General features: G+C 41.8%; 24 non-coding genes across 24 annotated transcripts; all 24 read right to left on the bottom strand.

The window, feature by feature from the left end:
• Nucleotides 1–9,162: 9,162 nt before the first annotated feature.
• TRNAL-CAG (transfer RNA leucine (anticodon CAG)) lies at nt 9,163–9,245 on the bottom strand. The gene has a single exon. It is a non-coding gene; the product is annotated as a tRNA-Leu (tRNA).
• A 1,048-nt stretch (nt 9,246–10,293) lies between these two features.
• On the bottom strand, nt 10,294–10,366 carry TRNAF-GAA (transfer RNA phenylalanine (anticodon GAA)). The gene has a single exon. It is a non-coding gene; the product is annotated as a tRNA-Phe (tRNA).
• A 56,099-nt stretch (nt 10,367–66,465) lies between these two features.
• On the bottom strand, nt 66,466–66,538 carry TRNAF-GAA (transfer RNA phenylalanine (anticodon GAA)). Its single transcript has one exon. It is a non-coding gene; the product is annotated as a tRNA-Phe (tRNA).
• A 13,585-nt stretch (nt 66,539–80,123) lies between these two features.
• Nucleotides 80,124–80,206, bottom strand: TRNAL-CAG (transfer RNA leucine (anticodon CAG)). Its single transcript has one exon. It is a non-coding gene; the product is annotated as a tRNA-Leu (tRNA).
• Nucleotides 80,207–81,244: 1,038 nt separating this feature from the next.
• Nucleotides 81,245–81,317, bottom strand: TRNAF-GAA (transfer RNA phenylalanine (anticodon GAA)). The gene has a single exon. It is a non-coding gene; the product is annotated as a tRNA-Phe (tRNA).
• An 899-nt stretch (nt 81,318–82,216) lies between these two features.
• On the bottom strand, nt 82,217–82,299 carry TRNAL-CAG (transfer RNA leucine (anticodon CAG)). Its single transcript has one exon. It is a non-coding gene; the product is annotated as a tRNA-Leu (tRNA).
• A 1,052-nt stretch (nt 82,300–83,351) lies between these two features.
• TRNAF-GAA (transfer RNA phenylalanine (anticodon GAA)) lies at nt 83,352–83,424 on the bottom strand. The gene has a single exon. It is a non-coding gene; the product is annotated as a tRNA-Phe (tRNA).
• Nucleotides 83,425–84,323: 899 nt separating this feature from the next.
• On the bottom strand, nt 84,324–84,406 carry TRNAL-CAG (transfer RNA leucine (anticodon CAG)). The gene has a single exon. It is a non-coding gene; the product is annotated as a tRNA-Leu (tRNA).
• Nucleotides 84,407–85,457: 1,051 nt separating this feature from the next.
• On the bottom strand, nt 85,458–85,530 carry TRNAF-GAA (transfer RNA phenylalanine (anticodon GAA)). The gene has a single exon. It is a non-coding gene; the product is annotated as a tRNA-Phe (tRNA).
• An 899-nt stretch (nt 85,531–86,429) lies between these two features.
• TRNAL-CAG (transfer RNA leucine (anticodon CAG)) lies at nt 86,430–86,512 on the bottom strand. Its single transcript has one exon. It is a non-coding gene; the product is annotated as a tRNA-Leu (tRNA).
• Nucleotides 86,513–101,575: 15,063 nt separating this feature from the next.
• TRNAL-CAG (transfer RNA leucine (anticodon CAG)) lies at nt 101,576–101,658 on the bottom strand. Its single transcript has one exon. It is a non-coding gene; the product is annotated as a tRNA-Leu (tRNA).
• Nucleotides 101,659–102,709: 1,051 nt separating this feature from the next.
• Nucleotides 102,710–102,782, bottom strand: TRNAF-AAA (transfer RNA phenylalanine (anticodon AAA)). Its single transcript has one exon. It is a non-coding gene; the product is annotated as a tRNA-Phe (tRNA).
• Nucleotides 102,783–103,682: 900 nt separating this feature from the next.
• On the bottom strand, nt 103,683–103,765 carry TRNAL-CAG (transfer RNA leucine (anticodon CAG)). The gene has a single exon. It is a non-coding gene; the product is annotated as a tRNA-Leu (tRNA).
• A 3,367-nt stretch (nt 103,766–107,132) lies between these two features.
• TRNAL-CAG (transfer RNA leucine (anticodon CAG)) lies at nt 107,133–107,215 on the bottom strand. Its single transcript has one exon. It is a non-coding gene; the product is annotated as a tRNA-Leu (tRNA).
• Nucleotides 107,216–108,490: 1,275 nt separating this feature from the next.
• Nucleotides 108,491–108,573, bottom strand: TRNAL-CAG (transfer RNA leucine (anticodon CAG)). The gene has a single exon. It is a non-coding gene; the product is annotated as a tRNA-Leu (tRNA).
• A 1,049-nt stretch (nt 108,574–109,622) lies between these two features.
• Nucleotides 109,623–109,695, bottom strand: TRNAF-GAA (transfer RNA phenylalanine (anticodon GAA)). The gene has a single exon. It is a non-coding gene; the product is annotated as a tRNA-Phe (tRNA).
• Nucleotides 109,696–111,722: 2,027 nt separating this feature from the next.
• TRNAF-GAA (transfer RNA phenylalanine (anticodon GAA)) lies at nt 111,723–111,795 on the bottom strand. The gene has a single exon. It is a non-coding gene; the product is annotated as a tRNA-Phe (tRNA).
• A 2,029-nt stretch (nt 111,796–113,824) lies between these two features.
• TRNAF-GAA (transfer RNA phenylalanine (anticodon GAA)) lies at nt 113,825–113,897 on the bottom strand. Its single transcript has one exon. It is a non-coding gene; the product is annotated as a tRNA-Phe (tRNA).
• A 1,950-nt stretch (nt 113,898–115,847) lies between these two features.
• Nucleotides 115,848–115,921, bottom strand: TRNAF-GAA (transfer RNA phenylalanine (anticodon GAA)). Its single transcript has one exon. It is a non-coding gene; the product is annotated as a tRNA-Phe (tRNA).
• Nucleotides 115,922–117,915: 1,994 nt separating this feature from the next.
• Nucleotides 117,916–117,988, bottom strand: TRNAF-GAA (transfer RNA phenylalanine (anticodon GAA)). Its single transcript has one exon. It is a non-coding gene; the product is annotated as a tRNA-Phe (tRNA).
• Nucleotides 117,989–120,021: 2,033 nt separating this feature from the next.
• Nucleotides 120,022–120,094, bottom strand: TRNAF-GAA (transfer RNA phenylalanine (anticodon GAA)). The gene has a single exon. It is a non-coding gene; the product is annotated as a tRNA-Phe (tRNA).
• A 2,031-nt stretch (nt 120,095–122,125) lies between these two features.
• On the bottom strand, nt 122,126–122,198 carry TRNAF-GAA (transfer RNA phenylalanine (anticodon GAA)). The gene has a single exon. It is a non-coding gene; the product is annotated as a tRNA-Phe (tRNA).
• A 2,025-nt stretch (nt 122,199–124,223) lies between these two features.
• On the bottom strand, nt 124,224–124,296 carry TRNAF-GAA (transfer RNA phenylalanine (anticodon GAA)). The gene has a single exon. It is a non-coding gene; the product is annotated as a tRNA-Phe (tRNA).
• Nucleotides 124,297–126,326: 2,030 nt separating this feature from the next.
• Nucleotides 126,327–126,399, bottom strand: TRNAF-GAA (transfer RNA phenylalanine (anticodon GAA)). Its single transcript has one exon. It is a non-coding gene; the product is annotated as a tRNA-Phe (tRNA).
• Nucleotides 126,400–143,726: the final 17,327 nt, after the last annotated feature.

Raw genomic sequence — 143,726 nt, 5'->3', positions numbered from 1 at the left:
TTTCTCCTGTAACCCTTGGGAAAATAAAAAATTCTGGGCTAAATAATTATTTTTGAGGAAAGAAAACGTATTTATTATTTTCACTGCTCTGCATTATAAACTTCTATGAAGCACTTGGGGGTTCAAAGAGCTCACCACACACCTAGATAAGTCCCTTTCGGGGTCTAGTTTCCAAAATAAGGTCACTTGTGGGGGGTTTCTACCGTTTAGCCACATCAGGGGCTCTGCAAACGCAACGTGACGCCCGCAGAGCATTCCATCAAAGTCTGCATTTCAAAACGTCACTACTTCAATTCCGAGCCCCGGCATGTGCCCAAACAGTAGTTTACCCCCACATATGGGGTATCACCGTACTCAGGAGAAACTGTACAACAACTTTTGGGGTCCAGTTTCTCCTGTAACCCTTGGGAAAATAAAAAATTCTGGGCTAAATAATTATTTTTGAGGAATGAAAACGTATTTATTATTTTCACGGCTCTGCATTATAAACTTCTGTGAAGCACTTGGGGGTTCAAAGTGCTCACCACACATCTAGATAAGTTCCTTTCGGGGTCTAGTTTCCAAAATGGGGTCACTTGTGGGGGGTTTCTACTGTTTAGGCACATCAGGGGCTCTGCAAACGCAACGTGACGCCCGCAGAGCATTCCATCAAAGTCTGCATTTCAAAACGTCACTACTTCACTTCCGAGCCCTGGCATGTGCCCAAACAGTGGTTTACCCCCACATATAGGGTATCAGCGTACTCAGGAGAAACTGGACAACAACTTTTGGGGTTAAATTTCTCCTGTTACCCTTGAGAAAATAAAAAATTGCAGGCTAAAAGACCATTTTTGAGAAAATAATTTTTTTTTTCATGGCTCTGCGTTATAAACTTCTGTGAAGCACTTGGGGGTTCAAAGTCCTCACCACACATCTAGATTAGTTCCTTTGGGGGTCTAGTTTCCAAAATGTGGTCATTTGTGGGGGATCTCCAATGTTTAGGCACACAGGGGCTCTCCAAACGTGACATGGTGTCCGCTAATGATTGGAGCTAATTTTCCATTTAAAAAGCCAAATGGCGTGCCATCCCTTCCGAGCCCTGCCGTGCGCCCAAACAGTGGTTTACCGCCACATATGGGGTATCAGCGTACTCAGGACAAACTGGACAACAACATTTGGGTCCAATTTCTCCTATTACCCTTGGCAAAATAGGAAATTCCAGGCTAAAAAATCATTTTTGAGGAAAGAAAAATAATTTTTTATTTTCATGGCTCTGCGTTATAAACGTCTGTGAAGCACCTGGGGGTTTAAAGTGCTCAATATGCATCTAGATAAGTTCCTTGGGGGGTCTAGTTTCCAAAATGGGGTCACTTGTGGGGGAGCTCCAATGTTTAGGCACACAGGGGCTCTCCAAACGCGACATGGTGTCCGCTAACAATTGGAGCTAATTTTCCATTCAAAAAGTCAAATGGCGCGCCTTCCCTTCCGAGCCCTGCCGTGTGCCCAAACAGTGGTTTACCCCCACATATAAGGTATCAGCGTACTCGGGAGAAATTGCCCAACAAATTTTATGATCCATTTTATCCTATTGCCCATGTGAAAATGAAAAAATTGAGGCAAAAAGAATTTTTTTGTGAAAAAAAAGTACTTTTTCATTTTTACAGATCAATTTGTGAAGCACCTGAGGGTTTAAAGTGCTCACTAGGCATCTAAATAAGTTCCTTGGGGGGTCTAGTTTCCAAAGTGGGGTCACTTGTGGGGGAGCTCCAATGCATAGGCACACAGGGGCTCTCCAAACGCGACATGGTGTCCGCTAACGATGGAGATAATTTTCCATTCAAAAAGTCAAAAGGCGCTCCTTCCCTTCCGAGCTTTACCATGTGCCCAAACAGTGGTTTACCCCCACATGTGAGGTATCGTTGTACTCAGGAGAAATTGCCCAACCAATTTTAGGATTCATTTTATCCTGTTGCCTATGTGAAAATGAAAAAATTGAGGCTAAAAGAATTTTTTTGTGAAAAAAAAGTACTTTTTCATTTTTACGGATCAATTTGTGAAGCACCTGGGGGTTCAAAGTGCTCACTATGCATCTAGATAAGTTCCTTGGGGCGTCTAGTTTCCAAAATGGGGTCACTTGTGGGGGAGCTCCAATTTTTAGGCACGCGGGGGCTCTCCAAACGTGACATGGTGTCCGCTAAAGAGTGGAGCCAATTTTTCATTCAAAAAGTCAAATGGCGCTCCTTCCCTTCCAAGCCCTGCCGTGCGCCCAAACAGTGGTTTACCCCCACATATGAGGTATCAGCGTACTCAGGACAAATTGGACAACAACTTTCGTGGTTCAGTTTCTCCTTTTACCATTGGGAAAATAAAAAAATTGTTGCTAAAAATAATTTTTGTGACTAAAAAGTTAAATGTTCATTTTTTCCTTCCATGTTGCTTCTGCTGCTGTGAAGTACCTGAAGGGTTAATAAACTTCTTGAATGTGGTTTTGAGTACCGTGAGGGGTGCATTTTTTAGAATGGTGTCACTTTTGGGTATTTTCAGCCATATAGACCCCTCAAACTGACTTCAAATGTGAGGTGGTCCCTAAAAAAAATGGTTTTGTAAATTTCGTTGTAAAAATGAGAAATCGCTGGTCAAATTTTAACCCTTATAACTTCCTAGCAAAAAAAACTTTGTTTCCAAAATTGTGCTGATGTAAAGTATACATGTGGGAAATGTTATTTATTAACTATTTTGTGTCACATAACTCTCTGGTTTAACAGAATAAAAATTCAAAATGTGAAAATTGCCAAATTTTCAAAATTTTCGCCAAATTTCCATTTTTATCACAAATAAACACAGAATTTATTGACCTAAATTTACCACTATCATGAAGCCCAATATGTCACGAAAAAACAATCTCAGATCCGCTAGGATCCGTTGAAGCGTTACTGAGTTATTACCTCATAAAGGGACACTGGTCAGAATTGCAAAAAACGGCAAGGTCTTTAACCCCTTTCTGCCATTAGACGTACTATTGCGTCCATGTGGGGTGGGCTTTACTTCCCAAGGACGCAATAGTACGTCATATGCGATCGGCAGCGCTCACGGGGGGAGCGCCGCCGATCGCGGCCGGGTGTCAGCTGTTTATCGCAGCTGACATCCGGCACTATGTGCCAGGAGCGGTCACGGACCGCCCCCGGCACATTAACCCCCGGCACACCGCGATCAAAGATGATCGCGATGTGCCGGCGGTACAGGGAAGCACCGCGCAGGGAGGGGGCTCCCTGCGGGCTTCCCTGAGCCCCCCGCAGCAACGCGATGTGATCGCGTTGCTGCGAGGGTCTCACCTCCCTCCCTGCTCCCTCCAGCCCCGGATCCAAAATGGCCGCGGATCCGGGTCCTGCAGGGAGGGAGGTGGCTTCACAGAGCCTGCTCAGAGCAGGCACTGTGAAGCAGCCTGCACTCCTATCAGATCAGTGATCTGACAGAGTGCTGTGCAAACTGTCAGATCACTGATCTGTGATGTCCCCCCCTGGGACAAAGTAAAAAAGTTAAAAAAAAAAAATTTCAAATGTGTAAAAAAAAATATTCCAAAATAATGAAAAAAATAAATAAAAATATTATTCCCATAAATACATTTCTTTATCTAAATAAAAAAAAAAAAACAATAAAAGTACACATATTTAGTATCACCGCGTCCGTAACGGCCCGACCTATAAAACTGGCCCACTAGTTAACCCCTTCAGTAAACACCGTGAGAAAAAAAAAAAAAAACGAGGCAAAAAACAACGCTTTATTATCATACCGCCGAACAAAAAGTGGAATAACACGCGATCAAAAAGACAGATATAACTAACCATGGTACCGCTGAAAACGTCATCTTGTCCCGCAAAAAACGAGCCGCCATACAGCATCATCAGCAAAAAAATAAAAAAGTTATAGTCCTGAGAATAAAGCGATGCAAAAATAATTATTTTTTCTATAAAATAGTTTTTATCGTATAAAAGCGCCAAAACATAAAAAAATGATATAAATGAGGTGTTGCTGTAATCGTACTGACCCGAAGAATAAAACTGCTTCATCAATTTTACCAAACGCGGAACGGTATAAACGCCTCCCCCAAAAGAAATTCATGAATAGCTGGTTTTTGGTCATTCTGCCTCACAAAAATCGGAATAAAAAGCGATCAAAAAATTTCACGTGCCCGAAAATGTTACCAATAAAAACATCAACTCGTCCCGCAAAAAACAAGACCTCACCTGACTCTGTGGACCAGAATATAGAAAAATTATAGCTCTCAAAATGTGGTAACGCAAAAAATATTTTTTGCAATAAAAAGCGTCTTTCAGTGTGTGACGGCTGCCAATCATAAAAATCCGCTAAAAAACCCGCTATAAAAGTAAATCAAACCCCCCTTCATCACCCCCTTAGTTAGGGAAAAATTAAAAAAATGTATTTATTTCCATTTTCCCATTAGGGCTAGGGTTAGAGTTAGGGCTAGGGTTAGGGCTAGGGTTAGGGCTAGGGTTAGGGCTAGGGTTAGGGTTAGGGCTAGGGTTAGGGCTAGGGTTAGGGCTAGGGTTAGGGCTAGGGTTAGGGTTAGGGCTAGGGTTAGGGCTAGGGTTAGGGCTAGGGTTAGGGTTAGGGCTAGGGTTAGGGCTAGGGTTAGGATTAGGGTTAGGGCTAGGGCTACAGTTTGGGTTGGGGCTAAAGTTACAGTTAGGGTTTAGATTACATTTACGGTTGGGAATAAGGTTGGGATTAGGGTTAGGGGTGTGTCAGGGTTAGAGGTGTGGTTAGGGTTACTGTTGGGATTAGGGTTAGGGATGTGTTTGGATTAGGGTTTCAGTTATAATTGGGGGGCTTCCACTGTTTAGGCACATCAGGGGCTCTCCAAACGCGACATGGCGTCCGATCTCAATTCCAGCCAATTCTGCGTTGAAAAAGTAAAACAGTGCTTCTTCCCTTCCGAGCTCTCCCGTGTGCCCAAACAGGGGTTTACCCCAACATATGGGGTATCAGCGTACTCAGGACAAATAGGACAACAACTTTTGGGGTCCAATTTCTCCTGCTACCCTTGGGAAAATACAAAACTCGGGGCTAAAACATATTTTTTGTGGGAAAAAAAAAAGATTTTTTATTTTCACGGCTCTGCGTTATAAACTGTAGTGAAACACTTGGGGGTTCAAAGTTCTCACAACACATCTAGATTAGTTCCCTGGGGGGTCTAGTTTCCAATATGGGGTCACTTGTGGGGGGTTTCTACTGTTTAGGTACATTAGGGGTTCTGCAAACGCAATGTGACGTCTGCAGACCATTCCATCTAAGTCTGCATTCCAAATGGCGCTCCTTCCCTTCCGAGCTCTGCCATGCGCTCAAACGTTGGTTTCCCCCAACATACGGGGTATCAGCGTACTCAGGACAAATTGGACAACAACTTTTGGGGTCGAATTTCTCCTCTTACCCTCGGGAAAATACAAAACTGGGGGCTAAAAAATAATTTTGGGGGGAAAGATTTTTTTTTTTAATTTTCACGGCTCTGCGTTACAAACTGTAGTGAAACACTTGGGGGTTCAAAGCTATCACAACACATCTAGATGAGTTCCTTAGGGGGTCTAGTTTCCAAAATGGTGTCACTTGTGGGAGGTTTCTACTGTTTAGGTACATTAGGGGCTCTGCAAATGCAATGTGACACCTGCAGACCATTCCATCTAAGTCCTCATTCCAAATGGAGCTCCTTCCCTTCCGAGCCCTCCCATGCGCCCAAACAGTGGTTCCCCCCCACATATGGGGTATCAGCGCACTCAGGACAAATTGGACAACAAATTGTGGGGTCGAATTTCTCCTTTTACCCTCGGGAAAATACAAAACTGGGGGCTAAAAAATAATTTTTGTGGGAAAAAATTTTTGTTTTATTTTTACGGCTCTCCATTATAAACTTCTGTGAAGCCCTTGGTGGGTCAAAGCGCTCAGCACACATCTAGATAAGTTCCTAAGGGGTCTACTTTCCAAAATGGTGTCACTTGTGGGGGGTTTCTACTGTTTAGGTACATTAGGGGCTCTGCAAACGCAATGTGACACCTGCAGACCATTCCATCTAAAGGTACCGTCACACTAGACGATATCGCTAGCGATCCGTGACGTTGCAGCGTCCTCGCTAGCGATATCGTCCAGTGTGACAGGCAGCAGCGATCAGGCCCCTGCTGTGCTGTCGCTGGTCGGGGAAGAAAGTCCAGAACTTTATTTCGTCGCTGGACTCCCCGCAGACATCGCTGAATCGGTGTGTGTGACACCGATTCAGCGATGTCTTCACTGGTAACCAGGGTAAACATCGGGTAACTAAGCGCAGGGCCGCGCTTAGTAACCCGATGTTTACCCTGGTTACCATCGTAAAAAAACAAACAGTACATACTTACATTCAGCTGTCTGTCCCTTGCCGTCTATTTCCTGCACTGACTGCTGGCCGCAAAGTGAAAGTGAAAGCACAGCACAGCGGTGAGTCACACAGCGGTGACTCACCGCTGTGGCTGTGCTCTGCTTTCACTTTGCGGCCAGCAGTCAGTGCAGCAAACAGACGGCAAGGGACAGACAGCTGAATGTAAGTATGTACTGTTTGTTTTTTACGATGGTAACCAGGGTAAACATCGGGTTACTAAGCGCGGCCCTGCGCTTAGTTACCCGATGTTTACCCTGGTTACCGGGGACCTCGGGATCGTTGGTCGCTGGAGAGCGGTCTGTGTGACAGCTCTCCAGCGACCAAACAGCGACGCTGCAGCGATCCGGATCGTTGTCGGTATCGCTGCAGCGTCGCTAAGTGTGACGGTACCTTAAGTCTGCATTCAAATGGCACTCCTTCCCTTCTGAGCCCTCCCATGTGCCCAAACAGTGGTTCCCCCCACATATGGTGTATCATCGCACTCAGGACAAATTGGGCAACAAATTTTGGGGTCCAATTTCTCCTGTTACCCTCAGGAAAATACAAAACTGGGGGCTAAAAAAATAATTTTTGTGGGAAAAAAATTTTGTTTTATTTTTACGGCTCTGCATTATAAACTTCTGTGAAGCACTTGGTGGGTCAATGTGCTCACCACACCTCTAGATAAGTTCCTTAGGGGGTCTACTTTCCAAAATGGTGTCATTTGTGGGGGGTTTCAATGTTTAGGCACATCAGTGGCTCTTCAAACGCAACATGGCGTCCCATCTCAATTCCTGTCAATTTTGCTTCGAAAAGTCAAACGGCGCTCCTTCCCTTCCGAGCTCTCCCATCCACCCAAACAGTGGTTTACCCCCACATATGGGCTATCAGCGTACTCAGGACAAATTGTACAACAACTTTTGGGGTCCAATTTCTTCTCTTACCCTTGGGAAAATAAAAAATTGGGGGCGAAAAATAATTTTTGTGAAAAAATATGATTTTTTATTTTTACGGTTCTACATTATAAACTTCTGTGAAGCACTTGTTGGGTCAAAGTGCTCACCACACCTCTAGATAAGTTCCTTAGGGGGTCTACTTTCCAAAATGGTGTCACTTGTGGGGGGTTTCAATGTTTAGCCACATCAGGGGCTCTCCAAACGAAACATGGCGTCCCATCTCAATTCCAGTCAATTTTGCATTGAAAAGTCAAATGGCACTCCTTCGCTTCCGAGCTCTGCCATGCGCCCAAACAGTGGTTTACCCCCACATGTGGGGTATTGGCATACTCAGGACAAATTGTACAACAATGTTTGGGGTCCATTTTCTCCTGTTACCCTTGGTAAAATAAAACAAATTGGAGCTGAATTAAATTTTTTGTGAAAAAAAGTTAAATGTTCATTTTTATTTAAACATTCAAAAAATTCCTGTGAAGCACCAGAAGGGTTAATAAACTTCTTGAATATGGTTTTGAGCACCTTGAGGGGTGTAGTTTTTAGAATGGTGTCACACTTGGGTATTTTCTATCATATAGACCCCTCAAAATGACTTCAAATGAGATGTGGTCCCTAAAATAAAATGGTGTTATAGAAATGAGAAATTGCTGGTCAACTTTTAACCCTTATAACTCCCTAACAAAAAAAAATTTTGGTTCCAAAATTGTGCTGATGTAAAGTAGACATGTGGGAAATGTTACTTATTAAGTATTTTGTGTGACATATCTCTGTGATTTAATTGCATAAAAATTCAAAGTTGGAAAATTGCGAAATTTTCATAATTTTCGCCAAATTTCCGTTTTTTTCACAAATAAACGCAGGTACTATCAAATAATTTTTACCATTGTCATGAAGTACAATATGTCACGAGAAAACAATGTCAGAATCACCAGGATCCATTGAAGCGTTCCAGAGTTATAACCTCATAAAGGGACAGTGGTCAGAATTGTAAAAATTGGCCCGGTCATTAACGTGCAAACCACCCTTGGGGGTAAAGGGGTTAAGGTCAAAATAGGCTGGGTCATGAAGGGGTTAATCTTAAGCTTAATGTTTTATAAAAATTGTTTTTTTAAACAGCTATTTCAGTTTCATATATCTAATAACTGTTGGACACAGTAATGTTTCTGCCTTGAAATGAGGTTTATTGTACTAACAGAAAATGTGCAATCTGCATTCAAACAAAATTTGACAGGTGCATAAGTATGGGCACCCCACCAGAAAATGCAAATAATTGGAGCAAAAAAGGAGACAAAAATTTAGATAAATTATTTTAATGATTGTTAACTTTCAATGTGAAAACGTTTGTCCCAAAATGTGCTGAAACTTAGATGTCAGTATCGCATGCGCATTTCAGACTTTTTAATCTATGATTACCTACTTTTTCAGCTTTTGTTTATTAAGTACTGTTATGGTCTATTGAGGAATGAGGGAAACAAATATGAAATTAGACTTACCTGCAATTCAGTTTATAGAAATCTCCCAGAACAGCCCCATAGGATGTGGAATCTCCGACCTAATAGGGAAAGAGAACACAAAGAGGTGAAATAATCCTCCCCATTCACCGCCCATAGTATTTTTATGGTGCCAAGACAGCTAACATATGCACATAAAACCTATTTCACAATCCTAGAGTTCCGTTTATAGATGACAATTTCAGATTCACCCCAAAAACTCCCAGGTAGTCATAACTTTGGGATCAGGTTTTTTAAGGCCCATTGCTAAGTTTGGTTTCAGCCCCATCTAATCAATAACTGAAGGGAATCTGTATAGTTTCATGAAACGAAAAGTTGATGTCAGAAGTGGGATTTGAACCCACGCCTCCAAGAGAGACTGCGACCTGAACGCAGCGCCATAGACCGCTCGGCCATCCTGACTTCTGGTGGATTTTGTACCTTAACTCTTTCCAAATTAGTCAGCAGAAATATGACCATCAATTGTCATTGAAAATTATTTTAAAATAATTAATATTACAGTTTTTATTTCTATACATTTGTTTAAACTATTAGTTATCAAGCCTATTTTGAGCTAAAAGGCCAAGCCCCATTTGTTAAAAAATATGACATGTATCACTTTATGCAGTAATAACTCTGGAATGCTTCTACATATCCCCGTAATTCTGAAAGTGTTTTTTGTGACACATTGTACTTTACATTAACTGTAAATTTAGGTCAATAAACTTTTAGTTTTTTTCTGTGAAAATATCTAAAGTTTGCTTAAAATTTTGAAATATTAGTCATTTTTTTTCTTTGACTGCTTATACCCTTAAACCAACTTGTCGCAACACACAAAAACATTAATAAATAGCATTTTTCATGTGTGTACTTTTTGTCAGCATTAATTTTCAAACCTCCTTTTATTTTGTTAGGATGTTAGAAATGTTAGATTTCTCACAAAATGCGGTGATGCATCATATTTCTTCAGAAACCACCATTTGGCCACACAGCAGGGTTTTGAAAATAAGAGCACTATTCGGGTTTTGGAATGCAGATTTTGCAAGAATAGTTTGCGGTAAAATTTTCAGAGTACCAAAAGTACCAAAACAGCAGAAACCCCCCCCCCAAAGTGACCCCATTTTAGAAATTACTTTTCACAATGAATTCATGTACACCACAGCATTTCATAGTCAAACATACATGGCTGAAATCATTCAGCTAGTGTCTGATACATGATGCCTGTATCAGCTATCCGGTTCCCATTAAATCCTCTTACAGCTTAGTGAAATGGAAATAAACAAAATAGAGGAAAAATTAAAAAAAAATAATAATTTGCTCAAAAGGAAAAGCTCCCATTTCTCATCTTTTTAACATTTTATTTTCTGTAGATAGTTAAGATTTTTAGGCCTTTTTCATTTTCTTTAAGTCATCTCCCCATGTGCTTTGTTCATTTTTTCCTTAAAATGTAAACAGTGAAGAAAAATTATGTTGCCGAAACCCGGGATCGAACCAGGGACCTTTAGATCTTCAGTCTAACGCTCTCCCAACTGAGCTATTTCGACCAAACGAAAAACAACTTTAGGAGTGTTTGACACTCGGCAAATGTCAAGCGAAACCCCTGAAAATGTATATTTTTATTTTTGCTTTGACTAGTTTTTGCAGCATGATTTCTATTTGAAACTCCTGCCATTTTGTTGTACATGTTTAATAACTTTCATTAACTCTTTGTGAATGAGTAGAAAGAAACTGCAATTTTGACATAGATTTTTTTACATTTCCAATTTGACTCTATTCATCACGTTCATTCTAACCCTGTGTTTATGAGACAGGTGATGGTTGCACATAAAACACTATGTGCATGCATAATGTTACATCAAGTTTTATTTGATATTAGATGCAAATAATTGGAGCAAAAAAGGAGACAAAAATTTAGAGAAAATATTTTAATGATTGTTAACTTTCAATGTGAAAATGTTTGTCCCAAAATGTGCTGAAACTTAGATGTCAGTATTAGGGTTGAGCGAAACGGATTGTTCATTTTCAAAAGTCGCCGACTTTTGCCACAGTCGGGTTTAATGAAACCCGACCCGATCCCTGTGTGGGGTCGGCCATGCGGTACGTGACTTACGTGCCAAAGTCGCGTTTCAATGATGCGAAAAGTGCCATTTCTCAGCCAATGAAGGTGGACGCAGAGTGTGGGCAGCGTGATGACATAGGTCCTGGTCCCCACCATCTTAGAGAAGGGCATTGCAGTGATTGGCTTGCTGTCTGCGGCGTCACAGGGGCTATAAAGGGGCATTCCCGCCGACCGCCATGTTACTGCTGCTGATCTGAGCTTAGGGAGAGGTTGCTGCCGCTTCGTCAGAAGCAGGGATAGCGTTAGGCAGGGTCCATTAACCCCCAAACCGCCTGTGCTGTAGCGATTTCCACTGTCCAACACCCTCTTTTGTTTGCAGGGACAGTGGAAGCTACTTTTTTTTTCTCAGCGCTGTAGCTCATTGGGCTGCCCTAGAAGGCTCCCTGATAGCTGCATTGCTGTGTGTACGCCGCTGTGCAAACCAACTGCTTTTTTCAAAGCACAAATCCTGTTGTTCCTTCCTTTCTGCACAGCTATCTTTTTTGTTTGTCCACACTTTTGATTTAATTTGTGCAGCAGTCCACTCCTTGTCATTGCTGCCTGCCATACCTGGCAGAGATTACTGCAGGGAGATAGTAATTGTAGGACAGTCCCTGTTTTTTTTTTTTTAATTCTCCCTAAAAAAAAAGTAGTGGGAGATTAATATTGGCATTTCTGCTAGAGTGCCAGTCCTGTGCGCCATCTCTCTCAAATAGTGGGCCACAGAAAGCCTTGTGTCTTTTTTTGGTTTTTAAATTCTCCCTGAAAAAAAAAACAGTGGGAGATTAATATTGGCCTTTGTGCTGGTGTGCCAGTCCTGTGTGCCATCTCCCTCAAATAGTGGGCCACAGAAAGCCTTGTGTCTGTTTTTTTTTTGTTTTGTTTTTTTGGTTTTTAAATTCTCCCTGAAAAAAAAAAAATAAACAGTGGGAGATTAATATTGGCCTTTGTGCTTGTGTGCCAGTCCTGTGTGCCATCTCTCTAATAGTGGGCCATAGAAAGCCTAGTGTCTGTTTTGGGTTTTAAAATTCTCCCTGAAAAAAAAATAAACAGTGGGAGATTAATATTGGCCTTGTGCTTGTGTGCCAGTCCTGTGTGCCATCTCTCTCAAATAGTGGGCCATAGAAAGCCTAGTGTCTGTTTTTTTTGTTGTTTTTGTTTTAAAATTCTCCCTGAAAAAAATAAATAAACAGTGGGAGATTAATATTGGCCTTTGTGCTTGTGTGCCAGTCCTGTGTGCCATCTCTCTCAAATAGTGGGCCATAGAAAGCCTAGTGTCTGTTTTGGGTTTTAAAATTCTCCCTGAAAAAAAATTAACAGTGGGAGATTAGTATTGGCCTTGTGCTTGTGTGCCATTCCTGTGTGCCATCTCTCTCAAATAGTGGGCCATAGAAAGCCTAGTGTCTGTTTTTTTTTTTTTTTTTTTTTTTGGTTTTTAAATTCTCCCTGAAAAAAAAAAATAAACAGTGGGAGATTAATATTGGCCTTTGTGCTTGTGTGCCAGTCCTGTGTGCCATCTCTCTCAAATAGTGGGCCACAGAAAGCCTAGTGTCTGTTTTGGGTTTTAAAATTCTCCCTGAAAAAAAAAAATAAACAGTGTGAGATTAATATTGGCCTTTGTGCTTGTGTGCCAGTCAGGTGTGCCATCTCTCTCAAATAGTGGGCCATAGAAAGCCTAGTGTATGTTTTGGGTTTTAAAATTCTCCCTGAAAAAAAAAATAAACAGTGGGAGATTAATATTGGCCTTTGTGCTTGTGTGCCAGTCCTGTGTGCCATCTCTCTCAAATAGTGGGCCATAGAAAGCCTAATGTCTGTTTTTTTTTGTTTGTTTTTTTTGTTTTCAAATTCTCCCTGAAAAAACAACAGTGGGAGATTAATATTGGCCTTTGTGCTTGTGTGCCAGTCCTGTGTGCCATCTCTCTCAAATAGTGGGCCATAGAAAGCCTAGTGTCTGTTTTTTTTCTGTTTTGTTTTTTTGGTTTTTAAATTCTCCCTGAAAAAAAAAAGTGGGAGATTAATATTGGACTTTTTGTTTGTGTGCCAGTCCTGTGTGCCATCTCTCTCAAATATTGGGCCATAGAAAGCCTAGTGTCTGTTTTGCGTTTTAAAATTCTCCCTGAAAAAAAAAAATATACAGTGGGAGATTAATATTGGCCTTTGTGCTTGTGTGCCAGCCCTGTGTGCCATCTCTCTCAAATAGTGGGCCATAGAAAGCCTAGTGTCTGTTTTGGGTTTTAAAATTCTCCCTGAAAAAAAAAAATAAACAGTGGGAGATTAATATTAGCCTTTGTGCTTGTGTGCCAGTCCTGTGTGCCATCTCTCTCAAATAGTGGGCCATAGAAAGCCTAGTGTCTGTTTTGGGTTTTAAAATTCTCCCTGAAAAAAAAAAACAGTGGGAGATTAATATTGGCCTTTGTGCTTGTGTGCCAGTCCTGTGTGCCATCTCTCTCAAATAGTGGGCCATAGAAAGCCTAGTGTCTGTTTAGCGTTTTAAAATTCTCCCTGAAAAAAAAAAATTAACAGTGGGAGATTAATATTGACCTTTGTGCTTGTGTGCCAGTCCTGTGTGCCATCTCTCTCAAATAGTGGGCCATAGAAAGCCTAGTGTCTGTTTTGGGTTTTAAAATTCTCCCTGAAAAAAAAAAATAAACAGTGGGAGATTAATATTGGCCTTTGTGCTTGTGTGCCAGTCCTGTGTGCCATCTCTCTCAAATAGTGGGCCATAGAAAGCCTAGTGTCTGTTTTGGGTTTTAACCCCTTAGCAACCGCCGATACGCCTGTTAACGGCAGCCGCTAAGGGTACTTAAACCACAGCGCCGTTAATTAACGGTGCTGTGGAAAAAGTGAATAGCGCCCCCCAGAGTCGGATTTTCTCCGGGGTCTCGGCTGCCGGGGGTAGCCGAGACCCCAGAGAACATGATTCGGGGGTTTTTTAACCCACCCCACAATTGCGATCGCCGGTAATTAACCGTTTACCGGCGATCGCAAAAAAAAAAAAAACGCGATCTCTTTTTAATTTCTCTGTCCTCCGATGTGATCGCACATCGGAGGACAGAGAAAGGGGGTCCCAGGTAGCCCCCCAATACTCACCTATCTCCCCCGGTGCTCCACGTGTCTCCCCGTGGGCGCCGCCATCTTCAAAATGGCGGGCGCATGCGCAGTGCGTCCGCCGGCCGGCCCCTCGAGAATCTTTGGGGTCTCGGCTGCCGGGGGTAGCCGAGACCCCAAAGAGCATGATCGGGGTCGGTTTTACAGACCCCTGTTTTGCGATCGCCGGTAATTAACTGTTTACCGGCGACCGCAAAAAAAAAAAAAAAAAAGTAAAGTGTAATTCTCTGTCCTCTGATGTGATCGCACATCAGAGGACAGAGAAATACGGGGATTTGGGGACCCTATCATACTCACCTGTGTCCCTGGATCCTCTTGCTGCTCCTCCTGGCCGCCGGCAGAAGAAAATGACGGGCGCATGCGCAGTGCGCCCGCCATCTGTCTCCATCTGCCGGCCGGCAGGAGAACAGCAGTTGGGGCTAAAAGTAGGGTTAGGGTTAGGGGTAGGGTTAGGGGTAGGGTTAGGGCTAGGGTTAGGGGTAGGGTTAGGGGTAGGGTTAGGGGTAGAGTTAGGGGTAGGGTTAGGGCTAGGGTTAGGGGTAGGGTTAGGGGTAGGGGTAGGGTTAGGGGTGGGGTTAGGGCTAGGGTTAGGGCTAGGGTTAGGGGTAGGGCTAGGGTTAGGGGTAGGGTTAGGGGTAGGGTTAGGGCTAGGCTTAGGGTTAGGGCTAGGGTTAGGGCTATGGTTGGGGCTAAATTTAGGGTTAGGGTTGGGGCTAAATTTAGGGTTAGGGTTGGGGCTAAATTTAGGGTTAGGCTTCTTTCACACTTACGTCGGTACGGGGCCGTCGCAATGCGTCGGCCCGACATACCGACGCACGTTGTGAAAATTGTGCACAATGTGGGCAGCAGCTGTAGTTTTTCAACGCATCCGCTGCCCAATCTATGTCCTGGGGAGGAGGGAGTTACGGCCACGCATGCGCGGTCAGAAATGGCGGATGCGACGTACAAAAAAACGTTTCATTGAACGTTTGTGCCGACGGTCCGCCAAAACACAACTGATCCAGTGCACGACGGACGCGACGTGTGGCCATCCGTCACGATCCGTCGGCAATACAAGTCTATGGGCAAAAAACGCATCCTGCGGGCACATTTGCAGGATCCGTTTCTTGTCCAAAACGACGGATTGCAACGGAATGCCAAACGATGCAAGTGTGAAAGTAGCCTTAGGGCTAGGGTTAGGGTTGGGGCTAAAGTTAGGGCTAGGGTTGGGGCTAAAGTTAGGGTTAGAGTTGGGATTAGGGTTAGGGTTTGGATTAGGGTTGGTATTAGGGTTAGGGTTGGCATTAGGGTTACGCTTGGGATTAGGGTTAAGTTTGGGATTAGGGTTAAGGTTAGGGTTGTGATTAGGGGTGTATTGGGATTAGGGTTAGGTTTGAGGTTAGGGTTGAGATTAGGATTAGGGGTGTGTTGGATTTAGGGTTTTGATTAGGGTTATGGTTAGGGTTGACATTAGGGTTGTTTTGGGGTAAGGGTTGTGATTATGGTTAGGGTTAGTGATTAGGATTATGGATCAGGTTGGGATTAGGGTTAGGGGTGTGTTGGGGTTAGGGTTGGAGCTAGAATTGGGGGGTTTCCACTGTTTAGGTACATCAGGGGGTCTCCAAACACGACAGCCAATTTTGCGCTCAAAAAGTCAAATGGTGCTCCCTCCCTTTTGAGCTCTGCCATGCGCCCAAACAGTGGGTTACCCCCACATATGGGGCATCAGCGTACTCGGCATAAATTGGACAACAACTTCTGGGGTCCAATTTTTCTTGTTACCCTTGTGTAAATAAAAACTTGGGGGCTACAAAATCTTTTTTTGTGGAAAAATATATATATATATATTTTTTTATGACTCTGCATTATAAACTTCTGTGAAGCACTTGGGCATTCAAAGTTCTCACCACACATCTATATATGTTCCTTGGGGGGTCTAGTTTCCAAAATGGGGTCACTTGTGGGGGGTTACTACTGTTTAGGTACATAAGGTGCTCTGCAAATGCAACATAGCGCCCACAGACCATTCTATCTAAGTCTGCATTCCAAAATGGCGCTCCTTCCCTTCCGAGCTCTGCCGTGCGCCCAAACAGTGGTTTACCCCCACATATGGGGCATCAGCATACTCAGGATAAATTGGACAACAACTTTAGTGGTCCAATTTCTCCTGTTACCCTTGTGAAAATAAAAACTTGGGGTCTACAATATCTTTTTTGTGAAAAAAAAAATATTTTTTATTTTCACGACTCTGCATTCTAAACTTCTATGAAGCACTTGGGCATTCAAAGTTCTCACCACACATCTAGATAAGTTCCTTGGGGGGTCTAGTTTCCAAAATGGGGTCACTTGTGGGGGGTTACTACAGTTTAGGTACATCAGGGGCTCTGCAATCGCAACATAATGACCACAGACCATTCTATCAAAGTCTGCATTCCAAAAAGGCGCTCCTTCCCTTCCGAGCTCTGCCGTGCGCCCAAACAGTGGTTTACCCCCACATATGGCGCATCAGCATACTCTGGATAAATTGGACAACAACTATTGCAGTCCAATTTCTCCTGTTACCCTTGTGAAAATAAAAACTTGGGGGCTACAATATCTTTTTTGTGAAAAAAAAATATTTTTTATTTTCACGACTCTGCATTCTAAACTTCTGTGAAGCACTTGGGCATTCAAAGTTCTCACCACACATCTAGATAAGTTCCTTGGGGGGTCTAGTTTCCAAAATGGGGTCACATGTGGAGGGTTTCTACTGGTTAGGTACATCAGGGGCTCTGCAAACGCAACATAATACCCCCAGACCATTCTATCAAAGTCTGCATTCCAAAACGGCGCTCCTTCCTTCCGAGCTCTGCCGTGCGCCCAAGCAGTGGTTTACCCCCACATATGGGGTACCAGCATACTCAGGACAAATTGGACAACAAATTTTGGGGTCCAATTTCTCTTGTTACCCTTGTGAAAATAAAAACTTGGGGGCTAAAAAATCTTTTTTGTGGAAAAAAAATATTTTTTATTTTCACGACTCTGCATTATAAACTTCTGTGAAGCACTTGGGCATTCAAGGTTCTCACCACACATCTAGATAAGTTCCATGGGGGGTCTAGTTTCCAAAATGGGGTCACTTGTGGGGGATTTCTACTGTTTAGGCACATCAGGGGCTCTCCAAACGCGACATGGCGTCCGATCTCAATTCCAGTCAATTCTACATTGAAAAAGTAAAACGGCACTCCTTCTCTTCCAAGCTCTGCGGTGCGCCCTAACAGTGGTTTACCCCCACATATTGGGTATCAGCGCACTCTGGAGAAATTGCACAACAACTTTTGTGGTCTAATTTCTCCTGTTACCCTTGTGAAAATAAAAATTTGTGGGCAAAAAGATCATTTTTGTAGAAAAAATGCGATTTTTTTTTTCACGGCTCTACATTATAAACTTCTGTGAAGCACATGGGGGTTCAAAGTGCTCACCACACATCTAGATATGTTCCTTAAGGGGTCTAGGTTCCAAAATGGGGTCACTTGTGGGGGGTTTCCACTGTTTAGGCACATCAGAGGCTCTCCAAACGCGACATGGCATCCAATCTCAATTCCAGCCAATTCTACATTGAAAAAGTAAAACGGCGCTCCTTCACTTCCAAGCTCTGCGGTGCACCCAAACAGTGGTTTACCCTCACATATGGGGTATCGACGTATTCAGGAGAAATCGCACAACAACTTTTGTGGTCTAATTTCTCCTGTTACCCTTGTGAAAATAAGAATTTGTGGGCGAAAAGATCATTTTTGTGTAAACAAAAGCGATTTTTTATTTTCACGGCTCTACGTTATAAACTTCTGTGAAGCTCTTGTTGGTTCAGAGTGCTCACCACACATCTAGATAAGTTCCTTAAGGGGTCTAGTTTCCAAAATGGTGTCACTTGAGGGGTTTCCACTGTTTAGGCACATCAGGGGCTCTCTAAACGTGACATGGCGTCCGATCTCAATTCCAGCCAATTCTACATTGAAAAAGTCAAACGGCGCTCCTTCAATTTTAAGTTCTGCGGTGCGCCCAAAAAGTGGTTTACCCCCACATATGGGGTATTGGCGTATTCAGGAGAAATTGCATAACAAAATTTATGGTTACATTTCTGTTTTTACACTTGTGAAAATAAAAAAATGGTTCTGAATTAAGATGTTTGCAAAAAAAAGTTAAATGTTCATTTTTTCCTTCCACATTGTTTCAGTTCCTGTGAAGCACGTAAAGGGTTAATAAACTTCTTGAATGCGGTTTTGAGAACCTTGAGGGGTGTAGTTTTTAGAATGGTGTCACACTTCATTATTTTCTATCATATAGACCCCTCAAAATGACTTCAAATGTGATGTGGTCCCTAAAAAAAAATGGTGTTGTAAAAATGAGAAATTGCTGGTCAACTTTTAACCCTTATAACTCCCTAACAAGAAAAAATTTTGTTTCCAAAATTGTGCTGATGTAAAGTAGACATGTGGGAAATGTTATTTATTAACTATTTTTTGTGACATATTTCTCTGAGTGAAGGGCATAAAAATACAAAGTTTGAAAATTGCAAAATTTTAAAAATTTTCGCCATATTTCCGTTTTTTTCATAAATAATCGCAAGTAATATAGAAGAAATGTTACCACTAACATGAAGTACAATATGTCACAAAAAAACAATCTCAGAATCAGCGGGATCCGTTGAAGCGTTCCAGAGTTATAACCTCATAAAGTGACAGTGGTCAGAATTGCAAAAATTGGCCTGGTCATTAAGTACCAAATTGGCTCTGTCACTAAGGGGTTAATATTCTCCCTGAAAAAAAAAAATAAACAGTGGGAGATTAATATTGGCCTTTGTGCTTGTGTGCCAGTCCTGTGTGCCATCTCTCTCAAATAGTGGGCCATAGAAAGACTAGTGTCTGTTTTGTTTTTTTTTTGTTTTGGTTTCTAAATTCTCCCTGAAAAAAAAAAAAACAGTGGGAGATTAATATTGGCCTTTGTGCTTGTGTGCCAGTCCTGTGTGCCATCTCTCTCAAATAGTGGGCCATAGAAAGCCTAGTGTCTGTTTTGGGTTTTAAAATCCTCCCTGAAAAAAAAAAATAAACAGTGGGAGATTAATATTGGCCTTTGTGCTTGTGTGTCAGTCCTGTGTGCCATATCTCTCAAATAGTGGGCCATAGAAAGCCTAGTGTCTGTTTTGGGTTTCAAAATTCTCCCTGAAAAAAAAAATAAACAGCGGGAGATTAATATTGGCCTTTGTGCTTATGTTCCAATCCTGTGTGCCATCTCTCTCAAATAGTGGGCCATAGAAAGCCTAGTGTCTGTTTTTTTTTTGCTTTTGTTTTTAAATTCTCCCTGAAAAAAAAAAATAAACAGTGTGAGATTAATATTGGCCTTTGTGCTTGTGTGCCAGTCCTGTGTGCCATCTCTCTCAAATTGTGGGCCACAGAAAGCCTAGTGTCTGTTTTGGGTTTTAAAATTCTCCCTGAAAAAAAAAATAAACAGTGGGAGATTAATATTGGCCTTTGTGCCTGTGTGCCAGTCCTGTGTGCCATCTCTCTCACATAGTGGGCCATAGAAAGCCTAGTGTCTGTTTTGGGTTTTAAAATTCTCCCTGAAAAAAAAAAATAAACAGTGGGAGATTAATATTGGCCTTTGTGCTTGTGTGCCAGTCCTGTGTGCCATCTCTCTCAAATAGTGGGCCATAGAAAGCCTAGTGTCTGTTTTGGGTTTTAAAATTCTCCCTGAAAAAAAAAACAGTGGGAGATTAATATTGGCCTTTGTGCTTGTTTGCCAGTCCTGTGTGCCATCTCTCTCAAATAGTGGGCCATAGGAAGCCTAGTGTCTGTTTTTTTTTTTTTTTTTGGTTTTTAAATTCTCCCTGAAAAAAAAGAAAAACAGTGGGAAATTAATATTGGCCTTTGTGCTTGTGTGCCAGTCCTGTGTGCCATCTCTCTCAAATAGTGGGCCGTAGAAAGCCTAGTGTCTGTTTTTTTTTTGTTTGTTTTGGTTTTTAAATTCTCCCTGAAAAAAAAAATAAACAGCGGGAGATTAATATTGGCATTTGTGCTTGTGTGCCAGTCCTGTGTGCAATCTCTCTCAAATAGTGGGCCATAGAAAGCCTAGTGTCTGTTTTGGGTTTTAAAATTCTCCCTGAAAAAAAAAATAAACAATGGGAGATTAATATTGGTCTTTGTGCTTGTGTGCCAGTCCTGTGTGCCATCTCTCTCAAATAGTGGGCCATAGAAAGCCTAGTGTCTGTTTTGGGTTTTAAAATTCTCCCTGAAAAAAAAAAACAGTGGGAGATTAATATTGGCCTTTGTGCTTGTGTGCCAGTCCTGTGTGCCATCTCTCTCAAATAGTGGGCCATAGAAAGCCTAGTGTCTGTTTTGGGTTCTAAAATTCTCCCTGAAAAAAAAAAAACAGTGGGAGATTAATATTGGCCTTTGTGCTTGTTTGCCAGTCCTGTGTGCCATCTCTCTCAAATAGTGGGCCATAGGAAGCCTAGTGTCTGTTTTTTTTTTTTTTTTTTGGTTTTTAAATTCTCCCTGAAAAAAAAGAAAAACAGTGGGAGATTAATATTGGCCTTTGTGCTTGTGTGCCAGTCCTATGTGCCATCTCTCTCAAATAGTGGGCCGTAGAAAGCCTAGTGTCTGTTTTTTTTTGTTTGTTTTGGTTTTTAAATTCTCCCTGAAAAAAAAAAAAAACAGCGGGAGATTAATATTGGCATTTGTGCTTGTGTGCCAGTCCTGTGTGCAATCTCTCTCAAATAGTGGGCCATAGAAAGCCTAGTGTCTGTTTTGGGTTTTAAAATTCTCCCTGAAAAAAAAAATAAACAGTGGGAGATTAATATTGGTCTTTGTGCTTGTGTGCCAGTCCTGTGTGCCATCTCTCTCAAATAGTGGGCCATAGAAAGCCTAGTGTCTGTTTTGGGTTTTAAAATTCTCCCTGAAAAAAAAAATAAACAGTGGGAGATTAATATTGGTCTTTGTGCTTGTGTGCCAGTCCTGTGTGCCATCTCTCTCAAATTGTGGGCCATAGAAAGCCTGGTGTCTGTTTTGGGTTTTAAAATTCTCCCTGAAAAAAAAAATAAACAGTGGGAGATTAATATTGGTCTTTGTGCTTGTGTGCCAGTCCTGTGTGCCATCTCTCTCAATTCGTGGGCCATAGAAAGCCTAGTGTCTGTTTTGGGTTTTAAAATTCTCCCTGAAAAAAAAAAATAAACAGTGGGAGATTAATATTGGCATTTGTGCTTGAGTGACAGTCCTGCGTGTGTGGCATCTCTCTCATTTGGTGCCACAGAAAACCGAGTGTGTAACATTGTACCTGATTTTCCTTGCAGTCTCACCCACTTATAAAGGGATATCTAAATCCTACAGAGGTTTGAGTTCACCTTGTAAGTTTTTTTACAGTAACAAATACCATTACTTTGGTTACGTTTTTAAAACAATGAGGAAGTCTGGTGGAAGAGGTTGTGGCCGTGGGCGTTCATTGCCAGCTGGTAATGATGGTTGTGGTGGTGGAGATTTAGGTGGTCCTGGGAAAAACAATATAGCACCTAAGTCTCGAGCTGTGGAGCCAGGTTCGTCATCTGGCTACACAAGGCCTCGAACGCTCCCTTTTCTGGGAGTAGGAAAACCGCTTTTAAAGCCGGAGCAGCAAGAGCAAGTTTTGGTTTACCTTGCTGACTCAGCCTCTAGCTCTTTTGCCTCCTCTTCTGAAACTGGTAAATGTAAAAGCAGTGCGTCGTTAGTGGATGTTCACGGTCAGGGACAAGTCACTTCCTTGTCCTCTTCAGCAAAAACAACAACAGAGAAGGATGTGGCAGGCGACACAACGGGTTACTCCATGGAGCTCTTTACACATACCGTCCCTGGCTTAGAAAGTGAAACAGTTAACAGGCCATGCCCATTACAAGTTGAATCGGACATGGAGTGCACAGATGCACAGCCACAGCCAGATTACTATGCTGTTCCTTTGACTCAGACCACAACATTGCCCTCGCAGGGTACTGATCCAGAATCAGACCCTGATGAGACTATGGTGCCCCGTCACTAGTGTTGAGCGATACCGTCCGATACTTGAAAGTATCGGTATCGGATAGTATCGGCCGATACCCGAAAAATATCGGATATCGCCGATACCGATATCCGATACCAATACAAGTCAATGGGACACCAAGTATCGGAAGGTATCCTGATGGATCCCAGGGTCTGAAGGAGAGAAAACTCTCATTCAGGCCCTGGGATCCATAGTGAGGTGTAAAATAAAGAATTAAAATAAAAAATATTGTTATATTCACCTCTCCGGCGGCCCCTGGAACATCACCGCGAGGAACCGGCGTCCGGCAGGCTTCTTTGTTCAAAATGAGCGCCTTTAGGACCTGCGGAATGACGTCGCGGCTTCTGATTATTCGCGTGCCGCCCATGTGACCGCCACGCGACCAATCAGAAGCCGCGACGTCATTCCACAGGTCCTAAAGGCGCTCATTCTAGGAATTTATCTGTGGAATGACGTCGCGGCTTCTGATTGGTCGCGTGGTGGTCACATGGGCGGCACGCGACCAATCAGAAGCCGCGACGTCATTCCGCAGGTCCTAAAGGCACTCATTTTGAACAAAGAAGCCTGCCGGACGCCGGTGACTTGCGGTGATGTTCCAGGGGCCGCCGGAGAGGTGAATATAACAATATTTTTTATTTTAATTCTTTATTTTACACCTCCGATACCGATACCCGATACCACAAAAATATCGGATCTCGGTATCGGAATTCCGATACCGCAAGTATCGGCCGATACCCGATACTTGCGGTATCGGAATGCTCAACACTACCCGTCACGAACGCTATACCACCGACTTACACGGTGACACAGACGAAGTTGCATACGAGATAGAAGAGGAGGTTATAGATGACCCAATTGTTGACCCCGATTGGCAGCCATTGGGGGAACAGGGTGCAGGCGGCAGTAGTTCTGAAGCGGAGGAGGAGGGGCCGCAGACAGGCATCAACATCGCAACAGGTTCCATCTGCCGGGCCCGTATCTGGTCCAAAATGCGTGGCAAAGCCAAAACCTGTTGGAGGACAGCGTGGCCATCCGGTTAAAGCTCATTCTGCAATGCCTGAAAGGGGATCCGATGCTAGAAAGAGGGCAGTCTGGCATTTTTTTAAACAACATCCAATTGATGGGGGTCACTTGTGGGGGGTTTCTACTGTTTAGGCACTTCAGGGGCTCTGCAAACGCAACGTGACGCCCACAGAGCATTCCATCAAAGTCTGCATTTCAAAACGTCACTACTTCACTTCCGAGCCCTGGCATGTGCCCAAACAGTGGTTTACCCCCACATATAGGGTATCAGCGTACTCAGGAGAAACTGGACAACAACTTTTGGGGTTAAATTTCTCCTGTTACCCTTGAGAAAATAAAAAATTGCAGGCTAAAAGATCATTTTTGAGAAAATAATTTTTTTTTCATGGCTCTGCGTTATAAACTTCTGTGAAGCACTTGGGGGTTCAAAGTCCTCACCATACATCTAGATTAGTTCCTTTGGGGGTCTAGTTTCCAAAATGGGGTCATTTGTGGGGGATCTCCAATGTTTAGGCACACAGGGGCTCTCCAAATGTGACATGGTGTCCGCTAATGATTGGAGCTAATTTTCCATTTAAAAAGCCAAATGGCGTGCCTTCCCTTCCGAGCCCTGCCGTGCGCCCAAACAGTAGTTTACCCCCACATATGGGGTATCAGCGTACTCAGGACAAACTGGATAACAACATTTGGGTCCAATTTCTCCTGTTACCCTTGGCAAAATAGGAAATTCCAGGCTAAAAAATCATTTTTGAGGAAAGAAAAATAATTTTTTATTTTCATGGCTCTGCGTTATAAACGTCTGTGAAGCACCTGGGGGTTTAAAGTGCTCAATATGCATCTAGATAAGTTCCTTGGGGGGTCTAGTTTCCAAAATGGGGTCACTTGTGGGGGAGCTCCAATGTTTAGGCACACAGGGGCTCTCCAAACGCGACATGGTGTCCGCTAACAATTGGAGCTAATTTTCCATTCAAAAAGTCAAATGGCGCGCCTTCCCTTCCGAGCCCTGCCGTGTGCCCAAACAGTGGTTTACCCCCACATATAAGGTATCAGCGTACTCGGGAGAAATTGCCCAACAAATTTTATGATCCATTTTATCCTATTGCCCATGTGAAAATGAAAAAATTGAGGCAAAAAGAATTTTTTTGTGAAAAAAAAGTACTTTTTCATTTTTACAGATCAATTTGTGAAGCACCTGAGGGTTTAAAGTGCTCACTAGGCATCTAAATAAGTTCCTTGGGGGGTCTAGTTTCCAAAGTGGGGTCACTTGTGGGGGAGCTCCAATGCATAGGCACACAGGGGCTCTCCAAACGCGACATGGTGTCCGCTAACGATGGAGATAATTTTCCATTCAAAAAGTCAAAAGGCGCTCCTTCCCTTCCGAGCTTTACCATGTGCCCAAACAGTGGTTTACCCCCACATGTGAGGTATCGTTGTACTCAGGAGAAATTGCCCAACAAATTTTAGGATCCATTTTATCCTGTTGCCCATGTGAAAATGAAAAAATTGAGGCTAAAAGAATTTTTTTGTGAAAAAAAAGTACTTTTTCATTTTTACGGATCAATTTGTGAAGCACCTGGGGGTTCAAAGTGCTCACTATGCATCTAGATAAGTTCCTTGGGGCGTCTAGTTTCCAAAATGGGGTCACTTGTGGGGGAGCTCCAATTTTTAGGCACGCGGGGGCTCTCCAAACGTGACATGGTGTCCGCTAAAGAGTGGAGCCAATTTTTCATTCAAAAAGTCAAATGGCGCTCCTTCCCTTCCAAGCCCTGCCGTGCGCCCAAACAGTGGTTTACTCCCACATATGAGGTATCAGCGTACTCAGGACAAATTGGACAACAACTTTCGTGGTTCAGTTTCTCCTTTTACCATTGGGAAAATAAAAAAATTGTTGCTAAAAGATAATTTTTGTGACTAAAAAGTTAAATGTTAATTTTTTCCTTCCATGTTGCTTCTGCTGCTGTGAAGTACCTGAAGGGTTAATAAACTTCTTGAATGTGGTTTTGAGTACCTTGAGGGATGCATTTTTTAGAATGGTGTCACTTTTGGGTATTTTCAGCCATATAGACCCCTCAAACTGACTTCAAATGTGAGGTGGTCCCTAAAAAAAATGGTTTTGTAAATTTCGTTGTAAAAATGAGAAATCGATGGTCAAATTTTAACCCTTATAACTTCCTAGCAAAAAAAAATTTTGTTTCCAAAATTGTGCTGATGTAAAGTATACATGTGGGAAATGTTATTTATTAACTATGTTGTGTCACATAACTCTCTGGTTTAACAGAATAAAAATTCAAAATGTGAAAATTGCCAAATTTTCAAAATTTTCGCCAAATTTCCGTTTTTATCACAAATAAAGACAGAATTTATTGACCTAAATTTACCACTATCATGAAGCCCAATATGTCACGAAAAAACAATCTCAGATCCGCTAGGATCCGTTGAAGCGTTCCTGAGTTATTACCTCATAAATGGACACTGGTCAGAATTGCAAAAAACGGCAAGGTCTTTAAGGTCAAAATAGGCTGGGTCATGAAGTGGTTAAAGTGCCTACAGCCTAATTTTGTTATGTTAGGCCTACTACGCCTGTCTGCGGTCCCTCCTTCCACTAGTCCTCCACTGACCAGACCACTGCTGCCCGTGTACCTCTGGAACCAATTTTAAAGTGCTTACTGCCTAATTTTGTTATGTTAGGCCTACTACGCCGCTCTGCGGTCCCTCCTTCCAATACTCCTCCACTGACCAGACCACTGCTGCCCGTGTACCTTTGGAACCAATTTTAAAGTGCCTACAGCCTAATTTTGTTATGTTAGGCCTACTACGCCTGTCTGCGGTCCCTCCTTCCACTAGTCCTCCACTGACCAGACCACTGCTGCCCGTGTACCCCTGGAACCAATTTTAAAGTGCCTACATCCGATTTTTGTTATGTTAGGCCTACTAAGCCTGTCTGCAGTCCCTCCTTCCACTAGTCCTCCACTGACCAGACCACTGCTGCCCGGTACCCCTGTAACCTTTTTTAAACTGCATTGAGCCAAATTTTTTGTTTAAGGCCTACTACCTGTGTCTGTCTGCGCCACTCAATACAGCTGTCCTCCTTTTAAAAAAGCTGAGCGTCAATAGTCTGGTTTTCAGCCTATAGGAATTTGAAAACTGCATTGGGGCTACTACTTCGCTTGGGCCTACTAACGGTGTCTTCCGCTCCAAGGTGTTCCCCAGGTTTCCTCTCCATTGCTTCGATCTTCTGGCTCTCGTTTAGTAGTTGTTGAAAACAACACTGCACTAGGCCTACAAGTTGGGTCTGGGTTGTAGAGACGGTGTCTTCCGCTCCAAGGTGTTCTCCAGGTTTCCTCTCCATTGCTTCGATCTTCTAGCTCTTCTTAAGTAGTTGTTGAAAACAACACTGCATTAGGCCTACAAGTTGGGTCTGGGTTGTAGAGACGGTGTCTTCCACTCCAAGGTGTTCTCCAGGTTTCCTCTCCATTGCTTCGATCTTCTAGCTCTTCTTAAGTAGGTGTTGAAAACAACACTGCATTAGGCCTACAAGTTGGCTCTGGGGTGTAGAGACGGTGTCTTCCACTCCAAGGTGTTCCCCAGGTTGCCTCTCCATTGCTTCAATCTTAAAGCTCTTGTTTAGTAGTTGTTGAAAACAACACTGCATTCGGCCTACAAGTTGGGTCTTGGGTGTAGAGACGGTGTCTTCCACTCCAAGGTGTTCCCCAGGTTGCCTCTCCATTGCTTCAATCTTAAAGCTCTTGTTTAGTAGTTGTTGAAAACAACACTGCATTCGGCCTACAAGTTGGGTCTGGGGTGTAGAGACGGTGTGTTCCACTCCAAGGTGTTCCCCAGGTTGCCTCTCCATTGCTTCGATCTTCTGGCTCTCGTTTAGTAGTTGTTGAAAACAACACTGCATTCGGCCTACAAGTTGTGTCTGGGTTGTAGAGACGGTGTCTTCCGCTCCAAGGTGTTCTCCAGGTTTCCTCTCCATAGCTTCAATCTTAAAGCTCTTGTTTAGTAGTTGTTGAAAAAAACACTGCATTAGGCCTACAAGTTGGGTCTGGGTTGTAGAGACGGTGTCTTCCGCTCCAAGGTGTTCCCCAGGTTTCCTCTCCATTGCTTCGATCTTCTGGCTCTCGTTTAGTAGTTGTTGAAAACAACACTGCATTCGGCCTACAAGTTGGGTCTGGGGTGTAGAGACGGTGTGTTCCACTCCAAGGTGTTCTCCAGGTTGCCTCTCCATTGCTTCGATCTTCTGGCTCTCGTTTAGTAGTTGTTGAAAACAACACTGCATTAGGCCTACAAGTTGGGTCTGGGGTGTAGAGACGGTGTGTTCCACTCCAAGGTGTTCTCCAGGTTGCCTCTCCATTGCTTCGATCTTCTGGCTCTCGTTTAGTAGTTGTTGAAAACAACACTGCATTAGGCCTACAAGTTGGGTCTGGGGTGTAGAGACGGTGTGTTCCACTCCAAGGTGTTCCCCAGGATGCCTCTCCATTGCTTCGATCTTCTGGCTCTCGTTTAGTAGTTGTTGAAAACAACACTGCATTAGGCCTACAAGTTGGGTCTGGGGTTTAGAGACGGTGTCTTCTGCTCCAAGGTGTTCTCCAGGTTTCCTCTCCATAGCTTCAATCTTAAAGCTCTTGTTTAGTAGCTGCGTTAGGCCTACAAGTTGGGTCTGGGGTGTAGAGACGGTGTGTTCCACTCCAAGGTGTTCCCCAGGTTGCCTCTCCATTGCTTCGATCTTCTGGCTCTCGTTTAGTAGTTGTTGAAAACAACACTGCATTAGGCCTACAAGTTGGGTCTGGGGTGTAGAGACGGTGTCTTCCACTCCAAGGTGTTCTCCAGGTTTCCTCTCCATAGCTTCAATCTTAAAGCTCTTGTTTAGTAGTTGTTGAAAACAACACTGCATTAGGCCTACAAGTTGGGTCTGGGGTGTAGAGACGGTGTGTTCCACTCCAAGGTGTTCCCCAGGATGCCTCTCCATTGCTTCGATCTTCTGGCTCTCGTTTAGTAGTTGTTGAAAACAACACTGCATTAGGCCTACAAGTTGGGTCTGGGGTTTAGAGACGGTGTCTTCTGCTCCAAGGTGTTCTCCAGGTTTCCTCTCCATAGCTTCAATCTTAAAGCTCTTGTTTAGTAGCTGCGTTAGGCCTACAAGTTGGGTCTGGGTTGTAGAGACGGTGTCTTCCGCTCCAAGGTGTTCCCCAGGTTGCCTCTCCATTGCTTCGATCTTCTAGCTCTTCTTAAGTACATATCAGAAATAGGAGAAAAAGGAGCATATCGTGGACAATATATATAATATTAAATCTTTATTGATACATAAAAAAGCATTAAAAAATGTAATCAGTAATAAGTCACAGTATATACGTTCCAATGAACAGCAGAAAAGAGGACAGTTATTCCAAATGACGCCTAAAAATACTGCAGGGGGAATTCCACATATAGTGGGTAAAGTACACAGTGTGTTCCCCAGCAGCGCTATAAAAGCACGGCAGGACCAGGGTAGAGCAGAATAATCAGTCTATCTGCAGGAAAGCAGAGCCCACATGGGCTGCATGTGCATATAGATAAAGTAGTAGCGCCCTACCAACATGGACTCACCAGGATAAAGTGCAAAGGGGTGCAGAGGAGTGACCAGCCAGGAATAAAGACCCCCGACGCGCGTTTCGCGGCGCTAGCACGCCGCTTCCTCAAGGGAGTGTGATGATGGCACAGCCAGGACCTGTAGATAATCCCCCGTGACCCAAGTCACATGTGCAGGAAGGACCAATAGCGGTGGTATGTACGGCGCATGCGCACTGCGACGGCCAGGTCAGGGAGTGGGGGCAGGGCGTCAAACCAAGTGCGCAGGCGCCGGGAAAGCATCCCGGAGCCGCCGCACATAGCTATAGAGACGCCCGCCCACACCCCAGAGCCAGACGTACACAGCGCGATGCGCACTGCCACCAATGATTGCCCAATACCGCGGGTACATAGCCCACAAAAGCGGCAGCCACCCCACCAACATATAAATCAGGAGTAAAAAGATGTATATCCTCAAGGGGGACCAGTCTACTGCCGCGAAGTAGGCAGCATAACACAAAAGGGCACCATACACATGTAACAGATATATAATATCACATGAACCTGGATCATTATACATGCACAGAAAACCCATAAACGAAGCACAAAATGCCGCCATAGAGTAAATAATATAACAACACAAATGTAAATATAACGATATAAATATATAAATATAAATATGCAGGCGACGCTTCTTTGGTGCATGGTAATGATCCTTGATTCGGACCATATAGATGGATCAGCTGGGTCCACACGGGACGAAAGAGGAGGACCAGTAGAGGACATTACTGATAATAGAGAAAAAATCATAAATTAAAAACAAATTAAAAACACACAGAAATCCAGACTGACATGGCGGTATGCAGCAAATAGGAGATACGTGGAGATGGAAAAGCAAAGGACCAAAGAGTAAATAACCAAATCATAGGTACGGGGCAAAACTCAAAGATTCGTTAAGACCACGAGGGGTCAAAGTATCCAAGAGGACGATCCACTTGGTTTCAATCTGGGCAAGGCGTTTTTTATTGTCCCCGCCTCTAATGCCCAGATGGAGTACATCTACCCCCCTAACTGAGAGTAACCTCCCATCACAATTATGATGTGACTTAAAATGATGGGGAATGTCCGTCTGGAGGTCGATTCTGACCGGCGCATCCAGACGGACGTGTTCAGGAAGCCTACCTCTGTGAATTCTCTGTTGCACGCTACTTCCGCTCACTATCCAGCCACAATTAGGGCCGTCCCGGTCGGACAGTTCCTCAGGATGCGGCGTATCTGCTCCTCTGAGGCAAAATTAGAATCACAGGCTGGTGATCTAAGACAAAGGTTTCTCGCCCCTGGTTATAGCCGTAGATCCGTTAAGGCCGGCTACGATCGGGCCAGAAAAACTCCTCGGGATCAACTATTGCACTCGATTAAGCGACGTCGGGCTGTTGACGAGAATGCACCCATTAGGTTTATTTCAAGAATCTGGGGGACATGCTGGTAAGGAGCCATTATATTCCTGCTCCCACCAATGTTTTTGGTACTATTGGTCCTCGTCCTGGTTCTACACCGTGTGGGCATTGTCTCTCCTGCGCCAATGTCCTGCGCTGCTCTCAGTTCACCTCTAGTGACGGGTCAAAAGAATTTCAAATCAGGCAGCGTATAACCTGTGGGACCACTAACGTCATCTATTATGCTACGTGCCCCTGTCCCAAGGTATACGTGGGTCTCACTACCCGCGAACTTCGTGTTCGTGTGCGTGAGCATGTGCGGGACATTGGCGCGGCCAGGACGGTTCCCCCATGGTGGAATTAAAAACCATTCCCCGTCATTTTAAGTCACTTCATAATTGTGATGGGAGGTTACTCTCAGTTAGGGGGATAGATGTACTCCATCTGGGCATTAGAGGCGGGGACAATAAAAAACGCCTTGCCCAGATTGAAACCAAGTGGATCGTCCTCTTGGATACTTTGACCCCTTGTGGTCTTAACGAATCTTTGAGTTTTGCCCCGTACCTATGATTTGGTTATTTACCCTTTGGTCCTTTGCTTTTCCATCTCCACGTATCTCCTATTTGCTGCATACCGCCATGTCAGTCTGGATTTCTGTGTGTTTTCCCGGCGCCTGCGCACTTGGTTTGACGCCCTGCCCCCACTCCCTGACCTGGCCGTCGCAGTGCGCATGCACCGTACATACCTCCGCTATTGGTCCTTCCTGCACATGTGACTTGGGTCACGGGGGATTATCTATAGGTCCTGGCTGTGCCATCATCACACTCCCTTGAGGAAGCGGCGTGCTAGCGCCGCGAAACGCGCGTCGGGGGTCTTTATTCCTGGCTGGTCACTCCTCTGCACCCCTTTGCACTTTATCCTGGTGAGTCCATGTTGGTAGGGCGCTACTACTTTATCTATATGCACATGCAGCCCATGTGGGCTCTGCTTTCCTGCAGATAGACTGATTATTCTGCTCTACCCTGGTCCTGCCCTCCTTTTATAGCTCTGCTGGGGAACACACTGTGTACTTTACCCACTATATGTGGAATTCCCCCTGCAGTATTTTTAGGGGTCATTTGGAATAACTGTCCTCTTTTCTGCTGTTCATTGGAACGTATATACTGTGACTTATTACTGATTACATTTTTTAATGCTTTTTTATGTATCAATAAAGATTTAATATTATATATATTGTCCACGATATGCTCCTTTTTCTCCTATTTCTGATATGTGCTATGTGGAGCGGACTGTTTTGTCGGGGGGGTGTACTAATTTAGTACTCCCGCACCCAGACTGTCACAATGGCTATGGGATTTTGTATAATACTAATTATTTCTGTGTGTTTCACAGTTTATCCCTATAATAAAATGGATTTTCGTGCACGCGATCGTGCCTGGCGTGCACAGCTTAATGATGTATTCCATGATCATGCAGATGGGGACAATGGCGGGTCCAGCAAAGAAATACAGGAGGCTATCTTTCGCTTCAAAGACTTATTGCATAAGAGAACACGCATTTGGTGGAATCATGAATTCCTGGACCAATATATACAAAAAGACCTCATTCCACGAGGCCTTCGTGTTCAGGTTTTTCCTTCATTCCCCATAACCAATGAGGACTTTAAAAATAAATGGGAGGAGTTGGCGAACACCTGCTCAAAAGGCTTCATGGTTCTCCTCAAATAAATGAACCATGAATCATTGGTGTCAATTGAAACTGAGATTGATGGCCTACAGGCCACTCTTCATAAAGAGCTATCAGGTGACGCCCTCAAAAAACTGAACGACGAAGTGGATATTGAGCTCCAGAAAAGGGCTGGTGATATTCAATCCACCAAGGCGAAGAAATTCCAACGTGATGTTCAGGACCAACAGCTATCAAGGGTATATAGGTGGCGTAATCCATCTGGACGATCCCGGGCTAAATCTAGGAATGCTGGTTATTCTAGATCCAGATCTACTTCCATACGCTCCAATAGATCCATGGGCGATGATGATATTGGTGTTTCATCCCAATCTCGGATTCCATCTACATCGGTTCCCATTGATAAACGAATGACTACCAGGCAATATACCAAGAGCAAAACAACTGGCGGAAAGGCTGCCCAGGTGTGTACACAGGGGGGTATACAGGTGCTTAACCTTTCGGCACATGCTCTCACGAAGGATCAGTTGGATGTCTTGGGTAGGGGTCTGACCTTCTCTCCCACTAATGCCTTTAATTATTTTGCTGCGTTAAAGGATCTTCACCTGTTCTCCCGCAAGTTGGTGCTTAAGAAGCTTCACACCAAAAGAGAGACCGTTGGTGAAATGAGTGATATTGAGAGACAAACACTCCGTGACTTGGAGGATTTGCTTGAGGAACAAGATACACCTACCACAAGTAAGTTCCCTCCTTCCGCTCGGCCGAGATCTACCAGGTTTCCCCCCCTTGTCCCTTTCACCGGCAATAGAGATCTTTACTAAATTAGTAAGTGAGGATTTTAAAAAACATTCCTCTCGGCGGAGATATGATAATCTAACATGGAAACAACGTCAAGCCATAAACCAATTACAATCTTTTACTGATGTGGTGTATAAACCGGCGGACAAGGGGGGGAACGTGGTGGTCTGGCCTTGCGTGAAGTATGAGCGGGAAGCTTTCCGTCAACTTAGAGATGCAGACACATACCTCAGGCTGCCCTCCAACCCTACGGTGCCCTACTTGCGGGAGTTACAGGGTATCCTCGCTAGAGCCCTTGAGGCTAATATTATCACTCAACAGGTGTTTGAGGGATTGATGGTCAGATCCCCCAGAGTTCCAACTTTTCATCTACTACCTAAAGTCCACAAGGATGCCCTTGACCCTCCGGGACGCCCCATTGTGTCGGGGATTCATGGGATATGTGATCCCATCTGTCAATTTATTGATTATTATCTTAAACCCCTGGTAGAAACCCTACCTTCATACGTTAGAGACACTACGGACGTCCTGTCGAGGGTCGACGGCATCCTTGTGGACGATGATACCATTCTCGTCACGGCCGACGTCGAGAGCCTGTATACCAGCATTCATCATTCCCAGGGGCTGGATGCTGTTCGCCGCTTCCTGGGGACCTCCGACCTGGACGGCCCTTTACGTGAGCTGATCCTCGAGCTGGTCGGCTTTATCCTTACCCACAATTTTTTTGTCTTCAAAGATCACTTTTATTTGCAGAAGCGGGGCACAGCCATGGGCGCGGCCTGTGCGCCCTCGTACGCCAACCTCTTCCTTGGCGCCTGGGAGAGGGGTATTTTTGGCGACGGGGGCCCACCGTCCGCTGCCCATGTGCTGTGCTGGTACCGCTATATCGACGACATTCTGTTTTTGTGGAGTGGGTCTGCCAACCAGCTCGAGGAATTTATGCGATGTCTTAATGACAATACCTGCAACATTAAACTTACGTATATATCAAATCCGGTTACAGTTGACTTCCTGGATGTCCGTCTGGAGGTCGATTCTGACCGGCGCATCCAGACGGACGTGTTCAGGAAGCCTACCTCTGTGAATTCCCTGTTGCACGCTACTTCCGCTCACTATCCAGCCACAATTAGGGCCGTCCCGGTCGGACAGTTCCTCAGGATGCGGCGTATCTGCTCCTCTGAGGCAAAATTCGAATCACAGGCTGGTGATCTAAGACAAACGTTTCTCGCCCGTGGTTATAGCTGTAGATCCGTTAAGGGCGGCTACGATCGGGCCAGAAAAACTCCTCGGGATCAACTATTGCACTCGATTAAGCGACGTCGGGCTGTTGACGAGAATGCACCCATTAGGTTTATTTCAACCTATAACTACGAATGGGAGAGCATGCGCTCTATTCTTAGAAAACATTGGTCCGTTCTTCAAACGGAACCCTCTCTCTGTGCCACCGTGGGCAACCTTCCTCTCATGACCCCCAGAAGGTGCAAGAATCTGGTGGACATGCTGGTAAGAAGCCATTATATTCCTGCTCCCACCAATGTTTTTGGTACTATTGGTTCTACACCGTGTGGGCATTGTCTTGCCTGCGCCAATGTCCTGCACTGCTCTCAGTTCACCTCTAGTGATGGGTCAAAAGAATTTCAAATCAGGCAGCGTATAACCTGTGGGACTCCCAAGGTATACGTGGGTCTCACTACCCGCGAACTTCGTGTTCCTGTGCGTGAGCATGTGCGGGACATTGGCGCGGCCAGGACGGTTCCCCCCACGGTGGAATTAAAAACCATTCCCCGTCATTTTAAGTCACATCATAATTGTGATGGGAGGTTACTCTCAGTTAGGGGGATAGATGTACTCCATCTGGGCATTAGAGGCGGGGACAATAAAAAACGCCTTGCCCAGATTGAAACCAAGTGGATCGTCCTCTTGGATACTTTGACCCCTCGTGGTCTTAACGAATCTTTGAGTTTTGCCCCGTACCTATGATTTGGTTATTTACTCTTTGGTCCTTTGCTTTTCCATCTCCACGTATCTCCTATTTGCTGCATACCGCCATGTCAGTCTGGATTTCTGTGTGTTTTTAATTTGTTTTTAATTTATGATTTTTTCTCTATTATCAGTAATGTCCTCTACTGGTCCTCCTCTTTCGTCCCGTGTGGACCCAGCTGATCCATCTATATGGTCCGAATCAAGGATCATTACCATGCACCAAAGAAGCGTCGCCTGCATATTTATATTTATATATTTATATCGTTATATTTACATTTGTGTTGTTATATTATTTACTCTATGGCGGCATTTTGTGCTTCATTTATGGCTTTTCTGTGCATGTATAATGATCCAGGTTCATGTGATATTATATATCTGTTACATGTGTATGGTGCCCTTTTGTGTTATGCTGCCTACTTCGCGGCAGTAGACTGGTCCCCCTTGAGGATATACATCTTTTTACCGCTGATTTATATGTTGGTGGGGTGGCTGCCGCTTTTGTGGGCTATGTACCCGCGGTATTGGGCAATCATTGGTGGCAGTGCGCATCGCACTGTGTACGTCTGGCTCTGGGGTGTGGGCGGGCGTCTCTATAGCTATGTGTGGTGGCTCCGGGATGCTTTCCCGGCGCCTGCGCACTTGGTTTGACGCCCTGCCCCCACTCCCTGACCTGGCCGTCGCAGTGCGCATGCGCCGTACATACCACCGCTATTGGTCCTTCCTGCACATGTGACTTGGGTCACGGGGGATTATCTACAGGTCCTGGCTGTGCCATCATCACACTCCCTTGAGGAAGCGGCGTGCTAGCGCCGCGAAACGCACGTCGGGGGTCTTTATTCCTGGCTGGTCACTCCTCTGCACCCCTTTGCACTTTATCCTGGTGAGTCCATGTCGGTAGGGCGCTACTACTTTATCTATATGCACATTCAGCCCATGTGGGCTCTGCTTTCCTGCAGATAGACTGATTATTCTGCTCTACCCTGGTCCTGCCGTGCTTTTATAGCGCTGCTGGGGAACACACTGTGTACTTTACCCACTATATGTGGAATTCCCCCTGCAGTATTTTTAGGGGTCATTTGGAATAACTGTCCTCTTTTCTGCTGTTCATTGGAACGTATATACTGTGACTTATTACTGATTACATTTTTTAATGCTTTTTTATGTATCAATAAAGATTTAATATTATATATATTGCCACAATATGCTCCTTTTTCTCCTATTTCTGATATGTGCTATGTGGAGCGGACTGTTTTGTCGGGGGGGTGTACTAATTTAGTACTCCCGCACCCAGACTGTCACAATGGCTATGGGATTTTGTATAATACTCTTCTTAAGTAGTTGTTGAAAACAACACTGCATTAGGCCTACAAGTTGGGTTTGGGTTGTAGAGACGGTGTCTTCCACTCCAAGGTGTTCTCCAGGTTTCCTCTCCATTGCTTCGATCTTCTAGCTCTTCTTAAGTAGTTGTTGAAAACAACACTGCATTAGGCCTACAAGTTGGGTCTGGGTTGTAGAGACGGTGTCTTCCACTCCAAGGTTTTCTCCAGGTTTCCTCTCCATTGCTTCAATCTTCTAGCTCTTATTAAGTAGTTGTTGAAAACAACACTGCATTAGGCCTACAAGTTGGGTCTTGGGTGTAGAGATGGTGTCTTCCACTCCAAGGTGTTCCCCAGGTTTCCTCTCCATTGCTTCGATCTTCTGGCTCTCGGTTAGTGGTTGTTGAAAACAACACTGCATTAGGCCTACAAGTTGGGTCTGGGGTGTAGAGACGGTGTGTTCCACTCCAAGGTGTTCCCCAGGTTTCCTCTCCATTGCTTCGATCTTCTGGCTCTCGTTTAGTAGTTGTTGAAAACAACACTGCATTAGGCCTACAAGTTGGGTCTGGGGTGTAGAGACGGTGTCTTCCACTCCAAGGTGTTCTCCAGGTTTCCTCTCCATTGCTTCAATCTTCATGCTCGTCTTAAGTAGTTGTTGAAAACAACACTGCATTAGGCCTACAAGTTGGGTCTGGGGTTGTAGAGACGGTGTCTTCCACTCCAAGGTTTTCTCCAGGTTTCCTCTCCATTGCTTCAATCTTTATGCTCGTCTTAAGTAGTTGTTGAAACAACACTACATTAGGCCTACAAGTTGGGTCTGGGTCGTAGAAACGGTGTCTGCCGCTCCAAGGTGTTCTCCAGGTTGCCACATAATCGAAGCTGCATAGAGCCTATTTTGTAATTTTACACCTACAAAGTCTTCCTGCGGTCCCTCCTTCCAATTGTCCTCCACTGAGCACAACAATGCAGAACGTGTACCCATGTAACTTTTTTTAAACTAGCATCGAGCCAACTTTGTGGTTTAAGGCCTACCTGTAGTGTCTGGCTGCGCCACTCAATACAGCTGTCCTCTTTACAAAAAATGACCTACAATTATCTGGTTTTCAGCCTATCGGAATTTTAAAACTGCAGTGGGCCTACTAGTTGGGTTGGGGCCTTCTATCTGTGTCTGCCGCTCCTTGCTGTTCTCCTACAGTGAACAAAGCTGTGCCGCCTGTTTACTACTGTTGCCAATTTTGAACTGCATTTAGACTACTTACTGATTTGGGCCTACTCTCTGTGTCAGCCTCTCATTCCAGTTGTCCTCCACTGAACAAAACAATGCCCCCTGGTTAGTCCTGTTACCAATTTTGAACTGCATTTAGCCCACTTTATTCTTTGGGCCCATATCTGTTTCCCCCTCATCCTGCCCATTGCCCAGCCAGTGATAGATGAGTCTGCTGGTACATTGACCCATAACGCAACATTCCCCGTGCACGCTACACTGCAAGATTGTGACCCTGCTGAAAGTCAGGTCCCCCTTCCCGCATACCATACCACCTTACACGGGGACAAAGAGGAAGGTACAGATGAAGGTGCAGGTTCCTTCATCAGGTGGGGGGAGGAATACTCGTTGGCGACGTCACTGGAACAGGGCCCCTCATATTACGCAAAAGTGTTGCTGCCGGTGGGAGGCGCCCCCACCGTGCAAACACACCGCTGTACTTTGAGGGGCCCTGTGCCAGTGCCAATGCCAACGAGTGGGCCCCCCCTGCTTGCTCAGGATCACAGCACTTGCAAAGTTGAAATACTTACCTCTCCCTGCTCCACTGCCGTGACGTGGTCCAGATTTACTGGGCCCACTAATTACTTGAACCAGCCCTACCCCCCACAACTTCAGCCAAATGACCCCCAATTTCAAATGCCTTACTATTATTATAAGATAAATTAAGATTGACAAGCTTCAGTAACAAGAATGGATGTTTTTGCCATTAAAATAGGCTCTGTACATGTTTTCCTGGCCTCCACTCACTGCCGACTATGCTCCCCCATTGACTTGCATTGGGTTTCGTGTTTCGGTCGACCCCGACTTTTCGCGATAATCGGCCGATTCCACTCGACTCGACTTTTGAGATAGTCGGGTTTCGCAAAACCCGACTTGACTCTAAAAAAGTCAAGGTCGCTCAACCCTAGTCAGTATCGCATGCGCATTTCAGACTTTTTAATCTATGATTACCTACTTTTTAAGCTTTTGTTTATTAAGTACTGTTATGGTCTATTGAGGAATGAGGTAAACAAATATGAAATTAGACTTACCTGCAATTCAGTTTACAGAAATCTCCCAGAACAGCCCCATAGGATGTGGAATCTCCGACCTAATTGGGAAAGAGAACACAAAGAGGTGAAATAATCCCTCCCCATTGACCGCCCATAGTATTTTTATGGTGCCAAGACAGCTAACATATGCACATAAAAACTATTTCACAATCGTAGAGTTCCGTTTATAGATGACAATTTCAGATTCACCCCAAAAACTCCCAGGTAGTCGTAACTTTGGGATCAGGTTTTTTAAGGCCCATTGCTAAGTTTGGTTTGAGCCCCATTTAATCAATAACTGTAGAGAATCTGTATAGTTTCATGAAACGAAAAGGTGATGACAGAAGTGGGATTTGAACCCACGCCTCCAAGAGAGACTGCGACCTGAACACAGCACCTTAGACCGCTCGGCCATCCCGACTTCCTGCGGATATTGTACCTTAACTCTTTCCAAATTAGTCAGCAGAAATATGACCATTAATTGTCATTGAAAATTATTTTAAAATAATTAATATTACAGTTTTTATTTCTATACATTTGTTTAAACTATTAGTTATCAAGCCTATTTTTAGCTAAAAGGCCAAGCCCCATTTGTTAAAAAATATGACATGTATCACTTTATGCAGTAATTACTCTGCAATGCTTCTACATATCCCCGTAATTCTGAAAGTGTTTTTTTGTGACACATTGTACTTTACATTAACTGTAAATTTAGGTCAATAAACTTTAAGTTTTTTTCTGTGAAAATATCTAAAATTTGCTTAAAATTTTGAAATATTAGTCATTTTTATTCTTTGACTGCTTATACCCTTAAACCAACTTGTCGCAACACACAAAAACAAAGTGACCCCATTTTAGAAATTACTTCTCACAATGAATTCATATACACCACAGCATTTCATAGTCAAACATACATGGCTGAAATCATTCAGCTAGTGTCTGATACATGATGCCTGTATCAGCTATCTAGCTCCCTTTAAATCCTCTTACAGCTTAGTGAAATGTCTTCAAAAGGAGATTTGTAGTTAAAATTCAATTCAATGTAAAGATTCCAATGGATTTTCGATAAGAATAAGCAGCTTGTTGATTCCACACGGTAGATCATCTGTAAGGCATTTGCTTCTGAACTGGAGTAATTCCTTTTCTTACAGGTTCTTGTCCATTTAAGTAGAGATCGTTTTTTTTTTGTTTTGTTTTGTTTTTTTTTTTTGTTTTTTTTTTTGCTTAAATGCTTCAAATTTGGAAATATTGTCTAGAAATATAAAAGAAGTCATTGCATTATTTTTTTCATTGTATATACCTCCCTAATCGTTTGAATTGTTAATTGTGTGTCATCATTGAACTTTGACACTGAGTCATCTGACCTGTTAGTGCCCTTTTTTTTGTAACCTAGCAAAACTATTTATACCTGTGATGCCTGTATGTTCTGTGTGGTATTTCCTGATGAAGGGGGCATGAGACCCCTGAAACGCGTTGAATAAAACCACTGTGAATCAACTTTACTCTCCTGAAATTCATCTTAGCGGCAGTGCAGAATTTTAACTATAAATCTCCTTTTGAAGACATTATTTTCTCTGGTCGGTGAAGACCTGTGGATCTGCAGCAGCCGCTATCTATATGCTCTAATCTCATCCTAACCAGGTGAGCATATTTAGGTATATATTCTCCTCTGTGTAACGTGGATAAGACCCTATTGCGCTCTTTGTCTCCCCATTCTTGTACAACAGCTTAGTGAAATGGAAATAAACAAAATAGAGGAAAAATTAAAAAAAATAATAATTTGTTCAAAAGGAAAAGCTCCCATTTCTCATCTTTTCAACATTTTATTTTCTGTAGATAGTTAAGATTTTTAGGCCTTTTTTCATTTTCTTTAAGTCATCAGCCCATGTGCTTTGTTCATTTTCTCCTTAAAATGTAAACAGTGAAGAAAAATTACGTTGCCAAACCCGGGATCTTTAGATCTTCAGTCTAAAGCTCTCCCAACTGAGCTATTTCGGCCAAACACAAACAACTTTAGGAGTGTTTGACACTCGGCAAATGTCAATCGAAACCTCTGAAACTGTATATTTTTTTTTTGCTTTGACTAGTTTTTGCAGCATGATTTCTATGTGAAATTCCTGCCATTTTGTTGTACATGTTTAATAACTTTCATTAACTCTTTGTGAATGAGTAGAAAAAAAATGCAATTTTGACAGATTTTTTTACATTTCCAATTTGACTCTATTCATCACGTTCATTCTAACCCTGTGTTTATGAGACAGGTGATGGTTGCACATAAAACACAATGTGCATGCATAATGTTACATCAAGTTTAATTTGATATTAGATGCAAATAATTGGAGCAAAAAAGGAGACAAAAATTTAGAGAAAATATTTTAATGATTGTTAACTTTCAATGTGAAAACGTTTGTCCCAAAATGTGCTGAAACTTAGATGTCAGTATCGCATGCGCATTTCAGACTTTTTAATCTGTGATTACCTACTTTTTCAGCTTTTGTTTATTAAGTACTGTTATGGTCTATTGAGGAATGAGGTAAACAAATATGAAATTAGACTTACCTGCAATTCAGTTTATAGAAATCTCCCAGAACAACCCCATAGGATGTGGAATCTCCGACCTAAAAGGAAAAGAGAACACAAAGAGGTGAAATAATCCTCCCCATTGACCGCCCATAGTATTTTTATGGTGCCAAGACAGCTAACATTTGCACATAAAAACTATTACACAATCCTAGTGTTCCGTTTATAGATGACAATTTCAGATTCACCCCAGGTAGTCGTAACTTTGGGATCAGGTTTTTTAAGGCCCATTGCTAAGTTTGGTTTGAGCCCCATCTAATCAATAACTGAAGGGAATCTGTATAGTTTCATGAAACGAACTGGTGATGTCAGAAGTGGGATTTGAACCCGCGCCTCCAAGAGAGACCGCTCGGCCATCCTGACTTCTTGTGGATTTTGTACCTTAACTCTTTCCAAATTAGTCAGCAGAAATATGACCATCAATTGTCATTGAAAATTATTTTAAAATAATTAATATTACAGTTTTTATTTCTATACAGTTGTTTAAACTATTAGTTATCAAGCCTATTTTGAGCTAAAAAACCAAGCCCCATTTGTTAAAAAATATGACATGTATCACTTTATGCAGTAATAACTAGGGTTGAGCGACCTTGACCTTTTTAGAGTCGAGCCGTGTTTCGCGAAACCCGACTATCTTAGAAGTCGAGTCGAGTGGAATCGGCCGATTATCGCGAAAAGTCGGGTATCGCCCGAAACACGAAACCCAATGCAAGTCAATGGGGGAGCATAGTCGGCAGTGAGTGGAGGCCAGGAAAACACCTACACTGCCCATTTTAATGGCAAAAACATCCATTCTTGTTAAAGAAGCTTGTCAATCGTAATTTACCTTATAATAATTGGAAGGCATTTGAAATTGGGGGTCATTTGGCTAAAGTTGTGGGAGGTAGGGCTGGTTCAAGTAATTAGTGGGCCCAGTAAATCTGGACCACGTCACGGCAGTGGAGCAGGGAGAGGTAAGTATTTCAACTTTGCAAGTGCTGTGATCCTGAGCAAGCAGGGGGGGCCCACTCGTTGGCATTGGCACTGGCACAGGGCCCCTCAAAGTACAGCGGTGTGTTTGCATGGCGGGGGCGCCTCCCACCGGCAGCAACACTTTTGCGTACTATGAGAGGCCCTGTGCCAGTGACGTCGCCAACTAGTATTCCTCCCCCCACCTGATGAAGGAACCTGCACTTTCATCTGCACCTTCCTCTTTGTCCCCGTGTAAGGTGGTATGGTATGCGGGAAGGGGAACCTGACTTTCAGCAGGGTCACAATCTTGCTGTGTAGCGTGCACGGGGAATTTTGCGTTATGGGTCAATGTACCAGCAGACTCATCTATCACTGGCTGGGCAATGGGCAGGATGAGGAGGAAACACAGATATAGGCCCAAAGAATAAAGTTGGCTAAATGCAGTTCAAAATTGGTAACACAGGACTAACCAGGGGGCATTGCAGTGGAGGACAACTGGAATGAGAGGCTGACACAGAGAGTAGGCCCAAATCAGTAAGTAGTCGAAATGCAGTTCAAAATTGGCAACCATAGTAAACAGGCGGCACAGCTTTGTTCAGTGGAGGAGAACAGCAAGGAGTGGCAGACACCGATAGTAGGCCCCAACCCAACTAGTAGGCCAAATGCAGTCTAACATTAACAACTACTTAACGAGAGCCTGAAAATGGAATTTCAGGACAAGAAACCAGGAGAACAGCAAGGAGTGGCAGACACCGATAGTAGGCCCCAAACCAACTAGTACGCCAAATGCAGTTGTTCCGTTTAACCACAATTTAATGAGAGCCTGAAGATAGAAGTTCAGGAAAGGCAACCTGGAGAACACCTTGGAATGGAACACACCATCTCTCTACACCCCATACCCAATTTGTAGGCCTAATGCAGCGTAGTTTCCAACAACTACTAAACGAGAGCCGGAAGATCGAAGCTCAGGAAAGGCAACCTGGAGAACACCTTGGAGTGGAACACACCATCTCTCTACACCCCATACCCAATTTGTAGGCCTAATGCAGTGTAGTTTCCAAGAACTACTAAACGAGAGCCGGAAGATCGAAGCTCAGGAAAGGCAACCTGGAGAACACCTTGGAGTGGAACACACCATCTCTCTACACCCCATACCCAATTTGTAGGCCTAATGCAGTGTAGTTTCCAAGAACTACTAAACGAGAGCCGGAAGATCGAAGCTCAGGAAAGGCAACCTGGAGAACACCTTGGAGTGGAACACACCATCTCTCTACACCCCATACCCAATTTGTAGGCCTAATGCAGTGTAGTTTCCAAGAACTACTAAACGAGAGCCGGAAGATCGAAGCTCAGGAAAGGTAACCTGGAGAACACCTTGGAGTGGAACACACCATCTCTCTACACCCCATACCCAATTTGTAGGCCTAATGCAGTGTAGTTTCCAACAACTACTAAACGAGAGCATTAAGATCGAAGCAATGGCGAGGAAACCTGGGGCACACCTTGGGGAGGCAGACACCGTTAGTAGGCCCTACCAAAGTTGTACCCCCAATGCAGTTTTAAAATTCCTAGAGGCTGAAAACAAGACTATTGACGCTCAGCTTTTTTCAAAGGAACACAGCTGAATTGAGTGGCGCAGACAGACACAGGTAGTAGGACTTAACCCAAAAATGTGGCTCACTGCAGCTTAAAAAAGTTACAGGGGTACACAAGCAGCAGTGCTCTGGGCAGTGGAGGACAATTTCAATAGTGGACCGCAGACAGACTTTGTACGCCTACTATTAAAAAAAGGATGCTCTATGCAATTAAAAATAGGTTCCAGGGGTCCACGGGCAGCAGTGGTGTGGTCTGTGGACGAGTATTGGAAGGAGGGACCGCAGACAGGCGTAGTAGGCCTAACATAACAAAATTAGGCTGTAGACACTGTAAAATTGGTTCCAGGGGTACACTGGCAGCAGTGGTGTGGTCAGCGGAGGAAAATTGGAATTAGGGACTGCAGACAGACTTTGTAGGCTGTCCCCTGTGGACCATGCATCCAACACATTAACCCAGTGCGCCGTAATGGACACGTAACGTTTTGTGGACATGCCTACTGGTCCATGCGTCTCTTGTCAGGTGCACCTTTCTACTGTTTGATTGCCTGAGTGCTATGACAATGCAGACTTTTTCATGCCGGTGGAGGGCTGGGATGGCTTTTCTCGCAAAAGAAATGTCGACTGGGTAGCTTGAACCGTTGCACAGCGTAGTTCATCTGGACTTTCTAAATATAAAACAAAGAAAAAAAGGAGGCTACAAGCACTTTCAGCTGGGTTCCAGGGGTACACGGCCAGCATTGGTCTGGTCAGTGGAGAACTATTGGAAGGAGTGACCGCAAACAGGCATCGAAGGCCTAACATAATACCACATTGCTGTTGGCAATTTTAAATTGGTTCCAGGGGAACACGGGCAGCAGTGGCCTGGTCAGTGTAGTGGTAGTAGAAAGAACGGACCGCAGACAGGCATCGAAGGCCTAAAATAAAAAAATTGGGCTGGCTGTAGGCAATTTTAAATTGGTTCCAGGGGTACACGGGCAGCAGTGGTGTGGTCAGTGGAGGCATATTGTAAGGAGTGACCGCAGACAGGCATCGAAGGCCTAAAATAATAACACATGGCTGCAGGCAATTTTAAATTGGTTCCAGGGGTACACGGGCAGCAGTGGTGTGGTCAGTGGAGGCCTAGTGGAAGGAGTGACCGCAGACAGGCATCGAAGGCCTAAAATAATAACACATGGCTGTAGGCAATTTTAAATTGGTTCCAGGGGTACACGGGCAGCAGTGGTGTGGTCAGCGGAGGAAAATTGGAATTAGGGACTGCAGACAGACTTTGTAGGCTGTCCCCTGTGGACCATGCATCCAACACATTAACCCAGTGCGCCGTAATGGACACGTAACTTTTTGTGGACATGCCTACTGGTCCATGCGTCTCTTGTCAGGTGCACCTTTCTACTGTTTGATTGCCTGAGTGCTATGACAATGCAGACTTTTTCATGCCGGTGGAGGGCTGGGATGGCTTTTCTCGCAAAAGAAATGTCGACTGGGTAGCTTGAACCGTTGCACAGCGTAGTTCATCTGGACTTTCTAAATATAAAACAAAGAAAAAAGGGAGGCTACATGCACTTTCAGCTGGGTTCCAGGGGTACACGGCCAGCATTGGTCTGGTCAGTGGAGAACTATTGGAAGGAGTGACCGCAAACAGGCATCGAAGGCCTAACATAATAACACATTGCTGTTGGCAATTTTAAATTGGTTCCAGGGGAACACGGGCAGCAGTGGCCTGGTCAGTGTAGTAGTAGTAGAAAGAACGGACCGCAGACAGGCATCGAAGGCCTAAAATAAAAAAATTGGGCTGGCTGTAGGCAATTTTAAATTGGTTCCAGGGGTACACGGGCAGCAGTGGTGTGGTCAGTGGAGGCATATTGTAAGGAGTGACCGCAGACAGGCATCGAAGGCCTAAAATAATAACACATGCCTGTAGGCAATTTTAAATTGGTTCCAGGGGTACACGGGCAGCAGTGGTGTGGTCAGTGGAGGCCTAGTGGAAGGAGTGACCGCAGACAGGCATCGAAGGCCTAAAATAATAACACATGGCTGTAGGCAATTTTAAATTGGTTCCAGGGGTACATGGGCAGCAGTGGTGTGGTCAGTGGAGGCCTAGTGGAAGGAGTGACCGCAGACAGGCATCGAAGGCCTAAAATAATAACACATGGCTGTAGGCAATTTTAAATTGGTTCCAGGGGTACACGGGCAGCAGTGGTGTGGTCAGTGGAGGCCTAGTGGAAGGAGTGACCGCAGACAGGCATCGAAGGCCTAAAATAATAACACATGGCTGTAGGCAATTTTAAATTGGTTCCAGGGGTACACGGGCAGCAGTGGTGTGGTCAGTGGAGGCCTAGTGGAAGGAGTGACCGCAGACAGGCATCGAAGGCCTAAAGTAAAAAAATTGGGCTGGCTGTAGGCAATTTTAAATTGGTTCCAGGGGTACACGGGCAGCAGTGGTGTGGTCAGTGGAGGCCTAGTGGAAGGAGTGACCGCAGACAGGCATCGAAGGCCTAAAATAATAACACATGGCTGTAGGCAATTTTAAATTGGTTCCAGGGGTACACGGGCAGCAGTGGTGTGGTCAGTGGAGGCCTAGTGGAAGGAGTGACCGCAGACAGGCATCGAAGGCCTAAAATAATAACACATGGCTGTAGGCAATTTTAAATTGGTTCCAGGGGTACACGGGCAGCAGTGGTGTGGTCAGTGGAGGCCTAGTGGAAGGAGTGACCGCAGACAGGCATCGAAGGCCTAAAGTAAAAAAATTGGGCTGGCTGTAGGCAATTTTAAATTGGTTCCAGGGGTACACAGGCAGCAGTGGTGTGGTCAGTGGAGGCCTAGTGGAAGGAGTGACCGCAGACAGGCATCGAATGCCTAAAATAATAACACATGGCTGTAGGCAATTTTAAATTGGTTCCAGGGGTACACGGGCAGCAGTGGTGTGGTCAGTGGAGGCCTAGTGGAAGGAGTGACCGCAGACAGGCATCGAAGGAATAAAATAATAACACATGGCTGTAGGCAATTTTAAATTGGTTCCAGGGGTACACGGGCAGCAGTGGTGTGGTCAGTGGAGGCCTAGTGGAAGGAGTGACCGCAGACAGGCATCGAAGGCCTAAAGTAAAAAAATTGGGCTGGCTGTAGGCAATTTTAAATTGGTTCCAGGGGTACAAGGGCAGCAGTGGTGTGGTCAGTGGAGGCCTAGTGGAAGGAGTGACCGCAGACAGGCTTAGAAGGCCTAAAGTAAAAAAATTGGGCTGGCTGTAGGCAATTTTAAATTGGTTCCAGGGGTACAAGGGCAGCAGTGGTGTGGTCAGTGGAGGCCTAGTGGAAGGAGTGACCGCAGACAGGCATCGAAGGCCTAAAATAATAACACATGGCTGTAGACAATTTTAAATTGGTTCCAGGGGTACACGGGCAGCAGTGGCCTGGTCAGTGTAGTAGTAGTAGAAAGAACGGACCGCAGACAGGCATCGAAGGCCTAAAATAAAAAAATTGGGCTGGCTGTAGGCAATTTTAAATTGGTTCCAGGGGTACACGGGCAGCAGTGTTGTGGTCAGTGGAGTCCTAGTGGAAGGAGTGACAGCAGACAGGCATCGAAGGCCTAAAGTAAAAAAATTGGGCTGGCTGTAGGCAATTTTAAATTGGTTCCAGGGGTACACGGGCAGCAGTGGTGTGGTCAGTGGAGGCCTAGTGGAAGGAGTGACCACAGACAGGCATCGAAGGCCTAAAATAATAACACATGGCTGTAGGCAATTTTAAATTGGTTCCAGGGGTACACGGGCAGCAGTGGTGTGGTCAGTGGAGGCCTAGTGGAAGGAGTGACCGCAGACAGGCATCGAAGGCCTAAAATAATAACACATGGCTGTAGGCAATTTTAAATTGGTTCCAGGGGTACACGGGCAGCAGTGGCCTGGTCAGTGTAGTAGTAGTAGAAAGAACGGACCGCAGACAGGCATCGAAGGCCTAAAATAAAAAAATTGGGCTGGCTGTAGGCAATTTTAAATTGGTTCCAGGGGTACACGGGCAGCAGTGGTGTGGTCAGTGGAGGCCTAGTGGAAGGAGTGACCGCAGACAGGCATCGAAGGCCTAAAGTAAAAAAATTGGGCTGGCTGTAGGCAATTTTAAATTGGTTCCAGGGGTACACGGGCAGCAGTGGTGTGGTCAGTGGAGGCCTAGTGGAAGGAGTGACCGCAGACAGGCATCGAAGGCCTAAAATAATAACACATGGCTGTAGGCAATTTTAAATTGGTTCCAGGGGTACACGGGCAGCAGTGGCCTGGTCAGTGTAGTAGTAGTAGAAAGAACGGACCGCAGACAGGCATCGAAGGCCTAAAATAAAAAAATTGGGCTGGCTGTAGGCAATTTTAAATTGGTTCCAGGGGTACACGGGCAGCAGTGTTGTGGTCAGTGGAGGCCTAGTGGAAGGAGTGACCGCAGACAGGCATCGAAGGCCTAAAGTAAAAAAATTGGGCTGGCTGTAGGCAATTTTAAATTGGTTCCAGTGGTACACGGGCAGCAGTGGTGTGGTCAGTGGAGGCCTAGTGGAAGGAGTGACCACAGACAGGCATCGAAGGCCTAAAATAATAACACATGGCTGTAGGCAATTTTAAATTGGTTCCAGGGGTACACGGGCAGCAGTGGTGTGGTCAGTGGAGGCCTAGTGGAAGGAGTGACCGCAGACAGGCATCGAAGGCCTAAAATAATAACACATGGCTGTAGGCAATTTTAAATTGGTTCCAGGGGTACACGGGCAGCAGTGGCCTGGTCAGTGTAGTAGTAGTAGAAAGAACGGACCGCAGACAGGCATCGAAGGCCTAAAATAAAAAAATTGGGCTGGCTGTAGGCAATTTTAAATTGGTTCCAGGGGTACACGGGCAGCAGTGGTGTGGTCAGTGGAGGCTTATTGGAAGGCGTGACCGCAGACAGGCATCGAAGGCCTAAAGTAAAAAAATTGGGCTGGCTGTAGGCAATTTTAGATTGGTTCCAGGGGTACACGGGCAGCAGTGGTGTGGTCAGTGGAGGCCTAGTGGAAGGAGTGACCGCAGACAGGCATCGAAGGCCTAAAATAATAACACATGGCTGTAGGCAACTTTAAATTGGTTCCAGGGGTACACGGGCAGCAGTGGCCTGGTCAGTGTAGTAGTAGTAGAAAGAACGGACCGCAGACAGGCATCGAAGGCCTAAAATAAAAAAATTGGGCTGGCTGTAGGCAATTTTAAATTGGTTCCAGGGGTACACGGGCAGCAGTGGTGTGGTCAGTGGAGGCATAGTGGAAGGAGTGACCGCAGACAGGCTTCGAAGGCCTAAAGTAAAAAAATTGGGCTGGCTGTAGGCAATTTTAAATTGGTTCCAGGGGTACACGGGCAGCAGTGGTGTGGTCAGTGGAGGCCTAGTGGAAGGAGTGACCGCAGACAGGCATCGAAGGCCTAAAATAATAACACATGGCTGTAGGCAATTTTAAATTGGTTCCAGGGGTACACGGGCAGCAGTGGCCTGGTCAGTGTAGTAGTAGTAGAAAGAACGGACCGCAGACAGGCATCGAAGGCCTAAAATAAAAAAATTGGGCTGGCTGTAGGCAATTTTAAATTGGTTCCAGGGGTACACGGGCAGCAGTGGTGTGGTCAGTGGAGGCATAGTGGAAGGAGTGACCGCAGACAGGCTTCGAAGGCCTAAAGTAAAAAAATTGGGCTGGCTGTAGGCAATTTTAAATTGGTTCCAGGGGTACACGGGCAGCAGTGGTGTGGTCAGTGGAGGCATAGTGGAAGGAGTGACCGCAGACAGGCATCGAAGGCCTAAAGTAAAAATATTGGGCTGGCTGTAGGCAATTTTAAATTGGTTCCAGTGGTACACGGGCAGCAGTGGTGTGGTCAGTGGAGGCCTAGTGGAAGGAGTGACCGCAGACAGGCATCGAAGGCCTAAAATAATAACACATGGCTGTAGGCAATTTTAAATTGGTTCCAGGGGTACACGGGCAGCAGTGGTGTGGTCAGTGGAGGCCTAGTGGAAGGAGTGACCGCAGACAGGCATCGAAGGCCTAAAGTAAAAAAATTGGGCTGGCTGTAGGCAATTTTAAATTGGTTCCAGGGGTACACGGGCAGCAGTGGTGTGGTCAGTGGAGGCATAGTGGAAGGAGTGACCGCAGACAGGCTTCGAAGGCCTAACATAACAAAAATGTCAATACAATGGTATTGTCAGTGGCAGGCATTGAAGGATGTCAGCGCATAGACTAAACATTGGTGGAGCTGTGAGATAATTTTGCAAGTGGTAGAGCACTGTTTGAGCTGGGGGGGGAACTGTCTTGTGGCCGGCGGTACAGGCCCAGGGCCCCTCATATTACAACGGTGTGTCTGACGTTGGGTGCGCACCACCACCGCCAGAGACACTTTATTGTACTAGGAGGGACCCAGTGGCAGTGCCGTCGACCAAAAGCGGGCACACCCACCTCTTCAGACAAACAGCACTCTCACGGGTGCTGTCGCCAAGTGTCGATACCACGGCCCCGTGTGGGGAGTTTGGCCATTTAGTGAGGTGTAAACATGTCGTATGCTGGACAATCAGGTGCAGAAAATTACGAGATTGGAAAAGGCATTCAGAATAGTCCACAGGCAAGACCTTTTCATAGGAAAGCTAGGTGTCAGCCGGGCAAGGTGGGGCAAAAGATTTCGAAATCCAGTTGTGGTTCATTTTAATGAAGGTTAGATCATCTACATTTTGGGTAGCCAGACGAGTCCTTTTTTCTGTTAGTATTGAACCTGCAGCACTGAATACTCTTTCTGATAGGACACTAGCTGCCGGGCAAGCAAACTCCTGCAATGCATATTCTGCCAATTCTGGCCAGGTGTCTAATTTTGATGCCCAGTAATCAAATGGGAATGACGGTTGAGGGAGAACATCGATAAGGGATGAAAAATAGTTTGTAACCATACTGGACAAATGTTGTCTCCTGTCACTTTGAATTGATGCTGCAGTACCTGTCCTGTCTGCGGTCATAGCAAAATCACTCCACAACCTGGTCAGAAAACCCCTCTGGCCAACGCCACTTCTGATTTCTGCCTCTCTAACTCCTCTGGTCTGCTGGCCCCTGCAGCTCGTGTGAGAACGATCACGGGCGCTGTGTGCAGGGAATGCCAGAAGCAAACGGTCAACAAGAGTTGATTGTTTGGTTGCTAATATTAGTTCCAAGTTCTCATGTGGCATTATATTTTGCAATTTGTCTTTATAGCGAGGATCAAGGAGGCAGGCCAACCAGTAATCGTCATCGTTCATCATTTTAGTTATGCGTGTGTCCCTTTTGAGGATACGTAAGGCATAATCCGCCATGTGGGCCAAAGTTCCAGTTCTCAAATCTGCGGTTGTGCTTGGTTGAGGGGCAGTTTCAGGCAAATCCACGTCACTTGTGTCCCTCAAAAAACCAGAACCCGGCCTTGCCGCGCCACCAATTTCCAGTGGCCCCGGAAAAGCTTCCTCATTAAAAATATAATCATCCCCATCATCCTCCTCGTCCTCCTCCTCCTCTTCGCCCGCTAACTCGTCCTGTACACTGCCCTGGCCAGACAATGGCTGACTGTCCTCAAGGCTTTCCTCTTCCTCATCTGCAGACGCCTGATCCTTTATGTGCGTCAAACTTTGCATCAGCAGACGCATTAGGGGGATGCTCATGCTTATTATGGCGTTGTCTGCACTAACCAGCCGTGTGCATTCCTCAAAACACTGAAGGACTTGACACATGTCTTGAATCTTCGACCACTGCACACCTGACAACTCCATGTCTGCCATCCTACTGCCTGCCCGTGTATGTGTATCCTCCCACAAAAACATAACAGCCCGCCTCTGTTCGCACAGTCTCTGAAGCATGTGCAGTGTTGAGTTCCACCTTGTTGCAACGTCTATGATTAGGCGATGCTGGGGAAGGTTCAAAGAACGCTGATAGGTCTGCATACGGCTGGAGTGTACGGGCGAACGGCGGATATGTGAGCAAAGTCCACGCACTTTGAGGAGCAGGTCGGATAACCCCGGATAACTTTCCAGGGAGCACTGCACCACCAGGTTTAAGGTGTGAGCCAGGCAAGGAATGTGTTTCAGTTGGGAAAGGGAGATGGCAGCCATGAAATTCCTTCCGTTATCACTCACTAGCTTGCCTGCCTCAAGATCTACAGTGCCCAGCCACGACTGCGTTTCTTTCTGCAAGAACTCGGACAGAACTTCCGCGGTGTGTCTGTTGTCGCCCAAACACTTCATAGCCAATACAGCCTGCTGACGTTTGCCAGTAGCTGCCCCATAATGGGAGACCTGGTGTGCAACAGTGGCAGCTGCGGATGGAGTGGTTGTGCGACTGCGGTCTGTGGACGAGCTCTCGCTTCTGCAGGAGGACGAAGAGGAGGAGGAGGGGGTGCGAACGGCTACAGCCAACTGTTTCCTAGACCGTGGGCTAGGCAGAAATGTCCCAAACTTGCTGTCCCCTGTGGACCCTGCATCCACAACATTCACCCAGTGTGCCGTGATGGACACGTAACGTCCCTGGCCATGCCTACTGGTCCATGCATCTGTTGTCAGGTGCACCTTTGTGCTCACAGATTGCCTGAGTGTATGGACGATGCGCTCTTTAACATGCTGGTGGAGGGCTGGGATGGCTTTTCTGGAAAAAAAGTGTCGACTGGGTAGCTCGTAGCGTGGTACAGCGTAGTCCATCAGGGCTTTGAAAGCTTTGCTTTCAACTAACCGGTAGGGCATCATCTCTAACGAGATTAGTCTAGCTATGTGGGCGTTCAAACCCTGTGTACGCGGATGCGAGGCTAAGTACTTCCTTTTTCTAACCATAGTCTCATGTAGGGTGAGCTGGACTGGAGAGCTGGAGATCGTGGAACTAGCGGGGGTGCCGGTGGACATGGCAGACTGAGAGACGGTGGGAGATGGTATTGTTGCCGCCGGTGCCCTAGATGCAGTGTTTCCTACTACGAAACTGGTGATTCCCTGACCCTGACTGCTTTGGCCTAGCAAAGAAACCTGCACAGATACTGCAGGTGGTGCGGAAAATGGTGGCCCTACACTGCTGGAAGGGATGTTGCGTTGCTGACTAGCTTAATTGGCCGAGGGTGCTACAACCTTAAGGGACGTTTGGTAGTTAGTCCAGGCTTGCAAATGCATGGTGGTTAAATGTCTATGCATGCAACTTGTATTGAGACTTTTCAGATTCTGTCCTCTGCTTAAGGTAGTTGAACATTTTTGACAGATGACTTTGCGCTGATCAATTGGATGTTGTTTAAAAAAATGCCAGACTGCACTCTTTCTAGCATCGGATACCTTTTCAGGCATTGCAGACTGAGCTTTAACCGGATGGCCACGCTGTCCTCCAACAGGTTTTGGCTTTGCCACGCGTTTTGGGCAAGATATGGGCCCGGCAGATGGAACCTGTTGCGATGTTGATGCCTGCTGCGGCCCCTCCTCCTCCGCTTCAGAACTGCTGCCGCCTGCACCCTGTTCCCCCAATGGCTGCCAATCGGGGTCAAGAACTGGGTCATCTATTACCTCTTCTTGTAGCTCGTGTGCAACTTCGTCTGTGTCACCGTGTCGGTCGGTGGTATAGCGTTCGTGATGGGGCAACATAGTCTCATCAGGGTCTGATTCTTGATCATTACCCTTCGAGGGCAATGTTGTGGTCTGAGTCAAAGGACCAGCATAGTAGTCTGGCTGTGGCTGTGCATCAGTGCACTCCATGTCAGATTCAACTTGTAATGGGCATGGACTGTTAACTGCTTCACTTTCTAAGCCAGGGACGGTATGTGTAAAGAGCTCCATGGAGTAACCCGTTGTGTCGCCTGCTGCATTCTTCTCTGTTGTTGTTTTTGCTGAAGAGGACAAGGAAGCGACTTGTCCCTGACCGTGAACATCCACTAACGACCCGCTGCTTTGACATTTACCAGTTTCACGAGAGGAGGCAAAAGAGCTAGAGGCTGAGTCAGCAAGATAAGCCAAAACTTGCTCTTGCTGCTCCGGCTTTAAAAGCGGTTTTCCTACTCCCAGAAAAGGGAGCGTTCGAGGCCTTGTGTAGCCAGACGACGAACCTGGCTCCACAGCTCCAGACTTAGGTGCAATATTTTTTTCCCACGACCAGCTGATGCTCCACCACTACCACTACCCTCATTACCAGCTGACAATGAACGCCCCCGGCCACGACCTCTTCCACCAGACTTCCTCATTGTTTTAAAAACGTAACCAAACTAACGGTATTTGTTGCTGTCACACAACTTACACGGTGAGCTATAACTTCAGTATGATTTAGCTACCCCTTTACAGGTGAGTGAGACCACAACGAAAATCAGGCACAATGTTACACACTCTGTTGTTGGTGGCAACTAGAGTTGAGCGACCTTGACCTTTTTAGAGTCGAGCCGGGTTTCGCGAAACCCGACTATCTCAAAAGTCGGGTCGAGTGAAATCGGCCGATTATGACGTAAAGTCGGGATCGACCGAAACACGAAACCCAATGCAAGTCAATGGGGCAGCATAGTCGGCAGTGAGTGGGGGCCAGGAAAACACCTAGAGTGCCCATTTTAATGTCAAAACCATCCATTCTTCTTAATGAAGCTTGTCAAGCGTAATTTACCTTATAATAATTGGAAGGCATTTGAAATTGGGGGTCATTTGGCTAAAGTTGTGGTGGGTAGGGCTGGTTCAAGTAATTAGTGGGCCCAGGAAATCTGGACCACGTCACGGCAGTGGAGCAGGGAGAGGTAAGTATTTCAACTTTGCAAGTGCTGTGAACCTGAGCAAGCAGGGGGGGCCCACTCGTTGGCATTGGCACTGGCACAGGGCCCCTCAAAGTACAGCGGTGTGTTTGCACGGCGGGGGCGCCTCCCACCGCCAGCAACAATTTTGCATACTATGAGAGGCCCTGTGCCAGTGACGTCGCCAACTAGTATTCCTCCCCCCACCTGATGAAGGAACCTGCACTTTCATCTGCACCTTCCTCTTTGTCCCCGTGTAAGGTGGTATGGTATGCGGGAAGAGCAACCTGACTTTCAGCAGGGTCACAATGTTGTTGTGTAGCGTGCACGGGGAATGTTGCGTTATGGGTCAATGTACCAGCAGACTCATCTATCACTGGCTGGGCAATGGGCAGGATGAGGAGGAAACACAGATATAGGCCCAAAGAATAACGTTGGCTAAATGCAGTTCAAAATTGGTAACACAGGAATAACCAGGGGGCATTGCAGTGGAGGACAACTGGAATGAGAGGCTGACACAGAGAGTAGGCCCAAATCAGTAAGTAGTCGAAATGCAGTTCAAAATTGGCAACCGTAGTAAACAGGCGGCACAGCTTTGTTCAGTGGAGGAGAACAGCAAGGAGTGGCAGACACCGATAGTAGGCCCCAACCCAACTAGTAGGCCAAATGCAGTCTAACATTAACAACTACTTAACGAGCGCCTGAAAACGAAATTTCAGGACAGGAAACCAGGTGAACAGCAAGGAGTGGCAGACACCGATAGTAGGCCCCAAACCAACTGGTACGCCAAATGCAGTTGTTCCGTTTAACCACAATTTAATGAGAGCCTGAAGATAGAAGTTCAGGAAAGGCAACCTGGAGAACACCTTGGAGTGGAACACACCATCTCTCTACACCCCATACCCAATTTGTAGGCCTAATGCAGTGTAGTTTCCAAGAACTACTAAACGAGAGCCGGAAGATCGAAGCTCAGGAAAGGCAAGCTGGAGAACACCTTGGAGTGGAACACACCATCTCTCTACACCCCATACCCAATTTGTAGGCCTAATGCAGCGTAGTTTCCAACAACTACTTAACGAGAGCCGGAAGATCGAAGCTCAGGAAAGGCAACCTGGAGAACACCTTGGAGTGGAACACACCATCTCTCTACACCCCATACCCAATTTGTAGGCCTAATGCAGCGTAGTTTCCAACAACTACTAAACGAGAGCATGAAGATCGAAGCATTGGCGAGGAAACCTGGGGAACACCTTGGAGTGGAACACACCATCTCTCTACACCCCATACCCAATTTGTAGGCCTAATGCAGCGTAGTTTCCAACAACTACTAAACGAGAGCCGGAAGATCGAATCTCAGGAAAGGCAACCTGGAGAACACCTTGGAGTGGAACACACCATCTCTCTACACCCCATACCCAATTTGTAGGCCTAATGCAGTGTAGTTTCCAACAACTACTAAACGAGAGCATGAAGATCGAAGCTCAGGAAAGGCAACCTGGGGAACACCTTGGAGTGTAACAAGCCCTCTCTCTACACCACGGAAGGGCTGATTCTTAGGAAGGAAGGCTGTCGGAAAGAAGCAGGGCGCGTCCGAGGGTGATTATATTCTTATTAGGTATATACTCACCCTCGGACGCGCCCTGCTTCTTTATTTGTAATGAATGTTTATTTGCAATGTTGTTTTGACTTACTCTATTTTTTTGGTAAATAATGATTTTATTATTTTCATTGTTTTGCATCTTCTTGGCAATAATATAAAGAAGACGCGACAGGACAACACTCGGTGGATGCCATATCTGTGTTTTAAATTGAAAAAAACTTTCAGTTAACTACTTGCAGGAGAAAGTTATTGTAGCTGGTGGCCATTTGTAGTACTGTACCAGATTTTTGTTGTATGTGTTTGTTTTTAATGTTAAAATGTCTGCATTTGATATCTCTCCAGTATTTTCTTTTTTATAAGCAAAATACTTATTTTTATATTTTCTGATGTTGGTTCAAGGGGTACACGGGCAGCAGTAGACAGGTCAGTGGAGGCCTAGTGGAAGGAGGGACCGCAGACAGGCTTCGAAGCCCTAACATAATAAATTGGGCTGGCTGTAGGCAATTTAAAATTGGTTCCAGGGGCACACGGGCGGCAGTAGACAGGTCAGTGGAGGCCTAGTGGAAGGAGGGACCGCAGACAGGCTTCGAAGCCCTAACATAATAAATTGGGCTGGCTGTAGGCAATTTAAAATTGGTTCCAGGGGAACACGGGCAGCAGTAGACAGGTCAGTGGAGGCCTAGTGGAAGGAGGGACCGCAGACAGGCTTCGAAGCCCTAACATAATAAATTGGGCTGGCTGTAGGCAATTTAAAATTGGTTCCAGGGGAACCCGGGCAGCAGTAGACAGGTCAGTGGAGGCCTAGTGGAAGGAGGGACCGCAGACAGGCTTCGAAGCCCTAACATAATAAATTGGGCTGGCTGTAGGCAATTTAAAATTGGTTCCAGGGGAACCCGGGCAGCAGTAGACAGGTCAGTGGAGGCCTAGTGGAAGGAGGGACCGCAGACAGGCTTCGAAGCCCTAACATAATAAATTGGGCTGGCTGTAGGCAATTTAAAATTGGTTCCAGGGGAACCCGCGCAGCATTAGACAGGTCAGTGGAGGCCTAGTGGAAGGAGGGACCACAGACAGGCTTCGAAGCCCTAACATAATAAATTGGGCTGGCTGTAGGCAATTTAAAATTGGTTCCAGGGGAACCCGGGCAGCAGTAGACAGGTCAGTGGAAGCCTAGTGGAAGGAGGGACCGCAGACAGGCTTCGAAGCCCTAACATAATAAATTGGGCTGGCTGTAGGCAATTTAAAATTGGTTCCAGGGGAACCCGGGCAGCAGTAGACAGGTCAGTGGAGGCCTAGTGGAAGGAGTGACCGCAGACAGGCTTCGAAGGCCTAACATAAGAAAAATGTCAATACAATGGTATTGACAGTGCCAGGCATTGAAGGATGTCAGCGCATAGACTAAACATTGGTGGAGCTGTGAGAGAAAATTTTGCAAGTGGTGTTTGACCTGGGGAGGGGACTGTCTTGTGGCCGGCGGTACAGGCCCAGGGCCCCTCATATTACAACGGTGTGTCTGACGTTGGGTGCGCACCACCACCGCCAGACACTTTATTGTACTATGAGGGACCTAGTGGCAGTGCCGTCGACCAAAAGCGGGCACACCCACCTCTTCAGACAAACAGTACTCTCACGGGTGCTGGCGCCAAGTGGCGATACCACGGCCCCGTGTGGGGACTTTGGCCATTTAGGGAGGTGTTAACATGTCGGATACTGGACAATCAGGTGCTGCAAATTACGAGATTGGAAAAGCCGTTCAGAATAGTCCACAGGCAAGACCTTTACATAGGAAAGCTAGGTGTCAGCCGGGCAAGGTGGGGCAAAAGATTTCGAAATCCAGTTGTGGTTCATTTTAATGAAGGTTAGATCATCTACATTTTGGGTAGCCAGACGAGTCCTTTTTTCTGTTAGTATTGAACCTGCAGCACTGAATACTCTTTCTGATAGGACACTAGCTGCCGGGCAAGCAAGCTCCTGCAATGCATATTCTGCCAATTCTGGCCAGGTGTCTAATTTTGATGCCCAGTAATCAAATGGGAATGACGGTTGAGGGAGAACATCGATAAGGGATGAAAAATAGTTAGTAACCATACTGGACAAATGTTGTTTCCTGTCACTTTGAATTGATGCTGCAGTACCTGTCCTGTCTGCGGTCATAGGAAAATCACTCCACAACCTGGTCAGAAAACCCCTCTGGCCAACGACACTTCTGATTTCTGCCCCTCTAACACCTCTGATCTGCTGGCCCCTGCAGCTCGTGTTAGAACGATCACGGGCGCTGTGTGCAGGGAATGCCAGAAGCAAACGGTCAACAAGAGTTGATTGTTTGGTTTCTAATATTAGTTCCAAGTTCTCATGTGGCATTATATTTTGCAATTTGCCTTTATAGCGAGGATCAAGGAGGCAGGCCAACCAGTAATCGTCATCGTTCATCATTTTTGTTATGCGTGTGTCCCTTTTGAGGATACGTAAGGCATAATCCGCCATGTGGGCCAAAGTTCCAGTTCTCAAATCTGTGGTTGTGCTTGGTTGAGGGGCAGTTTCTGGCAAATCCACGTCACTTGTGTCCCTCCAAAAACCAGAACCCGGCCTTGCCGCGCCACCAATTTCCAGTGGCCCCGGAAAAGCTTCCTCATTAAAAATATAATCATCCCCATCATCCTCCTCGTCCTCCTCCTCCTCTTCGCCCGCTACCTCGTCCTGTACACTGCCCTGGCCAGACAATGGCTGACTGTCATCAAGGCTTTCCTCTTCCTCAGCTGCAGACGCCTGATCCTTTATGTGCGTCAAACTTTGCATCAGCAGACGCATTAGGGGGATGCTCATGCTTATTATGGCTTTGTCTGCCCTAACCAGCCGTGTGCATTCCTCAAAACACTGAAGGACTTGACACATGTCTTGAATCTTCGACCACTGCACACCTGACAACTCCATGTCTGCCATCCTACTGCCTGCCCGTGTATGTGTATCCTCCCCCAAAAACATAACAGCCCGCCTCTGTTCACACAGTCTCTGAAGCATGTGCAGTGTTGAGTTCCACCTTGTTGCAACGTCTATGATTAGGCGATGCTGGGGAAGGTTCAAAGAACGCTGATAGGTCTGCATACGGCTGGAGTGTACGGGCGAACGGCGGATATGTGAGCAAAGTCCACGCACTTTGAGGAGCAGGTCGGATAACCCCGGATAACTTTTCAGGAAGCACTGCACCACCAGGTTTAAGGTGTGAGCCAGGCAAGGAATGTGTTTCAGTTGGGAAATGGAGATGGCAGCCATGAAATTCCTTCCGTTATCACTCACTACCTTGCCTGCCTCAAGATCTACAGTGCCCAGCCACAACTGCGTTTCTTTCTGCAAGAACTCGGACAGAACTTCAGCGGTGTGTCTGTTGTCGCCCAAACACTTCATAGCCAACACAGCCTGCTGACGTTTGCCAGTAGCTGCCCCATAATGGGAGACCTGGTGTGCAACAGTGGCAGCTGCGGATGGAGTGGTTGTGCGACTGCGGTCTGTGGACGAGGTCTCGCTTCTGCAGGAGGACGAGGAGGAGGAGGGGGTGCGAATGGCTACAGCCAACTGTTTCCTAGACCGTGGGCTAGGCAGAACTGTCCCAAACTTGCTGTCCCCTGTGGACCCTGCATCCACAACATTCACCCAGTGTGCCGTGATGGACACGTAACGTCCCTGGCCATGCCTACTGGTCCATGCATCTGTTGTCAGGTGCACCTTTGTGCTCACAGATTGCCTGAGTGCATGGACGATGCGCTCTTTAACATGCTGGTGGAGGGCTGGGATGGCTTTTCTGGAAAAAAAGTGTCGACTGGGTAGCTCGTAGCGTGGTACAGCGTAGTCCATCAGGGCTTTGAAAGCTTCGCTTTCAACTAACCGGTAGGGCATCATCTCTAACGAGATTAGTCTAGCTATGTGGGCGTTCAAACCCTGTGTACGCGGATGCGAGGCTAAGTACTTCCTTTTTCTAACCATAGTCTCATGTAGGGTGAGCTGGACTGGAGAGCTGGAGATCGTGGAACTAGCGGGGGTGCCGGTGGACATGGCAGACTGAGAGACGGTGGGAGATGGTATTGTTGCCGCCGGTGCACTAGATGCAGTGTTTCCTACTACGAAACTGGTGATTCCCTGACCCTGACTTCTTTGGCCTGGCAAAGAAACCTGCACAGATACTGCAGGTGGTGCAGAAAATGGTGGCCCTACACTGCCGGAAGGGATGTTGCGTTGATGACTAGCTTCATTGGCCGAGGGTGCTACAACCTTAAGGGACGTTTGGTAGTTAGTCCAAGCTTGCAAATACATGGTGGTTAAATGTCTATGCATGCAACTTGTATTGAGACTTTTCAGATTCTGCCCTCTGCTTAAGGTAGTTGAACATTTTTGACAGATGACTTTGCGCTGATCAATTGGATGTTGTTTAAAAAAATGCCAGACTGCACTCTTTCTAGCATCGGATACCTTTTCAGGCATTGCAGACTGAGCTTTAACCGGATGGCCACGCTGTCCTCCAACAGGTTTTGACTTTGCCACGTGTTTTGGGCAAGATAAGGGCCCGGCAGATGGAACCTGTTGCGATGTTGATGCCTGCTGCGGCCCCTCCTCCTCCGCTTCAGAACTGCTGCTGCCTGCACCCTGTTCCCCCAATGGCTGCCAATCGGGGTCAAGAACTGGGTCATCTATTACCTCTTCTTGTAGCTCGTGTGCAACTTCGTCTGTGTCACCGTGTCGGTCGGTGGTATAGCGTTCGTGATGGGGCAACATAGTCTCATCAGTGTCTGATTCTTGATCAGCACCCTGCGAGGGCAATGTTGTGGTCTGAGTCAAAGGACCAGCATAGTAGTCTGGCTGTGGCTGTGCATCAGTGCACTCCATGTCAGATTCAACTTGTAATGGGCATGGACTGTTAACTGCTTCACTTTCTAAGCCAGGGACGGTATGTGTAAAGAGCTCCATGGAGTAACCCGTTGTGTCGCCTGCTGCATTCTTCTCTGTTGTTGTTTTTGCTGAAGAGGACAAGGAAGCGACTTGTCCCTGACCGTGAACATCCACTAACGACGCGCTGCTTTTACTTTTACCAGTTTCACGAGAGGAGGCAAAAGAGCTAGAGGCTGAGTCAGCAAGATAAGCCAAAACTTGCTCTTGCTGCTCCGGCTTTAAAAGCGGTTTTCCTACTCCCAGAAAAGGGAGCGTTCGAGGCCTTGTGTAGCCAGACGACGAACCTGGCTCCACAGCTCCAGACTTAGGTGCAATATTTTTTTTCCCACGACCACCTGATGCTCCACCACTACCACTACCCTCATTACCAGCTGACAATGAACGCCCCCGGCCACGACCTCTTCCACCAGACTTCCTCATTGTTTTAAAAACGTTACCAAACTAACGGTATTTGTTGCAGTCACACAACTTACACGGTGAGCTATAACTTCAGTATGATTTAGCTACCCCTTTACAGGTGGGTGAGACCACAACGAAAATCAGGCACAATGTTACACACTCTGATGTTGGTGGCAACAAATGAGAGAGATGCCACACACGCAGGACTGTCACTGAAGCGCAAATGTAAATATTAATCTCCCACTGATTTGTGTTTTTTTTTTAAAAAAGGAGACTTTAGAAAAAAAAAAAAAAATTTTTTAAGGAAGAATTTATAAACCAAATAAAATGAAATGATTTTTTCAGGGAGAATTTAGAAAACAAATAAAACATAAAATAGCCTTTCTAGGGCCCAGTGAGTGAGAGAGGACGCACACAGGAGTCAGGAGTGGCACACAAGCCCAGAGGCCAATATTTATCTCCCACTGATTGATTTAGTGATTTTTTCAGGTAGATTTTGGAACCCAAATCAAGCAAAAAAATTAATAGGCTTTCTATGGCCCACAATTGGAGAGAGAGAGATGGCACACCCAGGAGTCAAGACTGGCACACAAGCAGAAAGGGCAATATTAATCTCCCACTGATTTGATTTTTTTTTTTTTTCAGGGAGACTTTAGAAAAAAAAATACAAAAAAATGAATTTTTCAGGAAGAATTTAGAAACAAAATAAAATAAAATGATTGTTTCAGGGAGAATTTAGAAAACAAACAAAAAAAAAATAGGCTTTGTAGGGCCCACTGAGTGAGAGAGGACGCACACAGGAGTCAGGAGTGGCACACAAGCCCAGAGGCCAATATTTATCTCCCACTGATTGATTTAGTGATTTTTTCAGGTAGATTTTGGAACCCAAATCAAGCAAAAAAATTAATAGGCTTTCTATGGCCCACAATTGGAGAGAGAGAGATGGCACACCCAGGAGTCAAGACTGGCACACAAGCAGAAAGGGCAATATTAATCTCCCACTGATTTGATTTTTTTTTTTTTTTCAGGGAGACTTTAGAAAAAAAAATACAAAAAAAATGATTTTTTTCAGGAATAATTTAGAAACCAAATAAAATAAAATGATTTTTTCAGGGAGAATTTAGAAAACAAATAAAACAAAAAATAGGCTTTGTAGGGCCCACTGAGTGAGAGAGGACGCACACAGGAGTCAGGAGTGGCACACAAGCCCAGAGGCCAATATTTATCTCCCACTGATTGATTAAGTGATTTTTTCAGGTAGATTTTGGAACCCAAATCAAGCAAAAAAATTAATAGGCTTTCTATGGCCCACAATTGGAGAGAGAGAGATGCCACACCCAGGAGTCAAGACTGGCACACAAGCAGAAAGGGCAATATTAATCTCCCACTGATTTGTTTTTTTTGTTTTTTTTCTGGGAGACTTTAGAAAAAAAAAATACAAAAAAATGATTTTTTTCAGGAATAATTTAGAAACCAAATAAAATAAAATGATTTTTTCAGGGAGAATTTAGAAAACAAATAAAACAAAAAATAGGCTTTCTAGGGCCCACTGAGTGAGAAAGGACGCACACAGGAGTCAGGAGTGGCACACAAGCCCAGAGGCCAATATTTATCTCCCACTGATTGATTTATTGATTTTTTCAGGTAGAATTTAGAACCCAAATCAACCAAAAAAATAAATAGGCTTTCTATGGCCCACTATTTGTGAGAGAGATGGCACGCTCAGGACTGGCACACAAGCCCAGAGGCCAATATTAATCTCCCACTTTTTTTTTTTTTTCCAGGGAAAATTTATAAACCCAATAAAAAAAATAATAAATAGGCTTTCTATGGCCCACTATCTGAGAGAGAGAGATGGCACGCTTAGGACTGGCACACAAGCCCAAAGGCCAATATTAATCTCCCACTGATTGATTTATTGATTTTTTCAGGTAGATTTTGGAACCCAAATCAAGCAAAAAAATAAATAGGCTTTCTATGGCCCACTGAGAGATGGCACACACAGGAGTAAGGAGTGGCACACAAGCCCTGAGGCCAATATTTTTCTCCCACTGATTGATGTAGTGATTTTTTCAGGCAGATTTTGGAACCCAAATCAAGCTAAAAAAATTATAGGCTTTCTATGGCCCACAATTGGAGAGAGAGAGAGATGGCACACCCAGGAGTCAAGACTGGCACACAAGCAGAAAGGGCAATATTAATCTCCCACTGATTTGTTTTTTGTTTTTTTTTCAGGGAGACTTTAGGAAAAAAAAATAATAGAATAAAATGAATTTTTCAGGAAGAATTCAGAAACCAAATAAAATAAAATGATTTTTTCAGGGAGAATTTAGAAAACAAATAAAACAAAAAAAGGCTTTCTATGGCCCACTGAGTGAGAGTCAGGAGTGGCACACAAGCCCAGAGGCCAATATTTATCTCCCACTGATTGATTTATTGATTTTTTCGGGTAGAATTTAGAACCCAAATCAACCAAAAACATAAATAGGCTTTCTATGGCCCACTATTTGTGAGAGAGATGGCACGCTCAGGACTGGCACACAAGCCCAGAGGCCAATATTAATCTCCCACTTTTTATTTTATTTCAGGGGAAATTTATAAACCCAATAAAAAAATAAATAAATAGGCTTTCTATGGCCCACTATCTGAGAGAGAGAGATGGCACGCTTAGGACTGGCACACAAGCCCAAAGGCAAATATTAATCTCCCTTTTCTTTTTCAGGGAGAATTTATAAAACCAAAAAAAAATAAATAAATAGGCTTTCTATGGCCCACTATTTGTGAGAGAGATGGCACGCTCAGGACTGGCACACAAGCCCAGAGGCCAATATTAATCTCCCACTTTTTTTTTTTGTTCCAGGGAAAATTTATAAACCCAATAAAAAAAAATAAATAGGCTTTCTATGGCCCACTATCTGAGAGAGAGAGATGGCACGCTTAGGACTGGCACACAAGCCCAAAGGCCAATATTAATCTCCCTTTTTTTTTTTCAGGGAGAATTTATAAAACCCCCCCCAAAAAAATAAATAGGCTTTCTATGGCCCACTATTTGTGAGAGAGATGGCACGCTCAGGACTGGCACACAAGCCCAGAGGCCAATATTAATCTCCCACTTTTTTTTTTTTGTTCCAGGGAAAATTTATAAACCCAATAAAAAAATAAATAAATAGGCTTTCTATGGCCCACTATCTGAGAGAGAGAGATGGCACGCTTAGGACTGGCACACAAGCCCAAAGGCCAATATTAATCTCCCTTTTTTTTTCAGGGAGAATTTATAAAACCCAAAAAAAATAAATAAATAGGCTTTCTATGGCCCACTATTTGTGAGAGAGATGGCACGCTCAGGACTGGCACACAAGCCCAGAGGCCAATATTAATCTCCCACTTTTTTTTTTTTGTTCCAGGGAAAATTTATAAACCCAATAAAAAAAATAATAAATAGGCTTTCTATGGCCCACTATCTGAGAGAGAGAGATGGCACGCTTAGGACTGGCACACAAGCCCAAAGGCCAATATTAATCTCCCACTGATTGATTTATTGATTTTTTCAGGTAGAATTTAGAACCCAAATAAAGCAAAAAAAAAAAAATAGGCTTTCTATGGCCCACTGAGTGAGTGATGATGCACACAGGAGTCAGGAGTGGCACACAAGCCCTGAGGCCAATATTTTTCTCCCACTCATTGATGTAGTGATTTTTTCAGGTAGATTTTAGAACCCAAATCAAGCAAAAAAATAAATAGGCTTTCTATGGCCCACTGACTGAGAGATGGCACACACAGGAGTCAAGAGTGGCACACAAGCCCTGAGGCCAATATTTTTCTCCCACTGATTGATGTAGTGATTTTTTCAGGTAGATTTTATAACCCAAATCAAGCAAAAAAATAAATAGGCTTTCTATGGCCCACTGAGTGAGAGATGGCACACACAGGGATGGCACTCTAGCAGAAATGTCAATCTTAATCTCCCACAAAAAAAAAACAAAACAAAACAGGGAGTGTCCAACAATTACTATCTCCCTGCAGTAATCTCAGCCAGGTATGGCAGGCAGCAATAAGGAGTGGACTGATGCACAAATTAAATAAAAAGTGTGGACAAACAAAAAAGATAGCTGTGCAGAAAGGAAGGAACAAGAGGATTTGTGCTTTGAAAAAAGCAGTTGGTTTGCACAGCGGCGTACACACAGCAATGCAGCTATCAGGGAGCCTTCTAGGGCAGCCCAATGAGCTACAGCGCTGAGGGGGGAAAAAAAAAATGTAGCTTCCACTGTCCCTGCACACCGAAGGTGGTGTTGGGCAGTGGAAATCGCTACAGCACAAGCGGTTTGGTGGTTAATGGACCCTGCCTAACGCTATCCCTGCTTCTGACGAAGCGGCAGCAACCTCTCCCTAAGCTCAGATCAGCAGCAGTAACATGGCGGTCGGTGGGAACGCCCCTTTATAGCCCCTGTGACGCCGCAGACAGCAAGCCAATCACTGCAATGCCCTTCTCTAAGATGGTGGGGACCAGGACCTATGTCATCACGCTGCCCACACTCTGCGTTTACCTTCATTGGCTGAGAAATGGCGCTTTTCGCGTCATTGAAACGCGACTTTGGCGCGAAAGTCGCGTACCGCATGGCCGACCCCACACAGGGGTCGGATCGGGTTTCATGAAACCCGACTTTGCCAAAAGTCGGCGACTTTTGAAAATGAACGACCCGTTTCGCTCAACCCTAGTAATAACTCTGGAATGCTTCTACATATCCCCGTAATTCTGAAAGTGTTTTTTGTGACACATTGTACTTCACATTAACTGTAAATTTAGGTCAATAAACTTTTAGTTTTTTTTCTGTGAAAATATCTAAAGTTTGCTTAAAATTTTGAAATATTAGTCATTTTTATTCTTTGACTGCTTATACCCTTAAACCAACTTGTCGCAACACACAAAAACATTAATAAATAGCATTTTTCATGTGTGTACTTTTTGTCAGCATTAATTTTCAAACCTCCTTTTATTTTGTTAGGATGTTAGAAATGTTAGATTTCTCACAAAATGCGGTGATGCATCATATTTCTTCAGAAACTACCATTTGGCCACACAGCAGGGCTTTGAAAATAAGAGCACTATTTGGGTTTTGGAATGCAGATTTTGCAAGAATAGTTCGCGGTAAAATTTTCAGAGTACCAAAAGTACCAAAACAGCAGAAACCCCCCCCCCCCCCAAAGTGACCCCATTTTAGAAATTACTTCTCACAATGAATTCATATACACCACAGCATTTCATAGTCAAACATATATGGCTGAAATCATTCAGCTAGTGTCTGATACATGATGCCTGTATCAGCTATCCGGTTCCCTTTAAATCCTCTTACAGCTTAGTGAAATGGAAATAAACAAAATAGAGGAAAAATTAAAAAAAAAATAATAATTTGCTCAAAAGGAAAAGCTCCCATTTCTCATCTTTTCAACATTTTATTTTCTGTAGATAGTTAAGATTATTAGGCCTTTTTCATTTTCTTTAAGTCATCAGCCCATGTGCTTTGTTAATTTTCTCCTTAAAATGTAAACAGTGAAGAAAAATTATGTTGCCGAAACCCGGGATCGAACCAGGGACCTTTAGATCTTCAGTCTAACGCTCTCCCAACTGAGCTATTTCGGCCAAACACAAACAACTTTAGGAGTGTTTGACACTCGGCAAATGTCAAGCGAAACCCCTGAAAATGTATATTTTTATTTTTGCTTTGACTGGTTTTTGCAGCGCCTTAGACCACTCGGCCATCCTGACTTCTTGTGGATTTTGCACCTTAGCTCTTTCCAAATTAGTCAGCAGAAATATGACCATCAATTGTTATTGAAAATTATTTTAAAATAATTAATATTACAGTTTTTATTTATATACATTTGTTTAAACTATTAGTTATCAAGCCTATTTTGAGCTAAAAGGCCAAGCCCCATTTGTTAAAAAATATGACATGTATCAATTTATGCAGTAATAACTCTGGAATGCTTCTACATATCCCCGTAATTCTGAAAGTGTTTTTTGTGACACATTGTACTTTACATTAACTGTAAATTTAGGTCAATAAACTTTTAGTTTTTTTCTGTGAAAATATCTAAAGTTTGCTTAAAATTTTGAAATATTAGTCATTTTTATTCTTTGACTGCTTATACCCTTAAACCAACTTAAATTAATTGCATTTTTCATGTGTGTACTTTTTGTCAGCAAAATATCAAATAAAACTTGATGTAACATTAGGCATGCACATTGTGTTTTATGTGCAACCATCACCTGTCTCATAAACACAGGGTTAGAATGAACGTGATGAATAGAGTCAAATTGGAAATGTAAAAAAATCGATATGTAAAAATTGCATTTTTTTTCTACTCATTCACAAAGAGTTAATGAAAGTTATTAACCATGTACAACAAAATGGCAGGAGTTTCAAATAGAAATCATGCTGCAAAAACTAGTCAAAGCAAAAATAAAAATATACATTTTCAGGGGTTTCGCTTGACATTTGCCGAGTGTCAAACACTCCTAAAATTGTTTGTGGATGTGGAATCTCCGACCTAATAGGGAAAGAGAACACAACGAGGTGAAATAATCCCTCCCCATTGACCGCCCATAGTATTTTTATGGTGCCAAGACAGCTAACATTTGCACATAAAAACTATTACACAATCTTAGAGTTCCGTTTATAGATGACAATTTCAGATTCACCCCAAAAACTCCCAGGTAGTTGTAACTTAGGGATCAGGTTTTTTAAGGTTTGGTTTGAGCCCCATCTAATCAATAACTGTAGAGAATCTGTATAGTTTCATGAAACGAAAATGTGATGTCATATGTGGGATTTGAACCCACGCCTCCAAGAGAGACTGCGATCTGAACGCAGCGCCTTAGACCGCTCGGCTATCCTGACTTCTTGTGGATTTTGTACCTTAACTCTTTCCAAATTAGTCAGCAGAAATATGACCATCAATTGTCATTGAAAATTATTTTAAAATAATTAATATTACAGTTTTTATTTCTATACATTTGTTTAAACTATTAGTTATCAAGCCTATTTTGAGGTAAAAGGCCAAGCCCCATTTGTTAAAAAATATGACATGTATCACTTTATGCAGTAATAACTCTGGAATGCTTCTACATATCCCCGTAATTCTGAAAGTGTTTTTTGTGACACATTGTACTTTACATTTACTGTAAATTTAGGACAATAAACTTTTAGTTTTTTTCTGTGAAAATATCTAAAGTTTGCTTAAAATTTTGAAATATTAGTCACTTTTATTCTTTGACTGCTTATACCCTTAAACCAACTTGTCGCAACACACAAAAACATTAATAAATAGCATTTTTCATGTGTGTACTTTTTGTCAGCATTAATTTTCAAACCTCCTTTTATTTTGTTAGGATGTTAGAAATGTTAGATTTCTCACAAAATGCGGTGATGCATCATATTTCTTCAGAAACTACCATTTGGCCACACAGCAGGGCTTTGAAAATAAGAGCACTATTCGGGTTTTGGAATGCAGATTTTGCAAGAATAGTTTGCGGTAAAATTTTCAGAGTACCAAACGTACCAAAACAGCAGAAACCCCCCCCAAAGTGACCCCATTTTAGAAATTACTTCTCACAATGAATTCATATACACCACAGCATTTCATAGTCAAAAAAAATGGCTGAAATCATTCAGCTAGTGTCTGATACATGATGCCTGTATCAGCTATCCGGTTCCCATTAAATCCTCTTACAGCTTATTGAAATGGAAATAAACAAAATAGAGGAAAAATTAAAAAAAAATAATAATTTGCTCAAAAGGAAAAGCTCCCATTTCTCATCTTTTCAACATTTTATTTTCTGTAGATAGTTAAGATTTTTAGGCCTTTTTTCATTTTCTTTAAGTCATCAGCCCAAGTGCTTTGTTCATTTTCTCCTTAAAATGTAAACAGTGAAGAAAAATTATGTTGCCGAAACCCAGGATCGAACCAGGGACCTGTAGATCTTCAGTCTAACGCTCTCCCAACTGAGCTATTTCAGCCACACACAAACAACTTTAGGAGTGTTTGACACTCGGCAAATGTCAAGCTAAACCCCTGAAAATGTATATTTTTATTTTTGCTTTGACTAGTTTTTGCAGCATGATTTCTATTTGAAACTCCTGCCATTTTGTTGTACATGTTTAATAACTTTCATTAACTCTTTGTGAATGAGTAGAAAAAAAATGCAAGTTTGACAGATTTTTTTACATTTCCAATTTGACTCTATTCATCACGTTCATTCTAACCCTGTGTTTATGAGACAGGTGATGGTTGCACATAAAACACAATGTGCATGCATAATGTTACAGCAAGTTTTATTTGATATTAGATGCAAATAATTGGAGCAAAAAAGGAGACAAAAATTTAGAGAAAATATTTTAATGATTGTTAACTTTCAATGTGAAAACGTTTGTCCCAAAATGTGCTGAAACTTAGATGTCAGTATCGCATGCGCATTTCAGACTTTTTAATCTATGATTACCTACTTTTTCAGCTTTTGTTTATTAAGTACTGTTATGGTCTATTGAGGAATGAGGTAAACAAATATGAAATTAGACTTACCTGCAATTCAGTTTATAGAAATCTCCCAGAACAACCCCATAGGATGTGGAATCTCCGACCTAATAGGGAAAGAGAACACAAAGAGGTGAAATAATCCTCCCCATTCACTGCCCATAGTATTTTTATGGTGCCAAGACAGCTAACATATGCACATAAAACCTATTTCACAATCCTAGAGTTCCGTTTATAGATGACAATTTCAGATTCACCCCAAAAACTTCCAGGTAGTCATCACTTTGGGATCAGGTTTTTTAAGGCCCATTGCTAAGTTTAGTTTCAGCCCCATCTAATCAATTTCTGAAGGGAATCTGTATAGTTTCATGAAACGACAAGGTGATGTCAGAAGTGGGATTTGCATGTAAAGAAGCTGCGGAGACACCATCACGAGTTTCTCGACGCAAGCAGTGAATAGCCAGGCCTTTCCCCGGGAAGGAACAACCACGGGAAGGGCAGCATCCTATGAAGGAAAGCCACCTATGCCAAGCATGGTATCCATCCACAGACAGCTGTTTCGGGGTTTTTGCCCCTCATCAGTGTGGAGTAGGAATCTGGCTATTAGGAGCAGTGCCTAGTAAAAGGCTATAAAGGCAGAGATGATTGGCCTCGGGGAGACCAAAACATCCAACACCACGGAGACACCATCACGTGTTTCTCAACACAGTGATTCCAGAACACTGCCCCCATCCCTTATGGGAAATATGCAGATGCATGTAAAGAAGCTGCGGAGACACCATCACGAGTTTCTCGACGCAAGCAGTGAAGAGCCAGGCCTTTCCCCGGGAAGGAACAACCACGGGAAGGGCAGCATCCTATGAAGGAAAGCCACCTATGCCAAGCATGGTATCCATCCACAGACAGCTGTTTCGGGGTTTTTGCCCCTCATCAGTGTGGAGTAGGAATCTGGCTATTAGGAGCAGTGCCTAGTAAAAGGCTATAAAGGCAGAGATGATTGGCCTCGGGGAGACCAAAACATCCAACACCACGGAGACACCATCACGTGTTTCTCAACGCAGTGATTCCAGAACACTGCCCCCATCCCTTATGGGAAATATGCAGATGCATGTAAAGAAGCTGCGGAGACACCATCACGAGTTTCTCGACGCAAGCAGTGAATAGCCAGGCCTTTCCCCGGGAAGGAACAACCACGGGAAGGGCAGCATCCTATGAAGGAAAGCCACCTATGCCAAGCATGGTATCCATCCACAGACAGCTGTTTCGGGGTTTTTGCCCCTCATCAGTGTGGAGTAGGAATCTGGCTATTAGGAGCAGTGCCTAGTAAAAGACTATAAAGGCAGAGATGATTGGCCTCGGGGAGTCCAAAACATCCAACACCACGGAGACACCATCACGTGTTTCTCAACGCAGTGATTCCAGAACACTGCCCCCATCCCTTATGGGAAATATGCAGATGCATGTAAAGAAGCTGCGGAGACACCATCACGAGTTTCTCGACGCAAGCAGTGAATAGCCAGGCCTTTCCCCGGGAAGGAACAACCACGGGAAGGGCAGCATCCTATGAACGAAAGCCACCTATGCCAAGCATGGTATCCATCCACAGACAGCTGTTTCGGGGTTTTTGCCCCTCATCAGTGTGGAGTAGGAATCTGGCTATTAGGAGCAGTGCCTAGTAAAAGGCTATAAAGGCAGAGATGATTGGCCTCGGGGAGACCAAAACATCCAACACCACGGAGACACCATCACGTGTTTCTCAACGCAGTGATTCCAGAACACTGCCCCCATCCCTTATGGGAAATATGCAGATGCATGTAAAGAAGCTGCGGAGACACCATCACGAGTTTCTCGACGCAAGCAGTGAAGAGCCAGGCCTTTCCCCGGGAAGGAACAACCACGGGAAGGGCAGCATCCTGCTTGCGTTGAGAAACTCGTGATGGTGTCTCCGCAGCTTCTTTACATGCATCTGCATATTTCCCATAAGGGATGGGGGCAGTGTTATGGAATCACTGCGTTGAGAAACACGTGATGGTGTCTCTGTGGTGTTGGATGTTTTGGTCTCCCCGAGGCCAATCATCTCTGCCTTTATAGCCTTTTACTAGGCACTGCTCCTAATAGCCAGATTCTTACTCCACACTGATGAGGGGCAAAAACCCCGAAACAGCTGTCTGTGGATGGATACCATGCTTGGCATAGGTGGCTTTCCTTCATAGGATGCTGCCCTTCCCGTGGTTGTTCCTTCCCGGGGAAAGGCCTGGCTATTCACTGCTTGCGTCGAGAAACTCGTGATGGTGTCTCCACAGCTTCTTTACATGCATCTGCATATTTCCCATAAGGGATGGGGGCAGTGTTCTGGAATCACTGCGTTGAGAAACACGTGATGGTGTCTCCGTGGTGTTGGATGTTTTGGTCTCCCCGAGGCCAATCATCTCTGCCTTTATAGCCTTTTACTAGGCACTGCTCCTAATAGCCAGATTCCTACTCCACACTGATGAGGGGCAAAAACCCCGAAACAGCTGTCTGTGGATGGATACCATGCTTGGCATAGGTGGCTTTCCTTCATAGGATGCTGCCCTTCCCGTGGTTGTTCCTTCCCGGGGAAAGGCCTGGCTATTCACTGCTTGCGTCGAGAAACTCGTGATGGTGTCTCCGCAGCTTCTTTACATGCATCTGCATATTTCCCATAAGGGATGGGGGCAGTGTTCTGGAATCACTGTGTTGAGAAACACGTGATGGTGTCTCCGTGGTGTTGGATGTTTTGGTCTCCCCGAGGCCAATCATCTCTGCATTTATAGAAGTGGGATTTGAACCCACGCCTCCAAGAGAGACTGCGACCTGAACGCAGCGCCTTAGACCGCTCGGCCATCCTGACTTCTTGTGGATTTTGTACCTTAACTCTTTCCAAATTAGTCAGCAGAAATATGACCATCAATTGTCATTGAAAATTATTTTAAAATAATTAATATTACAGTTTTTATTTCTATGCATTTGTTTAAACTATTAGTTATCAAGCCTATTTTGAGCTAAAAGGCCAAGCCCCATTTGTTAAAAAATATGACATTTATCACTTTATGCAGTAATAACTCTGGAATGCTTCTACATATCTGTTGTGAATTCTGTGGCAGAGCTCCCTCCTGTGGTCACAAGTGGTACTTCGGCTGATTCTCTCTGGGAGCTTCCGTTTGTGGAGGAAACTGGTACTGCTGCTTCTGAGTTTCCTCCCTCAGGTGATCTGGTGAGGTCGTTAGGTGCTTCTCTACTTAACCCCACCTAATGCTTTGATTGATGCTTCCTGTCAATGTTCCAGTGTTGGACTTGTGTTTCTCTGGATCATTCCTGTGGCCTGCTGCTCTGCATAGCTAAGTGCTTCTTTGCTATTTGTTGCTATTTTTTCTGTCCAGCTTGTCCATTTTGTTTTGCTGGAAGCTCTGGGACGCAAAGGGTGTACCTCCGTGCCGTTAGTTCGGTACGGAGGGTCTTTTTGCCCCTTTGTGGGTTTTCTTTAGGGTTTTGTGTAGACCGCAAAGTTATCTTTCCTATCCTCGTTCTGTCTAGAATATCGGGCCTCACTTTGCTGAATCTATTTCATCCCTACGTTTGTCTTTTCATCTTACTCACAGTCATTATATGTGGGGGGCTGCCTTTTCCTTTGGGTTATTTCTCTGAGGCAAGGTAGGCTTGTTTTTTCTATCTTCAGGCTAGTTAGTTTCTCAGGCTGTGCCGAGTTGCATAGGGAGCGTTAGGCGCAATCCACGGCTGCCTCTAGTTGTGTTTGGAGAGGATCAGGGATTGCGGTCTGCAGAGTTCCCACATCTCAGAGCTCGTTCTATTATTTTGGGTTATTGTCAGATCACTGTATGTGCTCTGACCTCCATGTCCATTTTGATACTGAATTGCCTATCATAACAGTACAGGAAGCCAAAAGTACTAATGATTCTCAATAGAGGGAAAATAGAAGTTCTGAGACCATTTTTTTTTCTTGGCTTTGTGTTTTGTCTTTTTTTCCCCTAGACATTTGGGTGGTTCAGTACACAGGTGTAGCGATGGACATTAGAAGTCTGTCTTCATTTGTGGATCAGCTCTCGGCAAGAGTACAAAAGATTCAAGACACTATTGATCAGAAATCTATGTTAGAACCAAGAATTCCTATTCCTGATTTGTTTTTTGGAGATAGAACTAAGTTTCTGAGTTTCAAAAATAATTGTAAGTTATTTCTGGCCTTGAAACCTCGTTCCTCTGGTGATCCAGTTCAACAGGTTTTGATTATTATTTCTTATTTGCGCGGCGACCCTCAGGACTGGGCATTTTCTCTTGCGCCAGGAGATCCTGCATTAAGTAATATCAATGCGTTTTTCCTGGCGCTCGGATTGCTGTACGATGAGCCTAATTCAGTGGATCAGGCAGAAAAGAATTTGCTGGCTCTTTGTCAGGGTCAGGATGAGATAGAGGTATATTGCCAGAAATTTAGAAAATGGTCAGTGCTCACTCAATGGAATGAATCTGCGCTGGAAGCTATGTTCAGAAAGGGTCTCTCTGAAGCCCTTAAGGATGTCATGGTGGGATTTCCTATGCCTGCTGGTTTGAATGAGTCTATGTCTTTGGCTATTCAGATCGGTCGACGCTTGCGTGAGCGTAAATCTGTGCACCATTTGGCGGTATTACCTGAGCTTAAACCTGAGCCTATGCAGTGCGATAGGACTTTGACCAGAGTTGAACGGCAAGAACACAGACGTCTGAATGGGCTGTGTTTCTACTGTGGTGATTCCACTCATGCTATCTCTGATTGTCCTAAGCGCACTAAGCGGTTCGCTAGGTCTGCCACCATTGGTACGGTACAGTCAAAATTTCTTCTGTCCGTTACCTTGATCTGCTCTTTGTCATCATATTCTGTCATGGTGTTTGTGGATTCAGGCGCTGCTCTGAATTTGATGGACTTGGAATATGCTAAGCGTTGTGGGTTTTTCTTGGAGCCCTTGCAGTGTCCTATTCCATTGAGAGGTATTGATGCTACGCCTTTGGCCAAGAATAAGCCTCAATACATGACCCAGCTGACCATGTGCATGGCTCCTGCACATCAGGAGGATATTCGCTTTCTGGTGTTGCATAATCTGCATGATGTGGTCGTGTTGGGGTTGCCATGGCTACAAGCCCATAATCCAGTATTGGATTGGAAATCCATGTCGGTGTCCAGCTGGGGTTGTCAGGGGGTACATGGTGATGTTCCATTTTTGTCAATTTCGTCATCCACCCCTTCTGAGGTTCCAGAGTTCTTGTCTGATTACCGGGATGTATTTGATGAGCCCAAGTCCGATGCCCTACCTCCGCATAGGGATTGTGATTGTGCTATCAATTTGATTCCTGGTGGTAAATTCCCAAAAGTTCGACTGTTTAATTTATCCGTGCCTGAGCACACCGCTATGCGCAGTTATGTGAAGGAATCCCTGGAGAAGGGGCATATTCGCCCGTCATCGTCGCCATTAGGAGCAGGGTTCTTTTTTGTAGCCAAAAAGGATGGTTCGCTGAGACCTTGTATAGATTATCGGCTTCTTAATAAGATCACTGTTAAATTTCAGTACCCCTTGCCTTTGATATCTGATTTGTTTGCTCGGATTAAGGGGGCTAGTTGGTTCACCAAGATTGATCTTCGTGGTGCGTATAATCTGGTGCGAATCAGGCGAGGCGATGAATGGAAAACTGCATTTAATACGCCCGAGGGTCATTTTGAGTATCTAGTGATGCCATTCGGACTTGCCAATGCTCCATCAGTGTTTCAGTCCTTTATGCATGACATCTTCCGAGAGTACCTGGATAAATTCCTGATTGTGTACTTGGATGACATTTTGATCTTCTCAGATGATTGGGAGTCTCATGTGAAACAGGTCAGAACGGTTTTTCAGGTCCTGCGTGCTAATTCTTTGTTTGTGAAGGGATCAAAGTGTCTCTTTGGTGTGCAGAAGGTTTCATTTTTGGGGTTCATCTTTTCCCCTTCTACTATCGAGATGGATCCTGTTAAGGTCCAAGCCATCCATGATTGGACTCAGCCGACATCTCTGAAAAGTCTGCAAAAGTTCCTGGGCTTTGCTAATTTTTATCGTCGCTTCATCTGCAATTTTTCTAGTATTGCCAAACCATTGACCGATTTGACCAAGAAGGGTGCTGATTTGGTCAATTGGTCTTCTGCTGCTGTGGAAGCTTTTCAAGAGTTGAAGCGTCGTTTTTCTTCTGCCCCTGTGTTGTGTCAACCTGATGTTTCTCTTCCGTTCCAGGTCGAGGTTGATGCATCTGAGATTGGAGCAGGGGCTGTTTTGTCGCAGAGAGGTTCTGATTGTTCAGTGATGAAACCATGCGCTTTTTTTTCCAGGAAGTTTTCGCCTGCTGAGCGGAATTATGATGTGGGCAACCGAGAGTTGCTGGCCATGAAGTGGGCATTCGAGGAGTGGCGTCATTGGCTTGAAGGAGCTAAGCATCGCGTGGTGGTATTGACTGATCATAAGAACCTGACTTATCTCGAGTCTGCTAAGCGTTTGAATCCTAGACAGGCTCGTTGGTCGCTGTTTTTCGCCCGTTTTGACTTTGTGATTTCGTACCTTCCGGGCTCTAAAAATGTGAAGGCGGATGCTCTGTCTAGGAGTTTTGTGCCCGACTCTCCGGGTTTATCTGAGCCGGCAGGTATCCTCAAGGAAGGAGCAATTGTGTCTGCCATCTCCCCTGATTTGCGGCGGGTGCTGCAAAAATTTCAGGCTAATAAACCTGATCGTTGTCCAGCGGAGAAACTGTTTGTCCCGGATAGGTGGACAAATAAAGTGATCTCTGAGGTTCATTGTTCGGTGTTGGCTGGTCATCCTGGAATCTTTGGTACCAGAGAGTTAGTGGCTAGATCCTTTTGGTGGCCATCTCTGTCGCGGGATGTGCGTTCTTTTGTGCAGTCCTGTGGGATTTGTGCTCGGGCTAAGCCCTGCTGTTCTCGTGCCAGTGGGTTGCCTTTGCCCTTGCCGGTCCCGAAGAGACCTTGGACACATATCTCTATGGATTTTATTTCAGATCTTCCCGTCTCTCAAAAGATGTCAGTCATTTGGGTGGTCTGTGATCGCTTTTCTAAGATGGTCCATCTGGTACCCTTGTCCAAGTTGCCTTCCTCCTCTGATTTGGTGCCATTGTTCTTCCAGCATGTGGTTCGTTTGCATGGCATTCCAGAAAATATCGTTTCTGACAGAGGTTCCCAGTTTGTTTTGAGGTTTTGGCGAGCCTTTTGTGGTAGGATGGGCATTGACTTGTCTTTTTCCTCGTCTTTTTATCCTCAGACTAATGGCCAGACCGAACGAACCAATCAGACCTTGGAAACCTATCTGAGATGCTTTGTTTCTGCCGATCAGGATGACTGGGTGTCCTTTTTGCCTTTGGCTGAGTTCGCCCTTAATAATCGGGCCAGCTCGGCTACCTTGGTTTCGCCATTTTTCTGCAATTCTGGGTTCCATCCTCGTTTCTCTTCAGGACAGGTTGAGTCTTCGGACTGTCCTGGTGTGGATACTGTGGTGGACAGGTTGCAGCAGATTTGGACTCATGTAGTGGACAATTTGACCTTGTCCCAGGAGAAGGCTCAACGTTTCGCTAATCGCAGACGCCGTGTGGGTCCCCGACTTCGTGTTGGGGATCTGGTTTGGTTATCTTCTCGTCATATTCCTATGAAGGTTTCCTCTCCGAAGTTTAAACCTCATTTCATTGGTCCTTATAGGATTTCTGAGGTTATTAATCCTGTGTCTTTTCGTCTGACCCTCCCAGATTCTTTTTTCATACATAACGTCTTCCATAGGTGATTGTTGCGGAGATACGTGGCACCTATGGTTCCATCTGTTGACCCTCCTGCCCCGGTTTTGGTGTAGGGGGAATTGGAGTATATTGTGGAGAAGATTTTGGATTCTCGTGTTTCAAGACGGAAACTCCAGTATCTGGTTAAATGGAAGGGTTATGCTCAGGAGGATAATTCCTGGGTTTTTGCCTCTGATGTCCATGCTCCCGATCTTGTTCGTGCCTTTCATGTGGCTCATCCTGGTCGGCCTGGAGGCTCTGGTGAGGGTTCGGTGACCCCTCCTCAAGGGGGGGTACTGTTGTGAATTCTGTGGCAGAGCTCCCTCCTGTGGTCACAAGTGGTACTTCGGCTGATTCTCTCTGGGAGCTTCCGTTTGTGGAGGAAACTGGTACTGCTGCTTCTGAGTTTCCTCCCTCAGGTGATCTGGTGAGGTCGTTAGGTGCTTCTCTACTTAACCCCACCTAATGCTTTGATTCATGCTTCCTGTCAATGTTCCAGTGTTGGACTTGTGTTTCTCTGGATCATTCCTGTGGCCTGCTGCTCTGCATAGCTAAGTGCTTCTTTGCTATTTGTTGCTATTTTTTCTGTCCAGCTTGTCCATATTGTTTTGCTGGAAGCTCTGGGACGCAAAGGGTGTACCTCCGTGCCGTTAGTTCGGTACGGAGGGTCTTTTTGCCCCTTTGCGTGGTTTTCTTTAAGGTTTTGTGTAGACCGCAAAGTTATCTTTCCTATCCTCGTTCTGTCTAGAATATCGGGCCTCACTTTGCTGAATCTATTTCATCCCTACGTTTGTCTTTTCATCTTACTCACAGTCATTATATGTGGGGGGCTGCCTTTTCCTTTGGGTTATTTCTCTGAGGCAAGGTAGGCTTGTTTTTTCTATCTTCAGGCTAGTTAGTTTCTCAGGCTGTGCCGAGTTGCATAGGTAGCGTTAGGCGCAATCTACGGCTGCCTCTAGTTGTGTTTGGAGAGGATCAGGGATTGCGGTCTGCAGAGTTCCCACGTCTCAGAGCTCGTTCTATTATTTTGGGTTATTGTCAGATCACTGTATGTGCTCTGACCTCCATGTCCATTGTGATACTGAATTGCCTATCATAACACATATCCCCATAATTCTGAAAGTGTTTTTGTGACACATTGTACTTTACATTAACTGTAAATTTAGGTCAATAAACTTTTAGTTTTTTTCTGTGAAAATATCTAAAGTTTGCTTAAAATTTTGAAATATTAGTCATTTTTATTCTTTGACTGCTTATACCCTTAAACCAACTTGTCGCAACACACAAAAACATTAATAAATAGCATTTTTCATGTGTGTACTTTTTGTCAGCTTTAATTTTCAAACCTCCTTTTATTTTGTTAGGATGTTAGAAATGTTAGATTTCTCACAAAATGCGGTGATGCATCATATTTCTTCAGAAACTACCATTTGGCCACACAACAGGGCTTTGAAAATAAGAGCACTATTCGGGTTTTGGAATGCAGATTTTGCAAGAATAGTTTGCGGTAAAATTTTCAGAGTACCAAACGTACCAAAACAGCAGAAACCCCCCCCCCCCCAAAGTGACCCCATTTAAGAAATTACTTCTCACAATGAATTCATATACACCACAGCATTTCATAGTCAAACATACATGGCTGAAATCATTCAGCTAGTGTCTGATACATGATGCCTGTATCAGCTATCTGGTTCCCATTAAATCCTCTTACAGCTTAGTGAAATGGAAATAAACAAAATAGAGGAAAAATTAAAAAAATAAAATAATTTGCTCAAAAGGAAAAGCTCCCATTTCTCATCTTTTCAACATTTTATTTTCTGTAGATAGTTAAGATTTTTAGGCCTTTTTTCATTTTCTTTAAGTCATCAGCCCATGTGCTTTGTTCATTTTCTCCTTAAAATGTAAACAGTGAAGAAAAATTATGTTGCCGAAACCCGGGATCTTTAGATCTTCAGTCTAACGCTCTCCCAACTGAGCTATTTCGGCCAAACACAAACAACTTTAGGAGTGTTTGACACTCGGCAAATGTCAAGCGAAACCCCTGAAAATGTATATTTTTATTTTTGCTTTGACTAGTTTTTGCAGCATGATTTCTATTTGAAACTCCTGCCATTTTGTTGTACATGTTTAATAACTTTCATTAACTCTTTGTGAATGAGTGGAAAAAAAATGCAATTTTGACAGATTTTTTTACATTTCCAATTTGACTCTATTCATCACGTTCATTCTAACCCTGTGTTTATGAGACAGGTGATGGTTGCACATAAAACACAATGTGCATGCATAATGTTACATCAAGTTTTATTTGATATTAGATGCAAATAATTGGAGCAAAAAAGGAGACAAAAATTTAGAGAAAATATTTTAATGATTGTTAACTTTCAATGTGAAAACGTTTGTCCCAAAATGTGCTGAAACTTAGATGTCAGTATCGCATGCGCATTTCAGACTTTTTAATCTATGATTACCTACTTTTTCAGCTTTTGTTTATTAAGTACTGTTATGGTCTATTGAGGAATGAGGTAAACAAATATGAAATTAGACTTACCTGCAATTCAGTTTATAGAAATCTCCCAGAACAGCCCCATAGGATGTGGAATCTCCGACCTAATAGGGAAAGAGAACACAAAGAGGTGAAACAATCCTCCCCATTCACCGCCCATAGTATTTTTATGGTGCCAAGACAGCTAACATATGCACATAAAACCTATTTCACAATCCTAGAGTTCCGTTTATAGATGACAATTTCAGATTCACCCCAAAAACTCCCAGGTAGTCATAACTTTGGGATCAGGTTTTTTAAGGCCCATTGCTAAATTTGGTTTGAGCCCCATCTAATCAATAACTGAAGGGAATCTGTATAGTTTCATGAAACGAAAAGGTGATGTCAGAAGTGGGATTTGAACCCACGCCTCCAAAAGAGACTGCGACCTGAACGCAGCGCCTTAGACCACTCGGCCATTCTGACTTCTTGTGGATTTTGTACCTTAACTCTTTCCAAATTAGTCAGCAGAAATATGACCATAAATTGTCATTGAAAATTATTTTAAAATAACTAATATTACAGTTTTTATTTCTATACATTTGTTTAAACTATTAGTCATCAAGCCTATTTTGAGCTAAAAGGCCAAGCCCCATTTGTTAAAAAATATGACATGTATCAATTTATGCAGTAATAACTCTGGAATGCTTCTACATATTGCCGTAATTCTGAAAGTGTTTTTTGTGACACATTGTACTTTACATTAACTGTAAATTTAGGTCAATAAACTTTTATTTTTTTTCTGTGAAAATATCTAAAGTTTGCTTAAAATTTTGAAATATTAGTCAATTTTATTCTTTGACTGCTTATACCCTTAAACCAACTTGTCGCAACACACAAAAACATTAATAAATAGCATTTTTCATGTGTGTACTTTTTGTCAGCATTAATTTTCAAACCTCCTTTTATTTTGTTAGGATGTTAGAAATGTTAGATTTCTCACAAAATGCGGTGATGCATCATATTTCTTCAGAAACTACCATTCGGCCACACAGCAGGGCTTTGAAAATAAGAGCACTATTCGAGTTTTGGAATGTAGATTTTGCAAGAATAGTTTGCGGTAAAATTTTCAGAGTACCAAACCAGCAGAACCCCCCCCCAAAGTGACCCCATTTTAGAAATTACTTCTCACAATGAATTCATATACACCACAGCATTTCATAGTCAAACATACATGGCTGAAATCATTCAGCTAGTGTCTGATACATGATGCCTGTATCAGCTATCCGTTTCCCATTAAATCCTCTTACAGCTTAGTGAAATGGAAATAAACAAAATAGAGGAAAAATTAAAAAAAAATAATAATTTGCTCAAAAGGAAAAGCTCAAATTTCTCATCTTTTCAACATTTTATTTTCTGTAGATAGTTAAGATTTTTAGGCCTTTTTTCATTTTCTTTAAGTCATCAGCCCATGTGCTTTGTTGATTTTCTCCTTAAAATGTAAACAGTGAAGAAAAATGATGTTGTCGAAACCCGGGATCGAACCAGGGACCTTTAGATCTTCAGTCTAACGCTCTCCCAACTGAGCTATTTCGGCCAAACACAAACAACTTTAGGAGTGTTTGACACTCGGCAAATGTCAAGCGAAACCCCTGAAAATGTATATTTTTATTTTTGCTTTGACTAGTTTTTGCAGCATGATTTCTATTTGAAACTCCTGCCATTTTGTTGTACATGTTTAATAACTTTCATTAACTCTTTGTGAATGAGTGGAAAAAAAATGCAATTTTGACAGATTTTTTTACATTTCCAATTTGACTCTATTCATCACGTTCATTCTAACCCTGTGTTTATGAGACAGGTGATGGTTGCACATAAAACACAATGTGCATGCATAATGTTACATCAAGTTTTATTTGATATTAGATGCAAATAATTGGAGCAAAAAAGGAGACAAAAATTTAGAGAAAATATTTTAATGATTGTTAACTTTCAATGTGAAAACGTTTGTCCCAAAATGTGCTGAAACTTAGATGTCAGTATCGCATGCGCATTTCAGACTTTTTAATCTATGATTACCTACTTTTTCAGCTTTTGTTTATTAAGTACTGTTATGGTCTATTGAGGAATGAGGTAAACAAATATGAAATTAGACTTACCTGCAATTCAGTTTATAGAAATCTCCCAGAACAGCCCCATAGGATGTGGAATCTCCGACCTAATAGGGAAAGAGAACACAAAGAGGTGAAACAATCCTCCCCATTCACCGCCCATAGTATTTTTATGGTGCCAAGACAGCTAACATATGCACATAATACCTATTTCACAATCCTAGATTTCCGTTTATAGATGACAATTTCAGATTCACCCCAAAAACTCCCAGGTAGTCATAACTTTGGGATAAGGTTTTTTAAGGCCCATTGCTAAGTTTGGTTTGAGCCCCATCTAATCAATAACTGAAGGGAATCTGTATAGTTTCATGAAACGAAAAGGTGATGTCAGAAGTGGGATTTGAACCCACGCCTCCAAAAGAGACTGCGACCTGAACGCAGCGCCTTAGACCACTCGGCCATTCTGACTTCTTGGGGATTTTGTACCTTAACTCTTTCCAAATTAGTCAGCAGAAATATGACCATCAATTGTCATTGAAAATTATTTTAAAATAATTAATATTACAGTTTTTATTTCTATACATTTGTTTAAACTATTAGTCATCAAGCCTATTTTGAGCTAAAAGGCCAAGCCCCATTTGTTAAAAAATATGACATGTATCAATTTATGCAGTAATAACTCTGGAATGCTTCTACATATTGCCATAATTCTGAAAGTGTTTTTTGTGACACATTGTACTTTACATTAACTGTAAATTTAGGTCAATAAACTTTTATTTTTTTTCTGTGAAAATATCTAAAGTTTGCTTAAAATTTTGAAATATTAGTCATTTTTGTTTTTTGTCTGCTTATACCCTTAAACCAACTTGTCGCAACACACAAAAACATTAATAAATAGCATTTTTCATGTGTGTACTTTTTGTCAGCATTAATTTTCAAACCTCCTTTTATTTTGTTAGGATGTTAGAAATGTTAGATTTCTCACAAAATGCGGTGATGCATCATATTTCTTCAGAAACTACCATTCGGCCACACAGCAGGGCTTTGAAAATAAGAGCACTATTCGGGTTTTGGAATGCAGATTTTGCAAGAATAGTTTGCGGTAAAATTTTCAGAGTACCAAACGTACCAAAACAGCAGAAACCCCCCCCCCCCAAAAGTGACCCCATTTTAGAAATTACTTCTCACAATGAATTCATATACACCACAGCATTTCATAGTCAAACATACATGGCTGAAATCATTCAGCTAGTGTCTGATACATGATGCCTGTATCAGCTATCCGGTTCCCATTAAATCCTCTTACAGCTTAGTGAAATGGAAATAAACAAAATAGAGGAAAAATTAAAAAAAAATAATAATTTGCTCAAAAGGAAAAGCTCAAATTTCTCATCTTTTCAACATTTTATTTTCTGTAGATAGTTAAGATTTTTAGGCCTTTTTTCATTTTCTTTAAGTCATCAGCCCATGTGCTTTGTTCATTTTCTCCTTAAAATGTAAACAGTGAAGAAAAATTATGTTGCCGAAACCCGGGATCAAACCAGGGACCTTTAGATCTTCAGTCTAACGCTCTCCCAACTGAGCTATTTCGGCCAAACACAAACAACTTTAGGAGTGTTTGACACTTGGCAAATGTCAAGCGAAACCCCTGAAAATGTATATTTTTATTTTTGCTTTGACTAGTTTTTGCAGCATGATTTCTATTTGAAACTCCTGCCATTTTGTTGTACATGTTTAATAACTTTCATTAACTCTTTGTGAATGAGTGGAAAAAAAATGCAATTTTGACAGATTTTTTTACATTTCCAATTTGACTCTATTCATCACGTTCATTCTAAACCTGTGTTTATGAGACAGGTGATGGTTGCACATAAAACACAATGTGCATGCATAATGTTACATCAAGTTTTATTTGATATTAGATGCAAATAATTGGAGCAAAAAAGGAGACAAAAATTTAGAGAAAATATTTTAATGATTGTTAACTTTCAATGTGAAAACGTTTGTCCCAAAATGTGCTGAAACTTAGATGTCAGTATCGCATGCGCATTTCAGACTTTTTAATCTATGATTACCTACTTTTTCAGCTTTTGTTTATTAAGTACTGTTATGGTCTATTGAGGAATGAGGTAAACAAATATGAAATTAGACTTACCTGCAATTCAGTTTATAGAAATCTCCCAGAACAGCCCCATAGGATGTGGAATCTCCGACCTAATAGGGAAAGAGAACACAAAGAGGTGAAACAATCCTCCCCATTCACCGCCCATAGTATTTTTATGGTGCCAAGACAGCTAACATATGCACATAAAACCTATTTCACAATCCTAGAGTTCCGTTTATAGATGACAATTTCAGATTCACCCCAAAAACTCCCAGGTAGTCATAACTTTGGGATCAGGTTTTTTAAGGCCCATTGCTAAGTTTGGTTTGAGCCCCATCTAATCAATAACTGAAGGGAATCTGTATAGTTTCATGAAACGAAAAGGTGATGTCAGAAGTGGGATTTGAACCCACGCCTCCAAGAGAGACTGCGACCTGAACGCAGCGCCTTAGACCGCTCGGCCATCCTGACTTCTTGTGGATTTTGTACCTTAACTCTTTCCAAATTAGTCAGCAGAAATATGACCATCAAATGTCATTGAAAATTATTTTAAAATAATTAATATTACAGTTTTTATTTCTATACATTTGTTTAAACTATTAGTTATCAAGCCTATTTTGAGCTAAAAGGCCAAGCCCCATTTGTTAAAAAATATGACATGTATCACTTTATGCAGTAATAACTCTGGAATGCTTCTACATATCCCCGTAATTCTGAAAGTGTTTTTTGTGACACATTGTACTTTACATTAACTGTAAATTTAGGTCAATAAACTTTTATTTTTTTTCTGTGAAAATATCTAAAGTTTGCTTAAAATTTTGAAATATTAGTCATTTTTGTTCTTTGTCTGCTTATACCCTTAAACCAACTTGTCGCAACACACAAAAACATTAATAAATAGCATTTTTCATGTGTGTACTTTTTGTCAGCATTAATTTTCAAACCTCCTTTTATTTTGTTAGGATGTTAGAAATGTTAGATTTCTCACAAAATGCGGTGATGCATCATATTTCTTCAGAAACTACCATTCGGCCACACAGCAGGGCTTTGAAAATAAGAGCACTATTCGGGTTTTGGAATGCAGATTTTGCAAGAATAGTTTGCGGTAAAATTTTCAGAGTACCAAACGTACCAAAACAGCAGAAACCCCCCCCCCCAAAAGTGACCCCATTTTAGAAATTACTTCTCACAATGAATTCATATACACCACAGCATTTCATAGTCAAACATACATGGCTGAAATCATTCAGCTAGTGTCTGATACATGATGCCTGTATCAGCTATCCGGTTCCCATTAAATCCTCTTACAGCTTAGTGAAATGGAAATAAACAAAATAGAGGAAAAATTAAAAAAAAATAATAATTTGCTCAAAAGGAAAAGCTCAAATTTCTCATCTTTTCAACATTTTATTTTCTGTAGATAGTTAAGATTTTTAGGCCTTTTTTCATTTTCTTTAAGTCATCAGCCCATGTGCTTTGTTCATTTTCTCCTTAAAATGTAAACAGTGAAGAAAAATTATGTTGCCGAAACCCGGGATCAAACCAGGGACCTTTAGATCTTCAGTCTAACGCTCTCCCAACTGAGCTATTTCGGCCAAACACAAACAACTTTAGGAGTGTTTGACACTTGGCAAATGTCAAGCGAAACCCCTGAAAATGTATATTTTTATTTTTGCTTTGACTAGTTTTTGCAGCATGATTTCTATTTGAAACTCCTGCCATTTTGTTGTACATGTTTAATAACTTTCATTAACTCTTTGTGAATGAGTGGAAAAAAAATGCAATTTTGACAGATTTTTTTACATTTCCAATTTGACTCTATTCATCACGTTCATTCTAACCCTGTGTTTATGAGACAGGTGATGGTTGCACATAAAACACAATGTGCATGCATAATGTTACATCAAGTTTTATTTGATATTAGATGCAAATAATTGGAGCAAAAAAGGAGACAAAAATTTAGAGAAAATATTTTAATGATTGTTAACTTTCAATGTGAAAACGTTTGTCCCAAAATGTGCTGAAACTTAGATGTCAGTATCGCATGCGCATTTCAGACTTTTTAATCTATGATTACCTACTTTTTCAGCTTTTGTTTATTAAGTACTGTTATGGTCTATTGAGGAATGAGGTAAACAAATATGAAATTAGACTTACCTGCAATTCAGTTTATAGAAATCTCCCAGAACAGCCCCATAGGATGTGAAATCTCCGACCTAATAGGGAAAGAGAACACAAAGAGGTGAAATAATCCTCCCCATTCACCGCCCATAGTATTTTTATGGTGCCAAGACAGCTAACATATGCACATAAAACCTATTGCACAATCCTAGAGTTCCGTTTATAGATGACAATTTCAGATTCACCCCAAATACTCCCAGGTAGTCATAACTTTGGGATCCGGTTTTTTAAGGCCCATTGCTAAGTTTGGTTTGAGCCCCATCTAATCAATAACTGAAGGGAATCTGTATAGTTTCATGAAACGAAAAGGTGATGTCAGAAGTGGGATTTGAACCCACGCCTCCAAGAGAGACTGCGACCTGAACGCAGCGCCTTAGACCACTCGGCCATCCTGACTTATCGTGGATTTTGTTCCTTAACTCTTTCCAAATTAGTCAGCAGAAATATGACCATCAATTGTCATTGAAAATTATTTTAAAATAATTAATATTACAGTTTTTATTTCTATACATTTGTTTAAACTATTAGTTATCAAGCCTATTTTGAGCTAAAAGGCCAAGCCCCATTTGTTAAAAAATATGACATGTATCACTTTATGCAGTAATAACTCTGGAATGCTTCTACATATCCCCGTAATTCTGAAAGTGTTTTTTGTGACACATTGTACTTTACATTAACTGTAAATTTAGGTCAATAAACTTTTAGTTTTTTTCTGTGAAAATATCTAAAGTTTGCTTAAAATTTTGAAATATTAGTCATTTTTGTTCTTTGTCTGCTTATACCCTTAAACCAACTTGTCGCAACACACAAAAACATTAATAAATAGCATTTTTCATGTGTGTACTTTTTGTCAGCATTAATTTTCAAACCTCCTTTTATTTTGTTAGGATGTTAGAAATGTTAGATTTCTCACAAAATGCGGTGATGCATCATATTTCTTCAGAAACTACCATTTGGCCACACAGCAGGGCTTTTAAAATAAGAGCACTATTTGGGTTTTGGAATGCAGATTTTGCAAGAATAGTTTGCGGTAAAATTTTCAGAGTACCAAACGTACCAAAACAGCAGAAACCCCCCCCCCAAAGTGACCCCATTTTAGAAATTACTTCTCACAATGAATTCATATACACCACAGCATTTCATAGTCAAACATACATGGCTGAAATCATTCAGCTAGTGTCTGATACATGATGCCTGTATCCGCTCGGCCATCCTGACTTCTTGTAGATTTTGTACCTTAACTCTTTCCAAATTAGTCAGCAGAAATATGACCATCAATTGTCATTGAAAATTATTTTAACCCCTTCCCGACCCATGACGCCACGTAGGCGTCATGAAAGTCGGTGCCAATCCGACCCATGACGCCTATGTGGCGTCATGGAAAGATCGCGTCCCTGCAGATCCGGTGAAAGGGTTAACTCCCATTTCACCCGATCTGCAGGGACAGGGGGAGTGGTAGTTTAGCCCAGGGGGGGCTTCACCCCCTCATGGCTACGATCGCTCTGATTGGCTGTTGAAAGTGAAACTGCCAATCAGAGCGATTTGTAATATTTCACCTATTATAACGGGTGAAATATTACAATCCAGCCATGGCCGATGCTGCAATATCATCGGCCATGGCTGGAAATACTAATGTGCCCCCACCCCACCGATCGCCCCACCAGCCCCCCGATCTGGCCGGTACACTGCTCCGGCTCCCCTCCATCCAGTGCTCCGCTCCCCCCGTGCTCTTGTCCGCTCCTCCCATGCTCCAATCACCCCCCCCCCGTGCTCCAATCACCCCCCTGCACTCCGATCCACCCCCGTGCTCCGTTCCAGCCCCCCCGTGCTCCGTTCCAGCCCCCCCGTGCTCCGTTCCACGCCCCCGTGCTCCGTTCTACGCCTGCCGTGCTTCGATTCCCCCCCGTGCTCCGATCCCCCCCCGTGGTCCCCCCCACCCCATCATACTTACCGATCCTGCCGGGGTCCCGTCCGTCTTCTCCCTGGGCGCCGCCATCTTCCAAAATGGCGGGCGCATGCACAGTGCGCCCGCCGAATCTGCCCGCCGGCAGATTCGTTCCAAAGTGCATTTTGATCACTGAGATAGATTATATCTCAGTGATCAAAATAAAAAAAATAATAAATGACCCCCCCCTTTGTCACCCCCATAGGTAGGGACAATAAAAAAATAAAGACATTTTTTTTTTCCACTAATGTTAGAATAGGGTTAGGGGTAGGGTTAGGGTTAGGGGTAGGGTTAGGGGTAGGGTTAGGGTTAGGGGTAGGGTTAGGGGTAGGGCTAGGGGTAGGGTTAGGGGTAGGGCTAGGGGTAGGGTTAGGGTTAAGGCTAGGGTTAGGGCTAGGGTTAGGGTTAGGGGTAGGGTTAGGGTTAGGGTTAGGGCTAGGGTTAGGGTTGCGGTATGTGCACACGTATTCTGGTCCTCTGCGGATTTTTCCGCTGCGGATTTGATAAATCCGCAGTGCTAAACCGCTGCGGATTTATGGCAGATTTACCGCGTTTTTTTCTGCGCATTTCACTGCGGTTTTACAATTGCGATTTTCTATTGGAGCAGTTGTAAAACCGCTGCGGAATCGGCACAAAGAAGTGACATGCTGCGGAATGTAAACCTCTGCGTTTCCGTGCAGTTTTTCTGCAGCATGTGTACAGCGATTTTTGTTTCCCGTAGGTTTACATTGAACTGTAAACTCATGGGAAACTGCTGCGGATCCGCAGCGTTTTCTGCAGCGTGTGCACATACCTTTAGAATTAGGCTATGTGCACACGGTGCGGATTTGGCTGCGGATTGGCCGCTGCGGATTCGCAGCAGTGTTCCATCAGGTTTACAGTACCATGTAAACATATGAAAAACCAAATCCGCTGTGCCCATGCGCGGAAACGCTGCGTTGTATTTTCCGCAGCATGTCAATTCTTTGTGCGGATTCCGCAGCATTTTACACCTGTTCCTCAATAGGAATCCGCAGGTGAAATCCGCACAAAAAATGCTGGAAATCCGCGGTAAATCCGCAGGTAAAACGCAGTGTCTTTTACCCGCAGATTTTTAAAAAATGGTGCGGAAATATCTCACACGAATCCGCAACGTGGGCACATAGCCTTAGGGTTAGGGTTGGAATTAGGGTTGTGGTTAGGGTTGTGATTAGGGTTATGGCTACAGTTGGGATTAGGGTTAGGGGTGTGTTGGTGTTAGTGTTGGAGGTAGAATTGAGGGGTTACCACTGTTTAGGCACATCAGGGGTCTCCAAACGCAACATGGCACAACCATTGATTCCAGCCAATCTCGTATTCAAAAAGTCAAATGGTGCTCCCTCACTTCCGAGCCCTGACGTGTGCCCAAACAGTGGTTTACCCCCACATATGGGGTACCAGCATACTCAGGATAAACTGCGCAACAATTACTGGGGTCCAATTTCTCCTGTTACCCTTGGGAATCTAAATAAATGCTTGCTAAAACATCATTTTTGAGGAAAGAAAAATGATTTTTTATTTTGACGGCTCTGCGTTGTAAACGTCTGTGAAGCACTTGGGGGTTCAAAGTGCTCAACTTACATCTAGATAAGTTCCTTGGGGGGTCTAGTTTCCAAAATGGGGTCACTTGTGGGGGGTTTCTACTGTTTAGGCACACCAGAGGCTCTGCAAACGCAATGTGACGCCCGCAGACCATTCCATCAAAGTCTGCATTTCAAAAGTCACTACTTCCCTTCTGAGCCCCGACGTGTGCCCAAACAGTGGTTTACCCCCACACATGGGGTATCAGAGTACTCAGGAGAAACTGGACAACAACTCTTGGGGTCCAATTTCTCCTGTAACCCTTGGGAAAATAAAAAATTCTGGGCTAAATAATTATTTTTGAGGAAAGAAAACGTATTTATTATTTTCACGGCTCTGCATTATAAACTTCTATGAAGCACTTGGGGGTTCAAAGTGCTCACCACACATCTAGATAAGTTCCTTTGGGGGTCTAGTTTCCAAAATGGGGTCACTTATGGGGGGTTTCTACTGTTAAGCCACATCAGGGGCTCTGCAAACGCAACGTGACGCCCACAGAGCATTCCATCAAAGTCTGCATTTCAAAACGTCACTACTTCACTTCCGAGCCCCGGCATGTGCCCAAACAGTGATTTACCCCCACATATGGGGTATCAGCGTACTCAGGAGAAACTGGACAACAAATTTTGGGGTCAAATTTCTCCTGTTACCCTTGGGAAAATAAAAAATTGCAGGCTAAAAGATCATTTTTGAGAAAATAATTTTTTTTTTTTTTTTCATAGCTCTGCGTGATAAACGTCTGTGAAGCACTTGGGGGTTCAAAGTCCTCACCACACATCTAGATTAGTTCCTTTGGGGGTCTAGTTTCCAAAATGGGGTCATTTCTGGGGGATCTCCAATGTTTAGGCACACATGGGCTCTCCAAACGTGACATGGTGTCCGCTAATGATTGGAGCTAATTTTCCATTTAAAAAGCCAAATGGCGTGCCATCCCTTTCGAGCCCTGCCGTGCGCCCAAACAGTGGTTTACCCCCACATATGGGGTATCAGCGTACTCAGGACAAACTGGACAACAATATTTGGGGTCCAATTTCTCCTATTATCCTTGGCAAAATAGGAAATTCCAGGCTAAAAAATCATTTTTGAGGAAAGAAAAATTATTTTTTATTTTCATGGCTCTGCGTTATAAACTTCTGTGAAGCACCTGGGGGTTTAAAGTGCTCAATATGCATCTAGATAAGTTCCTTGGGGGGTCTAGTTTCCAAAATGGGGTCACTTGTGGCGGAGCTCCAATGTTTAGGCACACAGGGGCTCTCCAAACGCGACATGGTGTCCGCTAACAATTGGAGCTAATTTTCCATTCAAAAAGTCAAATGGCGCGCCTTCCCTTCCGAGCCCTGCCGAGTGCCCAAACAGTGGTTTACCGCCACATATGAGGTATCGGCGTACTCGGGAGAAATTGCCCAACAAATTTTATGATCCATTTTATCCTACTGCTCATGTGAAAATGAAAAAATTGAGGCGAAAAGAATTTTTTTGTGAAAAAAAAGTACTTTTTCATTTTTACAGATCAATTTGTGAAGCACCTGAGGGTTTAAAGTGCTCACTAGGCATCTAAATAAGTTCCTTGGGGGGTCTAGTTTCCAAAATGGGGTCACTTGTTGGGGAGCACCAATGTTTAAGCACACAGGAGCTATCCAAACGCGACATGGTGTCCGCTAACACTGGAAATAATTTTTCATTCAAAAAGTCAAATGGCGCTCCTTCCCTTCCGAGCCTTACCATGTGCCCAAACAGTGGTTTACCCCCACATGTGAGGTATTGGTGTACTCACGAGAAATTGCCCAACACATTTTAGGATCCATTTTATCCTGTTGCCCATGTGAAAATGAAAAAATTGAGGCTAAAATAATTTTTTTGTGAAAAAAAAGTACTTTTTCATTTTTACGGATCAATTTGTGAAGCACCTGGGGGTTCAAAGTGCTCACTATGCATCTAGATAAGTTCCTTGGGGTGTCTAGTTTCCAAAATGGGGTCACTTGTGGGGGAGCTCCAATTTTTAGGCACACGGGGGCTCTCCAAACGTGACATGGTGTCCGCTAAAGAGTGGAGCCAATTTTTGATTCAAAAAGTCAAATGGCGCTCCTTCCCTTCCAAGCCCTGCCGTGCGCCCAAACAGTGGTTTACCCCCACATATGAGGTATCAGCGTACTCAGGACAAATTGGACAACAACTTTCGTGGTTCAGTTTCTCCTTTTACCATTGGGAAAATAAAAAAAATTGTTGCTAAAAGATAATTTTTGTGACTAAAAAGTTAAATGTTCATTTTTTCCTTCCATGTTGCTTCTGCTGCTGTGAAGCACCTGAAGGGTTAATAAACTTCTTGAATGTGGTTTTGAGTACCTTGAGGGGTGCAGTTTTTAGAATGGTGTCACTTTTGGGTATTTGCAGCCATATAGACCCCTCAAACTGACTTCAAATGTGAGGTGGTCCCTAAAAAAAATGGTTTTGTAAATTTCGTTGTAAAAATGAGAAATCGCTGGTCAAATTTTAACCCTTATAACTTCCTAACAAAAAAAAATTTTGTTTCCAAAATTGTGCTGATGTAAAGTAAACATGTGGGAAATGTTATTTATTAACTATTTTGTGTCACATATCTCTCTGGTTTAACAGAATAAAAATTCAAAATGTGAAAATTGCGAAATTTTCAAAATTTTCGCCAAATTTCCATTTTTATCACAAATAAACGCAGAATTAATTGACCTAAATTTACCACTAACATAAAGCCCAATATGTCACGAAAAAACAATCTCAGAACCGCTAGGATCCGTTGAAGCGTTCCTGAGTTATTACCTCATAAAGGGACACTGGTCAGAATTGCAAAAAACGGCAAGGTCTTTAAGGTCAAAATAGGCTGGGTCATGAAGGGGTTAAAATAATTAATATTACAGTTTTTATTTCTATACATTTGTTTAAACTATTAGTTATCAAGCCTATTTTGAGCTAAAAGGCCAAGCCCCATTTGTTAAAAAATATGACATGTATCACTTTATGCAGTAATAACTCTGGAATGCTTCTACATATCCCCGTAATTCTGAAAGTGTTTTTTGTGACACATTGTACTTTACATTAACTGTAAATTTAGGTCAATAAACTTAGTTTTTTTCTGTGAAAATATCTAAAGTTTGCTTAAAATTTTGAAATATTAGTCATTTTTATTCTTTGACTGCTTATACCCTTAAACCAACTTGTCGCAACACACAAAAACATTAATAAATAGCATTTTTCATGTGTGTACTTTTTGTCAGCTTTAATTTTCACACCTCCTTTTATTTTGTTAAGATGTTAGAAATGTTAGATTTCTCACAAAATGCGGTGATGCATCATATTTCTTCAGAAACTACCATTTGGCCACACAGCAGGGCTTTGAAAATAAGAGCACTATTTGGGTTTTGGAATGCAGATTTTGCAAGAATAGTTTGCGGTAAAATTTTCAGAGTACCAAACGTACCAAAACAGCAGAAACCCCCCCCAAAGTGACCCCATTTTAGAAATTACTTCTCACAATGAATTCATATACACCACAGCATTTCATAGTCAAACATACATGGCTGAAATCATTCAGCTAGTGTCTGATACATGATGCCTGTATCAGCTATCCGGTTCCCATTAAATCCTCTTACAGCTTAGTGAAATGGAAATAAACAAAATAGAGGAAAAATTAAAAAAAAAAAAAAATTTGCTCAAAAGGAAAAGCTCCCATTTCTCATCTTTTCAACATTTTATTTTCTGTAGATAGTTAAGATTTTTAGGCCTTTTTTCATTTTCTTTATGTCATCAGCCCATGTGCTTTGTTCATTTTCTCCTTAAAATGTAAACAGTGAAGAAAAATTATGTTGCCGAAACCCAGGGACTTTTAGATCTTCAGTCTAACGCTCTCCCAACTGAGCTATTTCTGCCAAACACAAACAACTTTAGGAGTGTTTGACACTCGGCAAATGTCAAGCGAAACCCCTGAAAATGTATATTTTTGTTTTTGCTTTGACTAGTTTTTGCAGCATGATTTCTATTTGAAACTCCTGCCATTTTGTTGTACATGTTTAATAACTTTCATTAACTCTTTGTGAATGAGTAGAAAAAAAATGCAATTTTGACAGATTTTTTTACATTTCCAATTTGACTCTATTCATCAAGTTCATTCTAACCCTGTGTTTATGAGACAGGTGATGGTTGCACATAAAACACAATGTGCATGCATAATGTTACATCAAGTTTTATTTGATATTAGATGCAAATAATTGGAGCAAAAAAGGAGACAAAAATTTAGAGAAAATATTTTAATGATTGTTAACTTTCAATGTGAAAACGTTTGTCCCAAAATGTGCTGAAACTTAGATGTCAGTATCGCATGCGCATTTCAGACTTTTTAATCTATGATTACCTACTTTTTCAGCTTTTGTTTATTAAGTACTGTTATGGTCTATTGAGGAATGAGGTAAACAAATATGAAATTAGACTTACCTGCAATTCAGTTTATAGAAATCTCCCAGAACAGCCCCATAGGATGTGGAATCTCCGACCTAATAGGGAAAGAGAACACAAAGAGGTGAAATAATCCTCCCCATTCACCGCCCATAGTATTTTTATGGGGCCAAGACAGCTAACATATGCACATAAAACCTATTTCACAATCCTAGAGTTCCGTTTATAGATGACAATTTCAGATTCACCCCAAAAACTCCCAGGTAGTCATAACTTTGGGATCAGGTTTTTTAAGGCCCATTGCTAAGTTTGGTTTGAGCCCCATCTAATCAATAACTGAAGGGAATCTGTATAGTTTCATGAAACGAAAAGGTGATGTCAGAAGTGGGATTTGAACCCACGCCTCCAAGAGAGACTGCGACCTGAACGCAGAGCCTTAGGGTACCGTCACACAGTGCAATTTTCATCGCTATGACGGCACGATTTGTGACGTTGCATCGTCGCTTAATTATCGTTTCAAACATCGTAGACTGCGGTCACACTACACGATGCACGGCGCTGAAGTGATAAAATCATGAAGTATTTGCGATGTAGAAGTCGTATGGGACAGTCGTACGGTCGTGTCACACAAGACGATTCAGAGCAAATTTTGCATAATCTGTGCGTGACGTTGTTCACTAGGGGCGTGTTGTGCTACTAGCTAGTGTGCTGATAGGCCAAAGGTTCTGTGCACACAATTGGTTGAAAATTTTGTCACCTGAGCGCTATTGTTCCCAATGCCACCTCACTGCTTTCAAAATTTCCTTTCTTCACTTCGTACTTGGACACTTGGTGGACCTGGACATCGGAATTTTGTACTGCGCTGAATATACCACGCTTTGCACCGCTGCTTCGAGGTATGTAAACCGCTTGGGCGTGGTGGATGGAACGCTGTATGGTTGGCATGAGTGCTTCGTTCCACCGCTGAAGCGAAGCGGATGGTACACTGTTGTGACTGGAGGGCTACAATGTGGCAGATGGTACGCTGTTGTGACTGTTTGTGACTGGTCGTGACTGGTGGGCTACAGCGTGGTAGATGGAACGCAGTTTGGTCGGCATGACCGCTTCGTTCCGCCGCTGAAGCGATGCGGATGGTACGCTGTTGTGACTGGTTATGACCGGTTGTGTCTGGTGAGCTACAGCGTGGCAGATGGTACAATGTATGGTCACCATGAGCTCTTTGTGTGGCTGCTGTAGGGAAGCGGGCGGTACACTGTTTTGGGTTATGGTGGCCTATGGCGTGGCAGATGGAACAAGCGATGCGGATGGTACGCTGTTGTGACTGTTTGTGACTGGTCGTGACTGGTGGGCTACAGCGTGGTAGATGGAACGCAGTTTGGTCGGCATGACCGCTTTGTTCCGCCGCTGAAGCGATGCGGATGGTACGCTGTTGTGACTGGTTATGACCGGTTGTGTCTGGTGAGCTACAGCGTGGCAGATGGTACAATGTATGGTCACCATGAGCTCTTTGTGTGGCTGCTGTAGGGAAGCGGGCGGTACACTGTTTTGGGTTATGGTGGCCTATGGCGTGGCAGATGGAACAAGCGATGGTAGGCATGAGCGCTTTGTGTGGCTGCTGTTGTTAAGCGTTTGGCACACTGGCACAAGTATTGTTTAAAGGACTCTTTGTCAACCGTGTAATTTTTTTTTATAATTATTTTTCAGATGTCAAATCGTGTGGAGTTCATCAGGGATTTCATCGAGATTTACCAGTCTTTTCCCTGCCTCTGGAAAATCAAATCTGCAGACTATTGTAACAGGGAAAAGAGGAGGGAGGGTTACTTAAAGCTCATTGAGCTTTACAATCGTCATGCACCAGAAGAGGCAGCAAACGAAGCAGTTATTAAAAAGAAAATCCAGGCGCTCCGCACGGTGTGGAGGAAGGAGCTGAACAAGGTTCTTCAGACTACAAGGTCCGGAGCTTCCACTGAAGATGTTTATGTGCCAAAACTTTGGTATTTTGAACATCTTAATTTTCTGAGGGACCAAGAGGTGCCACGGACTTCCACATGTCTTCGCTTGTTGGCACCTGTGGAACAAATAGTTTCGGAGAACCACGCCGAGCAGGAGTCACAAGGGCTACAAGTAAGTAGCTCTTTGGACGAAAGTTCACCAATGTGTCCTATAATTACCTAAATTTTCTCTGCATTTTATGTTTTATACTTCTGATTATCACATCAGTTTGAAGTTATTACAAAAACATGTACATATAAGTAACCCTGTCGCAGTAAAGTATTATATGGGGAACTTAATATGTATGAAATGGCGATATTTCTAAACCATACCATCTAAGCAATATAGAAAATAGTATCGCTTCAAGCTGCCGATGTACTCTTGTTGAGACTATTTAGACTATAAAATATTCATCAGGTTCCCCTAGCAGTCAGAACAGTGTAGTTCAAAGTATTAAATAAAAGGGAGGGTTAAAGAATATTACTAAGCTTAAAATATATTATAACCTTTTTTTACCTACTACGAATATATAGTTTGGATGCGGTTATGGTGGTACAACTTTTTGTTGCCGGGTTCATAACTTTTTTTTTTTCCCCCCCAGGATGACAGTGCGCAGGACAGTACACTGGACTGTTCACAGGACTGCACGACAACTGATTTAGTGGAGGCTGCACCTGCCAGGACTCAATCGAGGCAAGGTCCAAGAAAACGGAAAGCCACCTCAGACGCCTCGCATGAACTATTGAGCCTAGCAAAGAAGGTGTTGACAAGCAATGTTAGCCCTGCGTTGCAGGGGTTTGGACACTATGTGGTTGACAAACTGGCCAAAATGGACGAGAACCAAAGAACACTAGCAGAGCGTCTGATTATGGAAGCAGTAAACAAGGGTACAGATGGCGATTTGGACAAGAACACTTGTTTGGTCTCTTCCCGGCCAATACAGCGGACAGAGCCATCAAATTACAATGGTTGGTCACAGTGTCAGACATCGATGCGACACAATGCTCACGTTTCCCAGTTCGGCCAGCCACCCCCTAATAACTCCTACACGCCAATACCTTCACATATGGCTTCGCCCATCAGGCACCAAAGTTATCAGCCGGAACAATCGTCGTATCATAATATGTGATTGCCTCACTTCTTTTACATTCCTTTTTATTATATTGTCTTTTTGAAATAATGTTTCAAATAAAAGCTTTTGTTAGAAATTCTATCACTACTTTTTGATTGGTGTGTCTCGATCACAGCACTGTATGAGGGCACAAATTAACGTAACAAACTAATGTAAACTTAACTAAAACAAAGACAAAATGAATATTAGTTTAAATAATTTTTTTTAATTTAACAACATAACATTTTTAAAACCAGTAATACTATTTAGTATTGTCCCCCCTACAACTGGTGGCACATGTCCTTTATCTTCTGCAACTCTACGATTGCCAGATTCTGCTGCTTGTGAATGTGCGCCAGAGTCTCGCACAGCCTTTCAATCCTGGCTTTTACATCCAGGATGGTCACACTGCCGGCTGCTGTTGGTGACAAAGCATAAAAACCTAACATTAATACCACAGTATTATCCTGATAGTGGGCTGTGATCACATCCCCATAATAGCGTACAGGATGAATGAAACATCTGAGGCGGCGGAAGGCTCTGAAACGGCCCTTGCTGTACAGGGTTACATAGAGAGAGGCAGTGAGTGACAATCTTTAACGTGTAGGGAAAACTTACGTGGCAAGACCTCGTCTGGGGACATATTCTCCGAAAGAGAGAAGCCCGGAAGAGCATCAGGGGGACAGTACTGCGGTGACTGGGATGCCTCGGGGTGGCGGCGCTGTTTCTTTGCCTCTTTTAATGGAAAAAAAGGTGCTGTCAGCATTCATAAATAAATAATGTTTTAGAAGAGGGAAGAGGGGACCTGCCACCAAATCCTCATCACATTATTGTGTGAACCTACTAGGGTGTTGAGCCGTTGACCCTGAGGGCGCACGGACATCGGAGGCGGGGTGGGAAGCCTCGTGGCTGCGACGCTGTGTTTTTGCCTCTGTGAAGGGAAAAAAATAAAAATTTTTAAACATAAATGGCAACAGTGACTGCAGGTGGGGGGGGGTCGAGGGGACCTGCCACCAAATCCTCATCACATTATTGTATGAACCTACTAGGATCTGTTGTTGACCCGGAGGGCACTGGGACAGAAGAGGCCGTGTGGGAAGCCTCGTGGCTGCGACGCTGTATTTTTGCCTCTGTGAAGGGAAAAAAATAAAAATTTTTAAACATAAATGGCAACAGTGACTGCAGGTGGGGGAGGGGGGGATCGAGGGGACCTGCCACCAAATCCTCATCACATTATTGTATGAACCTACTAGGATCTGTTGTTGACCCGGAGGGCACTGGGACAGAAGAGGCCGTGAGGGAAGCCTCGTGGCTGCGACGCTGTGTTTTTGCCTCTGTGAAGGGAAAAAAATAAAAATTTTTAAACATAAATGGCAACAGTGACTGCAGGTGGGGGGGGGTCGAGGGGACCTGCCACCAAATCCTCATCACATTATTGTATGAACCTACTAGGATCTGTTGTTGACCCGGAGGGCACTGGGACAGAAGAGGCCGTGTGGGAAGCCTCGTGGCTGCGACGCTGTATTTTTGCCTCTGTGAAGGGAAAAAAATAAAAATTTTTAAACATAAATGGCAACAGTGACTGCAGGTGGGGGAGGGGGGGATCGAGGGGACCTGCCACCAAATCCTCATCACATTATTGTATGAACCTACTAGGATCTGTTGTTGACCCGGAGGGCACTGGGACAGAAGAGGCCGTGTGGGAAGCCTCGTGGCTGCGACGCTGTGTTTTTGCCTCTGTGAAGGGAAAAAAATAACAATTTTTAAACATAAATGTCAACAGTGACTGCAGGTGGGGGGGGGGGATCTAGGGGACCTGCCACCAAATCCTCATCACATTATTGTATGAACCTACTAGGATCTGTTGTTGACCCGGAGGGCACTGGGACAGAAGAGGCCGTGTGGGAAGCCTTGTGGCGGCGGCGCTGTCTCTTGGCCTCTGTGAAGGAAAAAAAAAAGTTTGGTCAGCAGAAAGCTGTGCCACATAGTGCTCTTCACCGTTCAAACTGCCCCATAGCTGTGACACATAGTGGTTCTGCAACGTTCAAACTGACCCATAGATGTGGCACATAGTGGCTCTGCAATGTTCAAACTGTCCCATAGATGTGGCACATAGTGGCTCTGCAACGTTCAAACTGTCCCATAGATGTGACACATAGTGGCTCTGCAACGTTCAAACTGCCACATAGCTGTGACACTTTGTGGCTCTGCAACGTTCAAACTGCCACATAGCTGTGACACTTTGTGGCTCTGCAACATTCATACTGGCCCAAAGGCCTATGCAAATCCATGCAGCGTACCCCCCATTCCCATGAATCACCCAATTAACCCTTCTGCGTGCCCAAATTTTGGGTACCTGCGTACTGACCTCTGCGAATCTCCTTGCGAAGCTCCTGCAGGCGCTCTGGGCTTTTGGACTTCAGATCGCCCCATTTTTTCACAATCTGGGCCTTACTGCGAGTTATCCCAAACCGCTTCCTGAGGCCCTCAGACACCACACGGACAACTTCGTCCTTGTGCTGGTTGCGGTGCAGCACCAGCCCTGTTGTTTCATACTGCATCCTATCCATTGTTCCAATAAGGAACTTGAGCTCTGGGATGCCCATAGGAGGATCACGGCGACTGGCAGCCATTATCAGGATGTCAGGGATCCAAAACAAGCTAGCGCAGGCACGCCGGAACGCTGTAATGTCATCACGCCGTCATAGACCACGAGCGTACATTACGTGACGCTCCGGCGTTATATAACCATCCTTCGAACGGCTTTTACTCTGTGCGTTCATTCCGTACCGCTCATGCGTCACAAATGTGACGCTGTCCATAAACTGCAACGCTATTACGAAGCCGATCTGGCGGCAGGACGGCGTAGTCAAGCTCCTCCTGTGGGCGTTGCTGTTCAGGGTCATTCCATCTAAAATGGCGGCGAGATTGCGTTCTGCTCCTCTGGGGCAGCCAGAGCTCCTTTTTTTTATTAGTCAGATGGATGCCCTGGATTATGAGGGTCAGGAAAGCCGCCCTGCCCACCCACACATCCACAAGCGGGAAGTGCTTGGCCACATAGCCAGAATGATGGAGAGGAGGTTTGGCGTCTGCCGCAGTCAGCTTCAACTGCGTAAAAAATGGGCTGACCTCCGCTATAAAACGCCACAAATGTTTGCTGAGTTGCGTGCGGAGGCAAGGCGAGGCAAGTACTAGTATGGGGGGATTGGGAGATGCACGCTGTCAGGAGGGGGGGGGTTTGTGAGGGAGGCTTGCTCTCATGGTTGCCAACTTCACCTCAAATGCATTAAAACACATGCCCCGTTTTTTAAAAATGTAGTTATTTTCCAAGCAGAATATGCGTTGTCCGTGAGAAAACTTGTCGGGTTCCCTAATCTCAACCACCATCTTGAAATTATTAAGATGTCCGTAATTTTTAGTTTCTCAATTGACCAAAAATATTATCGGAGGAGGGTGGCCTACTGATGAAATGATACGTTTTCCAAAGACAGGAAGACCATTGAACACCAGAGCCCACAGACATGTCAGAGTATCGCACCCCTGTAAAGTGTGATCTCTATTTTATGTTTCAGTATATTGTAAGCTTTGATCTGCAGCACTCAACATTTGTGTGTAAACATTGTGATTCTTTACTTTAGGTGTAGAGAGACAGCGGCGGCGGCAAGTGAGACCCACCATTGACACCAGTACCACATCTTCAGACACCAGTGGCAGCCCACAGTCCGGGACATCACGTAAGTTCACAATCATTGATTGCATTTTTTTTAACATCACACGGGACATAACAGGGTAGCTGAAATATTTGAAGACATTACAGACGCAGTAATGACCCAGCGGCCTAACACGCCTCCACCATCTGTTGCGACCATGCACCCTCGCACCCCTGTGAAGTGTTATATAAATTTTATGTTTCAGTATATTGTTAGCTTTGATCTGCAGCACTCTACATGTGTATTTAAAGATTGCGTTTGTTAACTTTATGTGTAGAGAGACAGCGGCGGCAACAGGTACCTGCCATTGCCAGAAGCACCACAGCATCCACCAACAGCGGGAGCCCAGAGCCCGGGACGTCACGTAAGTTAACAATCATTGATTACAGTTTTTCAACTGCATAAGGGACATAAGAGGGTAGCGGTAATATTTGAATACATTACAGACGCAGTAATGACACAGCGGCCTACCACGCCTCCACCAGACAGCCTCGCACCCCTACACCACCCTCAACACCTCCCTTCCGACACTCCTCTTCCTCCCCCGAGTCGGCACCATTCTCCCCAGAAGTCATAACTTTGGGATCAGGTTTTTTAAGGCCCATTGCTAAGTTTGGTTTGAGCCCCATCTAATCAATAACTGAAGGGAATCTGTATAGTTTCATGAAACGAAAAGGTGATGTCAGAAGTGGGATTTGAACCCACGCCTCCAAGAGAGACTGCGACCTGAACGCAGCGCCTTAGACCGCTCGGCCATCCTAACTTCTTGTAGATTTTGTACCTTAACTCTTTCCAAATTAGTCAGCAGAAATATGACCATCACTTGTCATTGAAAATTATTTTAAAATAATTAATATTACAGTTTTTATTTCTATACATTTGTTTAAACTATTAGTTATCAAGCCTATTTTGAGCTAAAAGGCCAAGCCCCATTTGTTAAAAAAATATGACATGTATCACTTTATGCAGTAATAACTCTGGAATGCTTCTACATATCCCCGTAATTCTGAAAGTGTTTTTTGTGACACATTGTACTTTACATTAACTGTAAATTTAGGTAAAAAAACTTTTAGTTTTTTTCTGTGAAAATATCTAAAGTTTGCTTAAAATTTTGAAATATTAGTCATTTTTATTCTTTGACTGCTTATACCCTTAAACCAACTTGTCGCAACACACAAAAACATTAATAAATAGCATTTTTCATGTGTGTACTTTTTGTCAGCATTAATTTTCAAACCTCCTTTTATTTTTTTAGGATGTTAGAAATGTTAGATTTCTCACAAAATGCGGTGATGCATCATATTTCTTCAGAAACTACCATTTGGCCACACAGCAGGGCTTTGAAAATGAGAGCACTATTCGGGTTTAGGAATGCAGATTTTGCAAGAATAGTTTGCGGTAAAATTTTCAGAGTACCAAACATACCAAAACAGCAGAACCCTCCCCCCCCAAAGTGATCCCATTTTAGAAATTACTTCTCACAATAAATTCATATACACCACAGCATTTCATAGTCAAACATACATGGCTGAAATCATTCAGCTAGTGTCTGATACATGATGCCTGTATCAGCTATCCGGTTCCCATTAAATCCTCTTACAGCTTAGTAAAATGGAAATAAACAAAATAGAGGAAAAATTAAAAAAAAATAATAATTTGCTCAAAAGGAAAAGCTCCCATTTCTCATCTTTTCAACATTTTATTTTCTGTAGATAGTTAAGATTTTTAGGCCTTTTTTCCTTTTTTTTAAGTCATCAGCCCATGTGCTTTGTTCATTTTCTCCTTAAAATGTAAACAGTGAAGAAAAATTATGTTGCCAAAACCCGGGATCGAACCAGGGACCTTTAGATCTTTAGTCTAACGCTCTCCCAACTGAGCTATTTCGGCCAAACACAAACAACTTTAGGAGTGTTTGACACTCGGCAAATGTCAAGCGAAACCCCTGAAAATGTATATTTTTATTTTTGCTTTGACTAGTTTTTGCAGCATGATTTCTATTTGAAACTCCTGCCATTTTGTTGTACATGTTTAATAATTTTCATTAACTCTTTGTGAATGAGTAGAAAAAAAATGCAATTTTGACAGATTTTTTTACATTTCCAATTTGACTCTATTCATCACGTTCATTCTAACCCTGTGTTTATGAGACAGGTGATGGTTGCACATAAAACACAATGTGCATGCATAATGTTACATCAAGTTTTATTTGATATTAGATGCAAATAATTGGAGCAAAAATGGAGACAAAAATTTAGAGAAAATATTTTAATGATTGTTAACTTTCAATTTGAAAACGTTTGTCCCAAAATGTGCTGAAACTTAGATGTCAGTATCGCATGCGCATTTCAGACTTTTTAATCTATGATTACCTACTTTTTCAGCTTTTGTTTATTAAGTACTGTTATGGTCTATTGAGGAATGAGGTAAACAAATATGAAATTAGACTTACCTGCAATTCAGTTTATAGAAATCTCCCAGAACAACCCCATAGGATGTGGAATCTCCGACCTAATAGGGAAAGAGAACACAAAGAGGTGAAATAATCCTCCCCATTCACCGCCCCATAGTATTTTTATGGTGCCAAGACAGCTAACATATGCACATAAAACCTATTTCACAATCCTAGAGTTCCGTTTATAGATGACAATTTCAGATTCACCCCAAAAACTCCCAGGTAGTCATAACTTTGGGATCAGGTTTTTTAAGGCCCATTGCTAAGTTTGGTTTGAGCCCCATCTAATCAATAACTGAAGGGAATCTGTATAGTTTCATGAAACGAAAAGGTGATGTCAGAAGTGGGATTTGAACCCACGCCTCCAAGAGAGACTGCGACCTGAACGCAGCGCCTTAGACCGCTCGGCCATCCTGACTTCTTGTGGTTTTTGTACCTTAACTCTTTCCAAATTAGTCAGCAGAAATATGACCATCAATTGTCATTGAAAATTATTTTAAAATAATTAATATTACAGTTTTTATTTCTATACATTTGTTTAAACTATTAGTTATCAAGCCTATTTTGAGCTAAAAGGCCAAGCCCCATTTGTTAAAAAAATATGACATGTATCACTTTATGCAGTAATAACTCTGGAATGCTTCTACATATCCCCGTAATTCTGAAAGTGTTTTTTGTGACACATTGTGCTTTACATTAAATGTAAATTTAGGTAAAAAAACTTTTAGTTTTTAGTTAGAACCAGGGACCCTTAGATCTTCAGGCTTACGCTCTCCCAACTGAGCTATTTCGGCCAAACGCAAACAACATTAGGAGTGTTTGACACTCGGCAAATGTCAAGCGAAACCCCTGAAAATGTATATTTTTATTTTTGCTTTGACTAGTTTTTGCAGCATGATTTCTATTTGAAACGCCTGCCATTTTGCTGTACATGTTTAATAACTTTCATTAACTCTTTGTGAATGAGTAGAAAAAAAATGCAATTTTGACAGATTTTTTTACATTTCCAATTTGACTCTATTCATCACGTTCATTCTAACCCTGTGTTTATGAGACAGGTGATGGTTGCACATAAAACACAATGTGCATGCATAATGTTACATCAAGTTTTATTTGATATTAGATGCAAATAATTGGAGCAAAAAAGGAGACAAAAATTTAGAGAAAATATTTTAATGATTGTTAACTTTCAATGTGAAAACGTTTGTCCCAAAATGTGCTGAAACTTAGATGTCCGTATCGCATGCGCATTTCAGACTTTTTAATCTATGATTACCTACTTTTTCAGCTTTTGTTTATTAATTACTGTTATGGTCTATTGAGGAATGAGGTAAACAAATATGAAATTAGACTTACCTGCAATTCAGTTTATAGAAATCTCCCAGAACAACCCCATAGGATGTGGAATCTCCGACCTAATAGGGAAAGAGAACACAAAGAGGTGAAATAATCCTCCCCATAGTATTTTTATGGTGCCAAGACAGCTAACATATGCACATAAAACCTATTTCACAATCCTAGAGTTCCGTTTATAGATGACAATTTCAGATTCACCCCAAAAACTCCCAGGTAGTCATAACTTTGGGATCAGGTTTTTTAAGGCCCATTGCTAAGTTTGGTTTGAGCCCCATCTAATCAATAACTGAAGGGAATCTGTATAGTTTCATGAAACGAAAAGGTGATGTCAGAAGTGGAATTTGAACCCACGCCTCCAAGAGAGACTGCAACCTGAACGTAGCGCCTTAGACCGCTCTACCATCCTGACTACTTGCGGATTTTGTACCTTAACTCTTTCCAAATTAGTCAGCAGAAATATGACCATCAATTGTCATTGAAAATTATTTTAAAATAATTAATATTACAGTTTTTATTTCTATACATTTGTTTAAACTATTAGTTATCAAGCCTATTTTGAGCTAAAAGGCCAAGCCCCATTTGTTAAAAAATATGACATGTATCACTTTATGCAGTAATAACTCTGGAATGCTTCTACATATCCCCGTAATTCTGAAAGTGTTTTTTGTGACACATTGTACTTTACATTAACTGTAAATTTAGGTCAATAAACTTTTAGTTTTTTTCTGTGAAAATATCTAAAGTTTGCTAAAAAATTTTGAAATATTAGTCATTTTTATTCTTTGACTGCTTATACCCTTGAACCAACTTGTCGCAACACACAAAAACATTAATAAATAGCATTTTTCATGTGTGTACTTTTTGTCAGCATTAATTTTCAAACCTCCTTTTATTTTGTTAGGATGTTAGAAATGTTAGATTTCTCACAAAATGCGGTGATGCATCATATTTCTTCAGAAACTACCATTTGGCCACACAGCAGGGCTTTGAAAATAAGAGCACTATTCGGGTTTTGGAATGCAGATTTTGCAAGAATAGTTTGCGGTAAAATATTCAGAGTACCAAACGTACCAAAACAGCAGAAACCCCCCCCAAAGTGACCCCATTTTAGAAATTACTTCTCACAAAGAATTCATATACACCGCAGCATTTCATAGTCAAACATACATGGCTGAAATCATTCAGCTAGTGTCTGATACATGATGCCTGTATCAGCTATCCGGTTCCCATTAAATCCTCTTACAGCTTAGTGAAATGGAAATAAACAAAATAGAGGAAAAATTAAAAAAAAATAATAATTTGCTCAAAAGGAAAAGCTCCCATTTCTCATCTTTTCAACATTTTATTTTCTGTAGATAGTTAAGATTTTTAGGCCTTTTTTCATTTTCTTTAAGTCATCAGCCCATGTGCTTTGTTCATTTTCTCCTTAAAATGTAAACAGTGAAGAAAAATTATGTTGCCGAAACCCGGGATCAAACCAGGGACCTTTAGATCTTCAGTCTAACGATCTCCCAACAGAGCTATTTCGGCCAAACACAAACAACTTTAGGAGTGTTTGACACTCGTCAAATGTCAAGCGAAACCCCTGAAAATGTATATTTTTATTTTTGCTTTGACTAGTTTTTGCAGCATGATTTATATTTGAAACTCCTGCCATTTTGTTGTACACGTTTAATAACTTTCATTAACTCTTTGTGAATGAGTAGAAAAAAACTGCAATTTTGACAGATTTTTTTACATTTCCAATTTGACTCTATTCATCACGTTCATTCTAACCCTGTGTTTATGAGACAGGTGATGGTTGCACATAAAACACAATGTGCATGCATAATGTTACATCAAGTTTTATTTGATATTAGATGCAAATAATTGGAGCAAAAAAGGAGACAAAAATTTAGAGAAAATATTTTAATGATTGTTAACTTTCAATGTGAAAACGTTTGTCCCAAAATGTGCTGAAACTTAGATGTCAGTATCGCATGCGCATTTCAGACTTTTTAATCTATGATTACCTACTTTTTCAGCTTTTGTTTATTAAGTACTGTTATGGTCTATTGAGGAATGAGGTAAACAAATATGAAATTAGACTTACCTGCAATTCAGTTTATAGAAATCTCCCAGAACAGCCCCATAGGATGTGGAATCTCCGACCTAATAGGGAAAGAGAACACAAAGAGGTGAAATAATCCTCCCCATTCACCGCCCATAGTATTTTTATGGTGCCAAGACAGCTAACATATGCACATAAAACCTATTTCACAATCCTAGAGTTCCGTTTATAGACGACAATTTCAGATTCACCCCAAAAACTCCCAGGTAGTCATAACTTTGGGATCAGGTTTTTTAAGGCCCATTGCTAAGTTTGGTTTGAGCCCCATCTAATCAATAACTGAAGGGAATCTGTATAGTTTCATGAAACGAAAATGTGATGTCAGAAGTGGGATTTGAACCCACGCCTCCAAGAGAGACTGCGACCTGAACGCAGCGCCTTAGACCGCTCGGCCATCCTAACTTCTTGTAGATTTTGTACCTTAACTCTTTCCAAATTAGTCAGCAGAAATATGACCATCAATTGTCATTGAAAATTATTTTAAAATAATTAATATTACAGTTTTTATTTCTATACATTTGTTTAAACTATTAGTTATCAAGCCTATTTTGAGCTAAAAGGCCAAGCCCCATTTGTTAAAAAAATATGACATGTATCACTTTATGCAGTAATAACTCTGGAATGCTTCTACATATCCCCGTAATTCTGAAAGTGTTTTTTGTGACACATTGTGCTTTACATTAACTGTAAATTTAGGTAAAAAAACTTTTAGTTTTTAGTTAGAACCAGGGACCCTTAGATCTTCAGGCTAACGCTCTCCCAACTGAGCTATTTCGGCCAAACGCAAACAACATTAGGAGTGTTTGACACTCGGCAAATGTCAAGTGAAACCCCTGAAAATGTATATTTTTATTTTTGCTTTGACTAGTTTTTGCAGCATGATTTCTATTTGAAACGCCTGCCATTTTGCTGTACATGTTTAATAACTTTCATTAACTCTTTGTGAATGAGTAGAAAAAAAATGCAATTTTGACAGATTTTTTTACATTTCCAATTTGACTCTATTCATCACGTTCATTCTAACCCTGTGTTTATGAGACAGGTGATGGTTGCACATAAAACACAATGTGCATGCATAATGTTACATCAAGTTTTATTTGATATTAGATGCAAATAATTGGAGCAAAAAAGGAGACAAAAATTTAGAGAAAATATTTTAATGATTGTTAACTTTCAATGTGAAAACGTTTGTCCCAAAATGTGCTGAAACTTAGATGTCAGTATCGCATGCGCATTTCAGACTTTTTAATCTATGATTACCTACTTTTTCAGCTTTTGTTTATTAATTACTGTTATGGTCTATTGAGGAATGAGGTAAACAAATATGAAATTAGACTTACCTGCAATTCAGTTTATAGAAATCTCCCAGAACAACCCCAAAGGATGTGGAATCTCCGACCTAATAGGGAAAGAGAACACAAAGAGGTGAAATAATCCTCCCCATTCACCGCCCATAGTATTTTTATGGTGCCAAGACAGCTAACATATGCACATAAAACCTATTTCACAATCCTAGAGTTCCGTTTATAGACGACAATTTCAGATTCACCCCAAAAACTCCCAGGTAGTCATAACTTTGGGATCAGGTTTTTTAAGGCCCATTGCTAAGTTTGGTTTGAGCCCCATCTAATCAATAACTGAAGGGAATCTGTATAGTTTCATGAAACGAAAAGGTGATGTCAGAAGTGGGATTTGAACCCACGCCTCCAAGAGAGACTGCGACCTGAACGCAGCGCCTTAGACCGCTCGGCCATCCTAACTTCTTGTAGATTTTGTACCTTAACTCTTTCCAAATTAGTCAGCAGAAATATGACCATCAATTGTCATTGAAAATTATTTTAAAATAATTAATATTACAGTTTTTATTTCTATACATTTGTTTAAACTATTAGTTATCAAGCCTATTTTGAGCTAAAAGGCCAAGCCCCATTTGTTAAAAAAATATGACATGTATCACTTTATGCAGTAATAACTCTGGAATGCTTCTACATATCCCCGTAATTCTGAAAGTGTTTTTTGTGACACATTGTACTTTACATTAACTGTAAATTTAGGTCAATAAACTTTTAGTTTTTTTCTGTGAAAATATCTAAAGTTTGCTTAAAATTTTGAAATATTAGTCATTTTTATTCTTTGACTGCTTATACCCTTGAACCATCTTGTCGCAACACACAAAAACATTAATAAATAGCATTTTTCATGTGTGTACTTTTTGTCAGCATTAATTTTCAAACCTCCTTTTATTTTGTTAGGATGTTAGAAATGTTAGATTTCTCACAAAATGCGGTGATGCATCATATTTCTTCAGAAACTACCATTTGGCCACACAGCAGGGCTTTGAAAATAAGAGCACTATTCAGGTTTTGGAATGCAGATTTTGCAAGAATAGTTTGCGGTAAAATATTCAGAGTACCAAACGTACCAAAACAGCAGAAACCCCCCCCCAAAGTGACCCCATTTTAGAAATTACTTCTCACAAAGAATTCATATACACCGCAGCATTTCATAGTCAAACATACATGGCTGAAATCATTCACCTAGTGTCTGATACATGATGCCTGTATCTGCTATCCGGTTCCCATTAAATCCTCTTACAGCTTAGTGAAATGGAAATAAACAAAATAGAGGAAAAATTACAAAAAAATAATAATTTGCTCAAAAGGAAAAGCTCCCATTTCTCATCTTTTCAACATTTTATTTTCTGTAGATAGTTAAGATTTTTAGGCCTTTTTTCATTTTCTTTAAGTCATCAGCCCATGTGCTTTGTTCATTTTCTCCTTAAAATGTAAACAGTGAAGAAAAATTATGTTGCCGAAACCCGGGATCAAACCAGGGACCTTTAGATCTTCAGTCTAACGATCTCCCAACTGAGCTATTTCGGCCAAACACAAACAACTTTAGGAGTGTTTGACACTCGTCAAATGTCAAGCGAAACCCCTGAAAATGTATATTTTTATTTTTGCTTTGACTAGTTTTTGCAGCATGATTTATATTTGAAACTCCTGCCATTTTGTTGTACACGTTTAATAACTTTCATTAACTCTTTGTGAATGAGTAGAAAAAAACTGCAATTTTGACAGATTTTTTTACATTTCCAATTTGACTCTATTCATCACGTTCATTCTAACCCTGTGTTTATGAGACAGGTGATGGTTGCACATAAAACACAATGTGCATGCATAATGTTACATCAAGTTTTATTTGATATTAGATGCAAATAATTGGAGCAAAAAAGGAGACAAAAATTTAGAGAAAATATTTTAATGATTGTTAACTTTCAATGTGAAAACGTTTGTCCCAAAATGTGCTGAAACTTAGATGTCAGTATCGCATGCGCATTTCAGACTTTTTAATCTATGATTACCTACTTTTTCAGCATTTGTTTATTAAGTACTGTTATGGTCTATTGAGGAATGAGGTAAACAAATATGAAATTAGACTTACCTGCAATTCAGTTTATAGAAATCTCCCAGAACAGCCCCATAGGATGTGGAATCTCCGACCTAATAGGGAAAGAGAACACAAGGAGGTGAAACAATCCTCCCCATTCACCGCCCATAGTATTTTTATGGTGCCAAGACAGCTAACATATGCACATAAAACCTATTTCACAATCCTAGAGTTCCGTTTATAGATGACAATTTCAGATTCACCCCAAAAACTCCCAGGTAGTCATAACTTTGGGATCAGGTTTTTTAAGGCCCATTGCTAAGTTTGGTTAAGCCCCATCTAATCAATAACTGAAGGGAATCTGTATAGTTTCATGAAACGAAATGTTGATGTTAGAAGTGGGATTTGAACCCACGCCTCCAAGAGAGACTGCGATCTGAACGCAGCGCCTTGGACCACTCGGCCATTCTTACTTCTTGTGGATTTTGTACCTTAACTCTTTCCAAATTAGTCAGCAGAAATATGACCATCAATTGTCATTGAAAATTATTTTAAAATAATTAATATTACAGTTTTTATTTCTATACATTTGTTTAAACTATTAGTCATCAAGCCTATTTTGAGCTAAAAGGCCAAGCCCCATTTGTTAAAAAATATGACATGTATCACTTTATGCAGTAATAACTCTGGAATGCTTCTACATATCCCCGTAATTCTGAAAGTGTTTTTTGTGACACATTGTACTTTACATTAACTGTAAATTTAGGTCAATAAACTTTTAGTTTTTTTCTGTGAAAATATCTAAAGTTTGCTTAAAATTTTGAAATATTAGTCATTTTTATTCTTTGACTGCTTATACCCTTGAACCAACTTGTCGCAACACACAAAAACATTAATAAATAGCATTTTTCATGTGTGTACTTTTTGTCAGCTTTAATTTTCAAACCTCCTTTTATTTTGTTAGGATGTTAGAAATGTTAGATTTCTCACAAAATGCGGTGATGCATCATATTTCTTCAGAAACTACCATTTGGCCACACAGCAGGGCTTTGAAAATAAGAGCACTATTCAGGTTTTGGAATGCAGATTTTGCAAGAATAGTTTGCGGTAAAATTTTCAGAGTACCAAACATACCAAAACAACAGAACCCCCCCCCCAAAGTGACCCCATTTTAGAAATTACTTCTCACAATAAATTCATTTACACCACAGCATTTCATAGTCAAACATACATGGCTGAAATCATTCAGCTAGTGTCTGATACATGATGCCTGTATCAGCTATCCGGTTCCCATTAAATCCTCTTACAGCTTAGTGAAATGGAAATAAACAAAATAGAGGAAAAATTAAAAAAAAAATAATTTGCTCAAAAGGAAAAGCTCCCATTTCTCATCTTTTCAACATTTTATTTTCTGTAGATAGTTAAGATTTTTAGGCCTTTTTTCATTTTCTTTAAGTCATCAGCCCATGTGCTTTGTTCATTTTCTCCTTAAAATGTAAACAGTGAAGAAATATTATGTTGCCGAAACCCAGGATCGAACCAGAAACCTTTAGATCTTCAGTCTAACGCTCTCCCAACTGAGCTATTTCGGCCAAACGCAAACAACTTTAGGAGTGTTTGACACTCGGCAAATGTCAAGCGAAACCCCCTGAAAATGTATATTTTTATTTTTGCTTTGACTAGTTTTTGCAGCATGATTTCTACTTGAAATTCCTGCCATTTTGTTGTACATGTTTAATAACTTTCATTAACTCTTTGTGAATGAGTAGAAAAAAAATGCAATTTTGACAGATTTTTTTACATTTCCAATTTGACTCTATTCATCACGTTCATTCTAACCCTGTTCATGAGACAGGTAATGGTTGCACATAAAACACAATGTGCATGCATAATGTTACATCAAGTTTTATTTGATATTAGATGCAAATAATTGGAGCAAAAATGGAGACAAAAATTTAGAGAAAATATTTTAATGATTGTTAACTTTCAATGTGAAAACGTTTGTCCCAAAATGTGCTGAAACTTAGATGTCAGTATCGCATGCGCATTTCAGACTTTTTAATCTATGATTACCTACTTTTTCAGCTTTTGTTTATTAAGTACTGTTATGGTCTATTGAGGAATGAGGTAAACAAATATGAAATTAGACTTACCTGCAATTCAGTTTATAGAAATCTCCCAGAACAACCCCATAGGATGTGGAATCTCCGACCTAATAGGGAAAGAGAACACAAAGAGGTGAAATAATCCTCCCCATTCACCGCCCCACAGTATTTTTATGGTGCCAAGACAGCTAAAATATGCACATAAAACCTATTTCACAATCCTAGAGTTCCGTTAATAGATGACAATTTCAGATTCACCCCAAAAACTCCCAGGTAGTCATAACTTTGGGATCAGGTTTTTTAAGGCCCATTGCTAAGTTTGGTTTGAGCCCCATCTAATCAATAACTGAAGGGAATCTGTATAGTTTCATGAAACGAAAAGGTGATGTCAGAAGTGGGATTTGAACCCACGCCTCCAAGATAAACTGCGACCTGAACGCAGCGCCTTAGACCGCTCGGCCATCCTAACTTCTTGTAGATTTTGTACCTTAACTCTTTCCAAATTAGTCAGCAGAAATATGACCATCAATTGTCATTGAAAATTATTTTAAAATAATTAATATTACAGTTTTTATTTCTATACATTTGTTTAAACTATTAGTTATCAAGCCTATTTTGAGCTAAAAGGCCAAGCCCCATTTGTTAAAAAAATATGACATGTATCACTTTATGCAGTAATAACTCTGGAATGCTTCTACATATCCCCGTAATTCTGAAAGTGTTTTTTGTGACACATTGTACTTTACATTAACTGTAAATTTAGGTCAATAAACTTTTAGTTTTTTTCTGTGAAAATATCTAAAGTTTGCTTAAAATTTTGAAATATTAGTCATTTTTATTCTTTGACTGCTTATACCCTTGAACCAACTTGTCGCAACACACAAAAACATTAATAAATAGCATTTTTCATGTGTGTACTTTTTGTCAGCTTTAATTTTCAAACCTCCTTTTATTTTGTTAGGATGTTAGAAATGTTAGATTTCTCACAAAATGCGGTGATGCATCATATTTCTTCAGAAACTACCATTTGGCCACACAGCAGGGCTTTGAAAATAAGAGCACTATTCGGGTTTTGGAATGCAGATTTTGCAAGAATAGTTTGCGGTAAAATTTTCAGAGTACCAAACGTACCAAAACAGCAGAAACCCCCCCCAAAGTGACCCCATTTTAGAAATTACTTCTCACAATGAATTCATATACACCACAGCATTTCATAGTCAAACATACATGGCTGAAATCATTCAGCTAGTGTCTGATACATGATGCCTGTATCAGCTATCCGGTTCCCATTAAATCCTCTTACAGCTTAGTGAAATGGAAATAAACAAAATAGAGGAAAAATTAAAAAAAAAAATAATTTGCTCAAAAGGAAAAGCTCCCATTTCTCATCTTTTCAACATTTTATTTTCTGTAGATAGTTAAGATTTTTAGGCCTTTTTTCATTTTCTTTAAGTCATCAGCCCATGTGCTTTGTTCATTTTCTCCTTAAAATGTAAACAGTGAAGAAAAATTATGTTGCCGAAACCCAGGATCGAACCAGAAACCTTTAGATCTTCAGTCTAACGCTCTCCCAACTGAGCTATTTCGGCCAAACGCAAACAACTTTAGGAGTGTTTGACACTCGGCAAATGTCAAGCGAAACCCCCTGAAAATGTATATTTTTATTTTTGCTTTGACTAGTTTTTGCAGAATGATTTCTACTTGAAATTCCTGCCATTTTGTTGTACATGTTTAATAACTTTCATTAACTCTTTGTGAATGAGTAGAAAAAAAATGCAATTTTGACAGTTTTTTTACATTTCCAATTTGACTCTATTCATCACGTTCATTCTAACCCTGTGTTTATGAGACAGGTGATGGTTGCACATAAAACACAATGTGCATGCATAATGTTACATCAAGTTTTATTTGATATTAGATGCAAATAATTGGAGCAAAAAAGGAGACAAAAATTTAGAGAAAATATTTTAATGATTGTTAACTTTCAATGTGAAAACGTTTGTCCCAAAATGTGCTGAAACTTAGATGTCAGTATCGCATGTGCATTTCAGACTTTTTAATCTATGATTACCTACTTTTTCAGCTTTTGTTTATTAAGTACTGTTATGGTCTATTGAGGAATGAGGTAAACAAATATGAAATTAGACTTACCTTATTTTTATGGTGCCAAGACAGCTAACATATGCACATAAAACCTATTTCACAATCCTAGAGTTCAGTTTATAGAAGACAATTTCAGATTCACCCCAAAAACTCCCAGGTAGTCATAACTTTGGGATCAGGTTTTTTAAGGCCCATTGCTAAGTTTGGTTTGAGCCCCATCTAATCAATAACTGAAGGGAATCTGTATAGTGTCATGAAACGAAAAGGTGATGTCAGAAGTGGGATTTGAACCCACGCCTCCAAGCAGAAGTGGTATTTGAACCCACGCCTCCACGCCTCCACGCCTCAGCGACCTGAACGCAGCGCCTTAGACTGCTCGGCCATCCTGACTTCTTGTGGATTTTGTACCTTAACTCTTTCCAAATTAGTCAGCAGAAATATGACCATCAATTGTCATTGAAAATTATTTTAAAATAATTAATATTACAGTTTTTATTTCTATACATTTGTTTAAACTATTAGTCATCAAGCCTATTTTGAGCTAAAAGGCCAAGCCCCATTTGTTAAAAAATATGACATGTATCACTTTATGCAGTAATAACTCTGGAATGCTTCTACATATCCCCGTAATTCTGAAAGTGTTTTTTCTGACACATTGTACTTTACATTAACTGTAAATTTAGGTCAATAAACTTTTAGTTTTTTCTGTGAAAATATCTAAAGTTTGCTTAAAATTTTGAAATATTAGTCATTTTTATTCTTTGACTGCTTATACCCTTAAACCAATTTGCCGCAACACACAAAAACATTAATAAATAGCATTTTTCATGTGTGTACTTTTTGTCAGCATTAATTTTCAAACCTCCTTTTATTTTGTTAGGATGTTAGAAATGTTAGACTTCTCACAAAATGCGGTGATGCATCATATTTCTTCAGAAACTACCATTTGGCCACACAGCAGGGCTTTGAAAATAAGAGCACTATTCGGGTTTTGGAATGCAGATTTTGCAAGAATAGTTTGCGGTAAAATTTTCAGAGTACCAAACGTACCAAAACAGCAGAAACCCCCCCCAAAGTGACACCATTTTAGAAATTACTTCTCACAATGAATTCATATACACCACAGCGTTTCATAGTCAAACATACAAGGCTGAAATCATTCAGCTAGTGTCTGATACATGATGCCTGTGTCAGCTATCCATTTCCCATTAAATCCTCTTACAGCTTAGTGAAATGGAAATAAACAAAATAGAGGAAAAATTAAAAAAAAATAATAATTTGCTCAAAAGGAAAAGCTCCCATTTCTCATCTTTTCAACATTTTATTTTCTGTAGATAGTTAAGATTTTTAGGCCTTTTTTCATTTTCTTTAAGTCATCAGCCCATGTGCTTTGTTCATTTTCTCCTTAAAATGTAAACAGTGAAGAAAAATTATGTTGCCGAAACCCGGGATCGAACCAGGGACCTTTAAGATCTTCAGTCTAACGCTCTCCCAACTGAGCTATTTCGGCCAAACACAAACAACTTTTTAGGAGTGTTTGACACTCGGCAAATGTCAAGCGAAACCCCTGAAAATGTATATTTTTGTTTTTGCTTTGACTAGTTTTTGCAGCATGATTTCTATTTCAAACTCCTGCCATTTTGTTGTACATGTTTAATAACTTTCATTAACTCTTTGTGAATGAGTAGAAAAAAAATGCAATTTTGACAGATTTTTTTACATTTCCAATTTGACTCTATTCATCACGTTCATTCTAACCCTGTGTTTATGAGACAGGTGATGGTTGCACATAAAACACAATGTGCATGCATAATGTTACATCAAGTTTTATTTGATATTAGATGCAAATAATTGGAGCAAAAAAGGAGACAAAAATTTAGAATTTTCAATGTGAAAATGTGCTGAAACTTAGATGTCAGTATCGCATTTCAGACTTTTTAATCTATGATTACCTACTTTTTCAGCTTTTGTTTATTAAGTACTGTTATGGTCTATTGAGGAATGAGGTAAACAAATATGAAATTAGACTTACCTGCAATTCAGTTTATAGAAATCTCCCAGAACAGCCCCATAGGATGTGGAATCTCCGACCTAATAGGGAAAGAGGACACAAAGAGGTGAAACAATCCTCCCCATTCACCGCCTATAGAATTTTTATGGTGCCAAGACAGCTAACATATGCACATAAAACCTATTTCACAATCCTAGAGTTCCGTTTATAGATGACAATTTCAGATTCACTCCAAAAACTCCCAGGTAGTCATAACTTTGGGATCAGGTTTTTTAAGACCCATTGCTAAGTTTGGTTTGAGCCCCATCTAATCAATAACTGAAGGGAATCTGTATAGTTTCATGAAACGAAAAGGTGGTTTCAGAAGTGGGATTTGAACCCACGCCTCCAAGAGAGACTGCGACCTGAACGCAGCGCCTTAGACCGCTCGGCTATCCTGACTTCTTGTGGATTTTGTTCCTTAACTCTTTCCAAATTAGTCAGCAGAAATATGACCATCAATTGTCATTGAAAATTATTTTAAAATAATTGATATTACAGTTTTTATTTCTATACATTTGTTTAAACTATTAGTCATCAAGCCTATTTTGAGCTAAAAGGCCAAGCCCTATTTGTTAAAAAATATGACATGTATCACTTTATGCAGTAATAACTCTGGAATGCTTCTACATATCCCTGTAATTCTGAAAGTGTTTTTTGTGACACATTGTACTTTACATTAACTGTAAATTTAGGTCAATAAACTTTTAGTTTTTTTCTGTGAAAATATCTAAAGTTTGCTTAAAATTTTGAAATATTAGTCATTTTTATTCTTTGACTGCTTATACCCTTAAACCAACTTGTCGCAACACACAAAAACATTAATAAATAGCATTTTTCATGTGTGTACTTTTTGTCAGCATTAATTTTCAAACCTCCTTTTATTTTGTTAGGATGTTAGAAATGTTAGATTTTTCACAAAATGCGGTGATGCATCATATTTCTTCAGAAACTACCATTTGGCCACACAGCAGGGCTTTGAAAATAAGAGCACTGTTCGGGTTTTGGAATGCAGATTTTGCAAGAATAGTTTGCGGTAAAATTTTCAGAGTACCAAACGTACCAAAACAGCAGAAACACCCCCCCCCCCCAAAGTGACCCCATTTTAGAAATTACATCTCACAATAAATTCATATACACCACAGCATTTCATAGTCATACATACATGGCTGAAATCATTCAGCTAGTGTCTGATACATGATGCCTGTATCAGCTATGTGGTTTCTATTAAATCCTCTTACAGCTTAGTGAAATGGAAATAAACAAAATAGAGGAAAAATTAAAAAAAATAATAATTTGCTCAAAAGGAAAAGCTCCCATTTCTCATCTTTTCAACATTTTATTTTCTGTAGATAGTTAAGATTTTTAGGCCTTTTTTCATTTTCTTTAAGTCATCAGCCCATGTGCTTTGTTCATTTTCTCCTTAAAATGTAAACAGTGAAGAAAAATTATGTTGCCGAAACCCGGGATCGAACCAGGGACCTTTAGATCTTCAGTCTAACGCTCTCCCAACTTAGCTATTTTGGCCAAACACAAACAACTTTAGGAGTGTTTGACACTCGGCAAATGTCAAGCGAAACCCCTGAAAATGTATATTTTTATTTTTGCTTTGACTAGTTTTTGCAGCATTATTTCTATTTGAAACTCCTGCCATTTTGTTGTACATGTTTAATAACTTTCATTAACTCTTTGTGAATGAGTAGAAAAAAAATGCAATTTTGACAGATTTTTTTACATTTCCAATTTGACTCTATTCATCACGTTCATTCTAACCCTGTGTTTATGAGACAGGTGATGGTTGCACATAAAACACAATGTGCATGCATAATGTTACATCAAGTTTTATTTGATATTAGATGCAAATAATTGGAGCAAAAAAGGAGACAAAAATTTAGAGAAAATATTTTAATGATTGTTAACTTTCAATGTGAAAACGTTTGTCCCAAAATGTGCTGAAACTTAGATGTCAGTATCGCATGCGCATTTCAGACTTTTTAATCTATGATTACCTACTTTTTCAGCTTTTGTTTACTAAGTACTGTTATGGTCTATTGAGGAATGAGGTAAACAAATATGAAATTAGACTTACCTGCAATTCAGTTTATAGAAATCTCCCAGAACAGCCCCATAGGATGTGGAATCTCCGACCTAATAGGGAAAGAGAACACAAAGAGGTGAAACAATCCTCCCCATTCACCGCCCATAGTATTTTTATGGTGCCAAGACAACTAACATATGCACATAAAACCTATTTCACAATCCTAGAGTTCCGTTTATAGATGACAATTTCAGATTCACCCCAAAAACTCCCAGGTAGTCATAACTTTGGGATCAGGTTTTTTAAGGCCCATTGCTAAGTTTGGTTTGAGCCCCATCTAATCAATAACTGAAGGGAATCTGTATAGTTTCATGAAATGAAAAGGTGATGTCAAAAGCGGAATTTGAACCCATGCCTCCAAGAGAGACTGCGACCTGAACGCAGCGCCTTAGACCGCTCGGCCATCCTGACTTCTTGTGGATTTTGTACCTTAACTCTTTCCAAATTAGTCAGCAGAAACATGACCATCAATTGTCATTGAAAATTATTTTAAAATAATTAATATTACAGTTTTTATTTCTATACATTTGTTTAAACTATTAGTCATCAAGCCTATTTTGAGCTAAAAGGCCAAGCCCCATTTGTTAAAAAATATGACATGTATCACTTTATGCAGTAATAACTCTGGAATGCTTCTACATATCCCCGTAATTCTGAAAGTGTTTTTTGTGACACATTGTACTTTACATTAACTGTAAATTTAGGTCAATAAACTTTTAGTTTTTTTCTGTGAAAATATCTAAAGTTTGCTTAAAATTTTGAAATATTAGTCATTTTTATTCTTTGACTGCTTATACCCTTAAACCAACTTGTCGCAACACACAAAAACATTAATAAATAGCATTTTTCATGTGTGTACTTTTTGTCAGCATTAATTTTCAAACCTCCTTTTATTTTGTTAGGATGTTAGAAATGTTAGATTTCTCACAAAATGCGGTGATGCATCATATTTCTTCAGAAACTACCATTTGGCCACACAGCAGGGCTTTGAAAATAAGAGCACTATTCGGGTTTTGGAATGCAGATTTTGCAAGAATAGTTTGCGGTAAAATTTTCAGAGTACCAAACGTACCAAAACAGCAGAAACACCCCCCCTCCAAAGTGACCCCATTTTAGAAATTACTTCTCACAATAAATTCATATACACCACAGCATTTCATATTCAAACATACATGGCTGAAATCATTCAGCTAGTGTCTGATACATGATGCCTGTATCAGCTATCCGTTTCCCATTAAATCCTCTTACAGCTTAGTGAAATGGAAATAAACAAAATAGAGGAAAAATTAAAAAAAAATAATAATTTGCTCAAAAGGAAAAGCTCCCATTTCTCATCTTTTCAACATTTTATTTTCTGTAGATAGTTAAGATTTTTAGGCCTTTTTTCATTTTCTTTAAGTCATCAGCCCATGTGCTTTGTTCATTTTCTCCTTAAAATGTAAACAATGAAGAAAAATTATGTTGCCGAAACCCGGGATCGAACCAGGGACCTTTAGATCTTCAGTCTAACGCTTTCCCAACTGAGCTATTTCAGCCAAACGCAAACATCTATAGGAGTGTTTGACACTCGGCAAATGTCAAGCGAAACCCCTGAAAATTTATATTTTTATTTTTGCTTTGACTAGCTTTTGCAGCATGATTTCTATTTGAAACTCCTGTCATTTTGTTGTACATGTTTAATAACTTTCATTAACTCTTTGTGAATGAGTAGAAAAAAATGCAATTTTGACAGATTTTTTTACATTTCCAATTTGACTCTATTCATCACGTTCATTCTAACCCTGTGTTTATGAGACAGGTGATGGTTGCACATAAAACACAATGTGCATGCATAACGTTACATCAAGTTTTATTTGATATTAGATGCAAATAATTGGAACAAAAAAGGAGACAAAAATTTAGAGAAAATAATTTAATGATTCTTAACTTTCAATGTGAAAACGTTTGTCCCAAAATGTGCTGAAACTTAGATGTCAGTATCGCATGCGCATTTCAGACTTTTTAATCTATGATTACCTACTTTTTCAGCTTTTGTTTATTAAGTACTGTTATGGTCTATTGAGGAATGAGGTAAACAAATATGAAATTAGACTTACCTGCAATTCATTTTATAGAAATCTCCCAGAACAGCCCCATAGGATGTGGAATCTCCGACCTAATAGGGAAAGAGAACACAAAGAGGTGAAACAATCCTCCCCATTCACCGCCCATAGTATTTTTATGGTGCCAAGACAGCTAACATATGCACATAAAACCTATTTCACAATCCTAGAGTTCCGTTTATGGATGACAATTTCAGATTCACCCCAAAAACTCCCAGGTAGTCATAACTTTGGGATCAGGTTTTTAAAGGCCCATTGCTAAGTTTGGTTTGAGCCCCATCTAATCAATAACTGAAGGGAATCTGTATAGTTTCATGAAACAAAAAGGTGATGTCAGAAGTGGGATTTGAACCCACTCCTCCAAGAGAGACTACGAACAGAACGCAGCGCCTTAGACCGCTCGGCCATACTGACTTCTTGTGGATTTTGTACCGTAACTCTTTCCAAATTAGTCAGCAGAAATATGACCATCAATTGTCATTGAAAATTATTTTAAAATAATTAATATTACAGTTTTTATTTCTATACATTTGTTTAAACTATTAGTCATCAAGCCTATTTTGAGCTAAAAGGCCAAGCCCCATTTGTTAAAAAATATGACGTATCACTTTATGCAGTAATAACTCTGGAATGCTTCTACATATCCCCGTAATTCTGAAAGTGTTTTTTGTGACACATTGTACTTTACATTAACTGTAAATTTAGGTCAATAAACTTTTAGTTTTTTTCTGTGAAAATATATAAAGTTTGCTTAATATTTTGAAATATTAGTCATTTTTATTCTTTGGCTGCTTATACCCTTAAACCAACTTGTCGCAACACACAAAAACATTAATAAATAGCATTTTTCATGTGTGTACTTTTTGTCAGCATTAATTTTCAAACCTCCTTTTATTTTGTTAGGATGTTAGAAATGTTAGATTTCTCACAAAATGCGGTGATGCATCATATTTCTTCAGAAACTACCATTTGGCCACACAGCAGGGCTTTGAAAATAAGAGCACTATTCGGGTTTTGGAATGCAGATTTTGCAAGAATAGTTTGCGGTAAAATTTTCAGAGTACCAAACGTACCAAAACAGCAGAAACACCCCCCCCCCAAAGTGACCCCATTTTAGAAATTACTTCTCACAATAAATTCATATACACCACAGCATTTCATAGTCATACATACATGGCTGAAATCATTCAGCTAGTGTCTGATACATGATGCCTGTATCAGCTATCCGTTTCCCATTAAATCCTCTTACAGCTTAGTGAAATGGAAATAAACAAAATAGAGGAAAAATTAAAAAAAAAATAATAATTTGCTCAAAAGGAAAAGCTCCCATTTCTCATCTTTTCAACATTTTATTTTCTGTAGATAGTTAAGATTTTTAGGCCTTTTTTCATTTTCTTTAAGTCATCAGCCCATGTGCTTTGTTCATTTTCTCCTTAAAATGTAAACAGTGAAGAAAAATTATGTTGCCGAAACCCGGGATCGAACAAGGGACCTTTAGATCTTCAGTCTAACGCTCTCCCAACTGAGCTATTTCGGCCAAACGCAAACATCTATAGGAGTGTTTGACACTCGGCAAATGTCAAGCGAAACCCCTGAAAATGTATATTTTTATTTTTGCTTTGACTAGTTTTTGCAGCATGATTTCTATTTGAAACTCCTGTCATTTTGTTGTACATGTTTAATAACTTTCATTAACTCTTTGTGAATGAGTAGAAAAAAAATGCAATTTTGACAGATTTTTTTACATTTCCAATTTGACTATTCATCACGTTCATTCTAACCCTGTGTTTATGAGACAGGTGATGGTTGCACATAAAACACAATGTGCATGCATAATGTTACATCAAGTTTTATTTGATATTAGATGCAAATAATTGGAGCAAAAAAGGAGACAAAAATTTAGAGAAAATAATTTAATGATTCTTAACTTTCAATGTGAAAACTTTTGTCCCAAAATGTGCTGAAACTTAGATGTCAGTATCGCATGCGCATTTCAGACTTTTTAATCTATAATTACCTACTTTTTCAGGTTTTGTTTATTAAGTACTGTTATGGTCTATTGAGGAATGAGGTAAACAAATATGAAATTAGACTTACCTGCAATTCAGTTTATAGAAATCTCCCAGAACAACCCCATAGGATGTGGAATCTCCGACCTAATAGGGAAAGAGAACACAAAGAGGTGAAATAATCCTCCCCATTCACCGCCCATAGGATTTTTATGGTGCCAAGACAGCTAACATATGCACATAAAACCTATTTCACAATCCTAGAGTTCCGTTTATAGATGACAATTTCAGATTCACCCCAAAAACTCCCAGGTAGTCATAACTTTGGGATCAGGTTTTTTAAGGCCCATTGCTAAGTTTGGTTTGAGCCCCATCTAATCAATAACTGAAGGGAATCTGTATAGTTTCATGAAACGAAAAGGTGATGTCAGGAGTGGGATTTGAACCCACTCCTCCAAGAGAGACCTGAACGCAGCGCCTTAGACCACTCGGCCATCCTGACTTCTTGTGGATTTTGTACCTTAACTCTTTCCAAATTAGTCAGCAGAAATATGACCATCAATTGTCATTGAAAATTATTTTAAAATAATTAATATTACAGTTTTTATTTCTATACATTTGTTTAAACTATTAGTCATCAAGCCTATTTTGAGCTAAAAGGCCAAGCCCCATTTGTTAAAAAATATGACATGTATCACTTTATGCAGTAATAACTCTGGAATGCTTCTACATATCCCCGTAATTCTGAAAGTGTTTTTTGTGACACATTGTACTTTACATTAACTGTAAATTTAGGTCAATAAACTTTTAGTTTTTTTCTGTGAAAATATCTAAAGTTTGCTTAAAATTTTGAAATATTAGTCATTTTTATTCTTTGACTGCTTATACCCTTAAACCAACTTGTCGCAACACACAAAAACATTAATAAATAGCATTTTTCATGTGTGTACTTTTTGTCAGCATTAATTTTCAAACCTCCTTTTATTTTGTTAGGATGTTAGAAATGTTAGATTTCTCACAAAATGCGGTGATGCATCATATTTCTTCAGAAACTACCATTTGGCCACACAGCAGGGCTTTGAAAATAAGAGCACTATTCGGGTTTTGGAATGCAGATTTTGCAAGAATAGTTTGCGGTAAAATTTTCAGAGTACCAAACGTACCAAAACAGCAGAAACACCCCCCCCCCAAAGTGACCCCATTTTAGAAATTACTTCTCACAATAAATTCATATACACCACAGCATTTCATATTCAAACATACATGGCTGAAATCATTCAGCTAGTGTCTGATACATGATGCCTGTATCAGCTATCCGTTTCCCATTAAATCCTCTTACAGCTTAGTGAAATGGAAATAAACAAAATAGAGGAAAAATTAAAAAAAAATAATAATTTGCTCAAAAGGAAAAGCTCCCATTTCTCATCTTTTCAACATTTTATTTTCTGTAGATAGTTAAGATTTTTAGGCCTTTTTTCATTTTCTTTAAGTCATCAGCCCATGTGCTTTGTTCATTTTCTCCTTAAAATGTAAACAGTGAAGAAAAATTATGTTGCCGAAACCCGGGATCGAACCAGGGACCTTCAGATCTTCAGTCTAACGCTCTTCCAACTGAGCTATTTCGGCCAAACACAAACAACTTTAGGAGTGTTTGACACTCGGCAAATGTCAAGCGAAACCCCTGAAAATGTATATTTTTATTTTTGCTTTGACTAGCTTTTGCAGCATGATTTCTATTTGAAACTCCTGTCATTTTGTTGTACATGTTTAATAACTTTCATTAACTCTTTGTGAATGAGTAGAAAAAAATGCAATTTTGACAGATTTTTTTACATTTCCAATTTGACTCTATTCATCACGTTCATTCTAACCCTGTGTTTATGAGACAGGTGATGGTTGCACATAAAACACAATGTGCATGCATAACGTTACATCAAGTTTTATTTGATATTAGATGCAAATAATTGGAACAAAAAAGGAGACAAAAATTTAGAGAAAATAATTTAATGATTCTTAACTTTCAATGTGAAAACGTTTGTCCCAAAATGTGCTGAAACTTAGATGTCAGTATCGAATGCGCATTTCAGACTTTTTAATCTATGATTACCTACTTTTTCAGCTTTTGTTTATTAAGTACTGTTATGGTCTATTGAGGAATGAGGTAAACAAATATGAAATTAGACTTACCTGCAATTCATTTTATAGAAATCTCCCAGAACAGCCCCATAGGATGTGGAATCTCCGACCTAATAGGGAAAGAGAACACAAAGAGGTGAAACAATCCTCCCCATTCACCGCCCATAGTATTTTTATGGTGCCAAGACAGCTAACATATGCACATAAAACCTATTTCACAATCCTAGAGTTCCGTTTATGGATGACAATTTCAGATTCACCCCAAAAACTCCCAGGTAGTCATAACTTTGGGATCAGGTTTTTTAAGGCCCATTGCTAAGTTTGGTTTGAGCCCCGTCTAATCAATAACTGAAGGGAATCTGTATAGTTTCATGAAACAAAAAGGTGATGTCAGAAGTGGGATTTGAACCCACTCCTCCAAGAGAGACTGCGACCTGAACGCAGCGTCTTAGACCGCTCGGCCATACTGACTTCTTGTGGATTTTGTACCGTAACTCTTTCCAAATTAGTCAGCAGAAATATGACCATCAATTGTCATTGAAAATTATTTTAAAATAATTAATATTACAGTTTTTATTTCTATACATTTGTTTAAACTATTAGTCATCAAGCCTATTTTGAGCTAAAAGCCCAAGCCCCTATTTTAAAAAATATGACATGTATCACTTTATGCAGTAATAACTCTGGAATGCTTCTACATATCCCCGTAATTCTGAAAGTGTTTTTTGTGACACATTGTACTTTACATTAACTGTAAATTTAGGTCAATAAACTTTTAGTTTTTTTCTGTGAAAATATATAAAGTTTGCTTAATATTTTGAAATATTAGTCATTTTTATTCTTTGGCTGCTTATACCCTTAAACCAACTTGTCGCAACACACAAAAACATTAATAAATAGCATTTTTCATGTGTGTACTTTTTGTCAGCATTAATTTTCAAACCTCCTTTTATTTTGTTAGGATGTTAGAAATGTTAGATTTCTCACAAAATGCGGTGATGCATCATATTTCTTCAGAAACTACCATTTGGCCACACAGCAGGGCTTTGAAAATAAGAGCACTATTCGGGTTTTGGAATGCAGATTTTGCAAGAATAGTTTGCGGTAAAATTTTCAGAGTACCAAACGTACCAAAACAGCAGAAACACCCCCCCCAAAGTGACCCCATTTTAGAAATTACTTCTCACAATAAATTCATATACACCACAGCATTTCATAGTCATACATACATGGCTGAAATCATTCAGCTAGTGTCTGATACATGATGCCTGTATCAGCTATCTGTTTCCCATTAAATCCTCTTACAGCTTAGTGAAATGGAAATAAACAAAATAGAGGAAAAATTAAAAAAAAAATAATAATTTGCTCAAAAGGAAAAGCTCCCATTTCTCATCTTTTCAACATTTTATTTTCTGTAGATAGTTAAGATTTTTAGGCCTTTTTTCATTTTCTTTAAGTCATCAGCCCATGTGCTTTGTTCATTTTCTCCTTAAAATGTAAACAGTGAAGAAAAATTATGTTGCCGAAACCCGGGATCGAACAAGGGACCTTTAGATCTTCAGTCTAACGCTCTCCCAACTGAGCTATTTCGGCCAAACGCAAACATCTATAGGAGTGTTTGACACTCGGCAAATGTCAAGCGAAACCCCTGAAAATGTATATTTTTATTTTTGCTTTGACTAGTTTTTGCAGCATGATTTCTATTTGAAACTCCTGCCATTTTGTTGTACATGTTTAATAACTTTCATTAACTCTTTGTGAATGAGTAGAAAAAAAATGCAATTTTGACAGATTTTTTTACATTTCCAATTTGACTCTATTCATCACGTTCATTCTAACCCTGTGTTTATGAGACAGGTGATGGTTGCACATAAAACACAATGTGCATGCATAATGTTACATCAAGTTTTATTTGATATTAGATGCAAATAATTGGAGCAAAAAAGGAGACAAAAATTTAGAGAAAATATTTTAATGATTGTTAACTTTCAATGTGAAAACGTTTGTCCCAAAATGTGCTGAAACTTAGATGTCAGTATCGCATGCGCATTTCAGACTTTTTAATCTATAATTACCTACTTTTTCAGGTTTTGTTTATTAAGTACTGTTATGGTCTATTGAGGAATGAGGTAAACAAATATGAAATTAGACTTACCTGCAATTCAGTTTATAGAAATCTCCCAGAACAACCCCATAGGATGTGGAATCTCCGACCTAATAGGGAAAGAGAACACAGAGGTGAAATAATCCTCCCCATTCACCGCCCATAGCATTTTTATGGTGCCAAGACAGCTAACATATGCACATAAAACCTATTTCACAATCCTAGAGTTCCGTTTATAGATGACAATTTCAGATTCACCCCAAAATCTCCCAGGTAGTCATAACTTTGGGATCAGTTTTTTTAAGGCCCATTGCTAAGTTTGGTTTGAGCCCCATCTAATCAATAACTGAAGGGAATCTGTATAGTTTCATGAAACGAAAAGGTGATGTCAGGAGTGGGATTTGAACCCACTCCTCCAAGAGAGACCTGAACGCAGCGTCTTAGACCGCTCGGCCATCCTGACTTCTTGTGGATTTTGTACCTTAACTCTTTCCAAATTAGTCAGCAGAAATATGACCATCAATTGTCATTGAAAATTATTTTAAAATAATTAATATTACAGTTTTTATTTCTATACATTTGTTTAAACTATTAGTCATCAAGCCTATTTTGAGCTAAAAGGCCAAGCCCCATTTTTTAAAAAATATGACATGTATCACTTTATGCGGTAATAACTCTGGAATGCTTCTACATATCCCCGTAATTCTGAAAGTGTTTTTTGTGACACATTGTACTTTACATTAACTGTAAATTTAGGTCAATAAACTTTTAGTTTTTTCTGTGAAAATATATAAAGTTTGCTTAAAATTTTGAAATATTAGTCATTTTTATTCATTGGCTGCTTATACCCTTAAACCAACTTGTCGCAACACACAAAAACATTAATAAATAGCATTTTTCATGTGTGTACTTTTTGTCAGCATTAATTTTCAAACCTCCTTTTATGTTGTTAGGATGTTAGAAATGTTAGATTTCTCACAAAATGCGGTGATGCATCATATTTCTTCAGAAACTACCATTTGGCCACACAGCAGGGCTTTGAAAATAAGAGCACTATTAGGGTTTTGGAATGCAGATTTTGCAAGAATAGTTTGCGGTAAAATTTTCAGAGTACCAAACGTACCAAAACAGCAGAAACCCCCCCCCCAAAGTGACCCCATTTTAGAAATTACTTCTCACAATAAATTCATATACACCACAGCATTTCATAGTCAAACATACATGGCTGAAATCATTCAGCTAGTGTCTGATACATGATGCCTGTATCAGCTATCCGGTTTCTATTAAATCCTCTTACAGCTTAGTGAAATGGAAATAAACAAAATAGAGGAAAAATTAAAAAAAATAATAATTTGCTCAAAAGGAAAAGCTCCCATTTCTCATCTTTTCAACATTTTATTTTCTGTAGATAGTTAAGATTTTTAGGCCTTTTTTCATTTTCTTTAAGTCATCAGCCCATGTGCTTTGTTCATTTTCTCCTTAAAATGTAAACAGTGAAGAAAAATTATGTTGCCGAAACCCGGGACCTTTAGATCTTCAGTCTAACGCTCTCCCAACTGAGCTATTTCGGCCAAACACAAACAACTTTAGGAGTGTTTGACACTCGGCAAATGTCAAGCGAAACCCCTGAAAATGTATATTTTTATTTTTGCTTTGACTAGTTTTTGCAGCATGATTTCTATTTGAAACTCCTGCCATTTTGTTGTACATGTTTAATAACTTTCATTAACTCTTTGTGAATGAGTAGAAAAAAAATGCAATTTTGACAGATTTTTTTACATTTCCAATTTGACTCTATTCATCACGTTCATTCTAACCCTGTATTTATGAGACAGGTGATGGTTGCACATAAAACACAATGTGCATGCATAATGTTACATCAAGTTTTATTTGATATTAGATGCAAATAATTGGAGCAAAAAAGGAGACAAAAATTTAGAGAAAATATTTTAATGATTGTTAACTTTCAATGTGAAAACGTTTATCCCAAAATGTGCTGAAACTTAGATATCAGTATCGCATGCGCATTTCAGACTTTTTAATCTATGATTACCTACTTTTTCAGCTTTTGTTTATTAAGTATTGTTATGGTCTATTGAGGAATGAGGTAAACAAATATGAAATTAGACTTACCTGCAATTCAGTTTATAGAAATCTCCCAGAACAGCCCCATAGGATGTGGAATCTCCGACCTAATAGGGAAAGAGAACACAAAGAGGTGAAACAATCCTCCCCATTCACCGCCCATAGTATTTTTATGGTGCCAAGACAACTAACATATGCACATAAAACCTATTTCACAATCCTAGAGTTCCGTTTATAGATGACAATTTCAGATTCACCCCAAAAACTCCCAGGTAGTCATAACTTTGGGATCAGGTTTTTTAAGGCCCATTGCTAAGTTTGGTTTGAGCCCCATCTAATCAATAACTGAAGGGAATCTGTATAGTTTCATGAAACGAAAAGGTGATGTCAAAAGCGGGATTTGAACCCACGCCTCCAAGAGAGACTGCGACCTGAACGCAGCGCCTTAGAGCGCTCGGCCATCCTGACTTCTTGTGGATTTTGTACCTTAACTCTTTCCAAATTAGTCAGCAGAAATATGACCATCAATTGTCATTGAAAATTATTTTAAAATAATTAATATTACAGTTTTATTTCTATACATTTGTTTAAACTACTAGTCATCAAGCCTATTTTGAGCTAAAAGGCCAAGCCCCATTTGTTAAAAAATATGACATGTATCACTTTATGCAGTAATAACTCTGGAATGCTTCTACATATCCCCGTAATTCTGAATGTGTTTTTTGTGACACATTGTACTTTACATTAACTGTAAATTTAGGTCAATAAACTTTTAGTTTTTTTCTGTGAAAATGTCTAAAGTTTGCTTAAAATTTTGAAATATTAGTCATTTTTATTCTTTGACTGCTTATACCCTTAAACCAACTTGTCGCAACACACAAAAACATTAATAAATAGCATTTTTCATGTGTGTACTTTTTGTCAGCATTAATTTTCAAACCTCCTTTTATTTTGTTAGGATGTTAGAAATGTTAGATTTCTCACAAAATGCGGTGATGCATCATATTTCTTCAGAAACTACCATTTGGCCACACAGCAGGGCTTTGAAAATAAGAGCACTATTCGGGTTTTGGAATGCAGATTTTGCAAGAATAGTTTGCGGTAAAATTTTCAGAGTACCAAACGTACCAAAACAGCAGAAACACCCCCCCCCAAAGTGACCCCATTTTAGAAATTACTTCTCACAATAAATTTATATACACCACAGCATTTCATAGTCATACATACATGGCTGAAATCATTCAGCTAGTGTCTGATACATGATGCCTGTATCAGCTATCCGTTTCCCATTAAATCCTCTTACAGCTTAGTGAAATGGAAATAAACAAAATAGAGGAAAAATTAAAAAAAAAATAATAATTTGCTCAAAAGGAAAAGCTCCCATTTCTCATCTTTTCAACATTTTATTTTCTGTAGATAGTTAAGATTTTTAGGCCTTTTTTCATTTTCTTTAAGTCATCAGTAGGGTTGAGCGAAACGGGTCGTTCATTTTCAAAAGTCGCCGACTTTTGGCAAAGTTGGGTTTCATGAAACCCGATCCGACCCCTGTGCGGGGTCGGCCATGCGGTACGCGACTTTCGCGCCAAAGTCGCATTTCAATGACGCGAAAAGCGCCATTTCTCAGCCAATGAAGGTAAACGCAGAGTGTGGGCAGCGTGATGACATAGGTCCTGGTCCCCACCATCTTAGAGAAGGGCATTGCAGTGATTGGCTTGCTGTCTGCGGCGTCACAGGGGCTATAAAGGGGAGTTCCCGCCGACCGCCATGTTACTGCTGCTGATCTGAGCTTAGGGAGAGGTTGCTGCCGCTTCGTCAGAAGCAGGGATAGCGTTAGGCAGGGTCCATTAACCACCAAACCGCTTGTGCTGTAGCGATTTCCACTGCCCAACACCACCTTCGGTGTGCAGGGACAGTGGAAGCTACATTTTTTTTTTCCTCAGCGCTGTAGCTCATTGGGCTGCCCTAGAAGGCTCCCTGATAGCTGCATTGCTGTGTGTACGCCGCTGTGCAAACCAACTGCTTTTTTCAAAGCACAAATCCTCTTGTTCCTTCCTTTCTGCACAGCTATCTTTTTGGTTTGTACACACTTTTTATTTAATTTGTGCATCAGTCCACTCCTTATTGCTGCCTGCCATACCTGGCTGAGATTACTGCAGGGAGATAGTAATTGAAGGACACTCCCTGTTTTTTTTTTTTTTTGTGGGAGATTAAGATTGACATTTCTGCTAGAGTGCCATCCCTGTCTGTGTCATCTCTCACTCAGTGGGCCATAGAAAGCCTATTTATTTTTTTGCTTGATTTGGGTTCTAAAATCTACCTGAAAAAATCACTACATCAATCAGTGGGAGAAAAATATTGGCCTCAGGGCTTGTGTGCCACTCCTGACTCCTGTGTGCATCATCACTCACTCAGTGGGCCATAGAAAGCCCATTTTTTTTTTTTTGCTTTATTTGGGTTCTAAATTCTACCTGAAAAAATCAATAAATCAATCAGTGGGAGATTAATATTGGCCTTTGGGCTTGTGTGCCAGTCCTAAGTCTAACGCTCTCCCAACTGAGCTATTTCGGCCAAACACAAACAACTTTAGGAGTGTTTGACACTCGGCAAATGTCAAGCGAAACCCCTGAAAATGTATATTTTTATTTTTGCTTTGACTAGTTTTTGCAGCATGATTTCTATTTGAAACTCCTGCCATTTTGTTGTACATGTTTAATAACTTTCATTAACTCTTTGTGAATGAGTAGAAAAAAAATGCAATTTTGACAGATTTTTTTACATTTCCAATTTGACTCTATTCATCACGTTCATTCTAACCCTGTATTTATGAGACAGGTGATGGTTGCACATAAAACACAATGTGCATGCATAATGTTACATCAAGTTTTATTTGATATTAGATGCAAATAATTGGAGCAAAAAAGGAGACAAAAATTTAGAGAAAATATTTTAATGATTGTTAACTTTCAATGTGAAAACGTTTATCCCAAAATGTGCTGAAACTTAGATATCAGTATCGCATGCGCATTTCAGACTTTTTAATCTATGATTACCTACTTTTTCAGCTTTTGTTTATTAAGTACTGTTATGGTCTATTGAGGAATGAGGTAAACAAATATGAAATTAGACTTACCTGCAATTCAGTTTATAGAAATCTCCCAGAACAGCCCCATAGGATGTGGAATCTCCGACCTAATAGGGAAAGAGAACACAAAGAGGTGAAACAATCCTCCCCATTCACCGCCCATAGTATTTTTATGGTGCCAAGACAACTAACATATGCACATAAAACCTATTTCACAATCCTAGAGTTCCGTTTATAGATGACAATTTCAGATTCACCCCAAAAACTCCCAGGTAGTCATAACTTTGGGATCAGGTTTTTTAAGGCCCATTGCTAAGTTTGGTTTGAGCCCCATCTAATCAATAACTGAAGGGAATCTGTATAGTTTCATGAAACGAAAAGGTGATGTCAAAAGCGGGATTTGAACCCACGCCTCCAAGAGAGACTGCGACCTGAACGCAGCGCCTTAGAGCGCTCGGCCATCCTGACTTCTTGTGGATTTTGTACCTTAACTCTTTCCAAATTAGTCAGCAGAAATATGACCATCAATTGTCATTGAAAATTATTTTAAAATAATTAATATTACAGTTTTATTTCTATACATTTGTTTAAACTACTAGTCATCAAGCCTATTTTGAGCTAAAAGGCCAAGCCCCATTTGTTAAAAAATATGACATGTATCACTTTATGCAGTAATAACTCTGGAATGCTTCTACATATCCCCGTAATTCTGAATGTGTTTTTTGTGACACATTGTACTTTACATTAACTGTAAATTTAGGTCAATAAACTTTTAGTTTTTTTCTGTGAAAATGTCTAAAGTTTGCTTAAAATTTTGAAATATTAGTCATTTTTATTCTTTGACTGCTTATACCCTTAAACCAACTTGTCGCAACACACAAAAACATTAATAAATAGCATTTTTCATGTGTGTACTTTTTGTCAGCATTAATTTTCAAACCTCCTTTTATTTTGTTAGGATGTTAGAAATGTTAGATTTCTCACAAAATGCGGTGATGCATCATATTTCTTCAGAAACTACCATTTGGCCACACAGCAGGGCTTTGAAAATAAGAGCACTATTCGGGTTTTGGAATGCAGATTTTGCAAGAATAGTTTGCGGTAAAATTTTCAGAGTACCAAACGTACCAAAACAGCAGAAACACCCCCCCCAAAGTGACCCCATTTTAGAAATTACTTCTCACAATAAATTTATATACACCACAGCATTTCATAGTCATACATACATGGCTGAAATCATTCAGCTAGTGTCTGATACATGATGCCTGTATCAGCTATCCGTTTCCCATTAAATCCTCTTACAGCTTAGTGAAATGGAAATAAACAAAATAGAGGAAAAATTAAAAAAAAAATAATAATTTGCTCAAAAGGAAAAGCTCCCATTTCTCATCTTTTCAACATTTTATTTTCTGTAGATAGTTAAGATTTTTAGGCCTTTTTTCATTTTCTTTAAGTCATCAGTAGGGTTGAGCGAAACGGGTCGTTCATTTTCAAAAGTCGCCGACTTTTGGCAAAGTTGGGTTTCATGAAACCCGATCCGACCCCTGTGCGGGGTCGGCCATGCGGTACGCGACTTTCGCGCCAAAGTCGCATTTCAATGACGCGAAAAGCGCCATTTCTCAGCCAATGAAGGTAAACGCAGAGTGTGGGCAGCGTGATGACATAGGTCCTGGTCCCCACCATCTTAGAGAAGGGCATTGCAGTGATTGGCTTGCTGTCTGCGGCGTCACAGGGGCTATAAAGGGGAGTTCCCGCCGACCGCCATGTTACTGCTGCTGATCTGAGCTTAGGGAGAGGTTGCTGCCGCTTCGTCAGAAGCAGGGATAGCGTTAGGCAGGGTCCATTAACCACCAAACCGCTTGTGCTGTAGCGATTTCCACTGCCCAACACCACCTTCGGTGTGCAGGGACAGTGGAAGCTACATTTTTTTTTTCCTCAGCGCTGTAGCTCATTGGGCTGCCCTAGAAGGCTCCCTGATAGCTGCATTGCTGTGTGTACGCCGCTGTGCAAACCAACTGCTTTTTTCAAAGCACAAATCCTCTTGTTCCTTCCTTTCTGCACAGCTATCTTTTTGGTTTGTACACACTTTTTATTTAATTTGTGCATCAGTCCACTCCTTATTGCTGCCTGCCATACCTGGCTGAGATTACTGCAGGGAGATAGTAATTGAAGGACACTCCCTGTTTTTTTTTTTTTTTGTGGGAGATTAAGATTGACATTTCTGCTAGAGTGCCATCCCTGTCTGTGTCATCTCTCACTCAGTGGGCCATAGAAAGCCTATTTATTTTTTTGCTTGATTTGGGTTCTAAAATCTACCTGAAAAAATCACTACATCAATCAGTGGGAGAAAAATATTGGCCTCAGGGCTTGTGTGCCACTCCTGACTCCTGTGTGCATCATCACTCACTCAGTGGGCCATAGAAAGCCCATTTTTTTTTTTTTGCTTTATTTGGGTTCTAAATTCTACCTGAAAAAATCAATAAATCAATCAGTGGGAGATTAATATTGGCCTTTGGGCTTGTGTGCCAGTCCTAAGCGTGCCATCTCTCTCTCTCAGATAGTGGGCCATAGAAAGCCTATTTATTTATTTATTTTTTTATTGGGTTTATACATTTTCCCTGGAAAAAAAAAAAGTGGGAGATTAATATTGGCCTCTGGGCTTGTGTGCCAGTCCTGAGCGTGCCATCTCTCTCACAAATAGTGGGCCATAGAAAGCCTATTTATTTTTTTTTTTTGGTTTTATAAATTCTCCCTTAAAAAAAAAAGGGAGATTAATATTGGCCTTTGGGCTTGTGTGCCAGTCCTAAGCGTGCCATCTCTCTCTGTCTCTCAGATAGTGGGCCATAGAAAGCCTATTTATTATTATTTTTATTTTTTTTAAATTCTTTATTTAAAGTTTTCAAATAACATAAACAAATATCAATAAACAGAAAAGCTCACATATGAATCCCAAACAAATGTTGATTCAGGAGATAATAAAGCACTATAACTTACAGGAAATCCAACCGGGTATTGCTGGAAGGAAAATTAGTGAGCATAGTAAAACATAAACAAACTGGTTCAGGCCAAAAAAGGATAGCCTAAAAATGTGGTATTGCACATATAAAATAGATGAAGGCTATAGGATATGACGGTAGGAGTTAAACAAAAGCAATTAAGTCGTTTCAAGAGGTGAGGAAGGACAGAAGGCTCGAACATGAGGCAGGTCATGCGATGAAACAAAAAAAAAAAAGAGCCCGTTTTTGGGGGGGGGGGTCTCGGTCACGGCGACGCATCCCAGAACCCGCAAGGAGGAGAAACAGAAAACACGCATGGCAAGACATATCTATAGCAGTAGAGACAACTTTCAAAGGGGGGGGAGGCAGGTCCACCAGAGTGGGTGGAAAATTCGATCCAGGGAAGCCAAGAATTTAGAAATTTTTCATGGGAACGAGTTTCCCAACTAGATAGTTCTTCTAGGCGAAGGATGTCCTGGACCTTGGAGATCCATTCTTTTAGCGTAGGGGGGGTTAATTGCCTCCAGTGTGTAGAGATCAGATGTTTAGCAGCTGCAACTAGAATGGGAAGCAGACCATGCTTCCCTGGTTTAAAAGTAGTGGAAGGGAGGGAAAGTAAGACATCCTGGGGGCTCAGGTCTTGCGACATTAGGCCCATACTTTGTAAAGATTTATTTATATCGTTCCAGAATTGTGTTAAACCCGGGCAGAGCCAGAAGATATGAAATAAAGTCCCTATAGACTGGGAGCATCTCCAGCACAGCGGAGAGTCCGCCAGCCCTAAGTGAAATAGTCGATCTGGGGTTCTGTACCACCTGGAGAGAATTTTAAACGCATTCTCTTGTAATAAGATACATCTGGAAAACCCATGAGAGTTGGCAAGAACCTGTTGAGTTTCCCGGGGGGATAGTGTGATCCTCAACTCTGTCTCCCAGGAAGAGAGGTATAGAGGTTTAAATTGATTAGAGGTCTTAAGGAGGTTTGCGTATAATTTGGAGACTAATTTGGTGATTGGCGATTTCAAATTAACCAGAAATTCTAGCCATAAACAATTGAGGGGTGGTCTCTCAATTAAATTGAGTTTCGACATGACATGGCGAATATGGATTTTCTGGAGGAGATTGGAGGGCTGTTTTGTCGCAATAGATGGCCAATTGTCATTGCAGGGAACTTGTTTGGCTAAGAACTGGGAGATTGTGACATCAGGGATGAAGTCCCAGAGGCCAAAGGCATCTTGGTATTTGGGGTCTGTTAGCCAGGGAGTAACTTTGAGTGGGATCTTGTCAAGAAATAGGCAGAAAGGAGGGTGGTTTGGGACAAGGGCACGTCTGACAGATAAGGTATTAAGAATTATTTCATCGAATTTCTGGTGCGGGGGGATAGTGGAAGTCCATAGGTAACGATCGGCTCCCTTACCCAGTAGGGACAATTCAAGTTGCGTGTTTAAGTTATCTGGGTTGGGTTTTGTTAAGTTTATCCACCTAGCGAGGTGAATTGCTTTGTGGTAGGTGCGAAAATCAGGTAGACCCAGACCACCTTCACCCCTGGGTAGAGAGAGTATTTTTAGAGGAAGTCTAGCTTTTTTATATTTCCACACAAACTGGGAGACCAATTGGTTAATTGAAAGGAAAAAAGAGTTGGGGAGAGTTATAGGGACCATATTCATGATATAGAAGATTTTTGGAAAGATATAGAATTTTATGACGTTTATCCTACCCATCCAAGATAGATATGGCAGGTCGTACTTTTTTAAATCTATACGTAGGTTAGCTAAAAGGGGGATGTAGTTATGTCTATAAAGAGAGGAAGGGTCAGCCGATAGGTGTATTCCGAGGTATTTCAATTTTTCTGGAGGCCAATTGAAGGGGGTGTCTTTTTTTATTATAGAGATATCTGATTTGCTTGCTGAGACGTTTAAAGCTTCTGATTTGTTCATATTTATTTTAAAATTGGAAATCTCACCAAATTCTGCGAATAGTGACATAAGTCTGGGAAAAGATGATCTTGGGTTAGTAGTTAAAAGTAGGAGATCGTCAGCGAAGGCAGCCACCTTGACCTCTGTACCACCCACCCTTAAGCCTTTGATGTCAGTGTCCTGTCTTATCCTCTCCATTAGGGTCTCCATTACCACGATAAAAAGGGCAGGGGAAAGAAGACAGCCCTGTCTGGTGCCATTCCGTATTTTAAAGGGCTCAGAGAAGATCCCGTTCACCCCGACTCTAGCAGATGGGTCTACATAAAGGGACATGATAGCGTCTATGAAAGGGGGCGGGAAGGCAAATTTTTGAAGTGTACAGACCATGTATCTCCAGATGATCCTGTCGAACGCCTTTTCGGCGTCCGTTGAGAGGACGACTAGCGGCGTTCTGGTTGTCTTTGCATAGGAAATAGCGTGCAAGACCTTTACCGAGTTGTCTTTGCCCTCCCGTCCTCTCACAAACCCCACCTGATCGGGGCGGATAATTCCACCTAATACTTTATTAATTCTTGAGGCCAATATCTTAGCCCACAATTTGAGGTCGGTGTTGAGTAACGAAATGGGACGATAATTACTGCAAAGGCTATCATCCTTCCCTTCTTTGGGTATAATGGCAATGTAGGCTTCCAGCGCTTGTCGGGGTGGGGTCATTCCTCCAAAGAAGGAGTTGAAGAGATTTACTAGATGGGGAAGGAGGACGTCAGATAATTTTTTATAGTATCCCACCGGGAACCCGTCTGGACCAGGAGATTTGCCATTGGGGGTAGCCTTTAAAGTGTCTTCCACCTCCTTAAGTGTGACTTCAGCCATAAGTGTGTTGCAGTCCTCAGGGGAAATTGTTGGAAGGGGAAGAGGGGCCAAAAATTTTTTAATTTTGGATAAAGCCGTTGAACAGTCTTTCATATTATCAGGGGGGGGGTAAATTATAAAGGGATTCATAATATTGGCGGAAGGTCTCAGCAATTTCCTTGGAGTCCACAACTCTCTTATTTGTCTTGGTGAAAACATGTTTAATAAATTTCTTTTCTTTTTGCTTTTTAAGTAACTGTGTTGTGAGTTTGCTACTTCTGTTCCCATGCATGTAGAAGCGATGTCTGCAATACATGAACAGTTTTGCTGATTTCACGTTTAACAAATCTTTGAGTTTGTTTCGAAGGGAAGTGAGTTCTTGTAGGGAATCGCTCGATCTGGTGGATTTATGGGTACGCTCTGATATATTAATTTGATGAAGGAGCGACTGTATTTCTTTGTGTCTCTGTTTTTTTATATGAGAGCCTAGAGAGATAAGTTCCCCTCTGAGAACGGCCTTGTGTGTTTCCCAGATGATGGGAGAGATTTGTCCAGAGTTAATATTTTCATCAAAGAATCGGGAAATGGTAGATTTTAGACTATTCATATGTTTTGGGTTATCAAGCAATGATTCATTTAAACGCCAGGTCATGGTGGCTCTAGGTAAGGTGGAGATTATTATTTCCAGGAAGATAGGTGCGTGATCTGATATTGTAATTTCTCCAATTTGGGATGTTTTGATTAAGTGTAAAGTGTGAGACTGCACAAGTAAGTAGTCTATGCGGTGGTATGAATTATGTGGGGGTGAAAAGAAGGTATAATCTTTTGTGGTGGGGAAGAAATTACGCCAGGGATCGACTAACTGTAGAGAGCTTAATTTGTTTAAAAATTTTTGTCTCAGTTTCTGAGAGATGGGGGAGGAGCCACTAGAGGCGTCTAAATTGGGTTGCAGCGTTAGATTGAAGTCGCCACCCAGAATCAACAACCCTTCTTGGAAAAGATGGAGAGTATCTAGAGTTTTAATGAGCCATTGAATTTGATTGGAGTTAGGTGCGTATAAATTAGCTAGGGTGATTTTTGTGTTTGCCAATATGCCTTTTACAAAAATATATCTGCCTTCCGAATCTGCCAAGCTGTCCCCAAATGTGAAGGGAAGACCCTTTCTAAGCACTATGCTTACTCCTTTGGAAGCAGAGGAGGAGCAACTGTTATGCCAAGTGGGGAAAGAGGAGAATGACATATTCGGAGTTCTACCCGTTTTAAAATGTGTTTCTTGCAGAAATACTACCTGCGCGGATTGTTTCTTTAGTAATGAGAGGGTTTGATTGCGTTTCGCGGGAGAGTTAAGACCCTTCACATTAAAGGATGCCACCGTGACCGAGCCCACATCAGACCTACCATCAGCCATCAGTCCTAACCCCAAGATCCACCGTCACACCGTAGGGCCTGAAAAAACAAAACAACAAGGTAAACAAAAAACTTTGTACAATATAGAACTCGCCCATCGCAGGGGGGGGTGTAAGAACCCAAACATGAGCGAGAGTTGTTCAAGTGGTGATCTTTAGAAAGAAGATGTCTAGAGATTCAAACAATAGAAAATTATTTTCGGAAACCTGTGGAACGAAACAAAGCAACACATAAAGAAGAAAAAAGCAAAACCAAGACAGACGGCAGGAGAGGACCTCTCAACTCCATATAAGTCTGTCACCGTTGCAAGCAAAAATAAATTCTAAAATTACTTCTAAGAGTTCAGGTAGGGTGGTTTTTTGAGATGGTTTTCTTCGCTCGTGGGGAAGCGTGCTTCTTCTTTACAAACCACTCCTGTGGTTTCGACAGCTGGGGAAGACTCCATCCCGTGTCAACTGGCAGCCAGGATGGAATGTCCATTGGAGCAATATCAAGAGCTGTCCAGGCCTCATCCAGATCCGCAGGGGAGCGTATTGTGATCTGACGATTTCCTAGTGTTATCGCGAGACCGAAAGGGAAAAGCCACTTATATAGCAAGCCCTTTGCTCTCAGTTCTGTCAGGAGAGGTTTGAGGATACGTCTCTTTGCAAGAGTAGATGGGGCCAGGTCCTGGAATATTTGAAGCTGGGAGCCATCATATGAGAGACTGTCTTTCTCCTTCGCATTGGCTAGGATGGCAGCAGTGTCTACATAACTCAGGAGACCGCATATAACATCCCTTGGAGGGTCGTTCTGTTTAGGTCTGGGTTTGAGAGCGCGGTGAACTCTTTCGATGACAACTGTATCAGCTCTCTCCTTACCCAGAAGGTTAGAAAAAATTTCTCTGGAAACCTTGTCCAGTGATTCACGAGCGAAAGATTCTGGAATACCTCTCAATCTGATATTTTTTCTTCTACTGCGGTTTTCCTGGTCTTCCGCTGCCAAAAGGGCTGTGTTTAGCTGGTGTTGTTGTTGAATGAGTTGGTTTTGTAAGCATATTATTGCTTCTGTCGCTTCCACATTGGCCGCCTCCAAGGTTTCCACTCTCTGGCCCATTTGTTGAATGTCAGCCCTCATACCAGCTATTTCCTCCAAGAGTGGACGCATACTTTGTGCCATCAGCTTCTTCATAAAGGCTCTGGAGATTGGTACAGAGTCCTCTGCAGTAGATTCACAGTCTGAGCCGTCTCCGCTGGAGTCAGAGTCACCCAAGGTATCAGGGGAGATAGGCCTTTTTGGCGGTTTTTTTGAAGGAGTTTGAGTTGCTTCAGGTCTCTTTTTAAGGTATTTATCAAGGTCGCCATGTGTGTTGCATTTCTGGCTTTCCCCTAGAGCCTTAGTCGAACTTTTTTCACGCTCTTTATTTGATTTGCCCATGTTTAAGCTTCTGATAGCGTGATGTGCAATGATCACCACTTGAACATTTAGAGAAGGATCAGTTATCCATTTATCTGTGTGGGGCGATACCTTTGAGCTTGTGCAGAGGCGTCACCCCAGTACTGAGTGAGTACAGAAGTCCATAAAAACTAAATATAATTGCAAAAAAAAAAAAAAATAGAAAAGGAAAAGGAATAAAAATGAACTGAAAAGAAGTGAGAACTGGAATAGAACCTCTGCTGTGATTCCACTAGGTGGCAGTGAAGTACTGTGTAGTGACTTCTTTTGTATTAGGCCAGTTCCACAGAGGAGACCTTCAGCCTCAGAGTTGTAGTTGTATAAGGCACATTATTGCAGTAGAAAATCTGGCACTCCAGTAATAAGATGGAGGTGAGGGTATAGTGGAGACACAAAGCAATCTCCTGTCCCACCGAGGGAGAGTAGAGCGTCTAATTATGCTGGTTTTGGGTCCTGTGGGACCTATTGTAGATATGGCTGCAGGAGCCTTGGTACAGCAGTCACAAAAGGTCAGATTGTCTTTTCCTCCTTCTCTTTTAACCCCCTCCTTCCTTATCTGGTCCTTCTCCTCCCCTCCTTCCCCCAGACGGCGTCTAGTGGCTCAGTTTAACCCTTCACCAAGGGGTTGTTTGGTATGTTGTGTAGGTCAACAAGGGTGGGGTGGGGGAGGGGATGCGTGGCTGCAGGGGATCAGACCAGCGTATCTCAAGTCCCAGGAGTGAGCACTGGAGCACGGCTGCTTCCCTTCGCCTCAGGTGACAGGAAGGCTATTCTGCCCGGTGATTAGTTTTTCTATGGGGCCCGCAGCAGTGGCTCAGGCGGCCGGATCCCAGCTGGGGATGGAGCGCGGCAGCTCCGATTCACCCCACAAGCAGGTGAGTGAGCGTTTGGTGAGGAGGGGTAACGTGCGGCCTCGGTGGTGAATGCGGCAGGGTCGCAGTGGGCTCGGCGGTCAGAGGGGTTGGCGAGAGCGCCGCCGGCGAGGCCGCAGGATGCGCTCCTCCTTCAGGTCTTCTTACCTCCTCCCGGCGCCACAGCACAGCCCTCCAGGCACCGCAGAACGCTCTAGGCGGTCAGTCAGGAATCCGGGTGTAGATGTTGGTGGGAGATTCCCACTACAGGGTAGTTCGATGCGGTCTCCACACTGGGCTCAGCACTCAGCCCACAACTGGTGGGAAGGGGGATCCTCCAGCAGGCTTCAGGCCCACGTGTAGGCCTCGTGATTAAAGTGTGGTTAGACACCAATTTATGGGTCAGATGAGGCGAAAAAGGACCTCTGGGCCAGCGGGGAGATGAATAACGTCCTCCAGTCTGGTGGATGGGTTAATAAGGCTGCAGATTAAGTTAGATTATTGCAGCCAGCAGAGGAGCTCAATGGAGACACGTCCTGCTCCTTCAGCTGCTGGCCACGCCCCCCTATTTATTATTTTTTTTATTGGGTTTATAAATTTTCCCTGGAACAAAAAAAAAAAGTGGGAGATAAATATTGGCCTCTGGGCTTGTGTGCCACTCCTGACTCCTGTGTGCGTCATCTCTCACTCAGTGGGCCATAGAAAGCCTTTTTTTGTTTTATTTGTTTTCTAAATTCTCCCTGAAAAAATCATTTTATTTTCTTTGGTTTCTAAATTCTTCCTGAAAAAATCATTTTATTCTATTTTTTTTTTCCTAAAGTCTCCCTGAAAAAAAAAAAAAAAAAAAACAAATCAGTGGGAGATTAATATTGCCCTTTCTGCTTGTGTGCCAGTCTTGACTCCTGGGTGTGCCATCTCTCCCTCTCTCCAATTGTGGGCCATAGAAAGCCTATTATTTTTTTAGCTTGATTTGGGTTCCAAAATCTACCTGAAAAAATCACTACATCAATCAGTGGGAGATAAATATTGGCCTCTGGGCTTGTGTGCCACTCCTGACTCCTGTGTGCGTCATCTCTCACTCAGTGGGCCATAGAAAGCCTTTTTTTGTTTTATTTGTTTTCTAAATTCTCCCTGAAAAAATCATTTTATTTTATTTGGTTTCTAAATTCTTCCTGAAAAAATCATTTTATTCTATTTTTTTTTCCTAAAGTCTCCCTGAAAAAAAACAAAAAACAAATCAGTGGGAGATTAATATTGCCCTTTCTGCTTGTGTGCCAGTCTTGACTCCTGGGTGTGCCATCTCTCTCTCTCTCTCCAATTGGGGGCCATAGAAAGCCTATTATTTTTTTTAGCTTGATTTGGGTTCCAAAATCTACCTGAAAAAATCACTACATCAATCGGTGGGAGATAAATATTGGCCTCTGGGCTTGTGTGCCACTCCTGACTCCTGTGTGCGTCATCTCTCACTCAGTGGGCCATAGAAAGCCTTTTTTTGTTTTATTTGTTTTCTAAATTCTCCCTGAAAAAATCATTTTGTTTTATTTGGTTTCTAAATTCTTCCTGAAAAAATCATTTTATTCTATTATTTTTTTTTCCTAAAGTCTCCCTTAAAAAAAAAAAAATCAAATCAGTGGGAGATTAATATTTACATTTGTGCTTCAGTGACAGTCCTGCGTGTGTGGCATCTCTCTCATTTGTTGCCACCAACAACAGAGTGTGTAACATTGTGCCTGATTTTCGTTGTGGTCTCACTCACCTGTAAAGGGGTAGCTAAATCATACTGAAGTTATAGCTCACCATGTAATTTGTGTGACAGCAACAAATACCGTTAGTTTGTTTACGTTTTTAAAACAATGAGGAAGTATGGTGGAAGAGGTCGTGGCCGGGGGCGTTCATTGTCAGCTGGTAATGAGGGTAGTGGTAGTGGTGGAGCATCAGCTGGTCGTGGGAAAAAAAATATTGCACCTAAGTCTGGAGCTGTGGAGCCAGGTTCGTCGTCTGGCTACACAAGGCCTCGAACGCTCCCTTTTCTGGGAGTAGGAAAACCGCTTTTAAAGCCGGAGCAGCAAGAGCAAGTTTTGGCTTATCTTGCTGACTCAGCCTCTAGCTCTTTTGCCTCCTCTCGTGAAACTGGTAAATGTCAAAGCAGCGCGTCGTTAGTGGATGTTCACGGTCAGGGACAAGTCGCTTCCTT

Source organism: Ranitomeya imitator, chromosome 10, assembly GCF_032444005.1.
Source record: "Ranitomeya imitator isolate aRanImi1 chromosome 10, aRanImi1.pri, whole genome shotgun sequence".
NCBI lineage: Eukaryota > Metazoa > Chordata > Amphibia > Anura > Dendrobatidae > Ranitomeya > Ranitomeya imitator.
Note: the sequence above shows the minus strand (reverse complement) of the source record. Positions and strands in the feature narration are given on the sequence as shown.